Source organism: Phyllostomus discolor, chromosome 7 (genome assembly GCF_004126475.2).
Source record: "Phyllostomus discolor isolate MPI-MPIP mPhyDis1 chromosome 7, mPhyDis1.pri.v3, whole genome shotgun sequence".
NCBI classification, from domain to species: Eukaryota; Metazoa; Chordata; class Mammalia; order Chiroptera; family Phyllostomidae; genus Phyllostomus; species Phyllostomus discolor.
This window is the reverse complement of record NC_040909.2, coordinates 104,864,227-105,008,405: the sequence shown is the minus strand read 5'-3', so window position 1 is coordinate 105,008,405 and position 144,179 is coordinate 104,864,227. Positions and strand designations below refer to the sequence as shown.

Below are 144,179 nucleotides of genomic sequence, written 5' to 3'. Positions count from 1 at the left end.
ATGTTCATAGCAGCACAATTTACAATAGCCAAGTGTTGGAAGCAACCTAGATGCCCATCAGTAAATGAATGGGTCAAAAAATTATGGTACATTTACACAATGGAATTCTATGCAGCAGAAAGAAAGAAGGAGCTCCTACCCTTTGCAACAGCATGGATGGAGCTGGAAAGCATTATGCTAAGTGAAATAAGCCAGGCAGTGAAAGACAAATACCATATGATCTCACCTTTAACAGGAACCTAAACAACAAAACAAAGAAACAAGCAAAATATAACCAAGGACACTGAAATAAAGAACAGACTGACAGAGTTCAGAGGGGAGAGGAGAGGGAATTTCAGGGGAATTTCAGGGGAAAGGAGGAAGGGTTTACAGGAACAAGTATAGAGGACACATGGATAAAAACTAAGGGTGGGTGGAAATGGGAGGGAGGAGGGAAGGGCTAGGTGGGTGGGTTGGAATGGGAGTAAAAGATAGAAAATTGTACTGCAACTGTTACAGAGCAACAAGGGGTGGGGGCCAAGGGCAATATACTATTACTGAAAAGGAAAACCCCAGGTCCGTTATGTCTGCCACCTATAGGAAAGATGTCTCTGAATGCCAGAGATTTGTGAAAAGGAAAGGAAATGTTTATTTAATGCTATACAAACTTAAAGTAGTGACCTAATGTCTTCACCAAAATCCCAAAGTCCCTTAAAACACCCACAAACAGACAAAGTCCTTCCTTTCCCCTTTGCCCAGTCTGAGGTACCGTATCTCAGGAAAGGAAATGGAAGTCCTTGGCTCAGGCAGCCCCCAGTTCTTCCCAGTAATCCGTCATGGCTGGGAGACCTCCCTGGGTTCCCGGCACCCTCAGCTGTGTCACCGGGCTCTCTGCTAAAGCTGGGTGGTGGTTCCCCCTTCTAAAGCTTCGGGGGTCCCCACTCTGGCAAAGGCATGAGGTTCTCTCTCCACTGCTCCAGCCATGTGGTCCTCTCTCTCCCCCAGGGCCACAGGAGTCCCCACTCAGTCAAAACCGCATGCTTCTCTCCCTCAATGGCTGCCGTGTCCGGATTTAAATCCCCATACCAATCTTCCTCTGCAGCCCCATTTCCAATTACTTCCACACTCGGCCATACTTGCCCTCAATCCCCCGTTCTTTCCAGCTTTTTTGGCTGCCATCATGGGTCTGGGCAGGTGTGACGCCATGTCATGGAGCCAATCATCTCTAAGCTCCCACGCAGGCGCTGTAACTTGGGGGACCTGCCTCCCAGTTACACCTTGGTGGGAAAGTTACTTCCATTCCCCTGGCTCAGAGCAGGGCCACAGCTATTTAACATATCTATGTAACCAGTTAAAGGTTATAGATGTGTTAAATGACCACACCAGAGGTTAGCTTCAAAGCTGTTGCTATGCAAAACAGCTCTCAAAGGTCCTGCTCCATTTGTCACTTTCCCCAACTCACACCTGGGGGGGTGGTGAGGACATCCTAATATTTCCTGGACACCTTGAGTTCTGGACCCCATTCCAAATCCCTATTTGGGGTCCCCCTCTTGGCTGCACCCTGTTACACAACAATAAATAAAATTTTAAAAAAGAAGAAGAAACCTGACACATTAATTTGAAAGAATATATGCACCCCCATGTCCATTGCAGTGTTATTTCCAATAGCCAAGATTTCGAAGCATCCCAAGTGCCCATCAGTATATGAGTGGCTAAAAACGCTGGAGTACATTTACACAATGGAATACTACTAGATCATACAAAAGGAGGAAATCTTACCCTTTGCAACAGTATGGATGGACCTGGAGAACATTATGCTAAGTGAAATAAGCCAGTCAGAGAAAGACAAGTGCTATATAATTTCACTCATACAGCAAGTGAACAAAATAAACTAACAAACAAAATAAAAACAGACTCATAGAGAACAGACTGACTGTTGTCAGAGGGGAGGGCGGTTGTGGGCCTGGGTGAAAAAGTTAAAGTGATTAAGAAAAAAGAAATCTCACAGACACAAACAGTATGGTGATTACCAGATGGAAAAGGTGGAGGAGGGGGTGGTAAATGGTGATGGAAGGGAACTTGGGCTGGTGAACACACAATATACAGATGATGTAGTATATAACTGTGTATCTGAAACCTATATAACTAACCAAAGTCACCCCAATACACTCAATAAAAAAGAAAAAGAGAAAGACAGTGCTTGTCTGGCAGTGCTCAGCTTATTTCAAGAAAGCTTAAGTTCCTTTGTTCTTTTAATATGAGCACAGTCAGTACTAGACTGACTATATGTTACTCCCCAGAGGACATTCAGCAGAACCTGTACTTTAAAGCAGTAAATGCCTGGATAAAAATTATATGGGAATGTTGTAAAATAATTTCATAGAGTAGCCTCTTCCACTCTAAAGTTATACATAGCCACATGTTTATTTTATGTTATGTGATTTTGCTTTTCAGAGTATATCTTTCATCCAATGATATGACCCATAATTACTCTTCCTGCCATAAAGTTAAAATAATTGATAATATTAATTAATTTTCCAATAATACTCCTCAGGCATTTATAGATTCTTTTCCATTTATTATTTCCTCACCATTTATTCTCTCACGGTCTGGGTCAGATTACCCCAGGGTGGTCCCAGGTATGTAAGAAATAACTTAGGAAAAGAAGTTGGAGAGGAAGCAGTCATGACACCTTCTAGCACAACTTCTCTCAGCCTTGCTATCACGGTGGCGGTCACCACTGTCAGAGTGTGTAGGGGGTGTGGAAACAAGCTGTGCTCTGATGGTGAGAGATGGAGATAGGAATTAGGGCTAAATAATGTATAAAGCACTAGCTATGTTTTTGGTGATTTATATTTGCTAGTTCAATTATGACAGCAGCCTGCATCATTTGTATTAATATCCAGTTTTTTTAAGATAAAAGAACTGAAGTTCAAGGCTCCAGAAAATGTCTCCATAGTCACACAACTAGGAAGTTACAAAGCTGGAATTCAAATATATCGCACAAAAGTTCCTATGTCTTTTATTACACAATGCTGCCTCCCATGAAGATAGCACACTAGCTACTCCTCATTCTGTTACCACCTAAAAAAGAAGTCACTACCAAAATTTGACTCACCACATTTCCCTTGGAAAGCTAACTTGTAAATCCACCAAGAAAAACCTGTCTTCTTCTATGGCCAATTCAGGGATCTCTTGCAATGGGCTGTTATCTGCGGGAATCATAAGAAATCAAATTTAACTGTCAGAGCCAGAATTCAGGCCTGGGTTTGTCTGACTCCAGACCTGTCTGCTGTTTTTGCCCTTCATGTTTCTTCAATTAATGCAAAAAGAAAAAAGAAAAAAAGAAAAATTAATGTAGCCAATATTACATAGAAATGGATTACTTTTAACTACATGTGTTTATTAGAGTTGTGTGAGTGACGATGCAGCTGTCATTCTTGGGCGACATTTGCATGGAAGAAGTCTCAGGCCTAAAACCTGGGAAAATGTAGCCATCAGATTATTTTAATAGATTAGCACCAACTCCCTAGCTGCAAGCATAAGAAAGTGAAAGTAAGCAAACTTTTATATTCTAAAACAAAGAACTACAATATCAGAAACCTTAGTCTCCCCATAGTGACACACTCAAGCTTTTCTCAATGCCACCTACTCTCTCCCCACCTGAGCTGGTTGCTTCGCACTCATTGCATGGTTTAGTCATCTAAGCCTTCTATGAACCCAGTGTCTTCTATTTGGAATGATTTCCTTGATTTACAGCTCTGATCTCTCTTCAGCGTATCTTCCTAGAAAGCCACACCTGCAATTTCTTTGAAGTTCCCCTTTAATCCAAAAATACCAGTCCCAGACTCTCAGATATGGTGTCAGAAAATACTCTCCAGCCCCAATATCCTTTCTTCCTCTCCTTCCTTCCTTCCTTCCTTACTTATATTATAGCAAATATAAGTAAGGTTAGGGTTTCCTTTTGTAGGGGGGTCTCCAGATACTACAACTGTTCTCTTAATTACAAGTTAGAAAAAGTCTGTTCCAGCAAGAGCTTTCAAAGTCAACTACTAATCTCAGCTCCTCTCAAATAAACCTGTGATTTTAGTTCTAAAACCACATTTCCAGGAGTCCTGACCTCAGTATTCTAAAGTGAGCCAGAGCCCATAGGAGCACAGGAGGCTACCCAGCAGAGGGAAGAAGGTTCAGAGATCAGGCTTTTACCTGGGTAGTTAAACTTGGCCAAGGCCTCCACAACACTTCAAAGAACATACAATCATCACAAACAGTCAGAAACAATAAACAATAATCAGGCATGGTATATTTCTAAAAGTACTACTAGTAACTAAGTTTGACTTGGTTTCAAAATGATCTAGGTTGACATTTTCACTCTAATTTATAATGTTGAGCAAGGTATCATAATCTTTTCCCCACCCCTCAGTTTTCTCATTTGTAAACTGGGAGGAGTAATAGTACCTAGCAAACAGAGCTATAATGAGGACTAAATAAGATGATACTTTGAAAGTGCTTACCACAAAACCAACCACATACTTTTCAAAGAATTAGTTATCATTGTTCATTTTCATATAATAACTTTTACATATTCCCCTTGGCATGTTATTGTTTCTAGAAAGTATCTATGACCTAGGTAGATGAAACTCTGACTAACAATCTTGAGTATATCAGACCGTAGAGTACCCTTCTTATTTGGTGTTTGCCTATCCTTGTTGGTTCTGCTTTTAATCATAGAACTCTAGTCCATGTAAATTTTTGCCATAATTTCCTAAAGAAAACTGATTGATCCAAACAAATAAAAATATTATTTTCTGGGCCTAGTTCCCTGAAACTTCTGGGTAGTTGTCTTCTTGACACAGAATTGATTTTTCCCCTTATTATCTTCTAGAAACTTCTGCCTTTAATGTCACTAATACTTATACCTATCTAACCATTATACTTATACCTATCTAACTTCTCTGTACACTACAGTATTCTTTTCTGTACATGGACACTAGAAGAAGAAATTAAGAGAAAGATAAATGTATAGAATAGCAGGCAGTTTTCTATAAATTTCTTTGATGCTCATCTAACAGAAATACTAAGACTACTGAGAAAATTGATCCTCCTCCCTGCTACCATCACTGTTGATTACAAATAAAATGTTCTGAAGTACTCTGCAATCTTATATGGAAAGCTTTGGGAGTCTTTGGAATAACTTCTCAGTGAGAGCTTAGGCTTTCATTTTTGTTTGAGTTTGTATTTTAATATAATCTAAATTATCTTCCAAGAACATTAGGTGGTTTATAATAGACAACTATAAATTAAGGCAAAAAAAGAGTTGAAATATACAGAATAAGATAATTCTAAACTGTAATTTATTTTGTTCTGAACTTCTTAGAATCCAAGGCAAAAAAATGATTCCTATAATTTTAATTATTTCTAAAATTAAAAAGGAAATAGAACATAAAGAAATAATCAACAAGCACTTTCCAAACCCATGGAAAAATCTGGGTCCTCAAATCCAAGAAGCTAACAGAACACCTAATGATCTCAATCCAAAAAAAGCATTCACCAAGGCATATTATGTTGAAACTGAAGAATTAACACAAAGAAGAATTCTTAAGGCAGACAGGGAAAGAAAACAGTAACCAGCAAAAGAAATACCATTAGATTATCATCAGATTTTTCAGCAGAAGCCCTATGTGATAAGAGAGAGTGGAATTAAATATTCAAATTATTAAAGAAAGAAATCACCAAAAACTTAATCAAATTTGTACAGAAACACAAAAGACCCTTAATTGCCAAAGCAATCTTGAGGAGAAAACATAAGCCAAAGGTATCACACTCCCTGACTTTAAATTACAAAGCTACAATAATTAAGTCAGGATGGTATGGCAGAAAAAGAGACACACAGACCAATGGAACAGAATTGAGGGCCCAGAAGTAAACCCATATGTATATTGACAACTAATTTTTGACAGAAAAAAAGCCAAAAACATACAATGGAGAAAAAGAAGCCTCTTCAATAATAGTGCTGGAGAATTGGAAAACCACATGCAAAGGATCTAAGGGTCAAAAAAAGACTAAAATCTCAATTTGGAGTTGATAAATCAGAAAAAGTAATTAATGGACCAACAACTATTTATTGAATACCTTCTGGACTGATGGGCCTCTAGTTATTGCCTTGCATGTAGAAGCATTCACTAGGATATAAAAATGTGATATGAAAAACTGCCACTTTTTTCTCAAAAGATAGAACTTGTCCAGACCACCTGCTTCTTGGCAAAGTCAAAATTCATTTCCAAATGGAAGAAAAAGTGCATTTTTCATCGTTTATGTCTTAAAAACAACTAATAGAAGTATCACCTCTGGATTCTTTAAAAGGGATAAAAATATATGCTCTGAAAAACAATATTTTCAAAAAGTCTGAGGTGACCAAAAGCAGCATATAATAACAAAAAACACCAGCCATAACAAATGCATTAAAATGTTTATGATAGCAGAGTTCACTTAGTTCAAACAAGTTCAGCAGACACCGAACACAAGGGAAGGAATGGGAAAGGAAAAGTTTTGAAATTCTAGGAAAAAAAATAGTTGAGTCATTTGTATAATTCAAGGTTCCAGATATTACAGGTTATATTGGCTGTCCATATTTTTAAAATCACAGTAGCATAAACAAAATTATTTTTCAATTATAATAGAAGTTGTCTCTACTTACTCCTGGTGGAAATATCCGAATAATATTTCCAGCTATATTTAGGACTCTTAGGTTTATAAGATCACAAAATCTCTGTGTAAGAAAACAAAAGAGAGAAATTCTTAAAAACCTATAAGGTATATAGAATAATAAATATTTCTTCTACATTCAAACTTGATGGTGTTGACTATCTTTCCTAATTATCTGATCAATTCTTCAGTATATCCTCCCCAAGGAGATCACTACATCCTGGATTGCTAGATTCTAGAGTTTTCCATTTCCTCTGACCATACAAAGGCAACATCTCATGGTGGCCAAGAGTTGGGCTATTTGAAGGTTCAAATCTTACCTCTGACACTTACTATGTAACTTTGGTTAAATATCTGTCTCTTTGTACTTCAATTTCTCCACGTGCAACATGGAATTGCTAATGTCAGCTCCTACTTCGATGATTGTTGAATGAGTTAAATAAGTTACTAAGTGCTTACTAAAGGGCCCAATACAGAGTGAGCAGTTGGTAGACATTACTATCATTAAAATAGAAAGAATCTTTGAGAAACAGACAAAATCTTAGAAAGTTGCCTCTATTGACAATTCCACCATGATTTATTTCTTAGCTCCCTTTTGCTTAGCACTGCACTCACAGAACCCTTTCCTTATAAAGAAAAATCTGTTAGGGTTTCTATCTATCTACAAGGCCAATGTGGCTGGATGGACATATACATTCACATACATGTGCAGACATACACATAATTTATAATGTACCAGAAATGATTCATGATTTTGTCATTACCAAAACAAATGAGTATTTTCTGTAATGCTTTATTATTTATAATGCAGACAAAAAATGATAAACTGAATCATATTAAATGCACCAGGACATAAATGATCATAGGCATTCTTTACATAATAATTCAGGGTAGGGCTTATTAGCATTCAAATTTTTTAAAGTCTAAACTTTTTGGGATTTATAAACTGTAGAAAAAGTCCTTTTAAGTTAGAAAAGAATGTGTTTGAGTACCTTCTCTGACCTTTGCAAATTCTGTGCAAGTCACATAATCTCTGTTCCTTATTCTAAAATGGGCATAATAAAAGAACTACATCATAAAGTTGTAATAAACACTAAAAAACAAGATGATGACCATATTTCTGCTGTTAAAACTTTTCCCTCAAATAAAGGACTTACACTTTTAATAGATTTACTCCTTCATTTAAAGATATTTTTACTTGTTTATAGAAATTAGGATTTTTAAAGAATGTAAGAATAAAATTTTTGAAATATAATTATTTATAGCCTACATCTTGGTATATTTTCACATATCGCATTATAGTATGCACAAAATTTTTAAAGGGTATATTCCCTTGTAAGAAAAATGAAATATCAGGAGTTGATTTGCTTTTTTATCTCTCAGTTTACTGAATGACAGGCATTCCCTCCTACCAAATTAGTTCTAATTTGCGTAAGGAATGAAGGTAAACCCATTGACAGGCTCTTAGCAGGAAACACTACTCTCAAACTAGGAAATCTGAGGAGAGTTTAGTAAAATCACTACTTATAAAAGCTTGACAGTATTTAGGAAAACCTAAACCACAAAACATAGTTCCCTAATCCCACAAAGTTCCCAAAAGCTAGCAACAGTGGAAAGGTGTTTTTTTTTTTTTTTTTAAACACTGTAGGTCTAAAGAGCCAGTGGTAATGGTCCATATGAGGATCACCTGACATTAGCTATGGTTTTCCAAAAAGGTGTGCAGGAAACTCAGAGCACCCTATCAGGTGGGGTACCAGGGGAATGCCATCTGATGCTCACTCTTCTCCCATCCTTTTATATCCTGCTAGTGCCTCTCATTGGCCATGTCCAAGAACAAGCCAGAGGGCACAGGAGCTCAGTAATGCCAATATAGGTGAGTCTCCCAGATGCAAAGTAGGTTGAAAAAGGATGAAGAGTGGATATGAAGAAACATGAGAGACATCTAGCACATATTCCAAAACCAATATGCACTTATATTTATGCAGTACATAGGGTTGCCAGATAACATATAGGAGGTTCACTTAAGTTTAAATTTCACACAAAGAATATTTTTTAATATAAGTTATGCCCCATGTTAATATTTGGAACATACTTATACTGGAAAATTATTCATTACTTAACTGAAATTCAAATTGAAGTGAGTAGCCTGTATTTGTATTTACTAAACCTGGCATCCCTAGCTAAGTGAAATAAACCAAATTACAACCCTCCTTTGTCACAGGAACTTGGGAACTGACTACATCTAATCAGAGGGAAAGATACCCAAATCTATCCTATAACCCTTCCCTATTGTGTTGTGATGAGAGTTCTTCCCCAACAAAATAAAATTTTGTTCCCTGTTTTGCTTACCTCTGGCAAAACTTCAATGTTGTTCCTGATCAAAAAAAGCTTCTGGAGCTTGTGCATGAACTTAATTTCTTCAGGTATGCAAGTGAGCCGATTGTAGTTAAGTTGAAGTTCAGAAAGTTTCTCAAGAAAACAAAGTTCTCTAGGAATACTGGTGATCCAGTTATGATTTATACTCAAATACATAAGATTTTTTAATCTAAAAAAATAAAGCATAGGAATGAAACTCACAAAAATAAGAAAAACTACTATACAGGCCTGGTTTGTGTAGCTCATCCGAATCTTATTTCAGTCAAGTGTTCACAACTATAGTGAATCATTGGAACATAAAAAAGTCTTTGTTGTAATCAAACTTTTGAAGATACTTTATATTCATATGGTTTAAGTTAAAAGTAGTTTATGTAATCAAAACCTAAATTTTAAAGAAATATAATCCTATTTTTATAATTTGTGAGTATACATTCACTATATTGAAGAGGAAGCCAGGGAACACAGTAGAGTACACACACACACACGTGCATGTATATATATGTATATGTATATAATATACATATATATTCACAAAGTAGGATAAATATATTGAACAAAGTAGGATATATATATACACACTTACACATATATATTCACACATGCACAAATTTACATATGCATATAAACATACATGGGTATAGCTATAAGTATAGTTACAGATTATATATCTTGTACCAAATATTTCTGAGAATCATTTAGTCCCTGTGGAAGATGCAGATGGATCAGACACAAATTCTGCCTTTCTTTATACACCATGGCCTGAAGGAAATAACATAAAGTCATAAAACGAGGATAGAAAGTGTCACTGGACCGGGAGAAAACATTAAGAAAATCTAAGTCTATAATTACAGACAAGATACCTAAGGTATACCACAAACATTTTGGAAAAATTGACATTTGAATTTGGGGATACAAAAAGAATAAAAAATAACCAATAATAATAAAAGCTAACATCCTTTGAGCATTTACTATGTCCCAGGCTCAACCCTGAATGTCGTTGATGGGTTATCATGTTTAATCATCAAAACAGCCCTGTGAAATAGGCACCGCTGCAGTCCTCATTTTGCAGATGAAAATACCAAGGTATAGGAAGTTGAAGAAACTCTCCTAAGATTAGGAAATGGAATCACTCATGGGAAGCTAACCATACAGCTTACATCTAAGGCACAGCTAGAATACAGACAATCCAGAATTATCTGTAAAATGGCATAGACCTATACATTTTCTAATTCTACTTTTTCCAGTAAAGGTTTTTTTTTTTAGATTTCTATTTATTTTATTTTTTTTAGAGAGGGAAGGGAGGGAGATATATAGAGAGAGAAACATCCATGTGTGGTTGCTGGGGGTCATGGCCTGCAACCCAGGCATGTACCCTGACTGGGAATCGAACCTGCAACACTTTGGTTCGCAGCCCGTGCTCAATCCACTGAGCTATGAGAGCCAGGGCCCAGTGAAGGTTTTTATTCACTTTTCTAACATGGCACCATAGATTTATACAGTTCCTTTAATATTTTATTTTGTACCCCAAACAGAGCATAATAAATTATGAGATTATAACATAGTGCAAAGATTCGGAAGTTCACCTACTCAAAATTCTTCCTTTAGAGTTGAGAAAGCTATGGTATAAGACAGTTAAATTATTCGCTCCAAATCATAAGGCTGGTGGCCTGTTATACAAATATATGAACCTGAACCTAGTTCACTAGGTCTTCCAAGGTGTTCCTTTTTTATTTTGTCAATACATCAATCAATTGAATAAGTGAAAAAGCAAGCAGATAACTATTGGCATTTTCATTGCTATAAATATTCCTCATCTTAAAAAAATTAAATTGCTTCAAAATTTTTTCTAGTGGCTCTGATTTCAAACATTACTTTCTCTGTAAAAATCTATCTGGGAAACAATATATTTGTTAGAGGTATGGATAAGTGAATTAGAATAGACTTTATTTTTTTTTACATACATGAGTGGTGGCAGGAAAATAGAATGGGCTTTAGATGCTACAGAAAACCCTTTGTTGAAGGCTGTTCAGAGCTTTGTGTCCTCTTTTAAATCTGATGCTCTTAACTCTGTAATATGTCTGTGTCTGTTCAACAGGCAATAGAGTCTCCAAAGTAAACCGGAGTAAGGTTCTCTCTCCATCTGTAGGAAGAAATGCCCAAGCAGGTGGCTTGCCTGCAGAAGGACAAGGCCAGCCATGAGCTGACTCCACAAAGGTGCTGGAAAGGCAGCCTATCTGTGCAGATGTGCAGGGAGGAGAAACAGCATTTTTTTTTACTGTTGCTGTTAATGATAATAAAATGTGGGATTTTAAAAAATGAAAATGACATCTTGATCTTAAATCCTTTGCTTTTATAACATCTTTCCTGCCAAGCTGAAAATGACTTACAATAGTCATCTGAAATAAAATTTAATATCACCAATTCTGTGGTGGAGCAAGCTCCAAGAACCACCAACTTGGGAGATCAATAACACAACCAACACTAGAACTTTACGTTTCCAGCCCTCACTTTTACACTCAGACGACCACACCGTGCTGTCTAAGGAAACATCTGCTTAAAATTAGCAGCTTGCCTCAGTCCTTTAGGTGCCTCTTTGCTGTGTTCAAATCCCACAAGGGCTTGAATCTGAGCATAGGTTCTCAGACGGCTCTGGTGGGCTGGAGGATTTGGGGGTGGGGGGCTCACTAAGTCTCACTATGAACAAAATTACCTGCTGATTTCTTCAGGAATCGATGTGAGCTGATTGTGATTCAGATTAAGCAGGATCAAATTTCGTAAGCCATCTGTTGGAAAATAATTTTAGTCACTTTAGCTGTGCATTTGAAAGTAATTTTTAGCCACTTCCCTGTTAACTTTGTTTTCTTTTTGATTTTTGGCCTTAGCCAAGGCTCTCTGGGTTGCCAGTAACAGATAAGCTCTAAAACTATCTTACACAAAAGAGCTAAATCTATCACAAAGTTACAGTGCTGTGTCATGGTGCCTTGGGACAAAAGGTACAGCCAAGCTACCACAAACTGGAACCAGAAAGGCACTGCAAAGGGCACCAGAACACAGACTTTAAAAAAGCAACAACTCTGAACGGCAGTAACATAAACATGTACTGAGCAAATGAACGAAGTCCAAAGGTTCTTTACTGGTGACATCCATCCCAACTAAACCCACAGTGGGAAACCAAATGCCCCATCCCCACCAGCGTCTGTGAAATCCGCACTCAGCTCTGACAGGCCCAGCATGTCTGTGTGCCCAGGCAAACCAATGCAGGCACACATGACACCGTCTCCCTGCATGTGCGCACACCTGTCGTTGGGGCTCACCTCTCTTGCCCGTGGTTCTGTGTCCTGTGCCCTGCTACACACAGCACCTCTATGAGACTGTCCACAATGGCAGTCTCTAAAGAGCTGAGCAGGATGGACTCCCTGGTGATGAGGATGAACTGCACATTGCATGTGTTCGAGTGTCTGCAGCTCCAGAGCCAGGTTCTCCTTGGAGTGAGATGAATAGATTTGTGCTTGGACATGGAACAGGTACTTGCAGATCTTCACAAGAGACTCAAAGGAGCTGGGGAATTCTTAATCGTATTTCATAGAGAACATGTCCTCATCGGTTACCATCTTCTGCATGGAGCTCAAGACTAAGCCAATGTCCTGGGGGAGTATGCACTTGATCTTCTTCCCCTGCTCTCTGTACCACTAGTGCTAAATGTTGCATATGGCCATCATCTAGCACACGTCTCCTGTACAGAGTTCTGAGATGATGCTGTGCCACAGGATGACAGGGCAGAGAAACGTTGTAACTCATTGCAATCTCAACCTCCCAGGGCAGCACCACTAGCTGCTTGAACTTGAAGTCAGTGATTTCGGACTTGGTGTATTCCTGCTCCAGACATACCTTCTTCTCTGCATCAGGCTTCTTCCCGTCGGGCTTCTCCCTGTTGGGCTTCTCTTTAGACTCCGCCATGAGCCAGGACATGGGCTGCGCAGGCCCACTGCCCCCACTGCCGCACACACCAGGCCCTCTGACCACAGCAGTGGTGCTGGCCAGAAGCCATATTAACACAAATATATTTTACTATATAAACAAATAATATATACATGATGTTATGTAATTATAGGCTGATATATATGTATTGATTTTGTATATGCTCACTCTTGGTAGACACAAAAATGGTCATGCTTAGGTCTCCAGGGCTTCAGATACTTCTGAACCACTCTATCAGGTTGTGATGTCCAAAGAGACCCAGGCCATGCTCCAGGCCAATCTCCAGGCTAATTGTGTTCCCCACCCTGAGCTCCTCCAATCCTGTAGATTATGTACTCTCAGAATCTCTGCAGCACAGAGAATGCAAGACATAGTTTCATTTCTCATTACAGCTTCTCTCCCTTCATATCTATGTTTTCTCTCCCCCTCCAATTCCTTCTCTCTTGAACAGATTTTTTCTAATTATCCATGTGTTCATAGCCCTCCTACAACTCCTGCTTTTAAATGTTTGCAGACCGGATAAACAGTTCTCAAACTGAAATGCCTGCAGGAATCAAGAAGACGACTCAGAACACAGTAGTGGGCTGCATGGGAGTGTACTTGGCCCAAGCGTGCTGAGCTGGAGAGCACATGTCTTGTCTAACAGGGAGCAGCCACTCAGCCAGCTCCTAGCAAGTGCCGTCATATGGCAATGTGATTCCAGTGGTGCCTAACCTTTCTTTTAAAAAAAAAAAAAACAGACAAAAACCCCCCAGGAATCCAGATTTTTATATGAATTCTCTTAATCTGCAAATTGTGGCACGAAAGTCAAACTTTTAAAAAAGCAGACAAAACAGTGCTGGTTGGGTGGCTCAATAGGTTGGAACATTGTCCCATATACCAAAATGTTGAGGGTTCGATCCCCAGTCAAGGCACATACCTAGCTTGCAGGTTTGATACCCACCTGGGGTGTGTATGGAAGGTGATTGATCAATGTTTCTCACTCTAATTGATCTCTCTCTCTCTCAAAATCAATAAACTTATCCTCAGGTAAGGATTTAAAAGAAAGTAGACAAAACAGAACTAACCTATTTGTGAACCAGATTCAGCCCATGGGCCACCAATTTATAACCACTGTCTTAGTTCATGGGATTAGCTCAAACTAGTTAAACTGTTTTAGATTTTATCGTAACTCCCAACAAAGAGTATATGACTGACTCAGCTCAGGACACATATCTAACCCTGGCCCAGTCTGCTCTGGTCAGGGGCCAGGGGACACATACACAGGGCTCTGTAATATATGCTGGGCAGTGGTCAGCTTCCTGACACCAAACTGTTTCTGCAGCTGAGTAATCGTGACCTGACACAGAACATAGTTTATATCGATCACATGAGATTTTTCAATTTCAATAGCCCCAAATTAAGATGTACAGAAACTAAAGACATTCAGGGCACTCTACACAGATGACACATATTTTATAAACCTTGCATTTAAGGGCAACAGGAGAAAAAGACTTCATGGAAATCTAAATTAGAACTAATTAGGTTGCTTAATATCATTCATATATATATCAGGTTTTACTGAAATGTGTTCTCTCAGTATAGTTCATAAAATAATATTGTCTACTTGTTTCCATGCCCTGATATTTTCCTAGGTAAACTCTTTTCTTCCTAAGTAAATTACAGTTAGATGCTGAATCTATGGCTTTGTGTCTATAATGTGCATAAACATTGATAAATGTTGGTCACATTTTTTGAGTAAAAATACTTCTCCAAGATCTATTATTGAAAAGTACTTTGAAAAGATGGTACCAGAGTCTCCTGGTGCTATTTGCCAAATATACGCCTAATGTAGTGCCCCATGCATTAATACCCTTAATAAAAGCTGCTTGATTATGACAATAATTACATATAGTACCCAAGTCTCAAAAGTTCACAGAACCTTATAAACTCTATAATATACCTTTAGTTTTACTACTGGGGACAAAGACATAGAGTGATGAAGTGCCTTACATGAGTTAATAGAGCTATAAAATTCACCTGAATTTCTTCGTCATATGTTCTGTCCTTAAACCCACTCCACCTATATTAAATAGTTTTCATATTGAATGGCAAAAAATATATAGGTCTAAAGGAAATACACAGAAAGAATGCCACTAATTGGATGTCCTATCTTTTCTTTAAAATTCTCCACAAATTAATTTAGACCTAAATCTTGAGCAAAGATTGTAACTTAGTATCTGAGACAGAATAAAAAGGGTGAAGAAAAAAGGAGAGCTGTGGAAAGATTTTCTTGATTTGATTTTCAACTAATTTTCATTCTAGCACAAAGAAAGAGCCCACAGATTCAAGAGTCTAAGTGTACACTGATTCTGAAAAGGGGAAATTCCACTAATACTAAAGCTTACTTATTTTCTTAGGTCTACATGTAAAGAAATGTATAATATAATAGTTGAAAAAAGTCCCCAAAATTCCTTCGAGTAGTGTGTAAATATCTCCAAAAAAAGAAAATCATGTACAATTCCTTTCTCACTTTAGTTCCAAATTGTTAAATACTGCTTTTCTTTGACTAACTTACCACATGCTCCAGGTGCAAATCTATTAATTCTATTTCCAAACAAATGGAGCCTTTCCAGGGAGGTAAGGTATTTCATCTCTTCTGGAACTTCTTCTAAAAGGTTGTTTCCCAGATTAAGTGTTGTCAACTGCAAACATATAGAGATTTAATGGACTCATACATTATCTACCTTCAAAGGATAAAAAAAAGAAAATAATTAGGCCCCTTTGCTGCAATCCATGTGACCTCACACTTTAACATGATCATACAAATTTTTCACATGTGCCTAAAATGATCTTTATAAATAAAGTTCATTAGAGCTCATCATGTTCAAACAACTTACGTTAATTAAAGCACAATTTAATTTTCAATTAAAGTACTTCATTAAGTTGTATTACAAACTATTCCAAGAATATTCAAAAACACAATTAATGATTCATTTATAACTCACTTGAGCAATTCAAGAATGTCCTAACATTGTGACCCATTGACTCAAAACCTTTAAAAAATCAGCAAAGACGTTGATCTCCTGAAATCAGATATATAGCCAAAAAGATGAATTCCGCCTGCCATACTACTCCCAAAGGACCTTTTTCATTTAGACGACTAAGACTTCTCTATTACATGGATAGAAGGAGAGGAAAGGGGAGGGCTTTAACATCACTCTGTGCGATCACAAAATTCTAGAGAGACGACTGGCAACGTATGGTAGCAAGGCAGGAAGATCTGCCTCTATGTACCTGTCCTACCAATGATGCACTGGGTAGATGTAGGAGGTGCTGCACATAAGAGGGTTAGAAAGATCCTCCTTGATCCTCTGATAAATCGATGATACAGGATTTTCTCTAAAACATGATATTTTTTTCTCGGATTTGAAATCAAAATGTGCCTTCTGGTCAAGGTCTTTTTTTCACTCCCAAACATAATATACCAGTCAGATTTCATTACCAACTCCATACTCCAGGATTTTAACATTAAAATGTAAAAGGAAACATAGAAGTTTTCACAAATAAATAAGTTTATATAACATAAGAACAATTATTAAGAAAAAATTTAGGCAATTACATTTTATGTAAATACCAAGTGGTATTTGGTGTGGATGTATGTTAATGATTTAAATTAATATAATCAAATGTGCAATATCTTCAAGACATGTTTGTATTTGTGCAGCTATTCTTATGACAACCCTTAACCCACAGTCTGTGACTATACTTGTTTCCTATTGCCACTGTAACAAATTACCACAAATGTCATGGCTTAAAACAACACAAATTTATTATCTTAAGTTCAGGAAATCGAAGATCAGAAATGCGTTTCCGTGACCTAAAACCAAGGTGCCAGCAGGGCCATGTCTCCTGAGGGGACAGTCGAATCCTTTGCCTTGTCCAACTCACAGAGGCTTCCCCGCTGCCGTGGTTCCAGCTTGCCCTTTCCTCTTCAGAGCCAGCAATGACTGGGAGACTCTTTCTCAAGTCACAGCACCTTGATGTTCTCGTCCACATTTGAGACCCTCATAATAACAGTTGGCTCACCCAGGTAATCCAGAACCATCTCTCCATCTCAAGGTCAGCTAACTATTAACTTCAGTTGCATCTGCATGCTCGATTCCCCTGTGACATGTAACCTAACATATTCACAGATTAAGGGGATTAGGATGTGGGCATCTTTGGAGGACCATTATTTGCCTACCACAGTGAAAACTTTTCCAAAAAAGAGGTAGATTTCATTATTTTGCCTAAATTTAGTAAAAAAGAGAATTGTAGTGCTTTGCTAGTGCTCAGCCCAATTGCTGTGCTATTGGTGAGGAACACAAAAACATTGGGAGACATTTTACCTGCTCTGAGATTTTACCCAACTTGCAAAATAAGTTAACTTGCCACCATTTCATAGATGATGGCAGAAAGCATGAGACCCCTAGAACAGAGACAAAGGACAATTTATTATCCACAACAACAGCAGTGCCCAGATTGTTGCTATTTTTGTACCAGCAATGCAGGGATGTGTAGTGGGTTGTATTACACAAAAGAAAACGTGAGTTAAGGAAACCGAGTCTTCTATAATGAGCATTAACCATCCTCAGCTGCCCTTTGCCCCATGGGGAGATACCATCTCTAACTCCCAAGGCTCTTTGCTACATAAATATCCTGGAAGAGTGAGTCCAGAACAAAGGCAGTCAGTACTTCTGCGTAAAAGATGTGCAAAAGCAGGAGAGATACATGAATTTTTGTTACAGGGTGCAGCTAAGAGGGGGGACCCCAAATGGGCATTTAAAATGGGGTCCAGAACTCAAGGTGTCCAGGGAATTTTTGGATGTCCTCACTCCCACTCCCCAGGTGTGGGTTGGGGGAAGGGACAAATGGAGCAGAGTCTTTGAGAGCTGTTCTGCATAGCAACAGCTTTGCAGCTAACCTCTGGTGTGGTCATTTAACATATCTATAGCCTTTGGCTGGTCGCTTAGATATGTTAAATAGCTGTGGCCATGCCCTGAGCCAGGGGAATGGAAGTAACTTCCCCACTAAGCTGTGACTGGGGGCAGGTCCCCCCAGCCACAGCGCCTGTGAGGGAGCTTGGGGAAGATTGGCTCCAGGACTTGGGGCCACACCTGCCCAGACTCATGATGGCAGCCCAGTAAAGCTGGAAGGATATGAGTTCAGGCATGTGAAGCCGAGTGTGGGAGGAGTCGGAAATGGGGCCGCAGAGGAACACGGGCGCAGGGATTTAAACCCAGACACGGCAGTCATTGAGGGAGAACCCTGCACAACCCTGAGAGGGAGAACCATGCAGCTGTGGAAGTGCAGAGAGGATCACAGCTATTGGAGGGAGAACCACATGGCCTTGACAGAGTGGAGACTCCTGCAGCCCTGAGCGAGAGAACCACACAGCTTTAGCAGAGTGAAGACTCCCGTGGTCCTGGGAGAGAGTGTAAGGAGTAGGGATAAACTTAGACCATGAGAAAATAGGAACCTAGCTAGTTAGAGCCAGGAGATTACTGTAAGGAATAGGGATAAACTTAGACCATGAGAAAATAGGAACCTAGCTAGTTAGAGCCAGGAGATTACTAGGTTACTGAACAAACATCCTGCCTCCCTCCTACTGTAAGAATGCTTGGTTTGAAATTCCCACGCATGGTCTCTGTAAGCAAATAGCTAACCACTGCGTCAGCTTCTGTGGAATGCTTGCTTTCTCGCGCCAAAACCCCTATATAAGGACCTGAATGTGAATGCTCGCGCACGTCTCTCGTTTGCAGCTCCTTGTGGGCACTGTGTCGCTGGACACTTTGAGAGTTCGCCCCTGTGCAGGTTAAACTTGGCCAATAAAGTAACATCTTTGATACCCTAAAGTCTCCGATATCTGTTCTTGCGTTTGCTGGATGCTACAGAGAGGACCACGTGCCTTTGCCAGAGTGGGGACCCCCGCAGCTTTAGAAGGGGGAACCACCACCTGGTTTTAGCAGAGATCCCGGCAACTCAGCTGAGGGTGCCAGGAACCCAGAGAGGTCTCCCAGTCGAGATGGAGTACTAACTGGGAATAACCAGAGGACTGCCTGAGCCATGGACTTCCATTTCCTTTCCTGAGATACGGTGCTCTGGACTGGGCAAAGAGGGAAAAAAGGAAGGACTGTGTCTGTTTGTGGGTATTATAAGGGACTTTAGGATTTTTTTGATAAAGACATTAGGTCACTACTTTAAGTTTGTATAGCATTAAATAAACATTTCCTTTCCTTTTCACAAATCTCTGGCATTGAGAGATGTCTTTCCTCTGGCGGCGGACATGACGGACCTGGGGGCTTTTTTTCAATAATAGTATATTGTCCCAGGCCCCCTCTTTTTGTCTGTAACATTGTCTCCAACAAAAAGATGGCCACATGTAATTTTAAGTTGTTGCCAGTTTTTATTTTGTCAGTTTTGTTAATGGCAATGTGTATTTTTTAAAATAGACAACAGGAAATATCACTTGTAATTTCCCACACCATCCATGTTTTCCAGGTATTTTTGAGGGCACAGACTGTATAATGCTCATTTTGTAGACTATGCCTTCAGTTCTCATGTATGAGTTTCACTTTTGTCATTGTGTTTTACAGAATCTAAGGACATGGCCCAGATACAAGATAATACAGTAATTTGATATCACAGTATGTCAAAGAAAATTGCAAGATATAAACAAGGTTGACTATAAAGTTCAGTTTTATTTAATTTTGAAGGCTTACAAATATATCCACAAATAAATGATGAAAAAATGCAGTCTAAACTGCTTGTATAACCACCTCTAATGAAGCAGGTGGCTCAATATTCATTTAAAAATATGCATTGTATGACTACTATGAGCCACTAGTTAGTTCTAAGTGTTGAATATAAAGAGGTGAATAAGACATGTAAGATATATTTACCTGAAAAGCACTTACACAGTAACAGTGAGAGAGCAAAAACACAATGAATGAATGAATGGTTAAAAAAATTAATAAGAAAAAAAACTAGACCACTAAATTACACCATACAAAAAATAAACTCAAAATGGATTAAAGACGTAAATGTACTCCATAAAACCATTAAAATTTTAAAAGAAAATATAGGCAGTAAAATCTTAGACATTTCTCATAGCAATATTTTTGTCAATACATCTCCTTAGGCTAGGAAAACAAAGGAAAATAAATGAGACCACATCAAATTAAAAAGCTTTTGCACAGCAAAAGAAACCATCAACAAAGTGAAAAGACAACCCACTGAATGGGAGAACATATTTTCCAATTATACATCTGATAAGAGGTTGACTTCCAAAATATATGAAGAACTTATACAATTTAACACCAAGAAGACAAACAACCCAATTAAAAAATGGGCAAAGGATCCAGATAGACATGTCTCCAAAGAGGACTTACAGATGGCCAATAGACATATGAAAAGGTGCTCAATGTCACTAATTATCAGAGAGATACAAATTAAAACCACAATGAGAGATCACCTCATACCTGTCAGAACAACTATCATCAATAAATCAACAAACATGTGCTGGCAAGGATGTGGAGAAAAGGGAACCCTAGTGCACTGTTGGTGGGAATGCAGAGTGGTGCAGCGACTTTGGAAATTAGTCGCTGTGCCAATCTCTCAAAAAATTAAAAATGGAACTGTCTTATGACCCAGCAATCCTGCTTCTGGGAGTATATCTTAAGAAACCCAAAACACTGATTTGAAAGAATATATGCACCCCTATATCTATTGCAGCATTATTTACCAAGATCTGGAAATGTCCCAGGGTCCATCAGTAGATGAGTGGATAAAAAGCTGTGGTGCATTTATACAAATAGTACTCAGTTGTAAAAAATAAGGATATCTTACCTTTTTTGACAGCATGGATGGGCCTGGAGATTATTTTTCTAAGTGAAATAAGCCAGTCAGAGAAATACAATGACCAATTTCACTTATATATGGAATCTAATGAACGAAATAAACTGACAAACAAAATGGAAACAGAGGCGTGGACACATGGAACAGACTGCCAGCTGTCAGAGGAGAGGAACATTGGGATGCTGGATGAAAGAAGGTGAAGGGATTAAAAATACTCATGGGCCCACACACATATATGCATATATAGGTCTGTCACAAATTATGCCCCCTTTTTATTATAAAATCTTTTATTACAAAATCATAAGCATGTAATTCTGTAACATAACAATACCACACTCAAGAACACCATATGACATTTTAGATGAAATGTTCAAATTGCTGTCCATCTCATGCAAGCCATTCATGTACCCTATCAATCACACTGAAGCTAGCCTTAGAAAAGGCTACCATGTGGAATTCTGAGCCCTACAACCAAGAATATGACATGTGAAAGATGAAGCAGTTTTGACTGATAATCTCTTTCTAAAATTTAAAGGATTTCAAAGTTAAAACTAAGACGAAGTACCTGAAGCTGGGATTATTCTTGATAGAATAGGATAACTAAAAAAAAGTCATTGATGACCTTGAGATTTATAAAGGTATCTTAAAGACCAGGTGGTTATACTCTGTCACCATAGCAAATATGTCAGAGTTTCATCCTGAATTACATAAGTTATACAGAAAGATCCAGAGACACCATGGCAAGGAGTGAAAAATTTCCCTTTGAAAAGTACCTCAAGACCCAATCTAAAAGTTTCACTAGTTCAATAATATTTTTACATAAGGGGATCCCCAAAGAACTGGGATTTATTTATAAAACTTGTGTGTTTATTCTTACATGTCTAAACTTCAGTCACCTTTCAAAGTACTCTCCATTTGATGCAATACACCTGTCGAGACTTTTTTTCCCCTGCTCACAACAGTTTTTGAACTGGTCAATTTTGATGCCTTTTAGTGCCTCTGCCATTGTTGTTGTTGTTTCACCTCTTCCACATCAGCAAAATGTTCCCATTTGAGGACATTTTTTAGCCGGGGAAACGAAAAAAAGTCAGTTGGGGCAAGATCAGGTGAATAGGAGGGTGGGACTTGGGGCTTACGCCATTTTTGGTCAAAAACTACCGACCACTGAACACAGTGTGGGCAGGTACACTTTTAAATCACTCATCATGACGCAGGTAAACGGGTTCAAAGAGTCTTTAAAAAAAACCTTACTGAGGCTGAATGCAGCCTCCGACAACAATGCCAGCTGGTCCACTGATACAGATGGGTTCCTAGAACACTAGCCTAGCGGGGGAAGCCTGTACTACAAGGGCCCGCCCTCCAGAAGATAATTCCGATTTTGGGGGGTTTCCTCCTAGTATGTCTACTAGGTGTCTGGTAGTGTTCTGAATACTACAGTAAAAAAGACACACAAAATTCCCTTTCTTGTAGTATTTATACGTTGGAAAATCAGACAGACAACAAATAAGTACACAATCAATTTCTGTTAGTGCCAAGTGCTACATATACAGAAAAGAAAATAGGATCAAGGAACGGAAAGTAACTTGGGCTGGGATGAGTCATTAGGGAAGACCTCTCTGAAGTGAGATGTTGGGATGTCTTGGAAGGCTACTCTAAATGGTGTTTTGCTCACAGGGGTTTCAGAAATTAGGAGCACCCAGGAACAGCACCCACACTGTTTCATCAATAACACTCTCTGTGGTTATGGGCAGTCCCTGAGGAAAGACTTCAGTCAAATAAGAGACAACCACTTGGTAAATTTAAAATTAACATTACTTCAACAATTATATATAGAATAAAGTTCTGCTGGTATTTTTCAGTGTGTAAATTTTGTTCCTGGCAATGGGCATATTGCCATAGATTGAAAGACACCATCGCTACTATGGTTTCTCATGGCCTCGTGACCCAGAGAATTACAGTATTTATAATACAGATGAACTTTTATAAGTCACCTAGCACATCATATAAAACACAAATGGGCATCTCATATCTTCCTCACGACACAATAATGGGAAGCTTTTTTATCTTATTAGGAATTATTTATTTATTTTTTAAGTTTACACTCTCTGAAACTTCTACACAATTCTTCCCACAGCAGCCATAAAAAACAGTTTTATTCCCGCTCCTTTCTCCCACATAACGACCTCTTAAAATTTTGAAGATTGCTGTTATAGTCCCCCCGAATTTGTTCTGTTCTTCCTTAACCAATTATCTCAGGTCATAATATTCAGACCCCTCACCATCCTGGTCATTCTCTCATTTTTACAAGTACCTCTCGCTGAAAGCATGGCACCTCGGGTGAGACAGGGAATGTGATCTCATCATGCAGATGTTGGTGGGACCACAGAGTTCTCCTCAGGCAGATCACTAGTCTGGCATTAACGCAGCTGATCCTGGCTTGCACTCTAGTCAGCAGGGTCCGTTGTTGGTGCAAAATTAATCTTATCTGTGACAAAGCTGCTAAATCAATAGTCAGGGAGATAGCCACATCTGGACTTACATAATTAAATTATTTTCTTAACTCAAATGCTGTTATCCCTATAAAAATTGTATGTTTTTGGTTTGGGCTCAAAAGACATCTCAAGTGTATGTGATGTTGTCAGTTTAAATCCAAAGTCTAAACCTGGACAAAGTCGATGGAGAAACCCGTTCTGTTTCTCCCATCTGCACTTTGGTTAATGCACTCACCACTCCTGTAATGCTGTGGTGAGGGGGGGGGGGCTCTGCCCTCGGGGCCCTCCTGGCCGCCACACAGGAGAATAAGTCGACCAAGACGTGATCTGCCTGGGGAGGAAAGGTGGCCAATCTCTCAAAGGAGAAGGGCCAAGAGTCTTTTCCTCAATGGGCTGTTATTGGGTTCATTTGCACAAGAATACAGGTAAAGCTCATTAATCATTGTCAGCCAAGGATTAAACAATAGACAACAAAGAACTCTGAGGACCTATTTTGAGTCAGGGTCAGATAGCTAAAGAGCAATAAAACTTTTGAGGAACAAACTCACTTCTTGCTTGGACCCTTATTTAATTAAGAGCATTCTAAATAAAGCAGGTTTCACAGGATTTTACATATTCTTTCTTAGGCCCAATTGCCAGGGAAACCCGCCCTTTCCAGCACAGGGCGGCACCACCCTCTGTCATTGTCTCAGGCTTAAGTCAGGCAGGGGAAGTAAGGCAACCAAGAGATTAGGAGACTTCTTGCAGACAGAATGAGGACTCAGGTTTTGTCAAAGCTGAGGGGTGAGGGTCCATCACCCCCTCTTGCTGTACCCCCCAAAGTCCTTCCTGGGGGGCCTCCCACGTGATCATGCCTGTCTTAGATCATTCCCCCCTTTGGGGTATCTTACCTGTCACTGGCTAACCGACAAAGCATTGGGGCGCCAGTAATGGATGAAGTAAAAGGAGCAGAAGCGGCTCCTGCCAGGGAGGTAAGCTTTATCTCCTCAGTGGCTTCTGGTCTAAAGGTTGCCCACTCAGCCTTAGCCATGGGGGGCATTACAGCTTCTGAAACCAGGCAGGGCGGTTCCCAACACTCTGGTAGCCCACCTTTGAAATCACCTAGCTTCTTTCTCTCTACCTAAATTCAATCAGTTGACAAATCCTGTTCTCAAAACTCCTTCTAGATGTAATTTTTTTAGTTTTATCCCATTTACAATCACTCTAATACTAGGAATCATTATTGTCTATTTATGGTATTATGTAGCTGAAAAATGCAAAGAATGGGATGTGCTATCATTTAAATTTCCTTTTTTCAATCCTGTTAGATTGTATATAAACAGCTGCCCAAATTAACAGTTGATGAGGAATTTATTCACCCAATATTCCTAAATGTTGCCATCCTTCCTGAAGCCTTTTCTGCATCTTTGTCCTAGTGTCCCTCTATCCCAGCTCTTCCTAAGTGTATTTGATTGCACTGACCCACGCATGCCTCTAAGTTATATCCAATCTTTGGCCTGCCTTGAAGGAGATATGTGTGTTTCTTCTTACATCTTGGATATGAAATAAGCATCTCAGTGTCCACTGATGCCTTTGGTTATGACATCTAGATTTCATGTGTATCAATCTTTGTATAAGTAAGAGAGAAGAAGTTTGAGGGGGGGAAAAGTACTGATTGATTTGTTAATGATAATACAGTCATATCTTGGTATTCGTTGACTCTAGAACTTGTCAAACCCTGTACTCATCTCATTTTGACAAGAAAAAAAATGTCCCAGCACTCGGCACTTGCTGGGGACCCATCACACTTGCTAGAACTTGTGTGAGTTATGATGCCACCCCGCAAAAGAAAATGCTTCATCGTTCTGTACTTGTCAGTTTTGGCACTCTTCCTGCATTCCAGAACGAATTAAGAATGAGTACCGAGATACCAATATACTAAAATTTACATAATATTTTTTAAAAAGAGTTTATTTATTTATTTCGAGAGATAGGGGAAGGGAGGGAGAAAGGGAGGGAGAAAGAGAGGGAGAGAAACATCGGTGTGCAGTGCCTCTTGAGTGCCCCCTACTGGGGACCTGGCCCATAACCCAGGCATGTGCCCTGACTGGGAATCAAATCAGATCCTTTGATTTGCTGGCTGGCACTCTATCCACTTAGCCATACCAGCCAGGGCTAAATAGTATTTAATGTGTGCCAAATACTGTGCCAACCAGACTTATGCATTGCCTCATGTGGACCTCACAATACCCCTGACTGTACGGAAAAGAGATCTGGGGTCCAGGCTACAATTAATGGTAAAATAACATAGCTTCACTCTATAGCCTATACTCTAACTTCTCTACCACACTATCTACAGTAATGTGCTGCCTATTTTTAAAAGGAATTTACTATTGCTCAGAATGATCATATATAAGCACATATATACACATAACATTCATATAACACATACAATTATCTTGTGTGCAATCCATAGAATTCTCATTTTAAATATAGTTGTTCTATCTGTCCACACACTCATTAGTCAGCATTGTGCAGAAGGCACAGCATATGCGCTTCTTAGACCATCTGCCAGGTAGTGTACTAGGTAAGCGATCACAGACAACTCACTCTAACTAACACCCAAGGATACGTTTATTGATTTTTTAGAGAGAGGGGAAGGGGGAGAGGGGAGAGTGAGAGAGAGAGAAAGATTGAGAGAGAGAAACATCCATGTGGGAAACATCCATGTGGGAGAGAAACATCAATCAATTGCCTCCCATATGTGCCCTGACCAGGATCGAACTTGCAACCTGTGCATGTGTGCAGACTCATGGGATGATGCTCCAACCGAGTGACCCAGCCAGAGCTCCTTTTCTGTTTTTTTGAAACAGGAACAGTAGCATCTGCTTCTCATGGCTGTTTTAAGGATCAGAGATGATACAACGAAGCGCCGGTCAAACAGTAGATCCTATGAAATGCCAACTACAACCTTTTAGACCCAACAGAAGTCTGTCTGCCAAGATGACGCACATGGAGCTGCAAGTGCAGTAGGTTCTTCACGTGTGTGTGTGTGTTGACACTTCCACCGGCTTTCTAACTTAAAGCCATTTGTTTTCTCGATGACTTCTAACTCAGTGTTTCAAAGATTTCTACATTCACAGCTACTTTTGAAAGAGAGAAATGTTAACTATAAACTCTTTATGTTAATTTGTTAATTTTGCTGAAAATTTTTGTTTGTTCCTATAGTGATAAATGTGTTTCAGGATTCTGTTCCCACCACACTATCACTATACTTTGGCTTTCCAACTGTTGTAACAAATTTCTGTGTTAATTGCTCTCCCCTGACATGTACCACCTTCTCCATGAAGCTATCCTTTTGTGCTTGCAAAGCACTGTCTATGGCTGATTATCATCTGCTTTGTGTTACACTGATTCAAGTATGCATCCGTATGTACACATATTGTTTCTTTTTACCTGTACTATTAGGTGGAAATTTTGTGATGACGGGATCTCTATGTGATTTATCTAGCATCCAAAGAACAGTGCCTGGAATATAATAGCTGCTCAGTAAACTGACTGCTGCCTGCGTAGAACATTTCTGTAAAGTAATGGTTCACCTGTGGAATACTCATTATCCTTCCACATCATTTTTTTTTCAAAATTAAGTATCTATAGAGTTCAGTCAGTTCCAAACTGCCCAGTTTGATTCACTTCCTTCTAATGGGTTATGTGGGGTGTGTGTTTTTTTAAATTCTAGCCATCAACTCATTCTCAATAACTCTATATTTAATTCAATGTAGTACTTATCATAACCTAGAATGTGGACCAGGCTACTTTTCTAACATTTAATTATGCTGTGTTTGTAGCTTTTAATTACCACTAGAAAATTCTTTGCTATTTATTATATCTTTCAATTATTTATGTGATTTTAAAAATAACATCCATGACCATTTTTTGGATAAAAAATTTTTTGCAAGTATCAAAAAAAAAAACAAGCTGAAAGTCCTCTGAACTAAATCATGGCTTTGATGACACCATTTTGGAACAAACTGTTAGATAATTTTCTGATAACATGCATAAATATGTTTGAGCTAAGTATTTGAAATATTAATCTTTAAATTGCTTAAGGACAGTGAATATTCCCATTTGCTATACCTGCATAGTACATAATACAGCATCAGGGTCCACAAACTATTTAACCAAAATAACTGAATCAAATTAATGAGAAAAATAGTAAGGTTTTACATTTTTCTAATTAGCAGGTGTGTGGCCAAGATATATGGGGAATGGCAGCATTATGGCTCACTCTGCTAATTCTTATAAATGCATTTAAAAAAAAAATCTGTGGCATCTTTAAGACCACAGTTCAGTGCAATAGCAAATGCATCTTCCGAATACAGTTGTCCTGAAAGAATTTATTTAAATAAATTGTACTTTACTTTTAATAATGAATTTAACTGATTTAAAACTACTTCAAAAGAAATGAATGTCCTCTCCTTCCCATTCCCTGCCAACACTTCATTTCAAACTTCAGCCTGCTGTAGGAAACCGAAAAGGATCCCCTTTCCTGTACCACAAATGTCTCCTTTTTCCATATGCAAAAGCTTCAGAATAGTCCTCAGTGTGAACAGAACCTGGGGGATCCTCAAACCCAGACCCCCAAGCCTTTCCAGAAGACAACCTCCAGAAAGACAAGTGTGTCAGAGACCTAATCCTCTGATTCCAGATGTGGGTCAAAGAGAACTTGAGGAAGTTGAAACGTGTTCTTCCCCTAACACATGGAATCCCCTGAGGGAGAAGGTCTCCTGATGTCTTTGTGACAAAGCTCCACAGATCGAAGCCTTATTGTTCTCTCCTCTTTTCTCTCCTGTTTTCCATTCTCATTCCTAAAAGATATGTATGCTGTTCCTCACCTGGGTCAAGGCGCGTATCTCTGAACACACTTTGGGGATCAGGTTATTCTCAAGGTGTAGAGCCCTCAGTCCCGACAGGTTCTTTAACGCTGAGGGCATCTTAGTCATCTTCTTCCCATTCAAGGTAACAATCTTAGTGCTTTCACCACCATTCAATGCTCTTACTAACAACCTTTCAGCCATGGGCTGGGAAGAGAAATAGGAAAGGGAGAAGATAACCACTAGGGATTAAGCTACTTATTATGCATCTTTAGAATCTCTAACTGCATAATTGTTGAGTCATGGAAGCAAAAACATTCTGAGATCTACCATGTTGAAAGTGGGAGGCACCAATAGTTTCCTGACTAAAAGGTAAGGAGGGGAAATAGCTGATTCCAGGTGTGGGGCAATGAATGTACAAGATGAGCCTAGGACATCTCACGATGACAGAGACACGGAAGTTATCGAAGACTAATGAGATCACATCAAAAAGACACAGGAGCCTTATAAGGACTGCCACTGGTCTAACATAGGGCAATTTGAGGATCAGGAAGAATAATCAAGAGTGGATGGAAACACATTAAAATGCATGAACACCTAAGAGTTCATAATGGTATTTTTTAAATGAAAGAAACTTATTGATTACATTGGGACTTGCTAGGGAACTAATTCATGAGTCTGAAAATTGATAAAGGAAAAAATGAAGCATTTATTCTGCTTTTTCAGTATACAGTGCATTTTAGTATAACCTAATAGTTTAAAAAGTTCTGATTCAAAGAATACCTGAAGATAATAAGTAAGGAAAAACAGATTTAGAAAAATCACCATTGTAGCAAATCTTAATGAAATAATGGGAAATACAATGATCATCATTGGATGCTAAAAATATTAGGTGAGAGGTTGATGAGGAACTTCATAAATAATCAGACTAATAACTCACTAAATAATTTTAGATCATTAATTACATATTATAAGTCTCATGATGTGATGTAGTAAAGAATATACAGCACCACCTATAAAATATTCTTATCAAAAAACCTAAATCTGAATCTAATCATGTTCCTGGACCTAACGACAGACAATATAAGGACTAGAGAACAAGCTAAATTCATCTCAGGAAAGTAGCCAAATCTAGAACGTGGGACATTCTAAAGCAAATGACACAAGGTTTAACAAATGAATCAGTGGCATTAATAAAAATGAGGTGGAACTAGTATGAAATTAATGAGACTTAAGGGGAATAATAGCCAGATGCAGTGTGTAAGCTTGTTTGGATCCTGGTTTGAAAAAATATGTATCATGGAGTCGACTGGGAAAATTTGATCACAGACAGGGTATTAGATGACAGGAATTGCTAATTCTATTATGTGTGGTAATAGGATGGTGGTAGTGTTTTTTTTTTTTTAATGTACTTAACATTTAGAAATGCATCTAAAATTTTCAGGTGAAATTTCATGTCTTTAATTTCCTTTAAAATAATTGGAGGAGAGGAGAGTGGAGGGGGTGGTGGGGGGTGGAAGAAATAAATCAAACAAGATTGACCCAACATTGAAAAAGTAGTGATGCTCAGTTATGGGTCATAGGGGTTAATTATACTATTCTCATTATTTTTTCTATATATTTGAAAATTTCCAAATAAAAGATTGACAAACACAAAAACAAGAGAAAGAGGGAAGAGCTAGAGTCAGTGACATTTGATTACTATTAGAATCCCATTTTGCTAGTTACAAGACTTGGAGGCATTTGAGATTTTATATATTTATATATAAAAATATACATATATATTTAGATTGCTGATTTGCAAAAATTTGAATACTGTAAAATACAGTATTCAAAATACATTCTGATTTGAAAATATTCAGAACATAATTCAATCCTCCCTGTGTAATTCAAAAACTACTTTATTCTTTATTCAACAAATGTTTAGGAGAACCTGCTATATTTTAGATACTGTTCCAGGCACTAGTGATAAAAGAGTGAATTGAAAAAACGAAAATCCCTCTCACTGAAATTACATTCCAGTAAGAGAGGAAAAAATCGAGATGTATAAGTAAATCTAGTATATTGTATTAAGTGCTAAGGAATAAAAAAAATTAATAAAGCAGGTAAGGAAAATAGGGAGGGTGGGAATAAAGAGTTTGCAGTCTTACCCAGGATGACCAGAGAGAGCCTTGCTGACCAGTTGGTATTAGAAACAAGGGCTTTTCCAGTATGAGGGTAAAGCAACGGTCAAAGTTGTAAAGAAGAATCATCAAGTTCATAGAGTATTATAATGAACATCAATATCATAACAGTAAAACGTGAGGTGATGACTAATAACGACTTCCAGTTGCCAGCATGATCATGTAATCACTGTTCTGTCTTACCTCTTCTGATCCTATTTTCTAACTTCTTTGATAATATTTTAGTTTCCTAAGAACAACCCATCCTGTTACTATCTAAGCAAAGTGATCACAGGGCTTTGGTTTAAAGTGTCTCATGAACAGTCACCTCCTCTTAAGTGACTGTGTGGCCAGTACCTCAGCCGAAACTATCCAAATGCTAGTAATTTGTTTGAAACCAGTGAGCAGGCCACTACAATCTGATACTGCTTTCTATTAATTTGATTAACCTAGATAATCTGGTAAGCATTTTTGATTCCTCCTTTTCTTACTGCCAACATGCACTCAATCCTATTAATATCACCTGTTCCAGTTACCTATTACTGGGTAACCACTGTAAAACTTAGTGGCTTAAAATATTTTATTCACAAATCTACAATTTGAGCAATGCTCAGTAGGAACACCTTGTCAAAGTGTCTCTTGGCAACAGCTGGGGTGGCTCAGGGCTGAGGCTCATTCACCCATATCTAATGGTAGGTGCTGGGTGTTGGCTGGGACCTTAGGGCCATGACACCACCCTGTAGCTTCTCCAATGCGGCTTGAGCTTCCTCCCAACATGGTGTCTTCGTTCAAAGTGTTGGCACCCCAAGAGAGAAGCAGATGAAGTGACTATCATTTTCATGACCTAGCTTCCTAAATCATGCAACATCGCTCATGCCATATTCTACTATGTTATTAGCAAGTCACTGAGTCTAGCCCATAATCAAAGAAAAAGGAATTAGACCACTTCTTGATGCTAAGTGGATGTGTCTTAAAAGCCACTACAGTTCACCCTCGGGCCCTGGGTCATTTACATTCCTCCAACACACCCAATAGTGACCCTTTCTCCCAAGTGCCCCCTCTCCTGAAAAGTTTCATCTATGTAGAGCATCAGATCCCCAAACGCTGTCATCTAAATCAGGTACAAAGGTGGATGGCGCTCCTTGGGGCAGTTCCTTGAGTCCAACTCAAGTACAGTTTATCTTGATCTGAAGTTGTGACCTGAGAAAACCAGTTATCTGTCCCTATATGCCCAGAACTTAACAATGGCTGGAACATAGAACAGGCAATAAACAATTCCATTCAAAAAAGTGAAAAAGACACCCAAAACAGTCACTGGTTCATAGCAGTTCTGGAGCCCAATTAGGTCCATATTTAGCCCCTTGATTAGTGTTCAGTTCTACTGCCTAAGACTGGCTGTTGGTTCTCCTTTCTGGATTCTTGATTTCTTTCTTTCCCGTTAACATACAGGCTATGTTTACTGAGTAGTTTTCTGACTGCTTCCTGTTCATAGAAACTCAAGAATTTTGCAGGGGGGGTGGGGTACCAGGCAGGGCGGGTAACAACTTTGCATTATAACATAGCATACAATTCACCCACTTAAGAGTGTACAGTTGAATGGTGTAAGTATATTCACCAGGCTGTGCAACTATCCCCAGAAACCCTGTGTCCTTTAGCAATCACTCCCCCACTCCTCTCATCTACTCCCACCCAAGGCAGCCACTCACCTACAGATTTATTCTAGAGATTTTATATAGATGGCCTCAGACAATATGTGGTCTTTTGTGACTTTCACCTGCATAATGCTTTCAGGGTTCCTCCATGTGATAGCATGTACCAGTATGTCCTTCCTCTTGATGGTCTAAAAATACTTACCCATTTATCAGTTAATGGACATTTAAATTGTTTCTACTTTTTGGCTATTACAAATAATGCTATGCACACTTGTGTACAATTTTCTTTGTTATGTATCTAGAGAGAAATTACTATGTCCTACGGTAACTTCGGAACTGCCAGGCTGTCTCCCAAAGGGCGGCATCAGTTACATTCCCACAGCAGGTTATGAGGGACCCTCTTTTCACTTCATACTGTCACTTTTGACCCTAAACTGGTATCCCTTTAAAAACGTCCAAAATTTATCGTAAGTTTATTTCATTCTATCAGACAAAAGCCACACCCATAATCTCCTTGTGATCCCTTCTCTATTTTGGGTTCCCATGTGAAACCTCTGTAGAATAAAGAATTTTAGAAGCTCTCTCATCCGTTGATTACAAAACATCTTTAATCTTCCTGAGGGTTTTTTCTCTATGTCAATATTCTAAGATTATTCATGAATAACAATTTGAACAAATGTTTACTTAATTCATCTTTTATTCTTATTTTGGCAAACAGATAATATGAACAAAACAATATTGTTCACTATAGTTATACATACTTTTTTTTTTTTTTTGCTTAATACAAGTTGTAAACATATTTAACTGGATAAAATTGTTGGCTTAACACATATTCCAGAACTCCAACATTCTTTTTGAGTTATGACAAAAAGGAAAGCTTATGAAAAGAAAGCTTATGAAATCATCACAGAGCAAACTGAACTAGTATGTCTGCTTTTAAATTAACATCTGCCACTTTTTAAAGACTGCAGTTTTAGATTACAACTAAAATCACTTTTATCTGAAGTTCTATGAAAGAACAGAAGACACCCATATAAATATTATTCATAACAATATTGACCATTTAAAAATTAAAAATAAAAAATAAACCTATAATCAAGAAAATGCCACTTGTTAGGCAAAAAAATAACTGCTAATAAAGTATTTTCCAATACTTTAAATATAGATGAAATTTATAATTACTAGGTTTCATAATACCTTGTTTTATTACTTCATAATACTTATCTTTTAAAGTAACAGATTACTTCAAAATAAAGCCAAGGTATTTAGTATTTTAAAATTTCATTATTTTATAAATTTCAGACCCCTAAGAAAACTCAGACTGTGGATTATAGAACACGCAAGAGAAAAGCAGTTAGTCACCTACAGGGGAATGTCCATAAGACTGTCAAGCAAGACCCTACAACCAAGATCACTGTACCTAGCAAAGCTGTCATTCAGAATTAAAGGACAGATCAAGAGCTCCCCAGCCAAGAAAAAACTAAAGGAGTTCATCACCACCAACCAGTGTTACACAAAAATGTTAAAGCATCTTCTTTAAGATCAAAATTTTGAAAAAAAAAAAGGGCAATTAATACATATCAATAACTGAATGTAAAAAATAAAATAAATGAACAAGCAGAACAGAAACAGAACCGTAGATACAAAGAACATTTTGATGGGTGCCAGATGGGAGGGGCGTTAGGAGATGGGCAAAAAAGGTGAAAGGATTAAGTACAAATTGTTTGTTACAGAGCAGTCATGGGGATGTGAAGTACAGCATCAGGAATACAGTCAGTAATAACCTCATAACTATGAATGGTGTCAGATGGGTGAGAGATTTAGTGGATGATCACTCACTGAGTTATACAATGCCTAATCACCGGGGTGTACACCTGCATCTAATGACAATGTATGTCAACTATAACTGAAAATAAAAAATGATTTTTAAGAAAATTTTTAAACAAGAAATGATGATATTAATTGCACTCTGCTTAGGAAACAGCAAGTAGTAACAAATGAATTAGACGTTAATCTGTTGAGTCTTTTTAAATTACACACAAATAAAAGGCTAATACGCAATTCTTAGGAGGTTTAAATCTGATAGGAAACACCTATTTACCTTTGAATTTGTCTCATTTCATAAAGGTTAACAACTGATTCTCAGCTAGGGAAAAACATTAAAATCATTAAAATCATTAAAACAAGCTTCTTAGCTTCACTTTGGTAGGGTTATAAAAAAGCTTCACAGCAGTAATCCCATCTACACCAAGGTTACTGCAATCAAGTTTATTATTTACTTATTCTTATTTATTGGTTTTAGAGAGAGGAGGAAGAGAAGAACATCGATTTATTGTCCCACTTATTTGCACATTCACAGACTGCTTCTTGTATGTGCCCCAACCAGGATTCAAACATGCAACCTTGGCATTTGGGATGATGCTCTAACCAACTGAGCCACCCAGCCAAGGTCAATCAAGTTCATGTTTAAGCATGATTAAATTTGCTATCACCATCCCCATATTACTGCAATGACAAGGAAATTGATTCATCTCATTCCTTCAAGAAAAATTACATTGATATGGTTACTGAAAGCTTTTAGTTAAACATTTAAGATTTATTTCAACAGAATGTTCAGGATCCTATATTAATAAAAATATAAGCAAATAGGGTTGCATCTTGGTCTACAAATGATGTTCTCCACAATGCACTTACAAGTGTTTTTAAAATACCACCATGGTGACACTGGTTAAAGTTTATCTCTGACATCTTGTAAAAAAAACTTGTTAGCAGCTTTGCCATAAAACTGATTTAAGGTAGTTGTGTTTTTCAGTAATGTTTAGAACAATCCAGCACTTGGTATGAATACTCATATCAGCACACTGTACTAAAACACAATTGTGCAACATTTTGTAAACTAGCTGCAATTTTCAGTAGCTCTGTTCACCAACCATGTAACAGAATTGTAATGTTCTCCTAAGCCATATGCATGTCTCATATATCTGAAATAAAAAAAAAGAAACAAGTGATTTTAGTGAAGATAATTCCTTATATACAAGTATTTATTATGCATATAAATCCAAGCACCGTGAATGAATCACTCCACAAAGGTTGCCATTTAACAAACTACATAGGCATATTACTTAAAAGTTCAACACCATGTGAAAAGCATAAGCAGTCAGTACGACCTTCAACCCTGTGCTGAGTACAGGTCAGTTAAAGCACAATCATTGGAGGGGAAAAACAAGGATTGAAATGCTGAGTGCTCAGTAAGCTTAAAATTTTTACCCAAACCCAGGCCATTAATGACCCGTAGGAGGTTTAGCCAATAAGCACTAACAGCCAATAGCAAACTCTCCTGCTGTTTCAGAGGAGATTTCTCAATCACGTAAAATACTTTTACAATATGAAGAAAGAACCTCTAAGGAATAAACAACCAGACAACATGAATGTATTTCAGCTTTTGACTTGTTAAAACTTTTAGCATTTTCAATGGCAAACCAAGGACAACAAGCAAACTAATTCTAAAACTTTCTAACCTTTAGAAATGACTTTATTCTTAATTCATACACAAAAATAAATCATAGATTCAAACAACTATCCAAATCACATATTTTGACAATGCTTTTTAATTCTATAATTGCTTTTAACATAAAATAAACATAATTAATTCCACTGAAGATAGTTTTTTAAATTAATCAACCTGAAGTCTTTTAATAATCCTGTTTGTCTTAATGAAAAATATAACAGTAGACATTTCTAGGTACTTACACAAGTATTAATGGTTTTTTTGGATATTCTTCACCAACTACAATAGGAGGAGAATCTGCCTGTATTATCTCTATTGGTGTTTGTAAAATATGAGACAGGGCTCTTAGCTATAGGAAAGAAAACGTATTAGTGAAAAAAAATAAAAATATAAAACTCATCGAAATCATAAGCTACTGATCCTCTCTGTTCCACACCACACACTGAGAACCTGGCACACAGTAGGCACTTAATATAAATTTGTCAAATTAACAAATAAATACGATATTTATTACACCAAATGCAGAAGTTTCAGGCCCTGGCTACACAAGAGCTTCTTAGAAATACCAATGTCCTGCTGAATAAAAGGAGGGGATGGGTGGATTGGGTTCATTATGCCCGGCTCTCTACTTTTGAATATAACTGAAGACTTCCATAATAAAAAGTTTTTGAAAAACCACTGTTAAAGCACCAAGCCAAACCAATAACAATTTTGAGGGAGAGAGGGAGAAAGAAGGAACAGCAGAGAACGGGAGGTGTGTTTTCCTGAAAGCTTTTCAGGCGACACGACACACCACCGGTGCAGACAGCGCTGCTGCTGTGCTCTTCGAGGCCCAAACAAGACGAGACACATGTATGAACTGTGCTACACTTTCCTAGAATTTCCCTCCAATCCGTGCACATGTTTAAGGAATTGTATGCCTTAAAATATAAAATTAGAGCGTAAAGCTGGATGAGTAATAGTCATTAATGCATATGATCCTCACATAACCTCATGGGATAGGTACTACTGTTATACTGATTTTAAAAACCTAGAATCTGAGGCAGAGAAAGGGCAAGAGGCCTGACTGAGGCCAAGCACAAGGCAATAAAGTGACCTGCAAACTGAGGAAGTTCATAAACAAAGCAATCATTTAAGTGTCTAATGTAGGGCCCTGATCTATGTATTTGCCCCATTAAAAGATCATTCCATCCAAAGCATAGTCCTTTTAGGAGGTTTTGAGCAAAGGAAAGAAATTACTTCAGGAATATGAAAAAGATTCTATGTTTTCACAGTGGCAAATTTAATCTCATACTCTATCTCACAAACTGTTCCTTTGTGGCACTTTTTTCTCATACCTAACTTTTTTTTTAAAGCTGGCTTGAAATGAAGGGTGCAAAGAAAGCTCTCGAAATCTTCTCAGGCTTCAGAAATCCTATGAAGATTTTATCAATCATAATTTAAATTTACCTCATTGAGAAAACAGCGAATCTTATTTCAAATGGCTTCGGAGATGAACAATTTAGGAGAAATGTCCTTCAAACAATTTTTAAAAGGTTTTTCTGAATTTAGAGAGGGGTTTCTAATTCTCATATTAACTTGGGATCCTTAAAAGAAAGTTTAAGTATCTTTAATGACTCCAAATGTGATCACAAAGCTACTATAAAAACTTCCTGAGTTTTAGAGACCTGGGAGAGCCCTACAAAATGCATGGACACAGTTCCCTCTGGTGGCTCAGAAGGGGTACTCCAAATCTGATTTTGAAGAAACATTTATGTCATACCTTTAAATAACACAGTTCTTAAAGTGAAGTACTCAAAGCCACAAACTATTCAAGATGACTAATATATTCATTGCACATATTTTTTTAAATCTGCACCTGCGGACATGCTATTGTTCTCTCTTTTTTTTTTTTTTTTTTTTTTTTAACAGACAGGAGGAAGGGCATGAAAGAAAAAGGAAAAAGGGAGGGAAAGAAACATCAGCCCTGATCAAGGACAAAACCCACAACCTAAGCATGTGCCCTGACCAGGAATTGAACCCGTGACCTTTTGCTCAACAGGACGATGCTCCAACCAATTGAGCCACACCAGCCAGCGCATCGATACACAGTATTAATAACACTGCTAGATTCATTTACCCGGCATTTTAGCTTACAAACTTTTATGCATATACTCCCTGCCTTATTTAGTGCCCACCACAAATGACTTACACCCAGGGTTTTTATTTTCCCCATGCAATGAGCTCGGAAGTTTGACTAACTCCCACAAGGTCACAAAACTAAGAAGTGCAAGGAAAAGCCAGGACCTAAACCCCAAATCTACCCTCTTATCTCCTGACTTTCTAATAACCCAGGTTGCCTCATCACCACTTAGGTGTTTTATTGTAATACAGTTACCAAAGTAAGGTAAATAGTTGGAGCTAAAAAAATACACTGATTAACTCCCTATATGGGGCAAAATGTATTGTTTTTAATGTGTGCATTTTAATGCTTCAAAAATGTTTTCAAGTCATTCAGTCACTATCAGTGAGGAATGCATCACACATTTGTAACATATGTGTGTGGTAGGACCTGACTGCAATTTCACATAAGAATACTGTTATTGTATCTGATATAATGGATATATTACTTTCCCAATACTGACTTTCGTCAGTTGAATCATTAGGGTAAATATTACTGTACTGAAGTAAAATCTTAACTTTCATAAGTCCAAAAAATCAAATATACACCCAGCAGCAACATAACAAATGCAAACATTTAATGCAGACGTGACACTGGCCTCACCAACCCATATCAAAAACTGGGCTATCTAAAATGAAATACCGCTTCACTTCCTCAAGGTACATACTGAAATGCCTAAGAATGTTAACTCCTTAGTTCAATGCTTTGTCAGTAGAGAAATAGCAACTATGTAAAGAAAAGGAAACTTCAGAGAGAAACTGGGATCATCTAAAAAGTATCTGAACACTATGGATGGGATTTAGAAATAATTTAACTATCCACAATCACTACAAATAATTATAAACTTACCTCAAGCTGACCTCCCCATGCAGCTGTGTTTACAATATCATCACAGTACTTTCCAAACTCTTCTGTAGAGAATTAATAGAATATTGCACTTAATAATTTTATTAACTCCTATTACAAAATCCCCTTTAGAGATCCCACAATTCCTGATGAAACTGCTCAAGCTAGAAACTTCTTTCTTCTCCACCGGCACCCCTCCAGAATTTAATCCACTTCCCAGGCCCAAACTTAACCCACTACCCTTCTCCACCACCCTATCATCTGAGAGTGAAGTATTTCTGCTTTCCTGCCTCAGTCTGTGACCCAACGACCTTCACTACGTGACAGGCCTACTTCCCTCTCTTTAGCTTAAGCAACGAGTCCCCGCAGTTGTCACCTTATTCACTATCTTGACATGTACGTTAAAGCCTAAACCTGCATCTGAAAGAATACACTGAAAAAATAAAAAATAAAAATGTGGCCTCTATAAAACCTGCCCCACTGAAAGACCACAAGAATTGTGAGAAGAGAATCAGGGTGAAAGTACAAATGAGGTGAAAGTCCGTTCTCAAGAGACGGCAGCAGAAAGTGCCTCCACCTGCTACCAGGGAGGCATTTCCTGTGTGTGCATCAGTATCTTATATAAAACGATCAATATACTTTAACTATGAAATAATTAAGTACTTAAAATAATTAGGTATTTAATAAAGCAAGCCGTACTGCTATCTATTAAAATTACAGAAGGTAATTCTCCCTAAATTTTGAGGTATTTCTGCCCAAAGGACTACACCTGTTTGTCTTAGTCTCTGTCCGAGGAAGAACTTTAGTTAACGATGACGACAGCCACAACTGAAACATCAGGACATATTAAAGAAAATTGAATTACCTGGTGTGTACATATCTCCTGTATTAGGGTTTGTTAAAAAGGGCAGAAAGTCTTCCATGTGGCTTTGCATGTATTCAGCAGTTCGGCTCCTTAAGGCAGCGACAGTCAGAGGGCTCTCCCGCTCCTGCAGCTGGTCTTCGATGGCTCTGTACATGCAGTGGCCATCCGACGGCACCTGTTTGATCTCCAGCTCTCGAGCCGCCAGTATCTGAGCGAGTTTTTCACCTTCTACATGTCTGGCTCCATGTAAGTTCTCAAGTTCAGCCTCTGCGATCCTTTCTTTCTGCTCCTTTTCCAGTGCAGCTTTTCTGTCCTAAGAAGAGGGCAATGTAGTAAAGTGAATTCATAATTAGGACTAATTCACATTTACTAAGGGGATAGAAATATAGGATTCTCAAACCACGTTTGCCATTTTCCTCCCTTTTCCCACAAGCCCTATCATACTGATGATCTCATCATTTGCAGAATCTTCTATCCTGTGAACTCCTTTAAAGGCAAACTACCTTTCTTTCTCTTTTTTTAATAGGGTGCACAGGGGAAAATGGAGGCGTCGGCCCTCCTGTGGCTGCAGGGGAGCGGCGCCTGCGCCCTCTGCTCCACCAAACCACCTCTCTCATCTGCATATACTCAGCGCCTGGCTTTGCATCTTATTTAATATTGCACGGACTTGGGTGTTAGACTAGATGGGGTTTTAATCTCCTTTACAGTGTGACTTTGGGTAAGTCTTAAGCCTTGGGTTCACATGTATAAATGGAGGGAAACAGTATCACTTCATCGAGTTACTGTGAACACTAATATCACGTGCTAGTAAAACAATATTTGGGACTAAAAAGACTGGATTTAAATTTCTTTTTCAAGGTAAAACAGCTTACCTATCTAATCTCATTCCCATAATTTTGATATCATGAACTCATTAATTCCCATAAATCAGTTTCTTTATAGCTTTGATAATGCAAAATTTCATTTCCACATTTTTGTCTATGCTATTTCTCCTACTTTAAATATCCTATCTAAATAACTAAATTTGTTTTAAATTCCAACTCATTATTTAACACAATGAACTTTCCTGTCTGCAAACAAAAAGGGGCTGCCCCGGAAAGCCTGACACATGTAATAACTGAAAATAACCACATGGGATGTCTTGATTATGAAAATAAAAAATAAAAATAAAAATTTCCTGAGTGAGTTATGGTGGGAAATCATGCCCTAAGGCCTACAAGACAGATTACTTTCCACATTGAAAAAGCCCTGTCAACTGTTTTTGTGCATCTAGAGTAATATACGGTAATGTCAGAATGATTTCTTCTCCAGACCTTTACAGGTAAACACCCTGGTATGGGACCAGGTGACCCCAACATTCCTCATCCTTATCTTTGATCTACAAATCTCTGTAAACTGTTTGTTTACTATCCACCAGGACTAACTATCCACCAATGTCAACTATCCACCAATAAGAAAGAAACATGTATCTCTCCATTTTTTAAATGTTTTTTTAAAGATTTTATGTATTTATTTAGATAGAGGGAAAGGGAGGGAGAAAGAGAGGGAGAGAAACATCAATGTGTAGTTGCCTCTCATGTAGACCCCACTGGGGACCTAACAGAAGGACAATGTAGTAAAGTGAATTCATAATAATTAGGACTAATTTACATTTACTAAGGGGATAGAAATAAATTCTCAAACCATTTTTGCCATTTTCCTCCCTTTTCCCACAAGCACTATCATACTGATGATATCATCACTTGATATCATCAATATCCCAGGCATGCGCCCTGACTAGGAATCGAACCAGCAACCCTTTGTTTCACAGCCCACGCTCAATCCACTGAGCTATACCAGCCAGGGTGTATCTCTTGATTTTACTTTTTACCCAGTTCTAGAGATCTCCTACTTGACTTTCTTTTGCCTCCTGAATCTGCCACCAATGGAATTTACATAACCTTTCTTATGTCTTCTCCTTTGCTTCCAGTGTAGAAAATAACCTGCAAAACTGCTACTTCCTCCTGGAGCACTATCTCAATCCTTTGAGATTATGCTTCTAGAATTAACTCTAAAGCCTTGGCTCAAAATAAACTTTCTTTAGGTTTGTAATTTCTTTCATCAACACTGCTGTGAATTTTCACTGTAATTAACCATTACACAGGAAACATAATTCTCTGAAAATTGTGTACACCTATGTATCTTGCTTAACTTGTAGGTTCAAATCCTTGTTTCAGCATTTACTACTACAGTTTTTAAGCAAAGTTGTGCACCAGAATCACCTAGGCCCACACTGTGAAGATTCTGCATTATTAGGACTGGAGTAATATGTTTGCAAAAAATATCCTTTGTACACCCTCCTTCTTAGCTCACCCTTCTATAAGAACTGCAAACTGAGTATGTTGTTGTGTATTGTCTTAGGCCTACTTTCCCTCTATCAAATGGGGATAAGAAATCCTACTTCATAGGATTGTTGTCAGGACTAAAGATTTCATATAATCTATAAGCCTAGTCTATTATCTGGCAGATTGCCAGCGCTTCATAAATGTCAGCTCAGGCCCTTTCAGAAGCGACTCCATCATTCTTTCCCACTCTCTGCTTGTGTAGCACCCGGGACAGCACTGAGCATGCAGCACCAACATAAACACTTGGAACAGGACTCTCTTACCCGTCTCTTCTGGGCTCGTGATATCCGAGGCGGATGATTCTCAAGAACCAAGTTTGAAATGTTAACAGCATCAAAATCTCTCTGAAGAAAACAGAAAGCAGTAACTCGTTAATAAAAAACACTCCGAGTATCAGATTACTACATTATTATTGAAAATGACAAATATGTGCAATCCCACAATTCAAATTTAAGTAACAGCACTAGATAAATATGAGAGCATAGCTGTCTCCCTTCTCTATTTGTAAGGGAGAATTTTTCAGATTCCCAGGAAGTTTCCTTATGGCTCTTCAAAGATAGCCCTCATCCCTGCACACTGTCTTCGCACCTTAGCATGCCTACTCCATTCATCTAAATACTTCTTTTAGGGGTCAACTCACTCTGCACCCTACCCTCCGCTTCTCTGAACATTGACCGTGCTCACAGGATACACAGGTCCTGTGTTGTTTTCATAACCTCAGATGGGGCAGCGGAGGTCTTTCTCCATCATAACTAACCGGAACCTGCCGAGCACTGCTTCTTGGCCCCAGTAACGAGGTGAACTTCTTCTATCCCTTCCCATCTAACTGACAGCTATAGATAGAATTTAACTTACAAATATCATTAACATATTACAACCAGCCTTAATCATTAAATGGGGATTATGTATTTGCTGAAGAAAAAAGATGCTAGATTTGTAACTACCAGGATTCGTAGCTAGTATTTTATTACTGCAAATAATGCCTCTAATAACAGCAAAGTCAGCATACTCCAGGGCGATCCAAATGATCAAAATATCGAAATCAGATTAAGATTTTAAAGAGTGGTTATCAACTTTAGTGAAATTAGTATTACATTTTTTCAGAGGAATCTGTTAAAATGTATAAATTGCCATACTGACAATAGGCAAGATGCAGAGAAGCATATGGAAAAAATGAGACAGCAATGACATAAGAATTCAGTCAGCTTTTAGAAAGAAGACAAGCTTAAGTTAACGAAAATGAAAATAGTTCAAAGTAAAAAGGCAGTCTGCATTTTTAGTTGGCTAATATGTAGCTTAAAAATCAAACATTTTTGTACTTGGAAACCTAGGAAAGAAATCTTAAAACTAAAAAGCCTAAGAGAGCAAAGGAAACCATCTCACTAACAGGAAAGGTCAGGAAACAATCAGGTATACCATGACTGTGACATCACAGCTAAAAACCTGCAGCACCAAGCCTTGTGACTTGGAAATAAAATGTTACGGGCATGGGAGGCCAGGATCTTATGCCTGGCTAATAAAAATAAAGTTAAAGGAAATAAGACTATGTTTAATATACTATCATAAATCAGTACAGACAAGCCATTTTCCCTGTCAACAGGAGACCAAAAATAAACCAAATAAAGTAAAATTTAATTATGGTAGAAAAATTTTGCATAGACATAAGAACTTGCTAACTACCAATACAGAGTGAGGTTATGGAGTCTGATCCTTGATATTCAAAACCCAAGCAATAAACTACCACCACTATACAAAATTAGAATTCAATATTCAGCCCTGGCTGGTGTGGCTCAGTAGATTGAGTGCTGGCCTGCTAATCAAATAATCACTGGTTCAATTTCTAGTCTAGGGCACCCACCTGGGTTGCAGGCCAGGTCCCCAGTAGGGGGCGGGCAAGAGGCAACCACACATTGATGTTTCTCTCCCTCTCTTTCCCCTTCCCCTCTCTAAAAGTAAATAAATAAAATCTTTAAAAAATAAAATAAATTTAAAAAATTCAATATTTACATCCTAAGCTCTGGCTTTGGCACTTAATGGATGCTATGAATTCAGGACAATGTTCTTACACTGAGTCTGTTCCCACTGAAAATGGCATTATCTACACTTACTTCATAGGTAATACCTCATAGTGTGTTATTATGAGAACTTATGAGATACTGCATGCAATAAGTTGGCACACAACACATATTAGCTACAATAATAAAGTAAATATAAGTTACAATGATGACAGTATACTCCAATTTACCCAACAAGCATCAGTAAATCTTCATTCATTACAACTTGAGTATAAACCACTTTTACATCTTAAAATGATTTCACATTCATTGTCCCATTTGATTCATACAAAATCTTTACACAAACAGCAGATGTATCATTATATGTGGAGACATTTATGCTCAGGAAGTTTAAGTAGTTTTACTGGGCGGGGGTCACAACCATATTTAATGGCAATTTTGGAACTACATGTCTGTACTTCCAAATTTCACTTGGGGAAGCTTCCTCTAGCCCACTTGATCAATCTGTTCATCTTCTGGGCAAGCAAATGGGTAAAGTGCACTTCCTTGGCTGACCTCCCTTACAAAACACGTGTGTAAACCTGGTCATAACAACAATAAAGGTAATGCATGCGCATGATCGGTGACTTTATTTCCCTCCCAGTGTATGATTTTATACAGTAAACGGTTTAACAGAAGTGGGCAGCTGCTTTCAAATGCTGTAGGCAAAAAGAGGCATACTTTACTCTCCTTAGAAGTCAGCTTCAGTTGCTCCAGTTCCTCTTTATGTTTCTTTTCCATTTCTGCTTCCAACTTAGCAACATCTTCAGTGAGTTGCTTCCTCCTCTTTTTGTCATTCTTGGGAACAGCATTCTTCATACCTTGAATTTTGGCTGAAAAGCCACCAAAAACTTCAAGTCAAAAACCCAGAGATTAAGAGGAAATGAGAAACAATTTCCTGATACGATTAGGAACAATGAGGGGATGATAAAGGGAGAGAATATAGATAAGATAATTATGTAGACAAGAATAATTTTATAACAATCAGACAATTACAGAGAACAGCCCAGATGAAGTTGAGTTGTCCTCCCCCTCCCCTCAAAGCCTCATTAACATAATCGCGAGTGTATTGGGGTAGGAGAATAAAAAAGAAAAACAATATTAGTTTCTAAATCTTTTCAGTACTTCTTCTAAGAACTTAAAATTGGGGTTAGATATTAGGAGCACTCATTTAGGGCCAAGCGTCAGTGACTGGGGCTGGAATGAGAAAGGGAGACCCGGGATGGGAGTGTTCTCACACCGGCATTGGAGGGGCAGCGGGCTGGGGACAGTGGCGGGGTTTGGGAAAGAGGAAGCCACTGGAGGTTAGGGCATTAAGGGTCCGCCAGGGCAGGGGAGGCGGATGGGAAGAGGTCACTGGCTACTTCGGAAGTCTGGAATGATGCAGATTCCAAGCCCAAGATCCCCCAGAACCGGCCTGTCCGGTGACGTCTCGGCTCCCACTCCGCCCTACCTTGCAACTCCTTCTTCTCCTTGCGATGCCTTCTCACCAGCTGCTCCTCTTCGTCCAGCTCTTCGAGAGAGACCACCTCCATGACCACCTGGTATCCCAGCACTCACGAGGGAACAATCCTGCACCGTCCGCCGGCAGGCACCTCCCACCCCTCAACCCTCACCCTGGGAGCCATTGGCCAGGCTGGGAACCAGCCCCGCCTTCAAGGCGGTACCAGGTTTAGGGCAAGTCTTAGGAAAGAGCCAAGAGGCCCCTGGAAAGCTGTGTGCATGCGCACTCCCGTGATAGAGAGTCCCATCTGCGCGGGCGAGTGGACACCATCCGGAAGGCGCGCGGGGGCGGGGCTTGGCTGGTCGGAGTTTGCATCTCGTTGATTAACTAGCTGGGTGGCTGGAGCCCCTTGAGTAATAAAACTGCGCGCTGGGCTGTCGGTCCTGATGCGAGGCGCTCAGAGATGACATAGCGAGAACCATCTTGGAAATTCGCGTCTCGTTCCATTGCCCTTTTAATCTTCTCTTGGTCCCATTGCTAAGAAGAGCTATTGAAAAGATGAGAAAGAAAAAATCAAACGTCAGTAAAACTGTTGACAGCTGTAAGTAGGAAACTTTGGGTTGAATCAAACAGTAGGTAATAAATTATTCATTGTTTTAAAGGTGTGAAAAAATAATATAAACAGAGGCACTCTAAAGTGGAGTACTCTAAAGTGGAGTTTGAGCCCTGGCCAGGTGTGGCAGTTGGTTAGACCACTGTCAGGATATGCCAAGATTGTGAGTTTGATCCCTGATTAGGACCCGTACAAGAATCAACTAACCAACCTGGTTGGAGTGGCTGAGTGGTTGAGTGCTGGTCTACAAATCAAAGCATTGCTGGTTCAATTCCCAGTCTAAGGCTCATGCCTGGGTTGCTGGCCAGGCCCCCAGTAGGGGCAGGTGAGAGGCAACCACACATTGACTTTTCTCACTCTGTCTCTCTCCCTTCCCCTCTCTAAAAAATAATATTTTTTAAAGAATCAACTAACCAATGCATAAATAAGTGGAACAATGAAATTGATACTTCCCTTCTCTCAAAAACAATAAATTAAAAAAAAGTTTTAATGGAGTTTGAGCTGCTATCCCAGGGAAACTGCCTTGCAGGACTTACTCCTCAAACCTTTGGAATGTTCAAACTGATCAGAATAATCTCTGGACTGGGCATAAAGCAGCGTTGTATCCAAACAATTGTTTGCAAAGATGACAAGAAGCCAAGCTAAAAATTAAACACACTATTTAGAATTAGCATCGCTATATTAGCTAATACACAGTTATAGAAACTCCTTCCTTCTATTCATGTAATTGTTTCCCTCGCTTTTCTCATAAATACCCCCTGCCTTTACTCCCTGTGGACACCACAATAGAGATACCTACTAAGAAGAGTACCTGTGGCCAACTGGCATCAAATTTTAAAAATAGAGCCTAGCAGCCATCTCTACACAGGGGCCTCTCACACAAACTGCACTTTGGGGAAAACCTGCACTGAAGTGCCTGCCTCCTGCACTGAACTGCTTTCCTGTATTTTGAGTGCCACATGAGCCAGTACTTATAAACGAATTCCTAGAATCCTATTTCAACCAATAGGATTGAGACCTTCCTGTCCAATTGGAGCTGCACAGCTATATCCCCATCAACCTAGTCACTGACCAATCAGAGCAGCTCCATTCTGACCAACCAGAACAGTTTTTTTGACCAAACTGTGGGGATTTGGCATCCTCATTTGAATAAGGATAGACCAATCAGGGACCAAGGTCAAGGATTCTGTCTATGTAAGTTAGTTCTCTTCCAGCTCTGGGAAAGCACTTTTCTTTTCCACTGAAGACTGCCTTTCCCCAGGGAGAGTTAAAGCTCTGAAGACATCTCATCAGAGCAGAGTGAAGCAGACCAAGACAGGGCAGAGCAGAGCGGACTGCAGCAGGTGGAGCAGCCCAGAGCAGAGCTGTATAGTTGGAGAGGGGCCTGGCTCTAGGGCTGCCTTGCCCCAGCGCCTCCCTGCCCCAGGGCCTCCCCATGGCCCTGCTGCTTCTCAATTGAGCTGTTTGTATTGAACAAAGTTTTCTTCTTCACCACACCCCAAGTTCAGAATCCCTGTTGGCATTGAATTGGTGACAATACCATAGGTTAACATGTTGAGACAGTGGGCCATTGGGGATGTGGAAGTAGTATAACCATGGGATGGGAGTTAAGGCTGAAGATCCCTAAAAAGGGAAGCACAGGTAAATAGAAGCCAGTCAGGTCTTACTCGGCCTTCAGTGAGAAAGCACACTTTGGATGATTTCCATTCTGTAAAAGATCACGATCTCAGTTTTGCCTGCTGTCTCATTTTTCCTGTATTTTACATCTAGTATAACATTTACATAAGTCATAAAAATGTCAACAATTGACTTAGACATGTTTGGTAATCATAACAGTTGGACTATATAGAATAGCCCAAAGAATTTGTGTAACTATTATTATGACTAGTATGTTGATATAAGGAATGTTCGACCATATAGAGAATTTTTATGAGTTTATTTGACCCAAATTGACAATAGCTGGGAAGCAACACCTCAACAGATTGAGAAAAGGCCCCTGACAATGCCAGTTTTGCAGCTTATTCTGTGCCTTAGAAAACAAGGAGGGTTACATGAAATCTATGGTGGTTGATTAAGGGGGCAGGAGAAAGCAAAGCAGGGAAGTCTCTGGGATGGAATAAAAACCAGAATGGAGGGACACACACTTCTTGTACATTGGTGGACATGGGATGATAGACATGCACAGCACGTAGAGATGGTATGTGGGCAACAAAGTGACAGTGAGGGGTTCGGTGGTCTCCTGCTCCCACCCTGGCGGTGGTGCGTTGAGGGGTCTGGAAAAGAAGACTCTGACATTTCAAAGGAATGTCATCTTAGGTGCAAAAACACAATAGGCAGTCTCACTTAAGGCCAAGATTGACCTTTGTCAAGGAAACTACAGGCCTAGGACATGACTGCCCACCATGACCTGCTTTGGGTTATGAATATTTATGTTAAAACCATTCCATGTGGTTACTCTCAGCATCTGAGCTTGTAAGGTCTGTCATTCAGGCCTCCCCTGAGCTTGTTAGGCTTAGTATCGTCCACAATATCACTAACAGACAGACAAAGACAATAAACAATGGATCCTGAGTTCAATATCAATCCATATGTGTACAGGTCTTAATGATGTGCTGGGGTACCTGTCTACCTCCGATGTTAGCATCTTCTCATCCTAGAGTAGACTTTGGTGTCTGTTGCACATGGAGGTGAGTTTCAGAGACAAGGATAGATGTTCCTTTGTGGTCAGGTGCCTGATAAGGTCACTTCCAATGAGGTGGGAGAATGTCTTAGTGATATCCTTCCCCCAAGAAAAGCTAAATCTGGTGGCAGTCAGTAAACTCTAGAGCCTTAATCCCCTGGGAGCTTGCTGTGAAAGAAAGTGGCTACCTATCTGGCATTTCTCTGAAGTGACTTCATCAAACCTTGGCAATATGTAAAGTGTTTCCTATCGGTAATGTGAGCTCATAAATTCCTTTATCTAATTTAAATTTAGTTTAAATGCACCAGGATGCATAAAGAATGTAAAAACTGAAAGAAAAGGGGGAATTAGGAAGAACCAAGTGAATATCTTGGGTTTCCCATACCCCTGGTTAGTTCGTTTAATTTACAACCATAGTTTACCCGTATTAAAACTACCACTTACTTTACAATGCATCTCATACAATCCAACATGAAAAAACAAGCCTGAGTAGTTTAAGATTTTTCTTTTGTAAGGAGAAGAAAACCAATCTTTTTGAGGTGATCCAGGGGCCCTTCTGGAACATGACAAATTTATTCCTTCATTTATCAATATTTTAACCCTTAAAACCTCACTTTCTGAACACTTGGAAGTAATCAGCATTCTTTAGCTTGGCAAATATATGAAAATATTTTACAACTTCTAGAAGCACATTTTATAGACATCAAACTCTATTATTAACATGGATTTATTTTTATAAAGCCCTAGTAAAATATAAATATAAATTATAAATATTATCAATAATTTAAAAGACATATCTGTTCTATTTAAACAACTTTAACTTTTATTTACTAAAGATATATCTTAGATTATGTAAACTTGAAAAACATTTGAGTTAGTTTCTATAGTTCTGAGAATTTTAGAACATTCAATTTTTGAAAGTGCTTGCCTTTAAATTAATTTCAACAATACCATTTGGAGGTAGAAAATTATTTCACATTTACAACATATATATAGAAATACACAAATAGACACGGAGACCTTCAGCCATGAAAAGAAACTCACTAGGGTATAAAAACACAGTGAATCCAAATTTTGTGTTGGAAACATTTGTAATTTATTTTTTGTCCTTAACTAGTCAAGTTCCAAATGACTTTCCCCTTTTTAAAATAAGGACAACCATTTGTAAAAATTTTTTTTTCAACTACAGTTTGCATTCAACATTATTTTGTACTAGTTTCAGGTGTATAGCCTAGTGGGTTAGACAATCACATACTTTACGAAGTGTCCCCCTCGATATTCCCAGTACCCACTTGGCACCAAACATATAGTCACTACAATATTGTTGATTATATTCCCTATGCTTTACTTCATATCCATATGACTATTCTATGACTATCAACTTGTACTTAATCTCCTCATCCATTTCACCCGCCCCTGTGCCCCCTTCCCCCTGGCATCTATCAATCTGTTTTGGGTGTTTGTAACTCTGTTTCTATTTCTTTGTGTGTCTGTTTTGTTCATTAGATTCTACCTATAAATTAAATCATATGATGTCTTTCTCTGTCTGGCTTATTTCACTTTGCATAATACCCTGTAGGTCCATCCATGTTGTCACAAATGGTAAGATTTTATTCTTTTTTTAAAAAAGGTTTTATTTATTTATTTTTAGAGAGAGGGGAAAGAAGTGAGAAAGAGAGAGAGAAAAACATCAATATGTGGTTGTCTTTCATGCATCCCCTACTAGGGACCTGGCCTGCAACCCAGGCATGTGCTCTGACTGGGAATCGAACCAGTAACCCTTTGCTTTGCAGTCTGGCACTCAGTCCACTGAGCCATACAAGCCAGGGTAGATTTTATTCTTTTTTTATGGCCAAGTAATACTACTTTGTTTGTATGTACAACAAATTCTTTATCCACTTTATCCATTCTATAGATGGGCAGTTGTCTTACTTCCATATATTGGGTCTTATAAATAATGCTGCAGTGAACATAGATAGGGGTGCACATATTCTTTCAAATTAGTGTTTTGGGGTTCTTTGATATATATTGCTAGAAGTGGATCACTGGATCATAAGGCAGTTACATTGCTAATTTTTTTATTGTTGACACTATTACAGATGTCCCCATTTCCCTTCCTTTGCCCACCTCTACCCAGCCCCCGCCCCCTCCCTGCCCATGGCCGTCACCACATTATGCATACATACTCGTATACATTTTTGGCTAAACCCTCACCATCTTTCATTCAGTCCCCCCTTTTCCCTCTGACAGTTGTCAGTCTGTTCCATATGTCCATGCCTCTGTTTCTATTTTGTTTGTCAGTTTATTTTGTTCATTAGCTTCCACATATAAGTGAGATCATATGGTATTTGTATTTCTCTGACTGGTTTATTTCACTTAGCAAAATAATCTCCAGGTCCATCCATGCTGTGGCAAAAGGTAAAATTTCCTTCTTTTTAAAAAATATTTTATTTATGTGTTTTTAGAGAGAGAGGAAAGGAGAGAGAAAGAGAGGGAGAAAAACATCAATGTGTGGTCGCCTCTCTCACACCCCCTACTGGGAACCTGGCCTGCAATCCAGGCATGTGTCCTGACTGGGGATTGAACCAGCCACCCTTTGGTTTACAGGTCGGCATTCAATCCACTGAGTCACATCAGCCAGGGCAAATTTCCTTCTTTTTTACGGACACAGTATGTAACTCATTCGGATTCATAGTGTTTTTGATACATTATGAATCCAAGTATGCCAAGCACTGTACTGACAGTTAAAGTGCGATTTGATTTAGTAGCAGTTGGCCTGGGAGAAGTTCCATATCCAAAGAAAATCACAAGACATGTGACATACCATGTCACATCCTGGGAAAAAAACACTCAAGTGGAATGGGTCTGGAATTCAAGCCAGTAATTCCAATCTGGAAGCTGTCTGGAGGTGACTGCAGGTGAAGTCCCCTTTCAGAGACAAAGAAGGTATTGTGGCTGGAGGCAGGTGGCAGCAGGCACAATGAAAGCAGGTCATTCATGTACAACATTTTTAAATGAATACCATGGAGCTATAAAACATATATTTTGTAGAAATCAGAAGGCATGAAATAATTGCTTATATGAAGTAAAAAACTGACCATGAATGGTGATCACATTAAAAATTTTTTTCTATAAATTTAGATGGCATTATAAAAATATGCTGAATTAAAAAATAATCTTGGTGTTGATATGATTGGGATGAGTTTATAAATATGTTTTAGTTGTTATACTAATGTTTATTTTAAGCAAGCACAAACAGCTGTGAGGACGACAAGCCATTCCCAACCCTTTCCCTCTCTATTTGTTGTCCTGGGACACAGAACCTGGCTCAGGTGTGCAGTAATAACTCTCTGAAATACTGCAGTTGAGAACTGGCCTATGTATTTTGCAACCAGAGATTGCAAGAAAATTACTTGTACTGGGACACACACTACAGACATGAATCTTACAGACTATAATTTAATTTAAATGGTAACCTGGAGAGACGTCTCAGTTTCATGTGGACTTCTGTTGGGAACAGAACCGTGAGCCCGGCAGCGCTTGTGCCATTTCTCACTGTGCCACCAGGGGGCAGTGTGTGTCTGTCTGGATCAATGAGACTGCTCTTCCAGGCTTTCTAGTTAGCCTTCTTCAAAATGTGTTTTCTAACATGAGAGAATGCCTCGAGGAAATATTTACTTGCTTTTCCTCTTTGTTTTCATTTTGGAGGTAATGAGTATCCACTACAAGCACCAAATATAAGGTGAGCCACTGAAAGGAAGATGTCTTTCCTGACAAAGACACAAAATTGTTCCAACCTTTGTGTGTGTGTGGACACACAGGCACCTCTGTCATTTACCCCATCCCTCTAGTCATGTGAAAACCTGTCTGCAAAATAAAAATTGGGCTCCTGCCTAAAGCATTTGAGGTAATTGCCCATCAGTGGCTCCTTTGTGATACGAACATTTAGATAGCAAGTATTCTACTCACAAGACTGTGGAAGTGTCTCTCTGCATCTCTGCGTGACACAATGAATGTGTCGGGCAGGAGATTTCACCAGAGGTCTGTCCAAGCAGGAGCTCTCCTGTTCAGCACAGCCAAGGTTGGGTCCATGCTGTCTGCTAACAACCAAGCACTGAAGCTTCTTTTCCCTTAAAAGTGGCTGAAGTCCTTGATATCCTGAAAGACCATCAAGGTCAGAATAGTGAAACATAGTTGTAATTATTATAGAATAAAGGCAAAGAAGGAAGAAAGACAGAAAAGGAAGAGGGATTTGAGAACTATCAGAAGCTAAAAGTAGTAGAACACGGTGATTGATTATTTGGGGAGGGTGAAGGAAGAATGTTGAAATGGTGAAGCTCAGGGTGTGGCATGGTGACTGAGTAGCTATAATGGAAACATTGCTTATAGGAGGAACAGGCTTAGAGAAGCTTTAGCTTAGTTTTGGCTATTTTATGTTGGAGCTCCCTAGGTGGTGATATCCATTAAGGAATTGGATATATGCTGGTGGGGGGGCGGGACATAGTCAAGGTCAGGTCTGCTGCTACATAGTAGGAAATCAGCAAAACCATGAAGTGAAAGGGGGAACTCAGGGAGTATATGCAGAATGCAGAGGTCAGTGGTCAGAAGCAGCAAATGAACAAGAAGCTCATGAAGAACAAAAAAAAGAGCCCTGGTTTGTGTGGCTCAGTGAATTGAGTGCCGGCCTGTGAACCAAAGGGTCACCAGTTTGGTTCCCAGTCAGGGCACATGCATGGGTTGCAGGCCAGGTCCCCAGTGTGGGGCGCACAAGAGGCAACCACATATTGATGTTTCTCTCCCTCTTTTTCTCTCTCCCCTTCCCTCCCTAAAAATAAAATCTTAAAGAATCATCAATAAAAAGGAGGAGTAGGACCCCATGGGTTGGGTTGGGGGTGGAGTTCAGCTGGGGGTGGGGAGCTTTAGAAAGAACCAGACTGATTAGAGGGAATCTGACAAAGACTTTGATCTGAAAGGAGATCATGACCTCTTATTAAAAGTTTAATTCTGAGACAGCCTTCTCTGAACAAATGCACTTAAAGTAGCTGAACGAGCTTTTACCCACAAAGCCACATTACTCAGTTTAATATGATGGGAAATAATTCTGATCTATCAGCCAAGTCATTTGTACCATCCAGAACTGTGTCCTCCAGTACAGCAACTACTACCACACGTGGCTAAAAGCAATTCAAAGTTAATAAAGGTTAGAATTCAGTTCCTCAGTAGCACTAGATTTTCTGGCAGCACCACATACAACAGTTCTAGCAGCGCCAGCACGATGCATGAGGCTAGTGGCTACTACAGGGTAGCACAGATATGATATTACCACCACGGCAGGAAGTTCTATTGGGCAGCACTGATCTCGGAACTCATCTTTAAATCATTTGGGAACTAGTGATGAGTGCCAAAACCGACGAGTACCAAACAATAAAGCACTTTCCGTTGCTGAGTGGCGTTGTGACTCACACAAGTTCTAGCAAGTGTGATGAGTCCAGAGCAAGTGCATAGTGCTGAAAGCTTTTCCTCTCATCAAAATGCAGTGAGTACAGGGTTTGACGAGTTCTGAAGTCTGCGAGTACCAAGGCATGACTGTAACTGATTGGTCTGTCATTGCTCAAGAAAGGAGCCATGTGCTGACCAACATGCAGTTCACCAGTAGGAAAATTATAAATATGATCACAGTAATTATGCAGTCCTATGTTCAAAATATGAGACATAACAGTATTAGTATCAGAAGCTTTTCAAGATAGGTGTTACATGGCAGTAATTGTAGGAAAATAGTATTTAGCAGTGCTGAGTGAGTAGAGGTGAATTATTTTCCTTTATGTGTTCAGATTCAATAAAATTTGGACATGCTGTTATCTGGGTGATTAGGAACACTCAATGAAGTCTAAGCATTTGAAGTTCCATTTACTTTCCCCAAATCTGACAAATGACATAAAATAGCAGATGCCTTTTGTATATCCAGGGATACTTTGCCAATGATCTAAACTATTTAAATTATTCAGTATTATAAAGTGAGAGGTCAGAGGGTCCTATAATAATGCTTCACTGGGAAAAAAGTAGCTTAAAAAGTTCACATATCTTCTTAAGTGTGTATCCCTTATAGATTATTCTTCCTGTTGGAGAATGGTGATGCTAGCCTCTACTGATAAGCAATCATTGGTAACAACTATGAAACATGAAAATGAAGGTAACATCTATTATGGAAATGACTTAGAGGATAAAGGCAGGAATTCACTAAATAGGTCACTTGCTATGGTATTGATACTGCTTTTAATAATCAAACATGGCTTCCCAGGAGCTGCTGGCCAAATAGAGGATGCTGACGGCCTGCTTAACAAACAGTAAAGTACAATTGGCAAAGAGAGAGAGAGATAGAGAGAGAGAGAGAGAGAGAGAGAGAGCGCGTGAGAGAGAGCGCGCACAATTAGTTTAACTGCCTAAGAAATACAGGAAAATAAGGTGGTGTTAAAAGGCTGATTCTGAGAATGTCCAGCAGGTGGCAGCCATGCTGCAGCTACCATGGGCATGCTCTTTATAAATCCAACCAAGTCATTTGTGATCAATCTTAACTAACCATTTCTCTTTGTGACAGCAAGCCAGAAGCACAATCTAAATATCGATGTCCTCAGGAGAAATGTGCTTTCATCCTGGGGATTACTGATTTTAAACATAATTTACAGAACACGTCCATGTAGCATCAGCTTCAAAGGTGCTGACAGCGGTGTGGGGCGGGGACCAGATATGAGCAGTCTAAACAGGAGATAAGTGGACAGCGCTGTCCCCTCAGGAGAGGCCATGGGGAGGAGCAGCTCCCTGTTCAAAGAACAGCTCGTGACTTTTTATAATAAAAATTGTATTTTTGTATCTTTTCAAAAACTTAATTTTATCCCATGTAAATCAAATTATTGAAGAATTTTAAAATTCACTTAATAAATTGTATAAAAAGAATGGGAAAGCTAAATATGTACATTTTAATGTGTCCCCCCCCCAAAAAAAAGAACAGCTCCCTGCTTTCTGTGGCTTCATGAAACCCTATATGCTGTGATTTGGAAGCAATATTTAGACAATGGGAATGGACTCAGTGCACCTGTCGCTGTAGGTGAATGTCACTAATGCACACCTGGGCAGCTTGCCTTAGGCCTGCTCCTGGGCCACAATGGTGGGTACTGTGCTGAGGACCACAGAGGTGAAGAGCAGGTGGTCCCTGGGATGCAGGCACTGAAACAGGCTTCTCAGGTCTGGAGCAATGTCACTCAGTGAATGTGAGAAAATCAATAGTCTCAACTCTGGCTGCACAATAGAGTCCCTTGGGCTGTTTTAAAGCCCCAGACTCATCAAATCCAAAACTCCAGAAGTGGGACCAATGCATCCATGTTTTTAAATCACCAGGTGGTACCAAAGTGTAGACAAAGTTAAGAACCAGAGGCTTGGGGTTGAAATCTAAGAAATGGTAGGGACAGGAGCCTTGGGCCAGGCCGGAAGCAGGAACATTCAAGCTGGTCAGGCAATAGTTGGAGGAGGTATCATTTTTAAAAAATAGTGTTTGTTACCCATTCCATTACTGATTGATTCAATTGCATTATGCCCAGCATTGTTTTGAGCATGGAGTACGTACAAGGAAATACGACTCAGGCCTCACCACCAAGGAGCACACAGTCCGGGCCTCTTATTTGTGAGAAGCTTGCTGCTTGGTGGGGAGGTTTAATGGGTACCAAGGCAAGTTCTGAACATTGTAGACATGCTAATGTTGCTTTTTATCTTGGAGTTTAGATGATCTAAAAGTCATGTAAATGGGGTGGGGTCGTTCAGGATTCCCTGAGCAGCCCCTGTCCAGGGCAGTCTCAGCTGGTCCCCAGGGACGGGCCTCCCAGTCCGCACTCTGGAGAAGGGCCCACTTGTTACCAGAGTAACTAAAACCTGGTTAAGAGACGAGAAGGAGCTGAAGACTGCAGTGAAAGTGTGGAGTCCCAGGGTAAAGAAAGTCTCTGATGCTTCTGCTAGAGACAGGAGGGATGTTGAACAAAATTAATGGATACATATGCCCTTGGCTGATAGGACCCACATAGTCCATTGAGGAAACAGGCCGGTGATCTTCCTCCATTTTCACTCAGCCCTCCTGCACTGTTTACCCTGGTCCCACTCTTTTCCTCACTCACTCGTCAACAAGAGAGGCCGTGTTCACCATCCACTAAGAGCAATGTCTCCACCCTCAGAGAGCTGACAATTCATCCAGGGGAATTCTGGCCTGGACCCAAATGAGGGGCCTCTCTTCCTGTGGGACACCAACCCTCCTGTCTGTGCCTTTGACTCTGCCCATGACCTGCACTCCAAACCTTCAGCCTCCTCCAGGACCTTGTTTAAACTCATCCCCTCTCTTCTACTTCTCTCCAGGCTCCCCTTTCTGTCAGCAGGTAAGGAGAGAAATACACTCCCATTCTAAAAAACAAAACCCTCCAAACCTCTGTCCTCCTTCGCTCATGCAGTTTGACGCCTCTGCTTATAATCCAAACTTCTTGAAATCACTACCACTATGTTCTTGTTTCTCCTGCCTCATCCCTCATTCACTTTTTGACCCAGCCTAATCTATTTCCCATTCTTGTGTCTCTCAAATAGATCCCTCAGACAGCCGAAAGGGGGATTTGCCCAACTTCAAATCTTACCAGCTCTTTTCTGGTTAAACGTCTATCACTTAGGATAGAGTTCGGTTCCTGCGCAGGGCAGAGGAGACACAGGGCCCTCCCTGACTGGCTCTCACGGCAAATGCCTCGGACTTGACACTCCACAACTCCCAGCACTCTCCACACCTTTTCTCATTTCTGCTTTTGTTCCTACTGGCTTCGCTCCCTGGTATCATAGTGTGCAAACACCAAAATTCACAAATGTTTCACATGGTGTCTAATCCTATGCTTACTTTACATAGAAATCTAACAGGTCTGGTTTCCACAGTAGATGAAAAGCTGTAAAGGGGGTTATAAAAACAAGTACGAAGCAAGAGCATTAATAGAGTTATGTATAAAGACGCAACATCCAAAGCAAGGACAGAAAGAAAGCCAAAAGCTACTACAAGAATTCAAAGAGTAATTTCGGATGATGTAGCATAGAAACAAATAGTTGTCTGTTTTTCTGTGGAATTTGGGGTAATGGCTGTGATAAAATTCAGAACAGTAATTTATTTCCATACTGATGAACTTATTTCCAACAGAATTTAAAGGCAAATAGCTTTTAAGGTAAGAAGCAAAACATAGATTTTAGTAGGGAAAAATCCTATCCAAGGCTTATTTATTTACTGATTTATTTAAGTGTTACAGCTGAAAGCGACAAGGTTCAGCCATCCGTAAATTCAGCTCCCTAGATTGACTTAGCCCCCATGGGTTCAAGATAACTGAGATTCTGCTGTTTACTGATTAACTGACTCAATGTGAGCTTAATAAATGCTATTGATTATTACCTAAATGACTAATGTAAAACAAACTTCCATTACCTCTAGCTAGCCTAACTGCTAGGGAAGAATGTGAAATAGGGTAAAATTTACTTTTAATTGGGACAAGGCTATAAGTTGTAAAACTAAAGGGAACCCAGAACCTCGTTTTGGTAAAATCTCCCAATTTGCAATAAGGTCCCTGACACCTGACGCAAAGCAGTGACATCCTGGGGCACGATGGGATCTGGGAGGCAAAGAACACAGACACTTTTCTGAAGCATCCCTGACATTATGGGTTGGATTGTACACCTCCTTCCAAAGTAATGCCCACCCCCCCAAAAAAAACCCCTCATATGTTTCAGTCCTAACCTCCAAACCTCAGAATGTGGTCTTATTTGGAAATAGGGTCACTGCCGGTGTAATTAGGATGAGGCCATACTGGCGCAGGGTAAGCCCCTCATTCAGTGACCGGTGTCCCTATTTAAAAAGGGGAAATTTGGACCCAGAGACGGATGCCCATAAGTAGAACGCCAAGTGATGAGGAAGGCAGAGATGAAGGTGATGTTATCTACAAGCTAGGGAATGCCAAATATTGCACGCAAACCAGCAGAATGGGGTGGGGAGAGACATGAAGTAGATTCTCCCTTACAATCTACAGAGGGAATCAACCCTGCTGACAACTTGATCTTGGAACTTCTAGCTTCTAGAACTGCGAGGGAATTAATTTCTATTGTCTAAGCCACCCAGTTTGTGGCACTTGGTTATGAGGAGGATAAAAATCTAAGAAAACCACTGCCTGTCTAGCGTTTGTATGCAGATAACAGATGGATAGATAGATGGTGACAAGGAAAAAAGGATATATAGGTTTTAATTAACTCTAGTTGTTTTATTTGTACACATATGTGTCTATCTAACTACTTCATCCCCCTCTATAATTTAGTTAACTATATAGAAAACTGCCCACCCATCTCATTCCATGCAGAGGGTCCTGTCATTCTCAGCTTCTTGTTGCTGTTGGTGTGCTCCGTTCTAAACGCTGTCAGGGAGACTGGCACTCAGGATTCTGCTGGCCAGGGTGCAGACCAATCAGAGGGTGCCTCTCGGGAGGTGGCACTGCAGCCGCACTCCTGCTGGGGTGCCACCATCCCATTCAGGAAATTAAACAACTGTCTCTTGAGCAACTACTATGTACAGGGCTCAGTGTGAGACATCCGAGGACAACACTTACATTAATAATTAACTAATACAGGAATAATAACATTAATAATTAACTAATTAACAGGAATACATGCATCAGTATATCATGTTTATAGCCTTCCATCCATTATACCCTGGGTTGTAGGTCTGTCAGAGCCAAGTGACAGCTTCCCTCCTTCTTATAAAGCGCCCCTACTGCTGGGCATTCACGGAGCGTAGCCTTGTCACCTAGAAACATAATGGTCAGTAAAGTCAAAGATGGTTTATTATTGTCTGATTACAATAAAGCATCTACATATACCTTTTCAATTTAAAAAGGGCATTTTTCTCATAATCTCTCAAATGCGTACAGTGGTCTCCCCTTATCCACAGTTTCCCCTTTTTTTGCAGTTTCAGTTACTTGCAGTTAACTGAGGTCCGAAAATAGTATATAAAAAAATTCCAGAAATAAACAATTCACAATTACTTGCTGTTCTGGATAGTGTGATGAAAGCTCACGCCAGCCGGCTGTGTCCCAGCAAGGTCGGGAATCGTCCCTTGTCCAGCGTCTCCGCACCGTGGACGCCCCCTCCCGTCAGTCACGGGGTAGCCGCTCGGTTCTCAGATCAACTCTCCCGACATCTCAGTGCTTGTGTTCAAGTCCCCCTGACTTTACTTCCTAACCCCCAGGAGCAAGAACACTGATGCCGGCAATGCAGAGATGCCAAAGAGAAGCCGAAAAGTGTATGTATGTGTATACATTACGGGTTCAGTGCTGTCCTTGGTTTCAGGCATTTCCTGACGGCCCTGGCATGTGTCCCCTGCGGATAAGGGGTCACCACGCTACTGCTTACCACTGTATGTGCTGTGGAACAAAAATTACGTATTTAGAGGTAATTTTATTTTGAAATAGTCAATACTTTTCCTCTTATTTTTCTCTGAGACTTTCTAAAGATGTTTTATGAAACGCTGTAAATGGAGTGGTACCTACATCTTCCCGTGTTCAGGAAGCAGGTGGATGATAAAACCTGTGCTTCTCGGACCCGCCGGGACAGAAGGGGTTTCCCTCCGCTCCAGGGTGGCGCTCTGAGGACGGCGGCTTGCAAACAGCACCACCGCACTACAGCTCAGAGTGGCTTCCTGGCTCACACGCTGATGGAATGACTTCAGGGAATAATTGGCTTTATGGATGGGATGGGAAGAGATGTGAAACAGCAATCATAGAGTCAGTGAACTAATACAATTAAGGGTCTGATGAGAAGATTATTATTACATCTGATGAGAGCCCCTGGTTTGGATGTATCTGGAATTTGCTTGGTATAAACTGAGAACATAACCTTGGCACCTGTAAGTTAAAGCTATGATTCTGTCAACAGGATAAATCTAGTTAGTGTACATTCAAGGAACAGGTTTGAGATGGGTATGGATGTGGACAGAGCGACTATCTTGGCCTTGGAAAACAGAAGAGAGCCATTTGGAGACATTTAAAATCATGAAAATAATTGACTTTGGCTTGTGGTCCAATATCTTGAATTTTAAAAATTCACCTTACCCCACCTTCTTCCCATTAAAGGCACAAATTCTCTCCTCTCTTAAAAAGCCCCTTTTTGCTGTCACATATTCTAATCTATAAATGTCTTTATTCATTTCAAAAACATTTCTTGCTCATTTAACATGGATTCAGGTCAAATGCCCATAGTAGCCAGGAAACCTACCCAGAAACGATGGCAGACAAGTCAAAGAAACATGGCAGCTGGCAGTAAGGGTTGGGAGCAATGGAGAGTGTGAGGGTCACGGTGGGCTGGAGACCACTAACGCCACCTGTGGCTCTGGGTCGTCACCATGCAAGAATGCTGGCCCAGATGGGTGTCCTAACTTCAATGTCAAATTGTACCACCGGGCAAGTCAAACAGTAACACTTTTGTGAGCTCAGTACAGATTATGGGTCCTGGTTTGTGACCTCAAGGCCTGACACTCATTCTGTCTAATGTTGAAACATGATCTATTCCTTGCCCTCAAGGAGGTTATAATCATTGAATAACGTGAGATAATAGAAGTAGACAGGATTCTATGGGAACAGAGAAAAAGGAATCTTTAGCCAGAGTGGACTTGGAGGGACGTACAGGATGGGTGGAGTTGGTTGAGAAAGGAATGCTTCTAGAGGGTGATCCACCATATCTTGAATGATGATTGGGGGTGGCCAGACCTGGAAGGGGACACAGAAGTGCCTGAGGCAGAGAGAAGAACAGAAGCCATGGGATGCAGGAGCCGTTGGTTCTGTACGCCTGGGGGTCAGGGGAGGCAGTGAGAGGTGGAAGCTGTGGCTGGAGAGATGGGCTGGAGTTAAAAGACATGTGAATCAACAAAGTAAACACCTTATCTGAAAGGATAGAAACAGGTGGAGCTGAATGCTAGGAGTCTGATAAATTTCAAAACTGGTAGGACAGATGGAGGCTGCACCATCACCGAGAACTGAATCTGTGTTTCACCCTCCTGGCCCATGCACATATCTTTCTGTAAAGAACACATAAACTGATCGTGTGGAAACGGAAAATAATCTGTAATCAGAGAGGGTGGATTTGAATCCTGACTTTACTGACTTGAGGCAATGTCTTGGAGTGGAGCTTCTAGAACACAAGCACTAGGGGTCACATGTTCTTCCACGCCAAAACCACTTTGTAAGAAAACATTCTTTGGCTATCAGACCAATTCTGAGACTTGAAGTTGAGGTACAAAGTTAACTAATGAAACTTCACAATAGAGCGTTGTGAATTTTTAGCTCTGATGTATGTTTAAAATATAAGTGTTATGGTTGATTTTACATATATTGTCTTAAAGAATTAGTTATTTTTGCATGGAGTGCTCCAGACCTTAATTGTCTGGCCTCCCTTTATGCTGTAGGATAGCCCTTTCCTACAACCTGGCCCACCTCTCCGTGGCTGGGCACAGCAAGTAGGGAGCAGGAGGATGGCCTGGTGGGTCTGTAAGAGGGGCCGAGAGCCAGCTCACTGGGACTGGGAGGCTCATGCTACTGCTCCCACTGCCCTGCCCCTCTCGGAAAGTTCTGTCTTTTTCCTGCCACATAAAAATAACCAGATGCTTGGAGAACCTATACTTTCGGGGAAATCTGGCTTGCCCCCATCTGCCACCACCTCCTTCTCCTCTCTGGGGTTGCCCTGAAGCTGGCTGAAGGTCTATTCCTTCCCCTTTATCTAGCAATTCTCCCTCTTCTTACAGTTGAGTTCTGGGAGGCCAGGAGCCGAAGCATAAGCTTGCGTAAGCTTTCCTACATGCTGTGTGAATTGTGTCTCTGTACAAAGGACCCACTGTCTAAAGATAATAAGTGTGTTTTATCTTAAAATTAGTATTTTACAAAATCAGTGCAGGTCAGTCCATTAATTACTCTGGGTTTTAGAATTCTCCCATACGTCAGAGCTAAAAATCCACAAAGCTTTATCCTAGGTGGTGTTTCAGGCTCCACCTAGCTCTGAGTTGTCCACATTTGTAAATATTGATTCATGGAGGCGTAAAGCTGATTACTGTTCACAGCTGTTATTTCTTTTTCCTGTCTCCCTTCCTATGTAATGGAAGTGTTTGTCATGGAAATTTAACAATATTAGGATTGTTGATTAAATTTTCTATTTGTCAGGATAGGATCTGTGATGTATGTTCTTGAGTGTTTAAATTTCCCAGGAAATTTCATCTGGCACTGTGTTGTTACCATCAGTATATACAAGTTATCATATTACTTCTATTTTGAATTACCTATGTTTACTATTTCCTGTCTTCTTACATAAAGAAAATTTGCTAGAGGAGAGACAGAGGATTTAGAAGTCAGTTAAGACGCCACTGGCTCCAGAAGTTGGTGGAGACTTTTGTTTTCTACAATGGAAAGTAAGAACTTATTGTTTATTGTAAGAGGCTGTCATTTTGGCAGAGGTTGATAGCATAATCTTGTATAAATATTCTAATATTTTTATTTATTGATTTGAGAGAGAGAGTGGAAAGGGGGGGTGAGAGAGAGAAAGACTTATCATCCCACTTATTTATCTATTTATGCATTGATTGGTTAATTCTTGTGTGTGCCCTGACTGGGAATTGAACTCACAACTAACTGGGCTATTTGGCCAGGGCCTAATATTTTTAAAAATTCTATCATTACTTTTTATCACAGGTGTACATGTTTTAAACAAGTAGTTTTAAATACTTTAAAAAAGTCATATACATACTATCACCATTTTCTATTCCACAAAGACGATGACTTCTAATTTTAATCTAATTATTATAATATTTATCTCCATATCTCAACATAATGTTCTTATTTACTTTCTAATTTTTTAATTTTAGTCCTCCACTAAAAATAGAAGATAGGTATAAGCTCTTTTTTTACCTTCTCACTACCACACACACAAACACACACTCATGCTTCCCCAAATGTTACTTTATCATTTTTACATTCATAGGATGATAGAAATGCTCATGAAAGCTGAACATTTTAATATACAGTGATCATTTTTTTCTGTTCTATATGCTTTATTTTCACTCACATTAACAATTGTCTTATGTTTTTGTTTGCCAGCTTTTCTACGTATTTATTCCTTATTTAGTTATTTAAATCTCCTCTCAGTATGTTCAAACACTTTAGAGATACTATCAATTTTATCTTCTTGACTAAGCCTCTCTCAGAGCTCTCTGACATGCTTCAGTCTGGGTGGGTTTTTCTTGGTCTTACCCCAAGGTGTTGTCTTAAAATCCCCTTTCACTATGATTTTGGTGGTGACCCTCACCTCCTCTCTCGTCAGGAATCTCTTGCTTCCCGGATTCCATGTCTTCTTTGTTTCTTTAATCCCTTGATATGATGTGGCAAATCCTCTTTTAGCTTCTTTAACTAGAACACACTGGGGACAACTTTTCTGAGAACTTGCTATTGCATCTGAACACTTCATAGCTAGTTGTTCTGGGTATAAAATTTTAGTTTGGCAATAAACTTCTTTCAGAAATTTGAAGATGTTAATCCATTGTCTCCTATCTTTCAGTGCTGCTGTTGAGAAATCTCTTTTAATTTTTAAAAATAATTTCCCTTTTTTAATGAAAATCACTTCGATATTTTCTCTTTTTGAAGCTAGTGTTTTCTGCCGTTTTTCTCTACTTCTTACATATTATCCTAGACACTTGGTAGGCTCTTTTATCTGTCAACTCATATCACCTGTTCTCAGAAATTTTCTTGAATTATTTCCTCCCTTTCATTTTTTCTTTACCCATTTTCCTAGAAGTCCAAATATCTGTATGTCCCCCAGTTATCTTATTCTCTTGCTATTTCCCAACTATCTCTCTGTTTGCCCTACTTTCTGTGACATTTTTTAAATCTTATTTTCTGAATTTTTATTGAATTAAAAAAAATTTGGAAATTATCTTTTCTATATTATTCTAAGATTTTTTCTGAATATTCTATTTTCAGGGATGTGATATTTTTTCTTCTCTCTTTATGATATTAATGTTAGTTTTTTCCTTTTTAAAACTATTCTCTTTCCTCTATCTTATCACTATGCCACACTTTTTTTCCTACTTATTCATTTTCTTCTATCTTTTCATTTAGAATATTTTCTTAAATGCTTGGAGGTTCCTGGCTGTCCATTGACATTGAAAAGTAGAACATTCAACAGCTGATGGAAACTGAGTGCCCGCTGGAGGGCTTGTTGAATAACACAATTACCCACGGGAGAGACTTAAAGAGTAAATCCCATGACTGAGCCAAGGGAACACTTAATGTTTCCCAGGAGCCTCAAAGAGTACTAACAACGGAAATAAAAAACCTGTTTATATAATCCCCCAGGACGCTTCCAAACAGAAGTGTTAAGTCATCTGGCTCTTGCCTTGCTTATGGTACTACATATATCATTAGCATTCTAGAGGAGCTAATACTAAAAGCAAAACAAAAAACATTGCTCCCACATCTAAGGTTTTTATTAATATTATAATCCATTTCTTTCACTTTTAAAAAACTGTGGTAAAATACACATAACATAAAATTTACCATCTTAACCATTTTTTCATTTACAGTTCAGTAGTGTTAAGTACCTTCACATCATGGTGCAACCAATCTCCTGAACTCTTTTTCTTGGAAAACTGAAACTCTGTGCCCATGAAACAACTCCCCAGCCTCTCTTCTCACAGCCCACCTGCTACTTTTGGTCTTTACCAATTTGAATACTCTAGGTACATCATACAAGTGGAGTTATACAATAGTTGTCTCTTAGTGACTTATTTCACTTAATATCATACCTGCAAGGTTAGTCAATATCATAAATGTGTCAGAATGTCCTTGCCTTTGAAGGTTTAATAATATGCCATTGTACATATATGCCACATTTTGATTATTCATTCATTTGTCAGTGAATGTTTGGGTAGCTTTCACCTTTTGGCCATTTGAAACAATGCTGCTATGAACATGAACATGGGTGAACAATAGAATTCCTTTTGTAATTAATGCTTCTTTAGCTCAGAACTTTCTTCAAAGGTTTAGGAACTTCTAAATTTTGTTCTATCAGTGTGTTGTTGAAATTTTCTCTTTCTTCTCCATTCTCTTCTAAAAATTTCCCTGTAGATTTTATGGCGCTCAGTTTTAAAGAAGATAATAAAGTCCACAGAAAATCAGTGGGTTTGTCTAAGCCTCAACAGAACTCATGCCCAGAATAACCTATGGCTCTTAAGATAAGGGATTTGGCCCATATAAATAAATTCATATGACTGAGCTATTTTATGAATGATGTAGTTTTATATATCCTATCCTAGAAACTTAACCACAACTTGTATTAAATTTCCTATGTGAATCTACTGAATAAGCTTTTGGCATATAATTTGTATTGATCTGTATGTTTGGACGCAACCTATAAGTAATCTGTAAATTGGTGGTACTTGTAAAAACAAAATATTCTGGAAACAGTTTTAGCTATATACTAACAAAATTACAATATGGACATAGAACTATAGAATGCCTACAGGTCTACACTTCAAGTCTATGAACACTTTTTTTAAAAAAGTGTAATATTTTAGGCACTGAGTGTAATAAATCCAGTTACCTATTAATACATGCTTCAGATAGTCTGCCATGTTATAATGAAACTATGAGATGAGCATGATCTCCCCAATTCCCCTGGGGGGGGAGTTCTAGACTGAAAAAGATTGCATAACCTACTCAAATCATGTACATGGTCTCTTGAGGATCAAAACTGCGTGATTCTCATGTTGGTACTCTTACCACTATAGTATAGAAGCATAATGTGCCAAAAAGCCAAGAAAACCCTAGGCAGTAAAGGAAAGGCATTGGATCATGAGATGGAGAGGGAGCCCCTTCATAAAGATTTTTATTTTAGTCTTTCATCCCATCAGCTAATATATTAAAAATACGTCTTTCAAAAAGAATCTTAGAGCACATTTTCCACAGAAGACTGAAGACTGCACTTTCCTGGCTGGGGGTGAGATACAAAGGCCTCTCACCAGAGCAGAGTGGCAGAACAGACTGCGTGGAGAGGGTGGACTGCCGTGGGCCAGAGTGAACCAGCACAGATGGGGCAGAGCAGAACCAGCCATCAAAGAGGCGGAGCTGCCTAGTGGAAGAGAGACCTGGCCCCAGGGCAGCTTCCTGGCCATGCTCTTTTTACAGCTATGCTGTATTATCATTAAGCTGTTTGCACCAAAGAATAAAGTTTTCTTCTTCACAGCACCCCAAATTAGAGATTCTTGTTGGCATTGAATTGGCAACAATGACCATCTGTTGACATTTCATGGCGCCTGCATGGGGCTTTGCAGTGACCACCTAATCCCCTGACACCACCCTGGAGCCAACATATCTGGCTCCTGAGCAACCCCCTGTGTTCCTGTTGTCTTCCCAGCAGCACCTGAGGATCTCAGGACAGGCTCTCAGATCCAGGACTTCCCACACTTGCTGTTGAGGACTTGGAGATTTTACCTGCTTTTGGTTTGGGTAGGGGATGGGTCATCCAGTGATCTTGGTTCATACATTTAGACCAAGAGGGCCCCACCATACGATTTGGGTTTGGTACCTAGGAGGGGCATCCCTCAGTTGCCTTTGGCACCAGAAAGGGTATCCTCCAAGTTGGGAGTAAGCTTTATCCATAAGGTTTGTGAGGATTCTCACATTAACGGGCACTTGAGGGAGGAGGTCACCACCCATAAGAAGGACTGCAAAATGGGTAACCCATGCTCTAAATTTTCATGTGCTAATCAGCCACTGTGCAGGACTCTGGCTGATTGATTGTAGCAAAAGTATGGTCCAGGGAATTGCCATTGGCTAGACCTCTGGAAAAAGATCACACAAGATAATTTCAAATTCTGTTGGCTAAGATGGAGTCACTTTGCAACCCCAAAGTTTGTTTATTTGTAGGCTCAATTACAACAAAATGTAACAGGGGGTGGGGGTGGGTAGGCCTGGCCAGAAGTCACTGGGAGGGGAGGGAGCCTCCAGCCCAGGGGGACTCCAATCTGCCAGGGTCAGCCCCTCCCTTCAGAAGAGAGAAAGTTGCAGAGAGCTGCTGGTTGCAGGAAGCACCTGAGGCCACCTAAATAGAAATCAAAACCAAAATCGTGGGGCAGCATTCTTACACCCTAGAGCCAAACTATAAACAAGGGCCACATGGTTGTGCCAATGTGCCAGCAGCTGAGCCACTCAGTGACAAAGCTAGGGGGGGCAGAGCTCTTTCAGCACCTGCATGAGCCGTGGGCACCTCCCATGCCCCTCACTGGGCAAACAGACTCTGGGAAATCTCTGCCCCTTTCAGCAAAATGGCAACGGGAGTGACCCAGAAGAAGGTCAAAGACAGTGAGGAGCTGACAAAAATGGTGGGCACTGAGGCACCTTGGTAAAGCCTGATGACTCCTCACACATGGGATTGTGGGAGAGGATTTTTAAACAGAAGATAGGCAGAAACTCTCACACATAGCTCCAGGTCTCTTGCTCTTTCGGCTTCTTGGTTTCTTGGGCTTTTGCTTCTGGGAGGACTTGTGGGACTGGAAGCCATGGGCTCCGCACAGCTGGAAGCCAGCTCCCTGGAGGCAGGGTCCCACCTAGGGATGTGTGCCTTACTGGGCTCCAGCCTTTGGGACTCTGTGACCCAGTGCAGTATGGCAGGTAGATGCTGGGCTGCTTCTTCTCTCTTGCCCTGAGAGCTGTGCACAGACACTGAGAGCGGCACAGGGAAGCACGAGCTGGGAAGATCCTCTGGAGGAGCTTCCCCTGTACCACTGTGGGGCGTGGTCTGGCAGCACACCCCAGGCTCTGAGAGAGAGGGCTGCTGCGAGACAACGGCGACTCTGAAATCCACAATTGCCTACCCTAGAGAGGATGGAGGCCTGTTTGCGTGGCCAGCCTAAGCTCCAAAAGGACGAAAGGACAGATAAGCAATCAGAGGAACTTCTGGGTGTGGCTTTGGTTGGCAATGTTTTTGGGAACAAGGGAGGTTCTGTGTCTTGTGGAAAAGAGGGGTTCAGAGCAGCAATGCTCCCAGCCTTCTCAACTGAGAACTCTGTTAACAAAAAGCTGTTTTCCTCCGCGCAAGTCTCTGTGTATGTGCATGCACGGTGACAAGCGGCCAGACCCCATGATGCCTGGTTAAAAAATACTGTACCTCCTAGAAACAATAGAAAGCCTTTTTTTTTTTTTTTAAACTGGCGCGTTAGGAGCTTTAAGTGACATCAAGAGGATACTATAGCCTCTTGTAGGAAAAATAATTCAAAATTAGGTATATGCCTTCATAAATTAAAAGGAAAACAGGCATTTGCAAAACTGGAACAGAAGAGGGATCACTGGAAAATTTCTGGGCCGAGGTAGACGGTTCTACATCCCTCCCTCCATCCTGCCCTGGCTGACATGCAAGGCCTCCGCTGTGGGCCCAGGGCGCAGCTCCCACACCAGCAAAGTTTTGTCACTCTCAGGGGGAATCTCAAAGGGGACCAAGTCTATCATTCTACTGTTCACCGTTACTGCAGGTGGTGGCTAAGGCTCAAGCGGCACAGCCCCAGCGCAAGGCACTCCCACGCTTTTTGAAAAGGGGCTAGCGTGAGGGGCAGGGCCAGGTCCGCACCTCACCTCTGTTGCTCTGCCAGATCCCAGAGGGTCTCTGCCTCCACTTCGTTCCTGCATTCCCACCTCCCCAAAGTCCTAGAGCTTAGTGCTTTTCTGTGCAAGTGTGTTTTAAGGGTAGAGCCCAAAGAATCGGAGGGTACGGACATCTTTAAAGCAGCTGGCTTCATCTTCACTCCTGAAGAAAGACTTGAATTCTAGGTAGTTGGAACTACCTACTGAACTTAAAACATTTAGACTTCCTGACTCTGTGAGAAATGACCAGTAAAGATGTAGCCCTTTGACTGAAGAGTGTTTTCATGAGTTTTAAATGTGCAAATCAAGGTATAACTTATTAAGCCACTAATTAGCATGAAATCCTAAAAAAATTTCCTTGATTCCTGCGTGATTCTGGTGGATGGCGAATGTGTGTTGCAGGGGGGGGGGGGGGGGGGCGTGGATGATGTGGAAGAGTGGGAGGCAGGGTGAGAAGGAGAGATAAATTTGGAAAAATAAAGGAGTCCTAGCAGAGGACCAACACTGGGCTCATGGTGCCAAGAAGGGCTGTTCTAGGGGTCCTAATAGTGGGCTATTTTGCAGAGTATCACACTCAGAAAGAAAGCACACCCTAAAAATCCCTATTTTTAATCCTGGAATGTCAGAACCACAGGGACCTTACAAATCAGTTCTCCATAGGTTTCTAAACAACACCCCTGCTGGACTATGATAAAGTTTTCACTTGTCCTCAGCAAAACAAGAAAAGGATGCTATGATCAGGGCTTTAAAAATTATAAAACAAAATCTATTCCATTTTATTATCTACAACTATGATCTCTGTTCAATTTTGATGCAAAAAGTTGTTTTATGAAGGGATGCTGATAGAGGGTAATTTTTAAAAAATTACTACTCTTACTTGGGCATTAAAATAAAAAGTTGGAACTATTTTTTAAAATCTTAGAATTCTTTATATATGATGGAGTCACCATAACATGAGTTGGGTGTAGTTCATTTTCCAAGAACAATAGAGCACCTTCCTGGTCTGTTTAATATGTACCATTTCTTCCTTTATTTAGCATGGCAGTATAACCTCTCTACACACAGCAGTGGTGTAATATATAAATATGAAAGACATTTGGAAGTCACAACGAAACACTTAATTCAGATTTTACAAAGATTTTAATTATACTCTTTAAAAGTAACCTGTTTCCTTCATTGTATTTGTAAACTGTCCTAAGAACATAACTTTAACTTCTTCAAAAAAGGGGGGAGAAACCCTTTATTCTCAATCTCTTCTAATATAATCTAATGTATGTGACTGAATGTCTGAATAAGGTGTCTTTCTAGCTAAAATTTGGTAGAAATTGTATCTGAGAAAAGCTTAAATTGAGATTTCAGTAAAGAGTTGGACCTCAGATCAAGGTGGACTTAGAGAACACTCTTTCTAATGGGCCTAATTGTTGCTGGGGCCGTTTCCAGAAGGAAACGGTGAAAATGATCTGGATCCAAGGGAGGGAGGTGAGGGGGTGCTCTCAGAAAGCTAATGGACTTTAAAAGCCACATCGTCTTCATCCAGTGAGTACCGTGACGCCAAGCTTTAAGCAACTGGGAGATGCAAAGTGCTGTCTGAGAGTACAATGTTAATATTATTAAGCTTCCCACAGTGAATTGAAGTTTCTTGTTCAGAAAAGTACCAAAGAATCTTGTGGAGTTGTAATAATGTCAAAACCAGGGGTGGGGGCAGCAACAGTAATTGGAAACCAGTGCAGCAGAGACAAAGGAAAGGGTTTACCTTACAGAGTTCAACATCAACCATCTAGGAAGGAGAAGAGATTTCTCAAAGTCAGTTGAGACGAGAATGGGATTCTCAAAAGTTCTTTGACTGATCCCAATAACAGTGGTATTAATGCCACTGTGAGCCACTGTTGGTACAATTTGTCATTGGAAGCAAATTGGGTCTTCTAAGACATTAGAAGCTAAAATACCTTCTTGATCTGTTACATTATCTTCCAGTGCTTTAAAAGAAAGTATGTTTACGTTCATGAAGAAGCACTCCTAGTAGGCATTCAGTGGTGTAAGATAAAGACTTTCCTTATCCAGGTGCAGTACAATTAAGTCTTGTGGTTTGACCAGGCTGGAGCTCCGGAGCGAGTCCCTGGGGGAATGTGGCAGTCACAGCTGCGGACCCGGCCTCCCAGCCTCGGTCTTTCTATACCCGTCCCCAGAGACTGTCTCATGATCCCCACGTTGCCTTCTGGCCTGGCTCCCCAAAATTCCCTGTCCCTCTTTAAAGTACTAGTCCCAGAACACGAAATCCTTTTTCTTGTTTCCTCAAAGCCCATTGAAGGAGTTTAACCTTTTCACACACACACATAAATAATATTTAAAAAAGGCTTGGGAAAAGGCATATTTAAGAATCTATATCTTCATGTGCGATATTTCTACAAGGCCAAGGCAAACATAACCTACATAGAATCTTCACTTTGGGTTCCTGACTTCTGGACCAACTCTTATTTGTCTCATTATTTTGCCACTAAATGGGATTTTGTATGCCTTTCCTGCTTGTCCTTTTCTTGGAAAATGTTAAAAATCCCCATTTAGAACTTAAATCCAATACAATAAAACAATCACACTTTCCTGGTTTAAATTTCTAAGACACTGTCAGTTCCCTGCCACCCAGTTCCAGATTCCTAGCTGTTTCCTATTGCAGAAGGTCAAGGTTGACACCCTGGAGCTTCAGGGAATGACCCAGCCCATCACCAACTCAAGTCATGTCTTGGGAGCTGTATGGCATGGGGTTAATCCTCTCTCCCCACACTGTGGTACCCCCAAAATAGAAGATCAATGTGCTCCTAGCATATTATAATGTTATATAAGTTATCCCTTAAGTGCACTAGAAACAGATTTGTGGCATTAACCCAGTGAAGGCTCATACATGGAATTCTCCATGGACACACATGGAGATCTTTAGCAAAGTGCTGCAGAATGCTGTCCTTGGACTTTGTATCTATAAATATTCTCAGTGGCAGGCAACCGAGTTTATTTAACTTAATTTAAGCAGGAAGGGATTTTTTAAAGGATATTAGGTTGTGGTGTTACCTCTCAAAGTGTCATAGATACACACTTGGATGCTACACAGGCTCAGTGGAAGGAGGCACAGGGGGGTCCCCAGTAAATATTGAAGAACTTTAGTTTTGTTCGGTTACTACCTTTACATCTGTTGAGCAACAAATGCATAAAGACCCATTCACTACATTAAAACTAGAGCAGATTACTTTCTTTGTTTTCAGAACAAGGGAGAGGGCAGTGCTGTCTCCCTGCACTGATAAGAAATCACAGGTAACCTAGGCCACATCAAAAAGGCTATGCCACACAAGTGGCTTCTGTAAGCACTTTTGTTGCCTGTACTTTGAACAATGTTTGAGTCTTTATTAGGTTGTTGAAGGAATACCTGAAATAGATTTTACTGGTGAAATTTGTGGCTTATATGAGGTCTGTCTAGAAAGTATCCAGCTACGTACTATGAAAAATAGAGATATTTATTGAAGAAGATACAAGATACAAGAAACAGTGTCCATAGGATAATGGTGCCTCAGTCCCCTTCAAAGCGGGTACCTTGGGCACCTCACACAGTTCTCTGAATCACTGTCAACTGTCCTATCATGTTTTCCCGAATCTCCATGATAGGTCTGAAATCTCTTCCCTTTCAAAGGTGAGTTTAGTTTTGGAAAAATCCAGAAGTCACAGGGTGCCACATCTGGGCTGCAGTGGGGCTGAGTCACCTGGGTGCTTTGATGTTTTGCCAAGATACTGCACAAGACAAGACGTGATACGTGAGTGGGCTCCTTGTTGTGATGAAACTGCCAATCACTAGTTTCCCATAGCTATAGCCTTCTAAAGCATCTGAATAGATTCTGTGGAGGAATGTTCAAGCTTAATACAAAATTTGACACAGATTCATTGCTGCACTCGCTCAGTCATTTTAAATGTGACACCCACACAGTACACATGCTCACTCAATGTCATCTACTGCCCCAACTGACTAGTACAGTGAAGTCATCATTGTTCACACATGTGCATTCCAGTCCACTCTCCTTGGCTTCCAGGTTACATCGATGTTGTGCAAACTGTTCCCATTATATAGTGGCTTTTTCTGGACTCTACCTCTTTTGGGGTAAAACTGCAGCATTACGTTGTGCAGAGGCCTGGAAACAGGGAGGTAACAATTGATGCCATTTTTGCAGACAATGTATCTCAAATAATAACACTAGTATTATTTCACTGGGCTCTCAAAGGGCTGCAGAGTCTGTTGCCTTTCTTGTGCATTAGAGAAAACCAGGCAATAATGTGAATTAACCACAGGGGTGGCTAAAGAGTTTTGGAACAGAAGCCTTCTATGCCCTGCTTGTGTTTTCATCTGCTGCTTTTCCCCCGCATCTTAGAACTAAGCTTTAATCTTTTTAATGTATCCTCTTTGAATGTTGTAAAAGCCAAATTTGTCTAAAAAGAGACCAAGTACTTTCTTCAATTCTATTATGTTGGTCTAATTACATATCAGCAAAATGTTTTTCTGGGGCATTGTGTGTAAAACAAAGAGGAAAACAACATGTGTAGGCAGCCCAGTGTCCTTGCCCCTCCCTGGGGCTGGTAGAGGCGGTGGTTCTGCTGGAGGGAGGCCTGGGGGAGGGGAAGTCCCAGAAGCAGGGCTGCAGCAGCCTCCGAGGCCTCTGAGGGAAGGGAGAGGCAAGTGGTTGCTTCCTCTCCCCTTCCTTCCACCACACCTCATGGTGCCTCCTATCTGGTGGGAGAGATACATGCTTACTCTCTCCCCACACCCTGGACGAGGATCTCCTAGGGCTGGAGAAGAAGGTCACTAATCTTTCCATGTGCCCAGCACAGAACTAGGCTGATTAAATGTGGAGATTCATAACTGAATAGTGGTACTAAGTACTGTGTTGCCTTATGGGGTACTGAAGGACTTGCTGAGTTTTCTGCAAGCCTGTCCGAGCATTTCGTGCTGTAATGCTTTCCATTTAAACCCACTTTCCATTTAATAAATGATGTGAAATGTTCCTTCTTTCCAGCTTGGCATTCTCCTCCCACCCTGCCTTTGGATTTTTCGTTTCCATCATCTGAGGGCATGACTGCTATCTTGCCCTTGTGCCACTGTGCCCAGGGCCTCTGCTGAGGCTGGGCACAGTTGGGACAAACCCCAGATTTCCTGAAACTGTGTGTACACAACCTGTCTGGTCTGGTCCTCACTACCAGCCAGCCACTGCTCAACCTCTTGCGATCTGCCATTTCCCTCCAAAAATGCCCTGGCTATGGTTGCCCGAGACCTCACTGTCCCCTCCAAAAGTGTTTTTTCAGGCACCCTGTAGTTTGTCCTCTTGGGACATTTGATGGCATGGATCTTCTTAAACCCATTTCTTACCCAGGGCTGCTCAAGGGCTGATTTCCCCCCATATTCAGTCAGTGTTTTTATTCAGCTTCTGCTCACTCTTCTCCACTGAGGACCCCGTCCTCAGCCACCTCATGCCTCCAAGCCTTTAGCATCTTCTTAACCTGTTGCTGGCTTTAGACTGTGCACTACGTTTCTATTGCTGCTGTAATAAATTACTATAGACTCAGTGGCTTAAAACAACAGAAATCTATTCTCTTACAGTTCTGGAGGCCAGCAGTCTAAAATGGGTTTTAAGAAATTAAAGTGTTGGCAGAGCTGCATTCTTTCCGGAGACTTTAGGAGAGAATCTGTTCCTGACTTTTCAACTCAGAGAGGCCGTGCTGCTCAGAGCCAGTCCCTCTGACCTCCGCCTCTGTCCTCACACCTCCCTCCCTGGCTCTGACCCTCCCCTGCCTCTCTTCTAAGTACCCTTTTTATTACACTGAGCCCACCTGGGTAGTCTCCCATCTCAGTATCCTCAATTACACCTGCCAAATCCCTTTTACCATGGAAGGTAATGTTCTCAGGCTCCAGGGATTAGGGCATAGACATCTTTTGGGGGGTGAGAGCCATTATTCAATTCTACCCCAGGCCCCATTTCACCCAGCTGAATTCCTGAACCTTCCCAGGGCCCCTCAAACTCAGCACAGCTAAAATGGGATTCATCCACTCCCACTGTTCTCCTGCCCTGCATGCCTTCGTCCAGCACATGCACAGCCATTGCCCAGGCCCACAGGCTCCTGTGTTGGTAAAAACAGAATTTATTTAACAAGCTCAACATGGATGAACACTTGGGTGCTCTTCACTGGTTTGCTATTGCAACAGTTTTCCAGTGATTAACTCTGTACATTTTCCATTTTTTTTATAAATAGGATCAAGTCCCAGAAGTGAGATCATTGGTCAAAGGATACATATGTAGTAGTGCCCTCTTATCTGTGTGGGATATGTTCCAAAACCCCAAGTAGATTCTGAAACTACAGAGAAAACCAAACCCAACATACATACATTACACAGGACATCTCATGGGCAAAAAGTGTTCAAAGTGTGTATATTGGCTAAAGTGTTTGAGAAATATTTCCTGTCCTTCCATGAGCAGGAGGTGAGAATCTAGCAAGTCCTGTACCCTGCACTTTTAGGGAGAACTCCCTAGGAATGAACCTTGATGGTCCCGTGGCCAACTACTCATTAGGAGGATTTCCATTTTCCTAATGTTCATTGAATCTTACCTCTACAATGTTCTCGTGTCTGCCTCAAGGATGCTAATACGGGAATGGTAGACAGAGGAGGATTTTACACAGCTTCAACATTTTTTAAATGAATGTCTGCAGACAGAATTTGGTCTGATATTTGTTTGTATTATAGCTGGTAAAAGGTCATGGAGGAGTGGTTAAAGCTTTGTGGGCCTTTTTTAATGACTTCTGTGGCTATCCACTAGAAAGGACCTAAGATTTATGGTCCTTTGTATTTATGCAACACCAAACTGGTTTAACTCTGTTTATAACCTCATTTCATTCTACCTCTTCACCTGTAGTTCTAAGTTAGGTAACTAGTTTACAATAATTAGAAACCTTTACTTCAGCCATGTTTATCTATCAATCTGTAAATGGAATCTGGCACTGCCTAAACGAAAGATGAGAGCCATGGTTGAAAATTTGAAAAAAACATCCTTGTTGCTCCCTTTAATGATATGGTTTGCATATTTTATCTTAATTTTTCTAGTTGTAGGAGGGTCAGTGGGCTTTCACCATACACTAATCCCATGCCTAGTCCGTCTATTTTTTTGGTGTGTACGATTTCCCACAAAAAAGTATAAAAAAGAAAAAAGTGTCTACGGAAGAGTTGGGCTGACTCTATCTAGGTGAAGAGTCTTCTCAGAAAGAAGGTTTAAACAATGTGGTTGAGGGGTAATAGCCAGTGCTTTAGTCTGCAGTCATTCGGAATGACATTCTCTCTCCACCCCAAGAAGCATTACTGAAGAACCAGTCGGCTTCATAAGATATATATACCCATAAACATGTAATTGCTGTGTTGTACACCTGGAATTAATATAATATTATGCTAACTGTAATTTAAAAAACAGTCAGTAGAGCTGAAGTTGAATTCCAGAAACTTTGTTTAAGAATCTTCCCTTCCTAGGGCAAGAAGCCAGAAATAAAACAACGATGGTATCCAGGAGAATGTACAAGAAAAGGAAAACAAAAGTGACCTCTTCTTTCCAGGAAGAAGTAATGTTAAGTCTGCAATGGCAAGTAAGCAAGCCTGGCCACTGAGGGGAAAAAATGGTGAAATCCTGATGATAATAAATCAAAGTGTGGAGACTCAAAACCAGCACAAGGTTGGTATTTCCCCATATAATTAATAATTGGTTCCAGCGAATGACAGAACAACTTTCACATTTGGTTGTGTCTAGCCAAGCTAGCTACTAGAGAGGACAAAAAATTTATGATAAAGTGAGTCGTTGGAGGGCTTTGGTTGCAGTTTGCAGAAATTCCAACCTAAATTCTCTTGAGCAAAAAAAAACAATATACTGGCTCTCAGCAAAGGGGAAACGGTTTCAGATATGGATGAGGAATAGTGGAAAATAGATCCTTAAATAAAAATTTTGGCTGTTCCTGAAAAGGGGGAGGATGGATGGTCAGAAAGCCAATTACAAATGTCCACCTCAAGGCAACTTCTGGCCAAGATGGAGACATAGGCAGATATGCTTTGCTTCCTCACACAACCAAAAGAAGGACAACAACCAATTTAAAAACATAAAACAACCAGAACTGCCAGAATATCAAACTGTGTGAAAGTCTCACAACCAAGACATTAAATTCACCCAGACTGGTAGGAGGGGTGGAGAAGGGCAGCTGGGGCAGAGAGGACATGTGACAAGGTGGTGGCTGAAGGACCAGGTGGTCCTACATTTTTCTGTGGGGAAACCAGGAAGAACAACTCGGGAGCAAGAGAGATCACAAAACCAAGGGATTCAGCACAGAAATAAAGCCTCAAAACCTCTGGCTGTAAAAATCTGTGGGGGTTGTAGTGGCAGGAGAAACTCCCAGCCTCATGGGAGAGTCTATTGCAAGGACCCAGGATCCCAGAACATACACAAACCCACCCACCTGGAAGTCAGTAACAGAAGGGCCCAATTCACTTGTAGGTAGTGGAGAAAGTGACTAAAAGTGGCGGGAGAGCCAAGCAAGTGGCATTGTTCCCTCTCTGACCCTCCTTCTGTGTACAGCACCACAGTGCAGTGAAGTGGGTTGCCCTGCCCTGGCAAATACCTAAGGCTCTGGCCCTTTACAATGTAACAGATATGCTGAGACAAAGAAACATGGCCCAAATGAAAGAACAGATCAAAACTCCAGAAAAAGAACTAAGTGATGAGGAGATAGACAACCTATCAGATGCAGAGTTCAAAACACTGGTAATCAGGATGTTCTCAGAAATGATTGAGTATGGTTGCAAAATAAAAGAAATGAAAGCTATACAAAGTGAGAAAGCTATACAAATAAAGAAAAATATACAAGGAACCAACAATGAAGGGAAAAAAACTGGGACTCAAATTAATGATTCAGAACAGAAGGAAAAAATAAACAGTCAACTGGAACAAAATGAAGAATAATTTTAAAAAATGTGGAGAGGCTTAGGTCCTGGAACCTCTGGGACAACTGTAAACATTCCAATATCTGGATCAGAGGGGTGCCAGAAGAAGAGGAAGAGCAAGAAATAGAAAGCTTATTTGAACAAATAATGAAGGAAAACTTCCCCAATCTGGCAAAGGAAATAGACATGCAAGTCCAGGAAGCACAGAGAATCCCAAAGAAGTTGGACCCTAGGAGGAACACATCAAGACACATCATAATTAACTTACCCAAGATTAAAGACAAGGAGAGAATCCTAAAAGCAGCACAAGGAAAGGAGACATTTAGTTACCTACAAAGGAGTGCCCATAAGACTGTCAGATGATTTCTCAAAAGAAACCTTTTAGGCAAGGAGGAGCTAGAAAGAAGTATTCAAAGTCATGAAAGGCAAGCACCTACATCCAAGATTACTCTATCCAGCAAAGCTTTCATTTAGAATGGAAGGGCAGATAAAGTGCTTCCCAGATAAGGTCAAGTTAAAGGAATTCATCATCACCAAGCCCGTATTATATGAAATGTTAAAGGGACTTACCTAAGAACAAGAAGAAGATAAAAAATATGAACAGTAAAATGACAACAAACTCACAATTATCAACAACTGAACATAAAAAAAAAAAACAAAAAATAAGCAAACAACTAAAACAGGAACAGAATTCCAGAAATGGAGGGTTATCAGTGGGGATGGGGGAAGAATGAGGGAAAAGGTACAGGGAATAAGAAGTATAATTGGTAGGTACAAAATAGACAGGGGGATGTTAAGAATGGTATAGGAAATGGAGAAGCCAAAGATTTATATGCACAAGCCCATGAACTAAGCGGGGAGGGGCAGGATACTGGAAGGCAGGAGGGATGCTGGAAGGCAGGCAGGTGGAAGATGGAGGGGGATAAATGGGAGAAAAAAAGGGACAACTGTAATAGCATCATCAATAAAATTACTTTAAAAATAAATGCCCATGTCAAAATACATCAAAGAAAGATAAGTGAATAGTGGCTAAAGTGGTTATTTTGAATTTCACTTGATCATGGACTCCCCTGAGAACCTGACAAAAACTATACACTATTTCCCTAGGGAAAAAAGTACACACAAATACATGCATGAAATAATACCATTTTTGGTGATTCACAGACTCTCCAAAATCCATCTGGGTTTCATGCATCCACTGAGCAGTAACTCCTCAAATTGTATAATAACAGAAGCAAAAAGGATGAAATGGAATTATAGTGAGATGACACCCTGCCAAAGTACATGATGACAGTCATGTTTTTCCTTTGGGATAAAGATCGACTTTATAACACATAGAGGGACCTTACAGGAGAAAGGAGAGACAGACCAGCAAAGCTTTTAGTGGTGATACGGGGCTGGAGTAATAAATTGGAGACCTGAGGTTTTTCAATGCATGGTAGTTTTCCCACAGGTCTGCGGAGGTGCCTGAGGAAAAATGTAAAACACTTCTAAAAAGCAGAGTGAGATGCTGGGTATTTTCACTGCCTAACAACACAAGATTCCTCAAGATTCTTGACAGAAGGTAAAGTTATGTATGTGGTGGGGTAAGGATTTAAACGTATCACCTGAGAACCTCCAAAGGCAAAAATCTCCTACAATGTTCCAAGATGAAGGAAGCATGCACCAAAATCATCTCCATTAACATTCCCAAAAGGACATGACTTAAAAATACATATGAATCAGACCTAGAATGAGTCTTATTAAAACTGTAACCCAGTCCTGACTTAGCACAATCCTTGACTGAATTGAGGTGTTCATTTTTTCCTCTCTCTTCCCAAGGGGGGGAACATATATATATAAATATATTTATGAGGGAATATATACATATATTTTTATATATATATACACACACATACATACACATACACCCCTCTGGAAAATTACTTCAACCACAGCCTTTGTGGTTCTTTTAACTAGAGCCCATATGGTTCTTTGCAGTATTTTTTTCTCATAGAGTCAACAATTACTAGACAGACAACTGACCCATGAATGACTTAGATATTGGTGTTAACAGACAAGGCCATTAAATATCTATCAACAGCACTGAGACAGTGTTTTGTCAGTGCAACGACAGGCAAACTGAACAGAAGGACTGAATAGATACTTCAGAAACAAACCCACTGCTATTTAGTCACCTGCTTTATGACAGAGCTGACCTGGAAAGTGCACTAGACAAAAACAGGTTTTTAATAATAGTGCTGGCAACAAGCAAGCAAAATAGAACCAGAGACATGGAAATAAAGAACAAACTGACAGCGAGCCGAGGAGAGCGGGGAGGGGGATAACAGGGCCAAGAAGGGGAAGGGTCAAGTCAGGAAACGTGTGTAAAGGGCCCAAGGACAAAGAGGGGGGAAGAACTGAATGTGGGAGGTGGGGGTGGGCAGGGCAGGAGAGAGTAATGGGGGGGGGAATGGGGACAACTGTAATTGAACAACCATTAAAAAAATAAAACCTTTGTTTTAACCTGCCACCCAAAAAAAGATAAAATATAAAATGATTAATCATTGCAAAAAAATAAAATAGCAGTGCTGGGTTAGTTAGATGTTCACACGAGGGACAAGTATGCATTAACTCCCCACTTCACTACACATGTAAAATCAATCCCATATAGACTGTCGATCTGTAAGGACTGATACAGTACCAAAGGTTTTGGTAAGAAATGCGAGAAGTCACCTTTGTGAGTTGAGGTAGGCAAAGACTGCTTAAAATACTTAACACAGCATGCATTAAAGATAAAGGGAAAAGCTGGCAAAGAAGGATATGTTAAATCAAGGCTATCTGTATATCAAAAGATGCCACTGACAATAAAAGCAACTCAGAGTGAAAGACATTCTCTTAGGTATACTGAAAAAAGAGTCTTCTCTAGGAAGTAGAAAGAACTTTTACCAATCAATCAAAAAACATAGATATCCAAAATATCTTGATAAAATATCTTAACAGATACATCACCAAAGAAGATATCCAAATGGTCAATAAACCTATAATAAGTTGCTCAACTTCATTGTTATCAAGGAATTGTACATTTCAACCACAACATGATACCCAGTACTCCTGCCAGAAATAAAAAATGAAAAAGATGGACCATACCAAGTGTTGGCAAAGATATGGATAAACTAGAACAGTGCAGGTGTGAGTATGAGTCGGTGTAACCCTCTTGGAAAATAGTCTAGTAGCGTGTATTATAACTGCACATATATATACCCCATGATCCAATAATTCCAGATATATTCTCAAAAACAGTAACAACCAAAAAAGGATGACTATACATTTGCCACAGGACATAAAACAGAATTTTAGCAGTGGCATTGTTTGTAAAGCAAAAAAAAAACATGAGACTTCCAAAGGTCAATCAGTACTGGAATGCACAGGTGAATGGCGGTAGATTCACACATTGGGGAACACGCATCAGTGAGAATGAATGATTTCCAACTACATAAAATGATTTTGAAATATCCCATCCTAATGTGGAACAAACACCCAAGCTACGAAGGAGTGTTGGGTTGATATAAAGTTACATAAATAGACAAAGATACGATGTGAGAAGCCAGGTGGGGATCCCCCTTGGGAAAGTGGGGCTATTACAATAGGAAGCAGAAGTGGGGTCTTCCAAGGGTCTGGTAATATTCTGTCTGCATGTGGGTGCCATCTACACAGGTGTGCTCAATTTGTGGAAATCAGTTGAGGTTTCCCTTACAAGGTTGTTTAAGATGTAGACAAAATAGCGAAATGAACCACCGTGTAACAGTACTCAGCAACGGCGACCTGGGGATGACGAACGCCCTTCTGAATACTCCCACTTCCCACAGTGTTGTGAAGCGGATTCCAGTCATCACGTCACTCATTTCATCTGTAAAAATTTTCATTGGCATCTCTAAATTGTAAGACTCTTTTAAAAACAGCTACAGTAACGTTATCCTAAAAACTGGTGGTAGTGTTCCCTTAATATTATAAAAGTGCAATTAGCATTCAAGTTTCCAAACACAGCACATACACGGTTTTTGTTAATGCAAGAGAAGCTCACTCTTTTCTGAAGTTCCTTTGATATGAGATCTAATTCCCATATTACTTTTATTGTTTTCCTGACTTATTTTTTATCTCTTAGTTTAACCCTAGGAGCATCTACACAGATATAACATGTTTACTTAGTTACTGATGTTTTATTTAATGAATAAATGGCAATATTCCCTGAATGTTACACACACACAGAGTCACAGTCTTAAACTCTATGTTTAAAATGGGGCTTTCTTATGGGTCTCTGTGATAAAGTTTTCTAGTTTTGTTAAATTATTTTTACTACATTTTATTTTTGAAATGATGCATATGAGCAACTACATTTAATAAAATTGCTTTAAAAATCCATATTTTAATTAACAATTATAAGAAGGGTCATAAGATAATTCAAGTGGCCAAAAAAGATTTAGCTTTCTGCGACAAATTATAGCTTTGTGGATTCCAGTGGCGTTATAATAGTACACTGGCCATGTTTATTGCTGTGGGCTGAATATTTATATGAAGGAATCACAGTGCTTTTTGAGCACAGGATGTTTAAATGGATGATATGAACTATTATGATGGTAAGAGGGATTTACATTACCCTGACCTATATTTACTCAAATGTCCTGTTGTTCAGAGCCTTGAGTCATCACTGAGGAAGTGAGCCTAAACCCTTGACATATGATGGTGCATTTCTGGAAAACTTTTCAATGGATAGAAGCAGGAGTACATCAGCAAAACTGTCACTACTAATTCTTCCTGCATGTAATTGGCCTCAGCAACAGAGAAGCAGGTCATGGAAAAAACTCCTGCTAGTTATTTATCTTGACCATAAGGGTAGCGAGTTGTTCTGTCCCCAATAAAAAAATAAAGCCAACATTTTGAGACTGATTTCTGCTGGATTTTAATTGATTTCTACCTCTTCCAACACCCAAGAGACATCTTCCAAATTTGTGTCAATTTTAATAGAGGGAAAAGGGGAATGAGAAGGGCTTTTATGTGGTAGCTGTTTGGTCTTTAGAATGAGTTACCAGTACGTTCCCTGTGTCATCACTGGCATTTCAATGAGAAATTGGGAGAGGCTCTGTATGAGAAGGTGTGATGTTGTGATTTGTAATAAGAAATATTTATTTGGTCCTCATCCCCCTCTCTGGCAGAGAGCTCCTAAAACCACTGGAACTTTTAAAGTGGAGAGCCCTATAGTAAGGTATCTTTTCAAATGTTGTTTTTAATAATTATAACAATGTTACATTAACATAATGGTAACATTAGGTTAATGTTATCTTAACCGAAAGATGAGGGCTGATGCCAGTGGAGCTAATCTGTGATCAGAGGGTTGAAACTGTCAGTCTCACCCTCTGACTTCCTGGGAAGGCACAGGGGCTGAAGACTGAGTGATTGATGGCAATCGCCAATAGCCAGTGATTTAATCGATCATGCCTACATGATAAAGCTTCCATAGGAACCCCAAAGGAGTGGGTTCAGAGAGTTTCTGGGTTGGTGAACAAATGGATATTTGGGGAGAATGATGTACCCTTCTTCACACCGTGCCCTATGCTTCTCTTTCATCCTGGTGTTCCTGAGTTCTATCCTTTTATGATGAACTGCTGATCTAGGAAGGAAAAATGTTTCCCTGAGTTCTGAGCTGCTCTATCACATTAGTTGAAGCCAAGGTGGAGGTGGTGGGAACCTCTGATTTATAACCAATTCATCTGAAGTACAGGTAACGACCTGGACTTTCTACTGGCATCCGAAGAGGGAAGGGTTAGCCTTGTGGGACTGAGCCCTTAATCTGTGGAATTGGATGTTGTCTCTAGTGTTGGAATTGAGTTGAATTATAGGACATCTTGTTGGTGTCTGAGGAATTGTTTGTTGGTGTGGGGAAACCTCTCCCAACACATACGTGGCTATTGGGTCCCAGAACCTAAAGAGAAGGAATGTTTTTAACTGCAAGAGAAACAGAGGCTTAATTATTTTATTAGTACAAAGTACAGAGTAAAGTAGTTCCAGAGTTGGTTCAAAAGCTCAATAACCATGTCACAGACACAGATTCTGCTCATCCTTCTGTATCACTCTTAGCACACTGACTCCCATTCTCATGTTGTTTGCCTCATGTCACAAAATAGTTGTTGCAGATCTGAGTATTAAATCTTCACTTGGCAATGTCCAAAGATGAAACAATGAGGTAGGCAGGTAGAAAAGGGCTTTTCATCAGATGGTTTTCTCTTTCAACCAAGGAGAAAAATATTCTCAGAAGCCACGGCTCCCCTCATCTCAAGCTCTAGGCGTTCCTGTCGAATCCAGTCACTGGCAAAGAGGAATGGGATTTCCATGATAAGTGTAGACCTTCTATGGCTTAGTTTGTGGGGCTCATCACACAAAACAGTTGTTATCAAAGAAAACGATGAAATGGACATCAGGTAGGCAAGGAATGGCATTTGTCCTGGGCTGCACTACGGTCATCTGCCACACACCGTCTTCAACAAACGTCCTCACACAGGTTTGCCAACACTGTATTCTCTAATGCATGTTACATGAAAGCTGACCCAATGTAGGCCAACAGATATCAACATGAAAAACAAGAAAAACAAATGAAAAACAACTTACATGTCCTATATACATGTATACGCATATATTATATACACATTTTTAACAGGAAGCTCATAAGTCAGGTCACTTTTGTACACCTCCTCTAGTTAAATAAATAAATTGAAATGAAGATAATAGTTGATCAGATATTTTTAATCCTACAGTAACTCAGTAAAGAATCAGTAGAAAGGAGTGTGAATAGTTGAAGGAGAGTTCATCACACAAAAGTCATTAAAAGCAGATGGACTTTTGATGATATTTCATCTTGATACACCAGATCACAAAATTATTTTCCTTAAATCAAAATAACACTGTGATATGAATCAAAGCTTCTCAAAAGATAGTATAAAAGTACACACACACACACACACACACACACAAATCAACAGAGGAAGATGGAGATTACATGGTGGTTACCAGTCCGGAATAAACACATCTGAGTTTATCTACTCCCCAAATATTTATTGCATTTGCTAAGACGCTTATCCTGATGTTTTAAATTTTTCATATGGTTACACACCCTTGTGACTAGGAAACAACACTAAAATAGCGATGAGGCAACTTAGTAGAAAACCAGGCAACATTCGGCAATATAAACACCGAATCTGTTGATCATAATGGAAGATTCCTGAAACTGGGAGATTGCCTCTTGAAAAATTAGAAGGCTTGATGATACCAGGCCCATATTCCCACATCAAAACAATGATCTAGAGCAGGAAAACAATTAAATCTTTTAGACCAAAGCTTCCCAAACTTGGCTGTTGACATGAACAGTTGGACACAGCAGCTGTGGGCCTGGCCGGAAAGTCTGCATTTCTAACAAGCGTTCAGGGAACGTCAGTGCTGACAGTGCATGGGGCACACACTGTGAGCGAGTAGCAGGCTTTGGACGGGACGGCTTCCCTGTTTTGCCACTCTTGTTCATGTTACTCACTCGCACAGTATTTTTTCTTTCTCCACAAATCCCTAGTCATTTACAGCTCTAGTCTGCCTTGCAGTCTTTGCTTTGCTTACTCATTTTGGTTGATTTCATGTACTGCAATATACTTTCAACAGTACTTAAGTTTTGGACTTCTTTCTTGAACCTCAGAGGAATGATACCCCCCCACCATCCAGAAATAGCCATCTCAGACAGACTTCCCATTCATGTATCCACACGAATCGCTTACAATTACTGCTATTTCTGACTCGTTTCACTGAGCCTTTCCATTCACTAGGCCTTCTTATTTGCATAAGGGCCTGCCTCCCCTCAGACCCACGTCATCACCTGCCTGATAGGATTTTCTAACCATCTCCTTGCTTTTAGGTTTTGTTCCTTTGTAGAGTAAACAGAGTCGGTCTGGCCCCCTCACCCAAGGATCTGTGGACCTAAGATAAGCTGTGTGTATTCTCATAGCCTTGAGACTGGGTCCGATAAATTATTCCTATAACATTGAGTAGGCTCACATGTGCAGAATCACACTGCATTATACAATATTTTGGCTCCTTGCCGGCTTTGGGTGCATTTAGCATATAAGAGAGTTAGGGGCTTCCAGCTGGGGGACACACAGCTTGCAGCGTGCATGGCTCACCCACCCATGAATAAAGGCCTGTCAGGCATTCCCACAGCTCTGCAACTTTTCTTCCATCAGCTTGAATCCAGAGTGAATCTGCCCGGCCTTGACAGGCTGATGAGAGCCTTCAACCCCTTCCTAACATCAGCCCAGACTAATTTTTCTAAGCAGCAAATTGAGTGTTGCTCCACCTTTTCGATGTCTTACACAATTTATAAGACATCGAAGAGAGATAAAGCCCTTAACAATCTCACTACTTCCTACCCATGCAGCCACTCACCTAACCAGTTTCAGGCTCTCAAGAGCATTAAAGAAGTTACAGCAGACTTCCAGGCCCTCTGGCGTTTTCTGCTGAAGGCATTTCTACTCCCTTAAATGCCATCTCCACATCTCTGGACTCCTGCAATCACCCCCAAGTGTTTTTCTCTCTAGAAGAAGGTCTTCGGGCCAGCAGCTTGTCTTTCTTTCTGTATATCTCCAGTACCTAGGCAGTCTTCAGCCAGTGTTAATTGAATGGACATCTCACTTAAAATAAGGGATTAATGTTTGGCTATGTATTCATTGCAATATTTTACTTCAATATGTAAACTGAAGTTTAGTATAAATGTTGTTAAATATTTAAAAACCTGGTATCTCCCTTGAGATTTTCAATAGTAGTAACACAAACTTTAAAGAAAGAGGGTGATTCTGTGTACCTGTTTCTCCATTTGGCCTTTCCTGAAGGTTAACTGGTTGTCTCCCTCGGCTCTGTGTTTAGGTCGTCTCCCAACATTAACCTTAATTTGGATTAATTTTGTACCTTACTGAGCAATTGAGTAATTACAATTTGTTTTTATTTTCTTTAACTACAACACAGGAAACTTATGTCTAGAAGGATTCCTCTCGGGCAGGCATTTTGTCTGAAGTGTCTCTGAAACATATTCAGAATGAATTAGACTATCAAGTCTCAGTGCTTACAGACATGTGTAGAGCCAAGCAATGAAGGGAATAGGTGAGTACGTTGTTGATGGTCAGAGGTTTAAATGTTAGCATCGACAACCAAGATTTTATGGAATGTCTATCCTTAACAGCCCTTAAAAGCCACACAGGACAGTCACCCCTTATCCTTGGGGGACATATGCCAAGATCTCCAGTGGATGCCCAAAGTCACAAATAGTGCCAGACCCTACATATAATATGTTTTTTTCCTACACACACAAGCCTACAGTAAAGAGGGGTTTTTTAAATAAATTGGGCATAGAAAGATTAACAATGACTAATAAAGCAATATAACAATATACTGTGACAAATGTTAAGAGCATGCCATCTCTCTCAAAATATCTTATTGTCCTACACTCACAGTCTTTGTGACCACACAAGATGATGAAATGCTGCTGTGATGAGATGAGGTGGGAGGATGGCGCAGGCATTGTGACGCAGTGTCGGGGTCCTTTGGGGCGACAGGAGACCCTCTCACCAAGATGACGAGGAGCGTGGGCAGATTTCATCATGCTGTTCAAGTTACTCAGATGAGTGTGCAATTTAAAACTTATAAATTGTTTATTTCTGAAATTTCCCATGTCATTTTTTAGAGCACAGTTGACTACAAGTAACTGAAACCACAGAGAGCAAAACCTCGAATAAGGCGGGACTATTGCACACTGACTGAGAACAGCCACTGAACAAATGCCTTAATTTCTTCATTTTACAAATGAAGAAAGTAAAGGACCTGCTTCCTAGGTTGCCATGTAAATTCAATGAGGTAATAAATGTGAAGCACTTAAATGAGATAGTAAGTATGAACCCTGGCTGTACGTGATTATCAGGAGATGTTCACCATCAGCAGCTTGGACGGTGTCTGGTAATTACTGTAAGTGTCTTGGTGACTCTGGGATGAAGAGGGACCACAATGCATTATTTCCCTTTTATTCCAGTGACTCAATAAGAAATTACCCCACAGTTATTTCCCCAAATGTTTATGTTATTCCCAAGAACCACAATAAAGCACCTTTGACTTTAGAAAAGTCCAAGACTTAATGTTTCTCCACCTGACAGGCCCATAAATGTTCCTTCTGGGACTGCACTCCTAATGCTTCCTTGTAGCACAGAAATGGTCATCAGCATAATAAATAAGCATTTTGTAATGGTGCTTGTAAAACCCAGCACTTTACCATTTAGTAACATTTTCTCTTTCATTGTCTAATTTGTTTCCAATATCACCCTAATGACACTGGCTTTATTATTTCTATTTTGTATCTAAGATATTAGAAATTTGGAGTAATCAAATGACCATCCTAAGGTTACAACATTGCCAGATGGCAGGTAGGGACTTAAACTGTGGTCCTCCTGGTTCAAGTTCTGTCACTGTCTGATCTTTTGGTCTCTCAGTTTGGAAGAATCTGGTTCAGCAGAACATTTGTGAAAGCTTCTGTGGATAGATGGTAATTTGGGAGTGGGTTTGCTGATTTCATAATGGAAAACCAGTTTTTGGAGTGTGCTCTATATTGGCCTAATTGTTTTACTTTGTAATATGGACGATTGTATTTACCTCATCCCTGGTGAGCACCCCTTCCCCACACATGCGCGTGCACGTGCACACACACACACACACACACACACACAAAGCAAATAAGCAAAAACAATCAAATATAAAAGAGAGGTTACTTCCTTTCTTTTTCTTTGTAATAACCCACCATATTATACATTTAAAATAAATGCAGGTCATTCTTCACTTAAGCTTTTGAGCTTCTCAAAGAATATTTAGTGAAAAAATAACTCCATTTCACTTTATCAATGATTGAATAACCAAATATATTTAACAGTGGAATTTCTGCAGCACTTTTATTTCTTGAGATTTTGTCATTGCAGATAATGTAGTATTTCTTTTTGAGAGGTTATTTTCCTAGTAAAACCACACTTTTGCATTCTACCGCTTCCAGTTCTGTTAATTTCTATGTTTCTTTTCCTTGAGATTTTATACTGCATATGGAACTTTTTAAAATGTTTATTTTTGACAACTAAATAATAACATAAGCAAATTATTATTCAGTATGAAGTTTTGAAAACTCCTTTCACATTCAGCATAACCTTGAAATTCTGTTGTTATAAATTCCACAAGTCATCACTCTCGCTTAGCGCATCATTTTCTATCATTTTGATGTCAAACCATTGACAACATTATGGCAAACTGCACCCCTCACCATGATGTTTTAGTAGTAGCAATGATGTGCATTATCACCGCCAGACTTCTGAACAAACGTTGGCGGAGGTGAAAGTCTTCACATGGAGAAATATCAGGGTTGGAACTTCAGTAGTTATGAACCAGAGATAATTTTTTAATATTCAGAATGTATTCAAATTCATCTTAAACTTTACCCAATATTATTGTGATCACTATCAAAGCCCCTTCTTCCTATAACTGAATCACTTAAATACTCAAGTAAACTGTACTGTCATTTACAACAAACATGATATGCTATCATTTCCAGTGTTATTGAAATGTTTATTATTATGCTATAGGTTTAAATTCTCATACTGCTCTTAGCAAGGTCACCAGTGAGAGTCTAGTCTCCACATTGAAAGGATAGTTTTTGGTCCTCATTCTCTTCATCTTTATGCAGATTTTGGAGGAAAGTTAATTTTTTTTACCATTTTGGAACTCTCTCATTTCATGGCTTTCTGAGGGATGGAATCTTTCCCTCCTTTCTCTCTGAATACACCCCACTTTTCTTTCCCTTTCTCTCCTCCCCAGGAAATCACAAACCTCCAAGTCATTCTAGACCCTCCACCCTTCACTCGTCTTACTCTCAGCTAGTCCTCCACCTTCAGCCGTGCCCAGGTCCCAGAGGCCCAGAGAATCCTTCCTCCCTCCTCATCTCCACTACCACCATCCAGGGCTCCACGCTTTCGGACTGCGTGATCACTATGCCATTCTTACTGATTTTACTGACCCTACTCTTGGCCTGCTTGCTTCATTCCTGACAGTGCTATTGGAGGGAGCTAAAAAAATTTTTGAAACTCTATAATATGGACAACCCAATTACAAAAGCACCCACAGTCCTTTCCTTCTGCTTCCTCAGGAGAGCCCATGTTGCTACGGGTCCTTCCTTCACCGTCCTCTCTCACTTCCACGATTTGCCCATGCTCTTCCCCCAGTCTACAGCAGCCTTGTTCACATGCATCATTCTTTGCCGCCCCAATTTCCCCCTGGTTAGCTGCCATTCATCAAATAAGATGAGCTTTGCTTCTTTCAGGGAGCCTTCCCTGACCAACCTCCCATCCATAGCTCTGATCCCATAGCACCTGCAGCAGGCACAGTTCCTGGCCCCCTCACTGGCCCAGAGCAGCACCCCTCCAGCTGCTCCAGGCCTTTGCCTCTTCTGTGGCTTCATACAAATGAACACGGCCACATGGGAAGTTGTGAGATGAAGAAGACAGGGTCACTGTATAGGAGGGACCTTGGTTTCTGAGCTACCACTTGAAAAAAAGTTTCTGGATGATTAAAAATATGTTTCAGACATTTTGTGATTGAGGTACCAATTCTTTTTTTTTTGGCTTTAAGATTTTATTTATTTATTTATTTATTTATTTATTTATTTTTAGATAGAGGGGAAAGAAGGGAGAAAGAAAGGGAGAGAAACATCAATGTGTGGTTGCCACTTGTGACCCCCACCAGGGACTTAGCCTGCAACCCAGGCATGTGCCCTAACTGGGAATCAAACCCATGACCCTTGGGTCACAGGCCGGCACTCAATCCACTGAGCCACACCAGCCAGGGCTGAGGTACCAATCCTTACTACAATAATTAGACTACCTAGTGTGTAGTAACTGCTCAATACATGTTCCTGAATTAATAACTGAATGAGTGAATAAAAATGCTTTAGGTCAGAAAACAGAGAATGCATCAGATGAGGTATCTTTAATCAAGTTGTTATATTTGCTGTCCAAAGTTAGCTTACTTTTTAAAACATTCATTTTCACAGGGTAATTTGTTAACTACTCTTTTTAGAAATTTATTTTTCTTTGAATCTTCTCTGTGTCAGATACAGGTACATGGTTATGGTATGAGACATTTGTACTGATAATTTTCTGTTGAGTAACTCAATCTTGTCTGAAGTTTACTGCTATGTAACAGATTTAAACAAGTAAATGTCAATGTTGTGATCCTTCATTGACTTTTCTTGGCAACCATTCTTTTATTCAGTAGAAGGATGGCCATTATTTTTCTGCAATAGCTAGCTAATTCTCCTAAGCCTAGCTATTAACTATTCTGATTTGTGGTAAGCATTATAAAAGACGCCATGTAGGTGAGATAAACTTACAAGCAATAATTAAATTAGGCGATTCCTTTTCAGTAGCTGGTAATGAGATTTCAAAGCTCGAGTTATGAAAATTTAATGTTCACCCATCATTTACATTAGGTAGTCCAATAAAAAAGCATAATATTGACTCTTAGAATGAACCACCTCTTGTATAACTACACGGGTCTATAAAAGTGGGTGCCACCTACTGATGGTGAGAAAAGGAACTGTTCTCTCCTTGGGTGCTTTTGCCTGTGTAGCACCAGAAGCTGGATGTCAATCTCCATGCATGAAGGTGAGCATAATTTTTATTCAATATCTTGTAACTTTTACAGTTTTAAAGAATAATACATATATTTCAGATGTTAGATGAGTCAAGGTTTCTGACATAAGAAATTAAGTTAATTCTGATACTAATTATACATCTGAAATGCCAGGTTAGGTCACAACTGTGAGGAATGTAGATTCTCATTTTATACTTGATGTTATTTAGTTTCTGTCTGTCCTAGTTTCTTCCCATCATGAATCAGATGAAATATAACTTTATTTCACATCAAATTCTGTTCAAGCTATGATTGTTTAGAGTTCATTGAGAGGCTTGGCAGATAGCATTGAAACAAATGTTAAATTTTGGCTACTGGCTCTAGTTAAATAATTAGAAGTAAAAAACTTCACAGTGTAAGATTAATTTCATCCTATGATTGTGGCTGTTGCTTCAGTTAAAATAGTTAGAAACAGAGATTTACAACATAAAGGTTAATTCCCTCATCGGATTAAGTTAAGGAATAACATGTTTGTCAGAATTTAATACAAATAAATAAATTTTATACCTTACTTCATTCTAAAATTTGATATACTACTTGCCATGACACAATTATTTAACTCTTGGCAAGGTTCCCCTTATCTGGGGGGCCTACTTAATTAGCTTTTTAAATATATGACATTTTAACTAATCAAATCAGATTTGCATTTTTATTAATTGTTCCAATAATCTTTCTAAACCATGGTTGCCAAGGGTTCGGTATCCGTTGGTCTTGTGGGAAGTACACAGGACAGAATCTGTTTCAGGACTCTCTGCAATGAAGTACATGGAGTTTCCCTGGGAGAAAGAAAGCATTTCACAGTGATATGCGTGTGTAATATATCTCACGATTTATGCATATTAACTGGAATTTTCTATCTGAATCTCAGTTGTCACCGAACTAAAACCATGACCTGGCGAGTAGTAGTGTCTCATGAACATCAGTTTTCTCCCTGCCTTCTGACTCAATCCTTTTCTAATATAACTTATATATTGCAGGACATGCTGTACACAAAGATTTTCCTTTCCATGCAGTTTGGCAGAAACAGGGTAGAATTTTTAAAAATGACCTAAAAAACAGCAATCTGATTAAGATAGGTGTTTGGGTACACACACCTACCTTCCTTCCCATCTGAGATCCTAGGAGATCTCAGAAAATGTTTTTGTAATAATGAGTAAACCAAGGTAAAGAAACAAAAAACAACACTACCAACAGTCTAGAAATGTCAGACTTCTGGAAAAACAGGAGGCAGACAGGACCAGATCTACAGAACTATAAATAAACATAAAGGAAAACTCAAATTACACGTAGAAAAGGCATGCTGTGATGGGAAAAATGGTGGGGGAACCTGTGACTACAGGGGTACAGAGATGGTGTGCAAGTATTCATTGGGGAGCAGCATCAGAAAGGGGCTAGTAAGTGCCTCCCCTCTGTGTATTTTTAAATTTAGAAGCAAGAGTGCAGAAGGTATTCCTCTGTAGGGAATCTGTGCTGGCAGCTGAAGCCAACGAGTTACAGAGGAGGAAGGAGGGTGTCAACCTCCTGGGAGCCCCTCTCCCGGCACCCCTCCAAGGCTGAGTCCCCAGGTCCGCACACCCCTCTCTCAAGGGCAGCTGATGCTTGCCCCCGTAACCTACCCTCTGCCAGGCTTCCAGAATGACCCCTTCCCGACTCCTCTTTATTCTGTTTGCCTTAATGACCCTTTGCTGCTAAGTGCTAGGAGAAAAGCAATCGATCAAAGTAAACTGACAATAACAAATAGAAAGTCTTAATATTCCTCTGAGGCACTTCTTTTTAAAATAAGGACCCAATAGAAATAAAATCCCAGCAGACAAGAGTGGCTCAACGTTATTCTTTCCCTATCTCTCTGGATCTTTTTTTTTTAATTACTTTTTTCAAACACCATTTCCCACTTCAACCTAACAACAGCTAGGGATGCAACTGATGCCTGGTCTATACTTCATGAACACAATGCTAAAGGGAAACTACAGGTGGTAAAGTTGAACACTAGCTGTACCCTTCACTAATCTTCCAGAAGGCCCCAGGGGTTGATGACTGGTGATGGCTTCAATATTAACCTTCTACGGAATTCCAGTTCAGGGGTGGAATTGACGGCAACCTGTCATATCTATTGGAAGACTTGCGGGGACCTTCCCACAGCGCTTCAATATCATCAGAACCACTCTAGTACCCTTGAGTTCAGCCCGGGGCTGCCACTGAGTCAGGCAGTCCACACCCTTTTATTGAGCGTGGGCCCCATGCCGGAGCCGGGATCCATTCGGACTTGTGTCTCAGTCTCAAAGGAGCACACACAGAGCCCGAGTAAGAGAGGGGAAACATTTTCTCCTGTGCAAAGTGTGCAAAGGCTTTGGAAGGAGGTCTTTTGCTTTCTAACTTTGTGACCTACACATAGTGGCAACATGTTTCAGACGTTCCACTGTCTGTACCTAAATGAAAATCGAGCCTCTCCAGCTGAGAGGACTCACCTTCCACTCCACGACTGACACCTAGCTGTCGATTAAAAAAGGCAGTGCGGGCCCACGGAGAGAAACCTTCCAAACAATGTGGAAGGAAAAAAACAACTTGACCTACCTTAACCTAACAGTCATTTTATTCGCCATTCTAAAAAAAAAAAAAAAAAAAAACAAAAAACAAACCCTAAGTGGATTAGTGTTGTTATCCAGAGGAAATGAGACCTGTTAGAAATGGAAGTTTTTCTTAAAACTGTATCTCCTAAACAAAGAAGTTTCTAAAACAAGATGGGCAAGAAAAAAACAAGCCTAATGGTTTTTAGGGGAAAAAATTCTAAAAAATAGATACCTTTCCAATGTACCCAGTTATTTTCTCATTCTCCCCCGCTACGGCTGTGGGCTAGGGTGGGGTATAAGGGTGGGGATTTTTAATGTTTATTTTTTTAGCTGGATCTACCCTGACCTGACACCCAAACTAGGGTGGTGGTGGTGGGTGGGGTGGGGGTGGGAGGTTGGGACAGGAAATTCGCGCTTTCAGCCTAAAGCAGTGAGCCCATGGGACGTTCGCGTGGCCGCCCCCTCCGCCCCCTCCATGCGTCCGGCCACGAAGTCCGCGTCCCCGCCTCCACCCTGCGCCCCTTTGTCTTCCCGAGTTACAAGAGGAGTGCCAGGAACTGCTCGCAAAAGTGTCCCGACCTCGCGCAGAACAAGGGTTCGGCAGTCCGGGGACTGCCGGTCCGGGCTCAGGCCTTCGCTCTGTACCCGCTCACGGCGATCTGTCGCCCCAGGTGCCAGTGGCGAGCAGCTGCAGCAGCAGGTGGCATCCGGGATGCGATCCATGAGGCGCAACCTGAGCAGCATGCTGCGCATCGCTGCGAAGAAGGAGCCCCAGGGCGTGGTCTATCAGGGCGTGGAGGATGTCTTGGATGACTGCAAGGACTCATTTATGGTATCCTGGGCGACTGGCGGTCGGGAGGGCGAGGTCAGGGCGGTGTTGGTTCTCCTTCCCTTTGCCCTCTTGAATTCGAGGTTTCCTAGCGGGCAGCCAGGGGATGGATGCGCCGGGAGCACGGCAGGTGAGAGCGGCGGGCTTGGGGTCTGCGCGCTGCACGAGGGGACTTTCTGGGAACCGGGCGGGGTGGGGGAGAGGTGGGTGGTTGAGGGCGGGGGTCGGCTTTGCGAAGGCTCCTACACTGTGCCTGCTCTGTTCTGGCTGCTTGCTCGTTTGCTCAACCTTTTCTTGCTCGTGGGCAGCCTGGGGAGCCGACTCCCAAAATGTATCCTTTACATTTGGCAAAAATCAGGCAACCACATAAAATCAGGACAATTTTGGAGCGTGTGCTGTTTTGCTAGACCTTTCTGTAGATTTTATTTCAAACCAAGGAGCCAGTTGGCTGTGTCCCTGGTAGTCGGATTTCCAGACGTGCATTAGCGGTCAGAAGCACACTTTTCCCGTGGAGTGCACCAGAGAAACCGCGAAACCTCACCTGTAATGGAAGCATTGCGGGAATGGCCGGATTGGAAAATCCCCCAGAGAGTGGATGGTTGGGATAGACTCTGCGGAGGGGGAGACCCTTTGAAGATGTGTAGGTGGTCCCTGGGGAGTCCCAAAGACTAGGATGGGGCTTCTGTTTCTTAAACAGTTTCCTGGACATCTGCTCTGAAGCTAGCATTTGCTACTGCCAACTTCCGATGGCGTAGTTCGAGGGCAGAGGCTGTAGGTGCGCAGAAATGCAACTGGGTTTCCTGAGATTGTCAGCAGGAAGAAGGGGCTCTTTTTAGACATTAACGTATCTCTACAAATATCTCTCCAGACCTCCACCACAAATCCCTTTTCATAATGGAATCATAGTAACAATGTCTATGTATTTTCTCGGGGTGGGGGAGGAGGGTTGCTTAGGACATACATTAATAGCTCATAGCTTTTCATTCACAAAGGTGGGATGTCACAGAGGTTTGTACTCTGATTTCCTCACAAAATATGTTTCAGAATGCTTTTCTAATCAGCACCTGGAGATGTACCTCACTCTTTTTAGCAGTGTTCCCTTACTTGAATGTATCATGATGTATTTAACCAATTCTGCATCCATGGGCACTTAGGTTGTGTCTGGTTTGGTTTTCTTTTGTTATTTCATGTGATTAAATGAATCTGTGAGGAGAGATGTGGCTTTGTCTCTCCGTCCACTGGTTCCTTAGTGGATGTGTCTGTATGCTAAAGTCCGAACAGGATCAAGAGGTATGTAGAATTTTAATTTTGGTAGAAATTGCCAAATTGCCCTCTAAACAGGTAGCACGAACTGACACTTGCCAATCGTCTGTGGGAGTCAGGCATGTGCAGTACATCACGTAACCCTCAAATTGGGCTTCCCAAGCTGAGTGTCTTTGCACATCCAGACAGAGCACTGGCTACTTTTCTCCTCCTCAGTATTAACAAGTTCATCAAGGTCTTTTGCTGAATCCCCAGTACTGAGGTCATGAGCAGATTTCAAGCATTGGGATAGTGTCTGTGGAATTAATATTATGGGACAGGAAGGAATTATAAAATTTTGAAAATCACACCAGAAATACTTTCTTTGCTCACCTAAGTAGAGCTGTTTATGTTGTTGTAGATGCCACAGTAGAGCTAGATGAATTTATATCTTTTATTTTACTACCTGCAGTAATTCCAGGTCATTCTGTAGAAATCTCAATGGTGAGATGAATTAGAATTCCACACACATAACTCTCCCAGTAGTTCTGAGCTTTAAGGATTTCCTGATTCAAAAGACATTGCATATAATATTTCTCTCCACACACATAGTGTCCCAGGCATACTAACCAATGGAGGCTGGCAAAAGCCTTACAAGATGAGAAATGTGAATAAAACCATCTGACACACCTTTGTCCTTTCCCAGTGATCTTTCTACAAGAGTGAACCCTTCAGCATTTGACCCTTCTTTTATTGTAATGTCTCCCCTTGGCTTCCCTCCTTTTTGCCCCATTACCACTTACATGCATTTCATTAAAGTAACCTGAAACAGACATTTGATATCTCTAACTTAAAGAATTTGCTTCTTTAAAGGTCCTCCAGGTTATTGTGTTCTGTATGTAGCCATATAGTTTAGAATCCAAAAGAATCTAAAGTGAGCCTGTGATACTACAAAACCACACTGAATGGATATGTAATAATTTGTTTTAATCACATTTTTTGCTAATTGCAAAACTTTCTTTAAGAAATCCTTCAAAGGCTGACTGTTTAGTGCCTCTGATGAGCTTGTATAAAGTATTTTGAGGCGCTCCTGGATTCAGCAGTGCCTGGGGAGCATCTGAACCTCGTACTTGTTCCCAAGTGTGTAACTGGGATTGTGTTAACAGGGCAATGCTGATCAGGCCCATAAGTTGCTCTTTCTGGCTCTGTGAGGTGAGCAATATAATCCCGTTATTATCACTGGAAGAGCATATCATTCAGGTGCTGAGATACTTCCAAATGGATTTAGGTAAACACTTCTTTGAAAGGGTCAGGTATTAAGAAAGCCTACTTCTGTCAGAAGCTCATTTTTTAACTTATTACTGAATGTGTATAAATTTGGAAATGATTCGTTACCCATTGTCATGCCCTGTGTTCACTAAAGGAAGGTATATGTAGCTTATATAGAATTTTGTAATTGAGAAGAAACACATCTCCATTTAAGGAGCTACCATAGAAGAGTGATTCCTTAGGTACTATTTTGTGTTAAGGAAGCAAAAATCAAAGATCAAAATTGAAGAGATTTTTGTTTTATCTATTCAACCTGACATTTATATGTGAATCCTAAATGCTCAATTCTTTATTAACTACATTAGAATACATTAAGTATTTTAATGCTTCATTTTATTTTAATTAAACAATTTTAGTCATGAGAAATGTTCTAGTTATCTTTAAGATAACTAATCACGGGTTTTGACACGTGTCCAAAATGTGTCCAATTTGACCAGTCACAGTCGAAAGTAGAATTAACGCAAGTGCCTAGATCTTTTGTTTGGAGAGGTTTCTGCATTTTCAGAAAGTAGTCATTTTATAGTGGGTTCCCTGGAAAACTACTGTCTTGTAGAAAATTTTGCTTTTGGTCCATGTGATGAAATATTTGCTGAGAAATAGCTTTGGAAAAATTTCAGACAAATGTGTTGTTTGGTTACATATTTGCAGAGCTTGAAGTAACATCGAGAAAAGTTTTAGTTTCTATATTGTCACAGGATTGGAGTGAGATTCCATTAACTTTTCCCATTGATTTTTAAGCCTGGAGGGAATTGAAATTCACCAGGTGGTCAGGGAAGTTCTAGTGTGTCTAATAGTCCACATGTCCTCACCTGCTGCTCTGTAAAAGCTCTGGGGTTTCCATCTTTCCTTCTTTCTTTCCTCCCTTCCCTCCTTCTTGAAAAATTATTTATGTATGAAAGTATCATAGCAAATAAGTATACAAATGTGTAGTACACATTTAGCATAGATAGCATTAGGAAAGAACTAGAGAGTTTTTCAAACTTTTTTGTTGTTACTGTTTCAGAACCCTTTTACACTTAAACAATATGAGGACTCCCAATGAGGTTATAGCTACCAAATCTACCATATTAGAAACACTTAAAAACTTGAGAATACAGTGTGTGCCTTCCAGTAACTGTGAATGCTGTGATGTCACCACACATCTGTCGCTTCTGGAATATTCCACTGTGCATGCACGAGAGACCTGGAGAGGCTGGACTGGAGGGTGGGATCCTAGACCTCTCCCGGAGGACTACAGGAGGAAGGAGACTTAGGAGGGCTATGGGCAGTTGCGTGGACTGGAAACAAGGTCAGAGAGAAGGTGCGTCATCCAGGTGGAAACCTAGTGAAGGTCAAGACCACACGCACAGGGCAGCACGGTGTGGTCCTGGGGAGCCTGGCTTCTGGATCAGGCCCCGGTGCGCAGTGCAGAGACTGGCTTTTTCAGCCTCGAATTGGTGTTAAAATCTGCTATTCATTTTGGCTTTGGCCTTGCCTTTGGCCCATTATAAAAATACCTAATTTGATGCCATTTCCAGGGTCTCTGAACTGATGAATGCTCAGGGATATCATCATATAAAACAATGTAAATATGTTTGCAGTAGAATAAGGTATTTCATTCATATTGATCGGTAATACCTAAATATTCACTTTCAAATACAGGCAGAAATTCTAGAAGCAATTTGAATAAAAACCTTGTCAATTCAAATATACTTAAATATGATTACAAATAATGATTTTGAAAATTGTTCATTTTCTATGTAAAACACATATGAAGATTTTCAAGTAGTTGAGTAGGGGACTACATTGTCAACTAACACAGATATTAAGAAAGGATGAATTCATTTTACGGAGAACATAATATACTTTTTGATCCAAAATATTTAGTAAAAATTTAAATTGTAATGCAAGGCAGAATCACAGAAACAAGTTTATGACTGAAGCCTTCTGTAAAATTGTGTTTGGTATAGTAACATTAATAATATAAAATAAAATAAAATGATTTTTAAAGATTTATTTAATTTTTAGTAAGTTAATTTTTATGTCATGAGCTTTTCAAGAGAAAGGCTTGTCTGGGAATTTTTCTTCATATCTTGTGAGAATAATCAAACTGAGAATGTTTACACTGTCACCTTAAAATTTTATAAGGAAGAAACATAATGTCATATGTGATAAATTTTTTTCAGTCCAGTCATAATATTACAAAAAGCATGAAGAAAATAACGTGTTAGAGAAAAACGATATATTTAAAAAAGCTCTCGCTCCTCTCTTGACATCCCTGGTCATGAGCATCTGTTTGGAATTAAACATTTGCAGGTTGGTGAGAGCAGCCGACGCCGCCAAAACTTGCTGAGCCTACACTACAGAGTCTGTCCCTGGGCTTTGTAACATTTTACTATATCAGTGAGTGGTGGTTCATCGTATGCTGGTGGTTTTGACTTCAGCTTCTAGTGTATGTCCAGTTTTAGCATTCATCATTCAGCCAGAATATTTATTCCGTGCATCTCCTGTTCAAATTCCTGACTTGTCCACTTACTATGCCTTTGGGCAAATGATATAAGGTCTTGATGCCCTGATACATGGCCCTAAGAAAATGGAAATAATACTAGCTCTTCCTGCACACCGAGAACCATGAGGAGGTGAGCCTGACCTGACCCAACTGCTACGGGACCCTCATGATAGGAGTACCCATTCCTGGGACTGAGTGGGAAGCATCCTAGGTAACTGACCAAGTGAGTGACGTGCTGAGGCTCACGATTCCGGCTCTGGGATATAAGAAAGGAAATGTCAGATGGGAACTGACTGTAGGCAGGAAGGCCAAAGGGAGCACAGCAATTTGGATACCTGGACTTAATTCTTGTATTCATGAAAATCTTCTTATTTTACCCAAATCCCTCATACTGTAGTTTACATTTTCATCTGGCAAAGAGAATTCTTCTACAGTTTCACTACACTACTTTTTTTTAGATGGCATTTTTTACTTTTGCTTCAAAACTTTTCTCAAGACCTTTATTTCTATAGTAGATACGCATTTATGATGTGAAAATAAAATCATTCATTTAGTGTATTTATCAATGTTTAGGTGTTTGCTTACGCTTTCGTTATGTCTGTGAGAATTTTGTGTTCTTCAGAAAAATATTACCTTATTGTAAGCATGATAAGCAGTTTTGGATGATAACTCTTAATGATGAATGTATACTAAGTCTTGCATGTTTATTTGAGATAACATTTTAAAAATATACTTCTAGGTGCTTTTTGAAGGAAACGCAAATGAATTCAAAAGCTGTTTGAGGAGACGAAAGAAGTTAAAGAAATATGATGACGTGAACCCCTCCCCTTTGCATTGTGCTGCAGAAGAAGGTCAAGTTGAGCTGATGGAGATGATCCTCAATGACTCCTCTTGTGAAGGTAACAAAATGTTACAATGATTGCTCCCTATCCATGACCCCATTAGATTTATTGAAAAAGTGGTGTGAAGTTACTCTGAAGGTAAATTAGTTCCAGATTATAAAGGGCCTGAATAGCTCGCTTGGAGTGTGATTTTCCCTATAGGCTGTTCTTCCTTAATTTTTTTCCACTGAAACACTGCCAAGGATAGTGCAGAGATCTGGGACTACATAGCAAACAAGGGTTTTCTTTAAATTTTTCTGAAAGGTCATAAAAACTCATACACATTTTGTGCATCCTTCTGTACTATTTCCACTGAGATTATTCTACACTTAAATTGCTTGTCAATGAATAAAACTGATGCTCTAAGAAGATGCTCATATTCCCACAACCCCAGCCTCATACGCCCGGCCTCATCTGAGTAACTCAGCTGCAGTCAAATGAGGAAGGTGGGTGCCACAGAGATGTAAGTATTAAGGTAGTGTGCTAAGGCCTTCATAATTTAAGGTAACTTTGTCAATATTGTGGAAGATGCATCGGAAGTGGAATCCCAACTAGGAAGCTATTTTAGTGTGAAAAGAAGATGAGAGGACACCAGGGTGCTGAGTTTGGGATGAGGAGAAAGGGAGAGATTTGAGAGCTGTTCTGCATGTGGAGTCAACAAGGCTCTGTAAAAGACTGAATGTAAGGAGGAAATGTCAAGAGGTGACTGTGAGACTCTTAAAGCGATGAGGCTAATAGTAACCGCGCTCCCCACCCCCGAAGAGGAGCATTGAAGAAAACAGAAGAAAAGTGAGTGTGACATGAGAGGGGATAATGAATTTGTTGGGTCGTACTGTTTGAAAGGCCCAGGGTATGTTCACTTGGAAATAACCAGTAGACAACTAGAAATGCAGAAGGAAAGCAGCCAACCCTGCAAAGCCACTGTTGCGTAGGAAGGAGCTGAGACTGTGTAAATGCATGGAAATAATTTATGAGACTGTGAAATTGCCCCTAAAGGTAGCTTAGGAGAGAACACTAATATTAAGGGCCAGATGGCCCAGAAAATCCAGAAGCAGGACAGTGAAGAGAGTGGTAGATAAGAGAGTGATAATACACACGACAAGGGATGTTACTGGGACAGATGAGTTAGAAGGTCAGTTGCCACAAAGCCATCAAGGAGGAAGATCACAGTACATACACCCTTACATTAGAAAGCCTCAGGACCTTTGTAAAAATGATTTCAGAAAAGTGTGGAGATTACTTAATAAGTGCATGGAAGTGTATAAGTTTAGGTTCCTGTTTAACCAGGTTTGGTGCTGACTGCAGTGCTCAATATAGTGTTCAACCTTGATCAGACACAATGGATGAGATGTGTGTGTGTGTGTGTGTGTGTGTGTGTGTGTGTGTGTCTATAAGTGAGACTCAGGTTGTGGGAGTCTGTGAGTATATGTGTGTGTTTTTGAGAATGCAGCATTTGAAAAAATAAAAGGAAATAGTGCAGGGATCAATTTGGTCCCCAAATCACTGGCATGAGTGAGTACTTTTCTCCCTCCTCGGACATAAAAATACCCTGCCACTAATTAAAAAGGCTGATAAAACAGACAGTCATGTCTGTTTGAGAATAGGTACAAGATGCTGCCCACTCCTATGGTGAGGCCACAGAGAAAACAGTACAATATATCACCATATTGTAGAAATACTTGGAAGCCATGCATGTCATCAGAGGCTCAAGCTGTAATTCCAGTCTTGTGGTTTATTAGTGGTGTCTTGTGTCTTTTCTGATTAGCATTTTTTGAACCATTACTATGGGCCAAGCACTCTGCATGAAGACATATTTATATTCATATTCTCTTCCCCAAAACATACATGTATATATTCTTTCTGGTAACTAAATTTGAATGAGAAAACTGAGGTTCAAAGAAGTAAGGCGACTTACTGAACCCCTTACTCGTGGTATGATGTTGGCAAGATTTTGAGCCTCTCTAGGCCTCAGCGTCATCTCTGTGAAAGACAGTCATTGTTCCTAGTTGGGTGTCGGAGGGTTCAATGACATAACGGTTATATGGGAACTAGTAGAGTGCTTGGCATATAACTATTGCTCGCATTAAGCACAATACAACATAGCAACCCCCAAATTCATACCACAGATAAAAACATGAGACAATAGGAGAATCTGTTTGTTATCGATGCCATAGGTGGACATCTCAACTCATTTGACAAAATCAGTGTCAATTCTATGCATCCCCTCCAGAGGTCCATGGTGTATTTTTATTCTTCATGCAAAAGCGAAGCCTGTCACAGTGCACCTGGCACTGAACTTTGAAGTGAATAGGGATGTGGTCGGTGTTCAATCCTGTCCAGTCAAAACCTTACCCATATTTTGACATCTTTTTCTAGTGTTGAATGTGATGGACAATTATGGAAACACTCCTCTGCATTGGGCTGCAAAAAAAAACCAGGTTGAAAGTGTGAAGTTTCTTCTTAGCAAAGGAGCCAACCCAAACCTCCGAAACATCAGCATGATGGCGCCCCTCCACCTTGCTGTGCAGGGCATGCACAACGAGGTGGTGAAGGTAAGCTGGGACCGTGGCAGCTCTCTCTGCCTGGGCCGAGTGGCCAACCTCAGCTGCCAGGGCATGTTAGTGGTGACAGTGATGATCATGATGACAAAGATGATGAGGATACAGTCTTATCTTTATCAAATGGTCCTTATTTACCAAGCATTTTTTTAAGGGCTTTATATGTTTTAGTTTTTAAAATCCTCATTAAAAAATTATGAAGGCTGTTGTTATTCTCATTTCATAGCTGAGGAAAACCTGAGGCAAAGAAAATTACATCACTTGCCTACTATCAGATAACTGGTGAGACTAACAATTAAATAACAATTAGGAGTTCTGTTCTTATTTTGATGCTGGAAAGCTAATACTCTTATCAGTTTTTCCTGACTGGTTTGATGATTAAAAGGAAGAATGTGATAAGCATATCGGTGAAGACAGAAAACCTAATTATAATTTACTATTTTGGTTCAAGTGGATGACATGTGATAATCTTAGCAGAAGACATTACAATGTTATTGGGAAATTTCTTGTTTTTTTCCAAGGTTTTCTTTTTCTTTTTTCTTTTATTTTTTTCCTTCCCCTCTCTCTCCCCCCTCTCCCTCCCTCCCTCCCTCCCTCCCTCCCTCCCTGTCTTTCTTTTTCTTTCTTTCTTTCTTTCTTTCTTTCTTTCTTTCTTTCTTTCCTCTCTCTCTCTCTCTCCCTCCCTCCCTCCCTCCCCCCTCCCTCCCTTTCTCTCTCTTTCTTTCTTGGCAAGTTAGGTCAAATAGAGGAAACTGTGGTAAGTGCCTAACAGGTAAGGTTTAGGCCCTAGCTTTCAAACTGCATCTCAGATCTTAGACACCCTCGGAAACACACACACTGACTTAAAGAGGACTGCAATTTATAAATGGATCATGTTCCAGAAATTCATTTCTAAGGTAGGCAATTGGAACTTAGAATAAATTTTCCTGCAGAAACAATATTACAAGTCATTTGGCCATTGTGCCAAGCCACGCGTCTTTGCCCACTTGATCTGCTATGACAGCCTACCATAGGCTGTCATAGCAGCAAACATTTATCTCTCACAGTTCTGGAGGCTGGGAAGTCCAAGAGGGAGACACAGGCAGACTGCATGTCTGGCGAGAACCCGCTTCCTGGTTCATAGACGGCTGTTGTCTTGCTGTGTCCTTGCATGTCGGAGGTGGCAAGAGCGTTCACTGGGTCTCTTAATTCCCTTCATGAGTCCTCTGCACTCAAGACTTTATCAGCTACCGAAGGCCCCACCTCTTAATACCGTCATGTTGGGGGTTAGGATTTCAGTTCTGAGGGACAAAAACATTCAGTCCATTACACCACACCGAAACCTACTTTGTCTATAAATCACCAGAGAGGTCTCAGGGTGTCCATGAGCTTCCCACTCCCTTTAGCCCAAACACTGTCCTCTCAGCTCCCTGAGTTCTTGGTCCCTTTACTCCAGGCATAGAGGTCATGAAGGGAGCCCCCTTTCCACTTTCCCATTGTATCTCGTATATAGTCTATACTGATTCCTAGCTCAGGGTATTGTAATCACATATTCATGTGCTTCTCTCTCCCACTCTGGCTGGTTATCTTTGGAGGAGGGTCAGTGTGTGACTCATCTCAATATCTTGTGTTCTCAGCACTGCTGATAAATGATGGATTTTGAATGAATGAGTAAAAGAATGAATGAGTACATCAGGGTTCTGGCTAAAGGAGAAGGGGAGAGCTTAGGTATCAGCACCAAAGAGGAGTCAGGGTGGCCCCTTGGGAAGGTTATTGGAAAGGCCTCTGCCAGTGGCCTGTTTGTTCTTTAAATGTCTGCATCATTCATGGACCGGATGCTGCTTCGGTATCTGAATGGGGCCACTAGTGACTGCAGTGACCCCACCCCAACACCCAAAGGTGTCACATAATGTTTTTCCAAGGCACCCTTGGGTTTCCTCTGAAAGCTCTTTTCAGAAATAAATACCCATTGACTTAATTAATCTTGGCTTTGAGAGTGTGAGTTGGGAATTCAAAGGCAGGTAACAGTTGAAAGGCTATTGCTAATTAGAAACTAAAAGTCTTCAGGCCAACAAATACAGAAAGGTAGGTATTACACAGAAATGGAAAAGGAAGTTTAGAAGTAAGCCCATAAGTGATTTATAAATTAGAACAGAGGGTATAACAAATGTTCCTGGGTGACACCAGAACAAGAAGAGAAGTGGCTTATAAGAGAATGACATCGTCAGTCCTGTACTTGGTCTTACCAACCACAACTTCCTCTAAAAAATATGTTTAGACCCTTCTGCTTCATCTGAGATGAAGAGAATAGAAGAAGGAGAAGGATTTTGGAGTGTCTCATGTGCTTGCCAATGGTCTTCCCCCGCCTCTCCCAGTTACCCTCAGGGGTCAGGCCCGTGCCCCACCAGTTCTGGCCAGTTTAGAATGCTTTCCCATGGTCTGCTCTGCCAGCCTTTCCCCAAACCTTCCACCATGATCTGCTTAGTTGCAAACTGAAAAGTTATTATCCATCATCACCTGCAGTTCTTGCAGACTCTGTTGACATTCTTAGTGTTCCCTGGGGTGCACTGGCCTGGTAGTTAGGAGGAAGCCTTGTTCCTCAATTGCCTGCAGGCGTTAGTCCTTGGGGCTTAACCCCAGCTATCCATTGGCTTGACCATCCCATGAGGCTTCTCGGATTCTCATCAAAGGGGCATCTGGAAAGCTCACCTGAGAACCTCCAACTTGCCTGGTCATGAGTGAATCTGAAGTGGGTGCACAGTGTAGTTGCTCTCCTGGGACCCCGGCCACACATAATGAAACTCAGCTTTATGAAAGGTAGTACTTATGGTAACCCAACAATAATACCTTACTACTTGCTGGGAATCTATGATCTGTGGTTCTAAGAGGGCAGAGAAGGGATAATCTCTTCTTACAGACTTGGGTAGGTTACTTTGCATGTGGTTCTGCCATTTATTAAGAATGGAATGTGAGCGTGCCTAAAGTCCCTTGAGTGAACCTTGTGTTCTCATTTCCCTTCATGCAGCAGTAGTTTCCTATATGTTCTTATGAATGAAAATCTCAGCTTAGTGTGCTTTTAGGAGCAACTTAGTAAGCTCAATTCATTTGCTGGCACATCAGCACACATTCTATTATCAGGGAACTCTGGTAGGAGGTTATGTGCTTTTTTAAAAAGTCAAGCTTTTAGGAAACAGCTTGTTTTAATAAATTCATTTTAAACAATTTAATTATAAGCACATTATAACATGCCTGCTGCAGGAGAAAAGACCTCTAGGTCAATCCCAAGAGTTCTCTCTTGGGAAAGACATTTATGTGAGATAAGTGTTGTTAGATTGAATATAAAATAAAGACTGTTTAAAGATCTGTAGATTCTTGGACAGTGGTCAGCTGGAGGCAAACTAGGTGTGTGGGGGTAACAGGTCTTTTGTTAAATTTCATCATAAAAACTGCTTATCCATTTGTCAGGAATGCTAATTTCTTATATCATAGAAAAACCTTCTGTTCCAGACTAAGTTCGAATTGACTGAGTTACGCTGTAACAGTGTTACACGAAATTCTTTTCTCTACTGAAGAAAATGCAGTTTTAGTTGACATTTCCCAGAATGCTTGCAATCTAGGTAAAAGAAAAATGACTAGAGAGGAAAAAAAACTTCTCCTATTCCCCCACATCCTTTCCCCCTTCATCTTTCCCTCCTTCCCTCCTCCCTAACCTACACATTCAATGGATTAATTTTTCGAAGACTTTAGTTAACATAGGTTACTTAATACAAGTGAAAAATATTAAATGAGCTAATTTAACTAATACCTACAATTCTTACTCTATGTCCAGTTCCACAACAGCGTATTGGATTAATTGAGGTGATACAGAAATGCTCACTACTCCTCTGTTTGAGAAATTTATGTAGCACCAAGTATATGTGAGGTTTCGTGCAAACTTCTATGGGAAAGAGGTGAAAAGCAATGAGTAGGGACATGGCATCTAGCATCGAGAGTTTATAACCTAACTACCGCATTTGGAAAGCTGCAGGTTAACTTCTGACAATCGTTCCCCCCTTTCGTGCAGGTCTTGATTGAGCACGGCAGTACGAATGTTAATTTGGAAGGAGAAAACGGAAACACAGCTGTGCTAATCGCATGCTCCAAAGATAACAGTGAAGCACTGCAGATTTTGGTTTGTATTTTAATCTTTTTTTCTTGTTTTCTTTCCTTTTTAATTAGTACAACATGAATTATTGTTATTTACAACTCTTAGTTTCTCTTTTTAGCAAAATATGAAACACAGAAAATATGTCAATAAGATTGTTCTGTGTGTTTTTATATATGCATACACACACACCTTAAATCTCAAATGGACCTGAGATCTCTTACAGAAGACTAACAGGAGAACATTAAAGAAAATGTGAGAAGATCAAAATGAAAAGAAAGTTTAGACAGGTAAATTAAGATGAAGCTGGTGATCAGGCTGGAATAAGAAATACAAAGTACAACAGCTTGTATGTTGATTAAAGTGGGTCACACTTTTGACTTTGAACTTTTAAATAGACAAAGGAAAGACAAATATAGTCAATTGCAGACTTATTGTCAGGCAGGCCCATGAAATAAAAGCCAAGGCAAACATAGCCATTCATGTCACCAAAATGAGAAGAAGTTGCTGCCGTGGGTTCTCAGAAAGGGGGCTCTTTGTGACAATAATGGCTAAGGTCCTTTTTGGCCGCAGCCCTGAAAGAGGGCCACTTCTCTCTGGGGTGGCCCCCTGTGCCTGGGCGCACCCAGCTGACCGACAGACTCCTGCTCCACCTAGTGCCCCACTGAGTGTGGTGCTGGGATTCCAGGACACGGCCTTTCCCCGATATTTCTTAATCACTTGTATGTTATTCAAGCCATGTTCTATGTTTTTACTACTAGATTTCCCCCCTCTGCCTTCCCAGAGAGTAGGAAAATGAACTAAAGTAATTTTAAAATATCTTCCTAATATTTAAATCTACAAATATGTTCTAATGTGTTTATTGGATCTTGGAGAAAAATGCATATTCTTATAAGCTTTCATGATTAGACCAAAAAGAGAATAAAAATAAATAACACTTAAGTGAAGAATTTAGAAAACAGCCTCAAACAAACCAAAAATAAAATAGACTAAATAGTAAAGTTTAAAACAAATAATAGTAATTTTGAAATTATCTGATAAATTGAGTTATTTCTTTCAAAAGATAATAGAACAGAAAAAGATTGGCAAGTCTAACTAAAACAAGAGAAGATAAAGCACAAATAATTACATAAAATTAGAAATAACAAAGGGTTTTACCTGAATATGATGGTAATTTTTAAATGACAAAATAGCAGTATGCACAAGTCTAAAAGAATTTGTAAATCCACTTTTAATGGATTAATAGCTGAAAATAATTAAAATTTCAAAATTAACTAAAAAATTAAAGGTCTGTAGGGAACCATAAAACATTTTTTAAAAGCGCATTATCAAAGTTCTGGAGCCAGCTAATATTCCTACTGTTATATTTTGATGCATTTCACAATATATCTATAATAAGTACAGATGCAAAATCTTAAAAGTACTAGCAATTAATTCCTTGGAGTAACTGAGAGAATAACATGAAGTACACGTCAGCCTCGTGCAGATTGTCCAAATAGCTCAGTGCTGGACCATGACACATCCATTGGCCTGAGCAGACAAAGCATAGGACTCTATGTATTTATCTTTAAATGGATACAAACTTATCTATAAGGTATTACAAATCCATAAGGAAAAGACAACATATCTATAAGGTATTACAAATCCATAAGGAAAAGACAACATATCTATAAGGTATTACAAATCCATAAGGAAAAGACAACATATCTATAAGGTATTACAAATCCATAAGGAAAAGACAACACTCCATGGAAAATTGGCAAGGAGGTACATAAAGTTTAATTAATTTCTCAAATAATCAAAGAGAGATGAGAAACAATGAGTTTTTTTTCAACACTTAAATTGGAAAGATGAAATAAAACTGTGTTGATGTATAGTGTTAGAGAAATTTTCATGAGTTGGAGAATTTCAGTCACTGTGGGCATGAATACTTTTTGACTAACCAATTCCAATCTGGGAATACATCCTGGAGATATTTAAAGCTATCACTGATGTTAACATCAGCATTGTATATATCAGAGGGGGAAAACTGGAAAAAATAGAAGTTTGTTTAAAAGGATTCATTGCATAACATTTTGTATACCCCAAAATGAAATACGGACTTGATAAAATTACACTTTTAAAGAATATTAGTAAGTAAAAACTTTTCTGAACAGTATGATCACAAAGTATACACATAAAAATTACCGTTGCAAATAAAACAAAAAAGTGCATTGTCTTCTAAAATGTAAACCATTACTGTCCCTAGAAGATGAGATTACAGGTAATATTTGCTTTGGCACACTTTCCTGCTCTTTCAAAATCTTTTCTCTTATGATTATAAAAGGTACTTAAAGCAAAACCAAGTTCATTGATCTGTAGAAAATGAGAGTGGATAACAATTGACTCAGGGGTCAAGGTAACGTGTGATTCAGTTCTCCTAATGCCTTTTTTAATGGAGAATTGCCATCAGTGAAAACACCTGATTTTCATAGTTAACAAGAATGCTGATCTAATCATTTCTTAATTTACATAAATTAAAGGAAAAGAATCTGGGAAATATTATCATATTATTTTATTTGTATAGGGATTGAGAATAAATATAGGAGGAGTCATGTTTAAAAAATGTTTAAAACTATCTCATTAATTCCATTGAAAAATGTGTGCACTTTAGCTTTCTAAGCTATCAAGATGATGTTTTGTGTCTATGTTGTTACCTCATCTTTGGAAAATATGGAGTAAATGTCTCTATTTCAGAATCTTAGCCTGGTTCCAAAGTTACCTTCATACCTAGGTTTTATGTGGTTTGAAGCTTTTCTATATAGTTTTACATAATTACAGAATAATATAGTGGTCTTGGAGAGACATGGAAACCCTTGTCCATCCTTGCAACGAGGGGTTTGAGTTGTGTCCTTTGACTTTCATTGCTGCTGTTCTTTCTTTTCTTCCAGTTAAAAAACGGAGCTAAGCCATGCACATCGAACAAATGGGGATGTTTTCCTGTTCACCAGGCTGCCTTTTCAGGTGCCAAAAAATGCATGGAAATATTACTAAAGTATGGTGAGTAGAAGCTTTCCTACATTATATACTACTAAGAAGTCTATATTGGTGGGTGCTAATAATTTGAAAAATATTTAATGGAATTTAATAGAATTTGTATGTGAGCCTTTCAGTAAGGCTAAGCATCCTTTCTTTTAAAACATTCCTTTTACTTATTTATAATACTTGTAATCTCAAATTGTATCTTCTTCTCAAGGTGAAGAACATGGATTTAACAGACAGTCTCACATTAATTTTGTGACAAATGGGAAAGCTAGCCCCCTGCACATGGCAGTTCAGAGTGGAGACCTGGAGATGATTAAGATGTGTCTGGACAACGGTGCACAGCTGGAGCTGATGGAGGTGACTGCGCCTGTTCTACACAAGCCTTTTCTTTTTCAGCTGTCACAAATTATTTTCCGAAATGCTTTGTAGCTCTTTTACACTTATTTAGATTGAAACAGGTATTTTCTGCTGTTCGTGCAGAAGCAGAACAAGAGAATATATCACCTTTCAATCTACATAAAGAATTTGAGAGCCACCAAAAACAACTGCAAACACAAATGCAGACCCGGTAAAGAGAATGACACTGTCAGTGGTAGAAGTATTGTCAGAGCTCTCAAGACCTGTCAGGTTGCAAGGAAGCAAAATCGCCAGCTATGATTTTTCTACTGATACTCTTTGGTAGATAGAACTGATTATTATTTATCACCTTAAATTCTATATTCCTGGACTTGGTTGACCTGGGAAGAAAAAACCTCACAGCTGAATTTAAGGTGTATCCTTCAACTGGGACTTAAGCATTGATTCTGGTATCCCAACTTGTTATAGAATGGGAAGTGCACAGCCCTTCACTTTGCTGCCACCCAGGGAGCCATGGAGATTGTGAAACTGATGATAACTTCCTACTCTGGTACTGGCGATATTGTTAACGCAGTGGATGGAAATCAGGAGACAATGCTTCACAGGCAAGTGTCCTGCCTACCATTCTGTACACAGATTTTCATTGTTCCGATGTTAAATTATATCCTGCAAGAAGAAGTTAGCCCTTACACATCAGCGATTCTACAATTCAAAAGCAAAGGACAGAGATAACAGAGATCCTGGGGTTCAGTTGGAACCTACATGCCCCTTTGGAATCAAAGTAGAGTCTTAAATAGATTTTGAAAGAATAAAATCACCAGTGGCATAATCTGGGTCACTTTTTAGTCTAGTGGGCATGAGCCTATATGCTCCAAAGGTCAATATACATGGCTTTGCACACCCTCTCTAATCTGTTACAATTCCTTCTGTGTCTCACCCTCATTTTTAGTGAACCTAATCGAGTAGATACATATGGATGTTCCACTCATTCCACCCTGTTCCCCCTTCTTCCCACCCCCAAAATTATGGATAAAGGTTTTCAAAACATCATTTTAGGAAATAATAGTCATGCTCCAAACAAGATAAATATTCCTGCAGAGTTTAACAGAATACATGAGAGAAAAGAGCATCTGAAACTGTCAGCATACTAGATGCTAGGACAACTCCTTTGGGAAGACAAGGACTTAATGTTTACTATGTGAGTGGAAGACGTGGCTAAGAAAAGCCACGTCTGTCTCTTTGTCTCTGTCTGTCTGTCTCTCTGATACACACACAGCTGCGATCCTGCTGGAAGCCTACGCTATCTCTCGGAAATCTGCAATATCCCTCAGGGAAAAAGAAACTTTATCTACCAATATAAGATCCGATTGTAAACTGGGGAGGTGGGGGATGAATGTACAATAGCAAAACCACCAGGCACAGTGGCATCTGCCTGGGTAGAAAGGAACTCCCACTTAGGATAAGTTTGCTAACTAAACTTTCCTAGCATAAAGGAAGACTCATAAAAGACAATTAAATCAACAAAAGAACAATTTTTTTTAAGATTTTAAAAAATAAAATCAACAAAAGACTACTTCTAAGGGAATGGAAATAATATGGTATTCTGAAAATAATTTTAAAATGATGTTATTTTAAGACTCAGAAATTTAAAGGAAACATAAAGGAAATCAGTTACATAAAAATAAGTAGATTCAGATGACATTATGAGAAACAAACTGGCATGTATGAATCAAAGATTGTTATATGAAAAAATATAGTTAGAAATCCTAGAAATGAAAAAAAAGCCTTTGAAATAATGTATCTCAATAGATAGACTAACTACCAGCCTGGCGGTTCTCCAACTGCTGCACATTAGAATCATGGGCAGCTTATAAAATCCCAGTGTCAATTCATATCCAAGATTACATTAGAATCTTTGGGTTGGATATCAGGAATTTTTAAAACTCCTTAAATGATTCCAGTGTTTAGCCAATTTAGAAACACAATGATCATGATCTGGATTTAGTTAAAAATGTCCACTTACAATACAGTTTTAATATATATAATTATTACATACATAAATATGCATAAGAAAGAGTTATTTTAGAAAAATAGATCCATCTCCCTGACCCATAAGTATCCTTAACTTAGCTAGACATATTCAACTTGGATTGGCTAAAGATTTCTTGGGCCAGTTTAGTCCAATTCTGATTAACCAAATATTGATTTAGAATCTTGGAATGACCTTCTAATAAATAGCCAGTGATGTTTAGAGTTTATATTGAGCTCCAAAGGAAAGTTTGCCCTTTGCACTAGAATTCCTTGTGTTCGTTCTGGCTGAAACAGAGAGCTCTGCAGTCAGAGGACTGGGGTGGCTGTGAAACCGTTGGCATGTCGTTTGACCTCTTGAGCCTTAGCATCCAAATCTCCTGAGAATTTTCATTTCTAATGGACTCCCAGGTGGTGCCAGTTTAGCTGGTCTGCAGTTCCCATGTTGAATAGCAATGTCCTAGACTGGGAGATGAAAGAGCAAGTGGGGCCTTAATGCCATTATATCTTAAAATTACTAAATGCGTTTAATATAATTTAAATACAGTGCAACTTCTTGTAAATGTTGGGTCAAAATGAACAAGCTGATTATTCCGAGATTTACATACAAAGAGCTAAGAATAGCTAAGATAATCTTGAACAGAAATGAGGAATAAAATTTGCCACAGGAAACAAAAAGGTTTAAAGCATTAACATTTCTTGTGTGCTTTGATGTAAGTGGAAAACTTTTATGCGCCTATTAACATTATCCTTATGACTAGCTACAAAGTAATATGAAAATGACTTCAATTCTTGCCATAATTGTTTTTTAGCTTCACAAAACCTCAGGAAAGCTAACTGTGCCTGGTTAGTTTTTGCCAAAAAGGAGGGCATTTTGAACCCTGCTGATGAATTCTAGGTGCAAGGACCATTGTTATAAACCCGGGGTCAACATTGGTAACAATCAGTTGTCTTTCACTGTAAGCCTTTAGGACAGATGTCACTACTCATTTCAGAACATCCTCAGGATGATTTCACACTGAGAAAACAGGTTTACTAAAAGATAAGGAAGAAAATCTTGCTTAATGTGATGTGTTTGATGTTTCTCTATTATTATTGCTTTGAAAATATTACCCTAATCAGAACCAGTTATAGATTTTTAAATGTTCTTAATTGTCTAGAATTTTATCATGTTATTAAATGGTCATTTAAATTGACTTTTTGAACATAGTAGCTTTATTTTATATCAATAGTAGCTTAAACTGTTATAATTCTCCTTTTGCAGGGCCTCATTATTTGATCACCATGAACTAGCAGACTACTTAATTTCAGTGGTAACTATTCCATTCAGTTTTTCTATTACTATGTACAGTTGAAAATCATATAATTACATAATATGAATTCAGAAATAAACCAAATTCTAATTTTTTGCTTATTAGCGGATGTTTACAAAAAGATGACGGACATATTTGCAAGTATACATTGTGCATGAATACGTAACAACCAAACTCTATTACCATGAAGTTAGAAGCACCAAAGGGTGTTCTGATGCCTGTGCCAATGTGTTTCATGTGGGAGTGGGTGGGTACATGGCAGGAAAAGCTCTGGAGTGCGAGGCTTGGTAACTCTGCTGACCTTCTTCAGTACATGAGGCTTGCTGGTGGGGGCGGGACAGGCGGCTCCAGTCCCTACACCACCCACTGTAAGCTTCTACCCCCAGCTGCCCCAGCACTCTCTTTCAATAATGAAAAGCTGAGGAACTAACTTTGAGTTAAATTTTAACAAGTCATTTATACAGATGAGTATATGATGAATTTATTTAAGTCCTAACATATCAGCAATGAAAGTATTTTCATTCCTAGTATTTAACATGTTTGTTGTCAATAGCAATTCTTGATATGGTGATAGTTACATCTATTTCAGATAATTTGTAAAAAGAGAATTTTTTGTGAATGTTTTTAAATTTCATATGCAATAAATTTGGAAGATTTTTGTATGAACATTTAAAAATATTTTCTTTTTCTTTCTTTTTTTAAGTTTTATTTTAATCATTGTTCAAGTACAGTTTTCTCCCTTTTACTCCCAATCCAGCCCACCCTCCCAACCCTCCCCACTTCCCTCCCATTTAAAAATATTTTCTTAAAGTTGGAACTCAGCGATTGCTAAAGGTCAAATGATTTTATTTTTATTTTTTAAAGACCTTATTTATTATTTTTAGAGAGAGGGGAAGGGAGGCAGACAGAGAGGGAGAGAAACATCAGTGTGTGGTTGCCTCTCGTAGGCCCCCTACTGGGGACCTGGCCCACAGTCCAGGCATGTGCCCTGACTGGGAATCAAACCAGTGACCCTTTGGTTCACAAGCCCATGCTCAATCCACTGAGCCGCACCAGCCAGGGCAAAAGATTTTATTTTATAGTTTAGGTAGTAACAGAGATCCATTACTATCAGGTGTCAGTCACAAGATTAACATGTAAGGATAATTTTTGTTATTAAAATTGTAAAAGAATGCCTTGCTTTCTGATGTTACCACCCACAAATTATAGGGAAATTTCAGGCAGTCCTATAGTTAGGCATATGTTTGGGTGCTAGCCATATTGTAGGCACTCTGTCCCAAAGAAGTAATATCATTTACAGATTGTAATATAAGTTGATTTGTCTTTTATAAGCTTTTTGTTGAATGACTTGCTGTATTTTAGGGAGCAGATATTAATAGCACCGATTCTGAAGGACGGTCTCCACTTTTATTAGCAACTGCTTCTGCATCTTGGAATACTGTGAATTTGCTGCTCTCTAAAGGTACCATGAGGGACCAGACCTAACCTTTACTACTTAATTCATTAAACATTTATTAACCATTTATTAGGGGTCAGGCATCGGGCCAGGTACCTGAATACAAAGATACATAGAATATTTCCCATGTCTAGAAAAATATTCAGTCTAATAAGGGATCAACACTTTTTTAAAAATGATAATTTCAGAACAATAACAGATAATAGTTATAAAGCAATTATCATGCCCCAGGCATTTTGCTGAACATCTTATCTACATTCCCTCGATGACTGATTTTATGCGAGGTAAGTACTATCACTGTCCCATTTTAGATACGAACCTGATGTGATAGTAACAAAGAAGAGACGTATCGTCCCCTCTTCTTCCTTGATCTCTAGTCTCTCTATCTTTATAGTTTATACTTTCAAAGGTAAGACCTCATATATTAATTGATGTAATAAATCACATATTATCTCCCCACCTTTACAAACACACACAGCATACATATGGTAAGGTAAACCCATTTTTAACTATATTTAGTTCTTTTATCTGAATAAAGTTTCCTGTAAGTTAAAGGTTGGGAGAGATTTAAATTAAATTTTTTTTATTTCCTTAAATTAAAACTCCACCATAGGCCATGCTTTAAATAAGTGAGCAGAAGTTACATTTATATTGTGCTCTCTTAGGTGCGCAGGTAGACATAAAAGATCATCTTGGACGTAATTTTTTGCATTTGACTGTGCAGCAACCATACGGATTGAAAAATTTGCAACCCGAGTTTATGCAGGTAATACATATGCACGAGTACGGGTTCCCAGAAACTGGGCTGGCTCAACATAGAGTACAGTGATTTTGCTTATCGTTATTTTTATTATTATGAAGTCTGATTCTGGAATTTAAAAATTATTTTAAAGTAAAGATGCAATATTTAAATGTTTACTAACAATATAGTGGTGCTGGCAATAATAAATTACATTGGGATTGAATTTTCTGAGTGACAGAGATTTTTTGGGTTCCCATGTCTCCCTGTCTGTATGTATTGAGTCAGCTCTCCTTCACTCTTTGACCATTAGGAATTGGGTATCAGCGAAAAGGCCAAGTACGTGTGTGGGTTACCAGTACACCATCATCAATTTAAAAACAATATGTTCATCATACTTGACTGGTTGGCACATTGAAAGCATTATCTCCATAGTTATATTCACTGATTAATGTTTATTAAGTGACCATTAGGTGTATCTGAAGTGCATCATATTTTTATAATAGATTTCCATATTTCCAATATCTATAATAAAGAATGAGAAATGTATGTATTTAAATATCTTCAATGAAATATTTGTTCATTGACTGGATTAAGCTGCTCATTTGACATCCATTTTTAATTTAATTTTCATAAAAAATATAAAGTAAACCTAATGTTCATCTTTCATCACTTTCTTCTAATAGAACATGTTAGCATTACTGTGGGGAGAAAAAGTGAAGGGTGCGCTCTGGAGGGTGGTGAGTGGCCAAGTATGTCCAGAAACTGCTAGGTTAAAAATGTTAAGTACATTTCCTGCTCCCAGCGCTGCCCAGCACCTTCATACGTTGTAGTCACACACATTGTAGGGGGACAGCACGCACCGTCATCTGTGTTTCTTTTCCTCTGTCACCCTTCAGGTTATTTATGTTTTTGTCCTCAAGGGATACACGCTGACCCTTGTTGGAAAATACTATCCTATAGAATAGTTTGAAAAACACTATAATTAGCATGATAGCAGAGTTATGTTTAGAATATTGATTTTTCCCTCACAGATGCAGCATATTAAAAAGCTGGTAATGGATGAAGACAACGATGGATGTACTCCTCTACATTATGCATGCAGACAGGGGGTCCCTGTCTCTGTAAACAACCTGCTTGGCTTTAATGTGTCCATTTACTCCAAAAGCAAAGATAAGCAGTCACCCCTACATTTTGCAGCCAGGTAAGGGCCAGTTTATGTGACACAAGAGCATGTCGTCCATTTGTGTGATACGTGCATTGAACATATGAAACCTAATCTTTTCAAGTTACGGGCGCATCAATACCTGTCAGAGGCTCCTGCAAGACTTGAGTGATACGAGGCTTTTGAATGAAGGTGACCTTTATGGAATGACTCCTCTTCATCTGGCTGCAAAAAATGGGCACGATAAAGTAGTTCAACTTCTTCTGAAAAAGGGGGCTTTATTTCTCAGGTGAGGATATATGATAAGAATATTTATATATTCTTTTTAACTAATTAGCCATTTCCAGGCTATGTTTCTATTTTATTTTTAAATATGGTACTTAACTTTCTATCTCCCTAAGGACTTTTATCTCATTTATTCCTTGAAACATATGTGACTTATGAAATATTAAAAGAAAAGTCAGTATTATTGCCAACTGATGGATGAAGACGTTGAGATTTATAGAGTTGAAGACCTTGTTCAGGGTCACAGATTAAATGGCTTTGTGCAGAGTAGTTCCCAGGATCTTTGAAATACGGTTGCTCATATTTTATTGTACTTTATTATGCTACCATGTTTTAACACAGATGCAAAACCCTGTGTGTGCATGTACAGACACCCTGCACAAATGCACACTGTACTCTTCATTCCATCTGATGCATGGCAGACATAAAAAGCACCCTTTAAACTGCAACATGAAATATAAAATATTCCTGAATTTCATTACACTTAACTCTAACGCAAGGAGCAAAACCAAAGTAAAATAATTATGCATAATAAAAAGGTAGCATAAATAAATGACATTTTGGTAAAAGGAAAATAAACACCCAGAACTTTTATAGACGTATGATGAGCTATCTTCTAATGTCAACCAGGTGAGTGAGCAAAGAGCTCATTAGGCTAATCTTCAAAACCACATTTCTTTATCAGACTGCCCATCCCAGCAACGTCAGAGGCAGCTGGGAACTGCATACTTGGCTCAGTTCCTTCCTGCTTCCATGGGAACCCAGGCAGCAACCTGCAGAGGGGCCCTGGTGGACCCAGGCCAGAGAGTTGTTACTTAATTACATCAGAACTGAAATAGCGAGGTGGCTCTTGCACCCTAATGCAGTTGCTCCCAGCATTGAAATTGAATTGTGTCAGGATCTCACACAATTTTTGTATATATAATTTGGAAAAATATCAAGACTTCACTGTGTTTAATATTAAATTTCTGTGAGAAAAAACCATTTTCCAAAGGGATTAAGTAAGCATCTTGGAGAGCATAGAGGAAAGATCTCTTCAGATCTAACTCTTAGAAGACAAAGTGGTACTAAGTTAAGTATCTTACAGTGATGTACTGTAAGATGATGATATTATTTTTATCATTTTTATTAGTAATAGCTAGTGGCCATAAAGACTAATATTACCATCATGGAAATTTTTGATACCATGCTCAGTGAAAGAACAGAACAAGATTTAAAATAGCGCATGTAATACATTACAGCTTGGGAAAAACATGTATGACATAGACGTGCTAACTCTAGTCTTACCTGTCCCCAAGTTTTTGATATTGCATTTATATACTTTCACATTTTATTCTGCTAAATTAAAAAATATGGGTGAATCCTATTACAGGTAGATCATTTAAGACCATTTGGTTTGAAATTAGCTAATTTGTTATGAATATGTAATACATATTTAGTTGCTAGAACTTAGATTGCATTTTCTTTGTCATAAGACCTACGTGTCAATGGCAGTATGCCATCCCACATTTTGTCTGTAAGGGGAACGCACACGTCTTGTCTTAACTCTTTAACAGTGACCACAATGGCTGGACTGCTTTGCATCACGCTTCCTTGGGTGGGTACACGCAGACCATGAAGGTCATTCTTGACACTAATTTGAGGTGCACAACAGATCAGCCAGATGAAGAAGGGGTACGTATGGCATTCCTCATACCTACCCCAACTCTCGGCATACAAGCAGCTTCAAAAATTGCAAGAAAGCCTTCTTCTTAGCCCAGTCTCTTTCCTCCTTTGCCCTGTTCATAGACCCTTACTGGGTTCTTACTCTGCAGACCCTTAGGGAGAGGAGGGGTGAAAGGGGAAAAGAATATGGAGAAAGCTAAGGGGTGGGGGCGTGTTGAGGACACCTCCTCAGTCTTGCAGAGACTGGTTTACAGGCCTGTGTGGACTGATGACAAAATTTCCACCACCCTGGTGAACTGAGAAAAATGAAGAGGGCAGGGGTAAGTCTTCATAAAACTCAGTGTATTTGATTTGAAGGACTGTCCTTTATTCTGATCGGATGTTCTTCCTCCTTTTTTGTAGGGCAAGAATTGAAATATAAATTTTTTCACTAACTGGTGGAGATAGAAGATCATCATTGCTTTTAAAAAATATCTTTGTGTAACAAAAGATTGGCAATCACAGAGAAGCTCTGATTTAAATTGCTTTAATTTATCGATTTTTAGAGACAGAGAGAGAAACATCGATTTGCTGTTTCACTTATTTATGTATTCATTGGTTGATTCTTGTGACCAGGGATCAAACCCACAACCTTGGTATAGCAGGAAAACAGTCTAACCACTGAGCTACCTGGCTAGAGCTGAAGCTCTGATTTTTTTTTGACAAGCCTGTGAAAACCCCAATGGGAACCACCATTCTGTAGCATGAGAAATTTCCCCAAAGTATTCTCTCCCGTGGTAATTTCAGCATCCTTGTGCTGACAGCTTGTCCTTAGTTCTCATGGAATCATCCCACTGCAAAAACAACGCAAAATAACCACTTGGAATTCACGGACACACACCATGTTTAAACTATAAAGTTAGTATTTTGAAGGTTTATTCTGAACACCAGTTTTACATTTTAGGTATTTGGGTATTAAATGGTTAGTTTGTTAATAATTCCTTTGAAGCAGTTCAATAATAAAACATGGTAGTAACATAGCCAAGGCATGATTAGCCATTGCCACTGGCTTTCCATGTCCTATTTTCTCTAAAAGAACACAGCACTTCACTTTGCTGCAAGGGAAGGCCACGCCAAGGCCGTCGCTCTCCTTCTGAGCTATGGTGCCGACATCGTCCTGAACAAGCAGCAGGCCTCCTTCCTGCACCTCGCCATTCACAACTGGAGGAAGGAGGTGGTTCTTACGATCATCAGGAACAAGAGGTATGCTGTCTTCCTGTCCACTGTCATTGAGTGTCTCCGGGCATGAGGGATGATTCACAGGCTGAGAGGAAACAGGAAGAGAGAGTAAGTTTCAGCTGTTAATCAACATTCAAAAATTTTTTTTATTTGTTGAGTTTCTTTTTAGAGAGAGAGAGGAAGAAGGACAGAGGGAGAGGGAGAGAGAGAGAAAGAGAGAGGAAAAACATCGATTTTGTCATTCCACCCATTCATGTATTCATTGCTTGCTTCTTATATGTGCCCTGACTGGGGATTGAACTTGCAACCTTGGTGTATTGAGACAATGCCCTAACCGGTTGAACTATTCAGCCAGGGCTTACAGTTTTTAAACAGTTTTTAAATGTCAGTTTTTTACAGAAAGTTTTAATGAACTCCTTGGGTAACAACAGACATTTTGCTTGACCTCGCTCATCTTGAGTTTTCATTTCTAAGTCATGGGGGCTCGGATCATGTTGTGGCTGTCTCGGGAGACTCAGGGGTTCAGAGATGTGTAGTGTCTGGCACCCCAGTCATTATTGAGAACACTCTGTCCAGCCCTGTCTGAACTTCCCCGACACTCTGTTGCCAACAGAAATCCCAAAACTGGATGTTGGTGAAAATATTCTCCAAGGGCATTGTCACTAGTGCCGTCTATGGAATTCCCATTAACACAGGATCTTTTGTAGTTGAGGATTTTTGAACTAGACTCCCAGGAAGCTTTAATGATGAAGTTAGAGAGTAGTTTGTCCCACATCTTGTGAATAAATTTTTCTATAGAATCACAGACAGATACGTGCAAGGGCCCAATGTCACCCAGTAGTGGACACAGAGGTAAACGATCTCATGTTCAAGGCAGATAAGGCCTGTGTTTTTGAGCGTGGGGCAGTCTCAAGATCTCCTGCTGATCATTCTTTTGAAGCACTTGCCAATTCAAGTGTGCAAGCAGAAGTTGTCTACTGATTACGCACATTTTCTAGATGGATTTTACTGATAGGGTTAACGGAAAATTTGTCTGAGTAGATTTTAGGACCAGCCTCCTGTGACATAGATGGGCCATTGGAGGTAAATGGACTCACTACTTCCTGTTGTAGATCTATTTCCTCCTTGGTATCATCTGTATCTTTTTACCCTGTTCATCTGGATGGAAATGAAGAGAGGGACAGACTCTGCAATGTCCTGGCAGAACGTGTGCTTGTTAAAACACTCAACACACGTTATTTTGTAGTTTAATTCAATATATGATGTATACATGGATTAAACTGTAAATATCCTGTGCCCAGTTCTGTGTTGCTAAAATATGTATGTGGAAGTGAATATCTGTACCCAACATGACCAGCTCCTGATCTCAGGAGGAACAGAAGGCAAAGCCTACATTCCTTAAAGGCATTCAGAGAAAGATAACAGTGATTATAACAGCCATCCCGGAATTTGCCCACATTTCTAACTTCCGTTAATGGACAAGGACCCTATTAATGGATGCATCTTGGTTCAAATGTTGGTTTCATTGGGATCAATTCAGGTTTCCTGTAAATACATAATCTTGACTATTAACTGGTAGCTTTGCTATTGTACAGAACAGAAGAATTAAAACTTGTTTTTTTATTATTTTTTTACAGATGGGAAGAATGTATTGGGGTTTTTAGCCATAATTCTCCAAGCAATAAATGTCCAGTCACGGAATTGATAGAATACCTCCCTGAATGCATGAAAGTAAGCTCTTCAAACAAAACTCCTTATGGGTATATTTTATCATATAATATAATGTGAAGATTAATTGTTATAATCATTACCTAAATAATAGTAATTTCCATCTTTAAATAAAGTTCCTAGTTGTACACAGTCTTTAAGGGAACTTAGCCAACAAGTATTTAAGAAGGACCTACGTGGATTAAAGAAGGCTATCCTATTAGTTGTTGTGGGGAATACAGAGAATATGGGCAACAGGGTTTTTTATTCAAATAATCCAAGTCTAGAGCAGAGACTACTGATTGTGGTTGCTGGCTGAACAATTTCTCTAGATGTGTTTTTAACAGAATGCATGTTGTTGTTTCAAATTTGCATTTGTCGTTTACATTTAAAATGAGGGGGCTCCCATAAGGATCCAGATATCTGGCTTCCTGTAAAAATCAGATCTGGTGACTGGGTCTAGTGTTCACAAGGCAGGAATCGCTGGGTGAGTGAGTAGCAGCTGCTTCCTTTCCACGGGGCCAGCACCTCCCATCTCTCACCCCCACCCCCTCCTCTTGTACATTCAGCTCTCATGCCAGTGTTAGTCGCCAGGTATTGTCATTCTTGTGCAGTTGATTTCCTTGTAGTAGAGTGATACTTCTGTAAATACGCTTCTATCCAAACTGTGAAGAGTGAAAAAAAAAAAGGAAATCTCACTTTTTGTGACAGCATGGGTAGACCTAGAGGGCATTATGCTAAGTGAAATAAGCCAATCAGAGAAAGACAAATACCATATAATTTCACTCATATGTGGAATCTAATGAACAAAATAAACAAACAGAATAGAAACAAACTCATAGATACAGAGAACAAACTGATAGCTGTCAGAGGTGAAGGCATTGGGGGAATGGGTCACATAGGTGAAGGGATGAAGCAAAAAAAAAAAAACTATAGACACAGACAACAGTATGGTGATTACCAGAGGAAAAGGAGGGTGGGGAGCAAGTAGAAAAGGGGAAAGGAGGGTAATAAATGGTAATGGAAAGAGACTTGACTTTGGGTGGTGAACAGATAATACAATGTGTTATAGAGTCATATATTTGAAACCTATATAATTTTATAACCAATTTAACCCTAATAAAAGCAATTAAAAATTAATTTAAAAAGTAAAATAAATAAAAAAACCCAAACTGTGAAGGTAGTAGCGGGCGCAAGTACAGCCAGCATCTGGAGGATGATGGGAAAGCTCCGAAGGCTGGTGTGGTTCGCCCGGTCACACTGCTTGCCTGGCCTCTGTGGGCCTCAGAAAGTGTGCCTGTGGAAAGTTGACAGAGCCCAGCACCTGACCGGGCGCCCACAGCGAGAGAAACATCTACAGATGCTGAGCCTGTGAGTGTTAAAGGATGCAGATACAAGACCTCCTGGCAAAGCTGAGATTTAAAGACTGGGACAGATAGGGAATAATTCAGAGAAGAGGAATGACTTTGAATGTAATTCACAGGGAAAAATATATTCAAATACTGGAGGAGGCGGTGAGACAGATTTGGAGCCTGGCAGCCCTGGGATTCATTCAGTCCTGGCTCTGCCTCTCGATTTAGGCGAGTCATTTCACCTCTCTGAGCTCCATTTTCTGTTTTTGTTAAAGCAGCGGTGCTGACACTGATCTGGCAAAGTGTCACAAAAGGTAGAGGTAAACTATATAACATATGTAGGATAGTGCTTACCCAATATTACACATCCTGTTATTCTTATACTGCTTATGTGGTTATTAGTGCTATTAATGGTTTTTATTTATTCAATAAGCACTCAGTATGTGCTAAGTACTGCATGTGCTGTTTTTCTTTATAACATCTAATGAATATCGGAGCAGGTCCAGTTTGTAGATGAGCATTTTAGGTGCACAAATTTCATCAAAGGGTATATATATATTCAGGATTGAAAAGGGGGATAAATGATCATGAAAAACATACCATACAAAAGTAAAAAAAGCTTGGCTTATAGTTCATATGGAAAATAATACAATAATTAATAAATAATAATAATTCAAGAAAAAAAAAGATAACGATGTCAGACTTTCTTAGCAAGTCCAGTTGTTGGAATCTGTCCTGATGAATTATCAGAGGGACAGACAGACTTATATACAAAGGTGTTTCCTGCAGCATTATTAATAACAGTAAAAAAGTGTTAGAAATGTTTACATATACAAAACATAGAAAAGAATTGAAAAAAATATACCAAAATATCAACAAGAGTTATCACAGGTGTGGGGATCATGGCTGGTTTTTCTTCTCTTCTTTATGCTATTATCTATTTTCTAGTTTTCTGTAATGACTTTGTGTTGTTTAAGTATTGTGATATCTTTTTAAAATAGGGTAACTTAAAGATTTCTTAGTTTGACCCTACTCCATACATTTGAGTAACTGGCAGAAGCCCTCGCCCGTGCCCTGCCCCTCCCCAGCCCATCCTTCGCTGTGCCTATGTGGATTATTCCAGAGCTCTCAACCTTAACAGCCAGACCTGCCTCTCTGGTTCTGGCTTGCCTAGCACTACCGATGAGTTGTGGCTTTATTTTCGTGATGCCTATTGTGACCCCTAGTGCCACTACCTCATCACCAACCGAGACTTCCTTGCTATTTCTTAAGGCCCTCTGGTGTCGAGACCAGCTGGTGGGGCCTGGCTCCCTGGTTCTCCCCTTCAGGGAGTTGTCCAACTCTTCACCCTTGAGTCTTTCATGAAGGGTTGGCCAGATGCCTCAGGAGGTCTGGGTGACATACTTATGAGGTCATTTGGGGCTTTGTGTCTAAATCCGAGTCCAGGAGGGCACCTGACTAGGTATATTTCTTTCTCGGGATGTGAATTTGGGCCACCAGGAAAGCACCAACACACAGATTGGGGTGCTGCAAATCATTTATGCAGACAGGAACCCCACAAAAATATTTGTCCCCATACAACCTACTCGAGGCTCTGATAACCCCTTAAGTCTTTTCTCCCTTCGTGAAGCGTCTGGAAAGCCTGCAGTATTTCTGCTTGTAACAGCTGTCCCCCACTATCCTGTCTATGCTCCTCTGCAAGAAGACTTCATCACTACTGCTCAGTAAGCGAGGCACAGGAGCAAACACAGAACCTCAGGCTCAGGCGATGCAGATGGGACCTCTGCCAAAGAAAGACCCCAGGGCTCAGCTGAGAGCTGATTAGGGGCAATAAATTATCACTAAAAGATGCTAAGTAAAGAAGTCCTTAATAATCTATATATTCTCTACAGTCCCAGAAAGACATCAAATCTTAGGCAGAACTAGTGAAATATTTCTTACTCAAATTTCAGTAAATGCACCTTGTTTCTCAAGCTCATGATGTTTTTCAGAATCCCTTGCATTTCTGAGGTGTGCTGTGAGAGATGCTACATTTTGTTTTATTATTTTTTAACAAAGTAATTGCAAATCTATTTCTTTTTTTAACATTTGTATTGTTGTTCAAGCACAGTTTTCTGCCTTTTCCCCCCATCCCTCCCCACCAACCCAGCCCTCCCCATCCCCTTCCCCTGTTCCCACTCCCCTTGCTATTGTCCATGTGTCCTTTATAGGTCTTCCTGCAAACCCCTCACCCTTTCCCCTACAATCCCCTCCCCTCTCCCCTCTGGTCACTGCCTTTGTTTCTGAATGACGTGGATTACAGTTTACCTTGGAGGCACAAGAAGCAGAGGAAGGGAAGGGAATGTCTGGGTGTTCTTTTAGAAATGGGATCAAATCCTGTCTCTTACCTATTCTCCTGACCAATATCTTAGCCATTTTTCCTCTCAAAGGAACTTTTAGATTGCTGCATGACACCCTCCATAGAAGACAAGTCCTGCCGAAACTACCATGTAAGCCTATTTTACCATAATCATTTGAAGTCTATATTATTATAACTCTTTAAATAATATTAAAAGTGTTAGTAGAGTTTCATAATCTCAAAAGGTGGTAATTACTGTTTTCATTTGTCATTTTGCTACATTACTTACTTATAAGGCAATTTCCCCTTTAGATCTTCAGTCTCCCCCCAATATTTTAACAGTTTCTAATAGCGTTATTTAAGGTTGCTTCTAGACTTACATTTTCTTGCTAGTATTGACTCTAAAAGGTCTAAGTGATTTTTTGAGAATTCATCTTTTCCCATGACTGTGAGTTAAAAATCAATTGAATATCAGCTTTCTAGAATATCTATTTTTTGTTTTATTAGAATATTTACTTTTGAAACTAATATACAATAATAACTTAATTTACTTTTGTTCACATGAAATGACTCAACTTTATTTGAATCACTTCATTTTCAGTAGAATTGCAGGCTTGTGTATGTGATTTGTCAAGAACAGTTTTGGGGTCTATACTAGATTATAATTTTTTAAAATTATATCTTCTACAGATCGAGTATAATTTCAAATATCTCCAGTGTCCACTAGAATTCACGAAAAAAAATGGACACGATGTCACATATGAGCCTCTCACAGCCCTCAATGTAAGTCTAGTGTGTGCGTGTCCAGGTGGATTCTACCCTAGCTCTGTACTGTTTGGTACCATAGTTCAGGAAGGGGACTCGAGAGAATTCTAGATTTATAGTTTTATGTCTGTCTGCCATGTGGCCCAACCCTTTATTTTTTTAGTAAAGAAGGCAGTCATTTTCTACAATTGCTACAATTTGGCCTTTTTAAAGTTCCATATTCTTGATCGCTTTAGTTGTGATGGTCACGCTAAGCCTATCCCAGCCCAGACTCCAATAAACCATGGATAACACAGGCTGTTCATCTCAATACAGACAAACTACATATTTAAGAGATTGCTCCAGTGTAAACCAAAGGAAAATGCAGGGCTCGACATTTACAATCATAGCTTCCAAGTTCATCTGGCCACTGGTCTCCACAGTAAACGAACTTTCAGAAGCTTTTAGAACCTTCAGGAAGAATAAACGCAACCTGAGAGCAGACCTTAAATTCCCAGTATGGACCCAAATTTCCTAAGAGACTTGCTCCAAACCAGTTCCAAAGGGTGCTTGTACATTTCTAGCAGATGGGGCAATAGAAGCCATGCAACGTTTCCTTCAGTCTCAACCAGGGGTCTCAGAGGAAGCAGGTAACAGCTGTGTGATGAGCTCCTGGTGTAAAAGGACAATGGCTATTGTACCAACAAAGTGTTGCCATGTGGGAAGGGCAACCCAGGCTTGTGTAAATATTGGCAACAAATAAAATCGTGTGAAAGCAAAATAAAACATATTTGAGGGTTGGATCTGTACATTGCAGTCCAGGACCGAGATCTGTGCTAATATGGTAAACATGAGCCACATGTGACTACTAACATTAAAATTAAATAAAGAAAAACTCATTTGTTCATTTGCCGTAGCCACTGTTCTGGCCCTCAGAAACCAATGCAGTCTGTGGCTTGCCTATTCGACATCAGAGAGATTGAACATTTCCGTTACTGCAGAAAGTTTCACTGGATAGCACTGGTCTAGACCAATTCAGAATTTTCATTCAACTTAAATGAATTCATTTCTGTACCTGAAAGACTTTGGTACAGACCATGGTGTCCACCATCACCTAAAGTGAAAGTCTGGGAGGCTTACTGAGCGCTTGGAATGTGAAGGAAGCAGTCATATGGATGTTACGCCCACAGGGCTGGTGATGGCAATGACTCTGCAAAGCATTTTATTTCTGCCAAGGTAGATTATATTCTGCATCTCTTAATAGTTCAGACTCAATAGCAGCACCCAAAGGTAACTAACTACAGTTATACTTAGAGAATTTTGGTCTATGTGTGGGGTTTTCCCCCATTGTAATGGAAAGAACAGGCAATACTTTATCATCAGAAACAGTTAATGTCTCCACCACTAGAACAGGAGGAAATAAAATATTTATGGCTTTTAAAAAGAAACAGACTGAATAATACAGACTCAGCATCATTTATGTGAAACAGGCTCAGCTGAATAAAAACACCACACTCGGGGGCAGCACGTAAGCACATGAGTAGGTAGTGCCTTAATGACACAGCAACCCTAGCTGTAGTTCGAGGAGAGCTGAGGGTCTCCTGGAGGGACAGCTGGTCTGCTATAGGAGATTACTGTGCACAGAAGTCTGGAAGTCTAGATGGATCTGCCGGCATTCAGACTCAGGCAAGACAGAGGAGAGACCCTCGGCAGCCCCCGAAAAGTTAGAACATTGAACATGTGTTCCACTGCTTTCTTCCGCTCCTCAGTGAGGCCAAGGGGTTGAGTTTTCTCCCTCTCAAGCTCACTGTTCTGTGCTGGGGGAGGGGCTGTAGCAAGTAAATGCCGTGAATTTTCCTACTGCCTTAGGCTGAGGGCTCCCCTGTGGTGCAGGTGAACCTCTCACCTAGTTTTCTGGATTTCTCACAAAGGCAGTTGGTCCGTGTGTTGTTTAGCTCGTCTCTCCAGTTCCAGTGGGTGACGGAGAGTCTGGGGCTTCCTGGCCAATATCACTCCCCCTATGTATTTATTGAATAAAAATACTAATTTTGAGTAATGGAAAAATGCAACAAATTTTAATTATTTTTGAAATTAATTAAATTGAATTTCAAATTAATTTGAATTTAATAAATTTTAAAATTAATTTTGAAAGAGATGCTAGTAGCTCCCAATAACTCATGAAAACTTGTAAATTACAAACTCATTTAACTACTATTATAAACCCTTCTAGAAAGATAAGCTTTGAGTTTCTTCAAGCAAAGGCCAAGGGTGTAGCGCTCACTTGTTTCTCTTCAATGTCCTTTCTGGCTGTGATTTGTGTAAGATTGGAAAGCTTATGCTAGCTCAACAAGTGAGAAATTGAAAGAGACAGAGTGAATCAAATACTTGCATCTCTATAAAATGTTTTTCTCAAGCTTGTGATTTAAAAAAATACATTCTTGGTATAATTATTGGTTTTTCAAATTTTCTGAAATAAACAGCTGTTACTTTTGTAATATCAAATAAACTGATAAAACCAGCAAACAAAAAGCTTGGTTTATACTCGCTAGCTTAATATGATTGCATTTTAACTGATCATTTATTTCTCAGACGATGGTACAACATAACCGCATAGAGCTTCTCAACCATCCTGTGTGTAAGGAGTATTTACTTATGAAATGGTAAGCATTAGGTAATATTTCTTTTTAATGATATTTCCATTAAATGTATTGAAAGTCTTCTAAATGACTTTGTTTTAATAGAATCTTCAAGTTTTTTATTTTATTATTTTAATGTTTTATACTTTGAAATATGAAATGTGTTGAAAGTATGTATATTTTGGTATTAAAATGATGAGATTGGTTATTTTTGACATTGAATACCATATTTTGGGGTGGGGGCAAATCACTGCAAGGAGAGACATTCGGGGCCCTGCAGTGTAGTGGGCATGAGTGAGGGGGGAGGCTGTTCCTGGGAAGAGCGATGACCTTGGAGTTGGCGGATGTGAGCTAATGTCTCTGTTCTTCCTTTAATTGGTGAGGGATTTTTAAGTCATGGTGTACTGGGGAGTTAAGCTTAATTTTTTGGAAATGAAAAAGGTGAATTCAAAGATCTTCTTGGTTCAAAAGTTCAGCGCATTTACCCAATAGATTTTTGAGAGAGATCCTAACTACTTTTCCACAGGTACCTTGAGGAAATATTTTTTTGTTGAAACTTCTCAATTATCACTTACTTATTTGTTTGTAGGTTGGCTTATGGGTTTAGAGCCCATATTTTGAACCTGGGATCTTACTGCCTTGGTCTCCTGCCTATGACCTTTCTCATTGTCAATATCAAGCCAGGTCTGGCTTTCAACTCAACTGGAATCATCAATGAAACCAGTGATCATTTAGAAATATTAGACACCAAGGTATTTATTTACATATTTCAACTTTTTAAAGTAAAAGATTATTAAAAATATGCTTTTATCTTAGGAATACTGATCCCATAATAAGGCTGAAATATCAGGACTTTGATTATTATTATGAACAGCCTATAGAATTCACATGTGGTAGCAGTTTCTCCTAAAATCCTTTGTGGAATGAGAGGGAATATAATCACATAGGTTAGTGTATAAGTTTGTAAATTAAGTTAAACGAGTTGACGTGAATGAGATGTTAGCTTGAATGCTGAAGTAGAGAACTTGAAAACTGCTGCGCAAGAGAGCAGGTCTGCGGCTGCCAAGGACTGGGGAGGGAAGGGGATTGGTCCTCAGTGGGTACAGGGTCTCCATTCGGGTGAACCGATGATGTCTGACACTGGGAGTGTTCTTAATGCCACAGAGTTGCACGTTTTAAAATGTAAGTGTACATAAAAAATATAAAACCCTTAAAATGATAAATTTTATATTACGTGTATTTTACCAGAGTAAAATAATTTTTACAAGAGTCTTCAGATTCATATTCCTTCAGAATTCAGTTGGCAATTTTTGAACCTCTTTCAATTAGGGCATTATGAAATGAGTATGTGTCATCTTTATATTGGCATTACAGTAATCTTCTGCTTAAAGCAAACATAGATAGTACATAAAATGAAGCAAAAGAAAAACAAAGTAAATACTTAATAGTAGAAATTATTAAGAAATGTTGTTTTGATGTATCTCCTTATATGTGCTTTCTTACATTATTTTTATTTCAGAATTCATATTCTATAAAAGTTTGTATGATTTTAGTTTTTTTATCAAGTTTATTTGGATATTGCAAAGAAGTGGTCCAAATTTTCCAACAGGTAAACAATGCATTTCACATCTCTAAAGTTGTAAATATTTTAATATGTGGGACATAAATCAATTGCTAAATATTTATTGGAACACTGTATGTCAGAATAAAATCACATACGTTGACAAATGAGCAGATTGGAAACACCAGGCATAAACTTTTCCAAATGCGGAAATCACACGGTTTCAGATATGCGCTCCCTGCACTGGATGGTGCCCCGGTGACACCCCTGAAGCAGTGGTGTCCCAGATTCACGAGTCCGTGTGGGCCAGTCGGCCACAAGTAAACTTACGAATGACTTTTCTGTGTTTTCTCTGATATTAGTTTAATATTTTGCTTACATATTTTGAATTTGGTCATTTTGAATGTAACCGTTTATAAAGACTTACGAGGAGAGGGAATCTCAGGGGAATTTCAGGGGAAGAGGGGAAGGGTTCACAGGAACAAGTATAAAGGACACATGGACAAAAACTAGGGGCGGGGTGGAAATGGGAGGGAGGAGGAGAGGGCCGGGTGGGTGGGCTGGAATGAGAGTAAAAGATAGGAAATGGTACAACAACAACAATTAAAAAAAAAAAAAAGACTTACTTGGGCCAAGACTTCATTTCAAATGTGTTTTTCTTTGACTTTCTTTTCCTAAAAGGAATCCTTTTCTTTATCGTATAAAATACCAAGTTATAATAAAAATTGGGAACTTTTTAGCATAATTTTCACTTTCTACTCTACTTTTAAAAATGGATGAACCAAGTTCAGATCAGATGCAAGAGGTATGGAAATTACCTGCAGGTCCTTGTTTTGTTGATGAATGGCATCGATCTTCTATTTCTAAGACTTTTATTATTCATTTTGGGGGTATACTTTTTATGCATGTTAGTTTTTAAAAGTTATATACTTTTTACACAATATCTTATTTTCTGTGAAAATTAGCCTCATTATATGATATAAGCACATGGGTATTTGCCTGATGATACTAGCACATTGCATTTGTTTTATAATATACATTGCAAGTACTTTTATATATATATAGTTTCAGTAAATTGCCACAATTTTGAGAGTTAGACTGTATTGTTCCATTATACATTAAATGAGTTAGGGCATATTATTTAGTATTTCACCAATTTCACTTTTTAAACATGAGAATTACAGATTTGGTCTCCACATTCCCTTATTGCCATTTAAATGATTTACTCTGCATGACATTTTGAAGAATAGAAAATATACCAAATCATTATGGTAATTGATTCTTAGCACAGGTCTCAAACTTCCTTTGAAGCAGCCTTAGCTGCTTTATATCCTGTATGTCCACATACAAGCAGAAAGGAGTTACTAAACCAACCTCCAGCTTCCTCCTACCCCCTGATTTTTCTCAAAATGGAGTGGATTCTATGGGGAAAACCCAGAACTTTGTAGAATTTCCTTAGGCATCAGACTCCCTAAGTGCCAGGTCAACCAACACAAGAGGCTGGGCCACCTTCAACAATGACAGGGACCCGGGACTCAGAGTTCAGTCCAGGGTGGCAGGAGCTGGCTTCTTGGTCCTAACCTCCCCAGCTACAATGCTCGCAAAATGTAAAACTATTGTGACTGGTTATATACAATACATAACCATCTGTAAGATGCTAGATCTCTACATGTGGTGATTCTTCATTCTTTTCAACACCAGAAAAGGAATTACTTCTTGGACCCTAACAATGGAGTTGAGTGGGTTATCTACACAACAAGCATCATTTTTGTGTTGCCCTTGTTCGTTGGTATACCAGCTCATTTGCAGTGGCAATGTGGAGCAATTGCTATTTACTTTTATTGGATGACCTTCTTATTGTATCTTCAGAGGTAAAACCAGCTTGAATGATTTCTATATCTTTTAGGCATGTTTAATATCAAAAGAAGGCTCTGGCTGGTTTGACTCAGTGGATTTCTAGCCCTCTCTTTCTCCCTCCCTTCTCCTCTCTAAAAATAAATAAATATAATCTTTATTTTTTTTTAAAAGATATCTTCACAGTCTATAAAAACTGGATAAGGAATAAGCTAGTTATGCATTTATGGGACTTACAATAGTTCTCCTTTTGATATTATTTTTTAAAACTTTTTTTTTTTAGAGAGAGAGGGGAAGGGAAGGAAAAAGAGAGAGGGAAACATCAATGTATGGTTGCCTCTCACGTACCCCCTACTGGGCACTGGCGTTTAATGTAGGCATGTGCCCTGACTTGGAATCGAACCAGCAACCCTTTGCTTCACAGTCTGACACTCAATCCATTGAGCCATGCCAGCCAGCACTGAAGATATCTTTTACATACTATTAAGGAAAAGGGGAGGGAGGTATGGAGTTCAGAGTGTAGACCAGGCTTCTCTCAAACATGGCACTATTGAAATTTGGGGCCAGATAATTCTTTGTTGTAGAGCTCTGTGCTGTGCACTGTAGAATGTTAGCAGCATTCCTGGTCTCTGCTCTCTACACACCAGTGGCTACCATCCCCTCCCCGTGTAACAACAACAACAAAATGTTTCCAGATATTGTCAGCTATCCTCTAGGTGGCAAAATCACCTTGAATTAAGAACCACTGGTATAGACACATCTGTGGGAGTCAATGGGTATAAAAGTATTGGCTATTCTTGTTTTGCCTAGTATTATCTGGTAATTATTCACTTTAGATTAACACAATCAAAATGAAGTGGTAGGTATGGGAAGGAATACTGATAGAAGGGGAAAAGCAAACCCAAAGAATCTAATTCTAGAGGGGAAAGAAGGGCTAATCTCCCCTGCCTCCTACAATTGCTAATGTTGGGTTAAATATGTCACTTCACGTAATCCTAATAATAACAAGGGGTAAGTGTTATCACTCACAGTCTACAAAAGAAGAAGCTGAGGCACTGATTTAGTAACTTGCCCAAGATCTCAGCTCATAAGTCACATGTCAGCATTTTACCAAAATCTTTCCAACCCTGGGGTTGAAATCTGTCCCCTCCCACCCCCCGGAAAAGACACATTCTGGTGGGAAGATCAATGGCCTGGAAGGCAAGAGGTCCAGGTGGTGCCACTCTCTTGGTTTTGTCATTATCAGTGACCTTAGCAAGTTACTGGATGTCTCTGGGAACTTGGTTTCTAAGGCCTCTGGAGTCCCTTTCAGCTGTAAAATCTTGTGACTCCCCTTGTAACAGGGTACCTTTGCCAAAGGGAGAGCACAAGCTAGTGGCCAGACGACTCCCATCATCTACCCAATACTTTACAATGTAGGTGGACAGGGGTGACACAGGAGAGCTCAGGGAGCTGTAAGGAGGGTGAATGTGAAGCACATGGCCATTCCCAGTGGCAGGTGCTTTCAGGTGCAGAGACACATCCCATCACTCCCCACCGACACACCACACAGCTCATCTCTCTCATCCCCTCCCCCCCTGGTGGCACTGTCTCTGGTACTGGGGAGCTGTGATTTCTCTCTCCTACTTTGGCCAAGTGGTCAGGAGGGGGAAACAAGGAGAAACAAAGCAGGTTGAATGAACAGCTTGAAAATAAGACAGCTTGACCCCTCATGAATCCTCATGTCTTCTTTTTGGAAGTGGCTGGCCTTTCCCAGTTATCTCACTTGGGAAAACTAGTGCCCAGTGTGTGATAAATACTGACACCAGATGAAATACGCTGGACCAGAAAAGTGAATAAATATTGTAATTTTCAACTTTTCCTAGATTTGAACACTGTGGCATTTTCATTGTCATGTTGGAGGTAATCATGAAGACTTTGCTGAGGTCCGCAGTTGTGTCTGTGTTCCTTTTCCTGGCCTTTGGACTCAGCTTTTACGTCCTCCTGAACATACAGGTGAGGAGCTGTGATTCCTTTTGTTGCTAGAAGTATTCGGAGTATGCATTTATATTTAAATCTTAATGATGTATAAAAGCAATAATACAACAATATTTGGGTACTTTCAGTTTATCTGGTATATTTCATATTCAAGTGATTTTCATTGTAGGAAAAAGTATAGTCTTATTAAATAACTTTTTCCATTGTCAAAAAGTTTATGTGTAATGCATAATGATATGTTTTATGTGCAGAAAAGATCATTTTGATGACTTTACTACCAGTTTTTAGTAGTTTTTATCATTGTATTTTAGTAGCTATGGTTTTATCAAAAAATGATTTTATCATTTTACTCTCCAGGAGACATTTTTTTCATTAATGAATTTTGCATTTCATTTTCCCTATCTTTCCTCAGGATGCTTTCAGCTCCCCAGTGCTTTCTATAGTCCAGACCTTCAGCATGATGCTAGGAGACATTAATTATCGTGATGCCTTTCTAGAACCATATTTGAGAAATGAATTGGCATATCCAGTTCTCTCCTTTGTACAACTTATTACCTTCGCAATATTTGTCCCAATTATCCTCATGAATTTACTTGTAAGTAATTTATCCTTGTATTTCCTGTTTGTTGACCATTTGGGGCTTAATAATAAAAATTATTAGCCTCCTTAACTAACTCCCTCCATGAAGGGAAAACAGGACACCTATGAAATTCATTCTTTCAATGTGCCTGGAGTGTGCCAGGCACAGGGTGGGGCCCAGGAGATGTGAAGATGCATTCACTTGGCAAATACTTATCAAGAATGTGCTAAATGCCCTTCACTGATCCAAGTGCTAGTGAACAGTAGTGAGCAAGGCAGATTAATACTCAGTCTTTACATAATTATAAACTTGTCATGAAGTTAAGTAGTGAACAAAGAAATATGAAGCATGATGGCTTAGGGGTGGTAAATGCTATGAAGAACTCCAAGGCAGAGTAAGGAATAAAAATGAATGATGGGCTTTGGAATTATTGAGGGGTGGGAGGGGAAGGCAAAGGTTAAGCAGAGACCTTCATGGTGTGCAGGAGGAGGAAATCATCTCTTGAATCGCACTTGAACCAGAGATTTAAGTGGGGAGGGCACCTGCAGCATTCAGGTGCCCCCTCTAAAGCACTCCAATGCTGACCACCCCCAGCAGACATGACCGTGCCCTTCCACAGATGACCTGTCCAGCCACCAGCATGCTGGCTGGCACAGGCAGAAGTATACCCCAGGTCCACGGGGAGTCCTAGCTGGCACTACAGGGCATGTTTTTTCCTTATTCATTGACTCAAATATGCACATATTCCACACACTTTTTATGAGTCTGACTATGCACCAGGGACTGTGCCAGGCAGTGTTTCCAGGAAGAAAAGATAATAATACAGACTACTTAATGTTTTGATTCACTTACTTGACATAACTCCAGAGTTTCATTTTGGTGACCTAGAAAAATAGAAGATGGCACTAAGAATAACAGAGAATGACACAAAGCCCACTTTCTTCTCTTAGAATCACTTATGTTTTGGAAGATCATTATCAGGAGGAGAATTTGGCTGAGCAATAGCATAGGTCGGTGCCATACTCAAGATCCACATGTCCAACACCCACTAAGCTTCCCTACCTTCATATCCCAGAACAAGATCAAACCCAACAGAGTTCAGACTGACAACATTCTCCTTCCCTCAAACTGTCTCAGATTACTGGAAAATAGTCTCCATCCACCCACCCCCGCTTTCCTCAGTTGTTTTCCTGATGTTTCCCTCTTATAGCCACTCCCTACTAGCTTGCAGCCTCATGGTTCTTCATCCATATTGCTGCAGGGCACTGAAGAATTTCTCCATCTCGTCTCATTTCTCTGTCTAATCCTTCCTGCAAATCATCACCATTGTGATGTTCTGATAATGAAAAACTGAGCCTGTCAGTGACTCTTTTAACTTTTTTTCTATGACTCTTCTAAAGCTTCAGTCTAGTCTAAACCCATGAGCATAGCATGCAAGGGTCATTGTGCTCTGGATCCTACCCAGATCTTGTACAAATCAGAGAAAGATAATAATAAAAGGATGCAATGAGCTAACACAAAGCATTTAAGACATGATGATATGCATTTAATAAATGTTAGCTACAATTAAATATTAATAGTATTTGATTAATATTTATTATTAATTTATTACTTAAATTAGTAAATTTCAATGAGATTCACAAGCTTATATCTTATATGAATAAGTTATAATGACACTCCCAAGCTTAGATGACTCACAAGCTATAAGCCTATGTCTCACAAGTTCAGATGTCTTCAGAGCCCGGGCAAGTACATTTGATGTATGAAGGCGCAGTTACAAGATAGTTGGCTTTGAGGGGGCCTGATCTAAACCAGAGAGAATGCCCACCTCAGGATTTGCAAATTAAAAAACAAAAACATTATCCTGCCAAATAAAACCTACTTGCCGACTATATTTGTTCCTCAATGCTCATTTGCACACCCTGGGATATACTTTCACTGTTCATTCATTCAGCGGCTATTTTGTGTGCCTACTACGTGCCCTGCACTATTCTGAGCACAGGGCACACAGTGGTGACCTGGACAGACAGAGCCCCTCTCACAGGAGTTTGCTTGACTTTGAGCTCCATGAGAACAGGGACTGGCATTTGCTGTCAGGCCGCAGCAAGCGGGAGCTGGTTCAGCATAGACAGGTGCTGAGTGTCTAACAGTGAGAGAGTGAATATAAGCAATTTAATTTGGACTGAAGAGGACTGAACTGACCCCTTCCCCTCACCTAATTCTCTCTAACCGTGGTTTTCTAAATGGCTCTTGTTTTTGCCGGAGCCTCACCCACCCCTAAAATGTACCTTTTCCTGCCAAACATATGTAACATAGAAATTCCTTCCTTGCCTCAATTTACTGTTTTAACTTTGCCATGTTGTCCAGTCACAGTTGTCTACTTTAGATGCTAACCTGCAGCTTCCAACCATGCTGCATGGCCATTACCCATTGCATCCGGTATCACATCACACCTGTCCTTTCCATAAAGAACATACTTTTACTTTAAATTAAAATGAATTTCAGATTAATTTGCATGTCTTCACTTTTCATGATAACACTTAAGATTACCAGACCCACCAACACGGCCGTCCCTGTTGCCAGGTCATATCGGTTGTGCAGCTTCGCGTGAGGCGTGTAAGCCGTGTTTCAGGGGAGCTGCCGGTAAATGCCACACCCACTCCCACAGTGCCCAGGGAGAGCTCGAGGGCACTGTGACATCAGCCACTAAACTGGTAGTGACTCAGTGCTGTGTTGTGCTGCAGATTGGCCTGGCGGTTGGTGACATTGCCGAGGTCCAGAAGCACGCACTGCTGAAGAGGATTGCTATGCAGGTAAGTATAGTATTTGAAATCAGCACCATCTTGACTGTTCACATGTAAGAATAGCAGAGTTCTGAGAACAAGCTGTTGAATAATGGCATCTTCTTAGAACAGGGAATAGCCATGCTGTGCCTGGTGTGTGTGTTCTCTGGTGTACCTCTGGTAGTCAGAAAACAAAAATGAAAAAAATTTTCCTACAGCAATCTCAGCAGAGAAACCGAGAAATTTCCTGAGTCTCTTTCCGTGTTAACAGGCAGCCAACCAGGTAGCTCGCTCCCATCTTGTCAGTGGGTGAGGTGAAAGGTAGGGGCAGGGTAGGGGCGAAGGAGACCTGGCCATCCCGGTTGCTTGTACATGAAGTCGGTTTCAATTGGCTGTACTAACAATCGTGTCTGTTCAGAGTATGATTTCCAGTTGCTAATTAAGCATTTCTACCCATTAAATCCAAAATGCGCTTTAGGTGGAACTTCATACCAACTTAGAGAAGAAGCTGCCACTCTGGTTCCTGCGCAAAGTGGATCAGAAATCCACCATCGTGTATCCCAATAGACCCAGATACAGGAGAGGGTTATTAGTAAGTACATGTAACAAACATCTATGTACACAGAGGGACACTGCTCAACTTTCATTCATTGTGGATCCCTAAGGGTGCCCTTTTACATGCTTTGAATCACTCTGCCTGTAGGAAGGAAATAACTGTGCTCTCAAAAAAAGTGCGGGATGGAGCCAGGATGATAAAATGATGAGCAGTGCAGAGGGAGACATTTGTCTCTGTTTCCAAGTGGCTCAGCCACAGTTTCAGTGTTAAATATGTGCCTTATCCCTGTGAGAGCATTGGATGGGTGGACCAGCCGTACCCCTTAATTATCCTTTTCACAGTGCAGATATGCTTTGTGTTTCATAATCACATGTCACATACATATGCAGGTATGTGTGTCTATGTGCATATATAGAACACACATGTACATATTCACAAGCACACATGGAATATACATATAGAAAATACACAAAGATTAAGCAAGGCATTCCATTATAATGCAAAAGGGACTATTTAAGAGTACTGATATATCAGTACTGGATACTAACCCTAACTGTCTCTGGGCTTCCTCTGATCTCTACAAATATTCTTTGTAGGTTAATTTTCCAATGTAGAGTCATAAAATGATAAAGTCCATCTAAGTATAAGCTTAGGCTTTATTCTGACTCTACACTATTTCCCTGACTTTGCTCATATCCATAGTTGCAATTACTTCCTAATGCAGAAGCTCAGCAATTGATTTCTCCAGCCTAGAGCTCTCCTTTGCATTCTGGGCCCCTATATATCCAACTGGGCACCTGACCTCTTCCCTGGGGTGTCTCAAAGGTCCTTCAAATTCAGCATGTTCAAAACAAACTCAGGTGAAAGCTCATGACTTTCACTCCTCCCATGCGTCACTCCCTCCCGACATTCCCTACGGGGAAAGGGTGAAAAAGCCCACCTTTCTCTCAAGTTCCTTATGTCAGTCACTGAACGTGCCATTCATTTGCCTGTGCGAGATGTCAGCCTTGACATCTCTGTTCCCTTTTCCTGACCCTTCAGGCCCAGTCAATCCCAGGGGTAGGCCATCTGACTTCCTGGGTGGCCTGTGCAAGCGCCGTCTCCTCTTGCTTGGACTCCTAGAATTACCTCATTCCTGGTCATTTCACATCTGCCCTCGACCGTCTCCAGCCCACTACTGGTTTAAAGACAATCCATTTTTAATATACATTAAAATAGCATTTCAGAAATTTCCCCATGTGAAACTCAGTTTTGTTGAATAATGGTGCAGAACAGTTTGAGAGGACTCAAACTGGATGAAATGCCACCACTTGTGATAAGCATTGTTCATGAATATTTTCTCATAAAAATGATTCATTTAAACCTTTTCCTAAAGAATCCTCCACTCCAGTTCACTCCTCTTTCTGCATTACCTGTACATCTTGTAGTTTCCTCTGTTGTAACATATGTAATTCCATTATATCTCTTTGTGTGCAATTCCATTATATCTCTTTGTGTGAAATATCTCTATTTCTCTCAAGCAGAATGTGAGGTCCTTGGGGGCCGTGGCTCCCAGGGACTCTGCCAGCCCACCCCGGTTCGGCAGCTGAGTTGTGGCGCATGTTCAAGCAGTGGTTCCTGAATTGAGTTTAACTTGAGTAACTATTAATCTTTTATCCCATAGTGTATATTTCAGTATGTCTTTTGCACTAATGAAGCAAGACAAGAAATACCAAATACTGATACAGCTTTAGAAGTAGAAATATTGAAGCAGAAATACCGGTATGTATTTTTCCTCTTACCTGCATTTGAGAAACTTAAAATTCTTTTTTTTAAAGATTTTATTTATTTATTTTTAGAGAGGGAAGGGAGGGAGAGAGAGAGAGAGAGAGAAACATCAATGTGCGGTTGCTGGGGGTTATGGCCTGCAACCCAGGCATATACCCTGGCTGGGAATCGAACCTAGGACACTTTGGTTTCCAGCCCGTGCTCAATCCACTGAGCTACACCAGCCAGGAGAAACTTAAAACTGTTAAATAATGATGCATAGTATAAGGTTATACTATGTATTTGTGTTTATCTAATGAATTAAGGCACGCTTTAACTCACTGATGTTGCTAGTAGATTGAGAATCATGAGTTTTTAGACCCAACAACTTATTGCTGCTGTTCACTGGTCAGTACCTTAAGCTGCAATCCCCCTGAGCCATCTCAACTGGTACATCAAAACTCTGAAAGATTTTGAGGATCCCTGGAGAAGCTGGCTCAGTGGTTCAGTGGGAGGGTTTTAGGCTTCCTCTACCTGAGTTCAGGCCACTTAACCTTTCTGTGCAACAGTGTTTTAGTCTTTAAAATGGGAACAGAAATAAACCAGCCATGAACCAACAATAATAACTGTAGAAACCACTTAAACTTAGAAGGATTCTGATGCCATGAGTCTGTATAGCCTGTGCACAGGTAATCTGATGCAGAATGCTTCTAGTGTCAAGGCCTTCGTGTACTCAGGAGGGCTAAAGTGAATTCATGAAACCTGTCTGTCCTTTCAGGCTGAAGGATGTGACTTCTCTTCTGGAAAAACAGCACGAGCTTATTAAACTCATCATTCAGAAGATGGAAATCATCTCAGAGACAGAGGATGAAGATAACCATAGTTCTTTTCAAGACAGGTATAAAAAAGAGCAGTTAGAACAAAGGAATAGCAAATGGAATTCCGTGCTGAGAGCAGTAAGGACCAAAACCCCGTGACCTCAGCAGTAACTGCCTAATGCAGCAGGGCTTCCTGCGTGCATGTTTCTTGTGTCTTAAACACAAATATATACAAATGGACACACACGGTCTGAGTTCCAGTTTGGAAATTAGTAAGGAAAAAGCACGAAGCTGATTCTATTTTCCTCCATGTGAAACCATAGTTCCTATATCCTGTGTATAAGTAAACTATCTCTTCCTTAGTCACATTTTCTGCCATCACTCTGTAGTGGGGATATCCTTGCTCATATGCCCAAGTTGGACTTTACCTCTCATTATTTGAATAGGTAGAAAGTCATTTGCTGGAACACACATTTTTGATGATAAGGAGTAATAAATGTAACTGTTGAGCTAGAATACAAATGTCAATACTAGAGTCCTGCTCGATAATTATATAATATGTAATGCATTAAGCAGTCAAGGATTACATTGGGTTTTCCCATTGGGCATGCTTTCTGTGTGGGAAGATCCTGTAGATGGAACTCTGTGTGCTCTATTCTGATCATAATGAGTGGCCTCACCCCTCTGCTCCCTGCACACCTGATGTCACTCTGACTTGAGGCTCAAATCAACAGACCTTATGTGATGCTTGAATTTTACTACAGGTAGCATGTGTTGTTTCTGTGGTTTTTGTTTGCCAATGATCATAATAAATAGAAAACATGTATGTCACCCCATGACTGTTGTGTGAGCCATTCATTGCACTGAGTTCTTTGAGATTTGCAGAAGTTTCTCCATCACAAATGCCTTTTTTCTTTTGATGCCCAGTGCCAGTCACATGCCTCTTCATTGATCTATTCATGGTCTCTCTATCTCTCTCTCAAATAAACCACAGAAATTTATTTTTCACTGTGCTGGAGGCTAGAAGTCCTAGATGAGGTGTCTGCACGGTCAGGTGAGGGCCTCATCAGGGTCACAGACTTCTTCTATTCTCGAATGGTGAAAAGAAAGAAGGGTCCCTCTGGAACCTCTTTTGTAAGAGCATTAATCTCACTTATGAGGGTTCTGCCTTCATGACCTAATTACCTCCCAAGGACCCCACCTCCTAGTTCCACTGTCTTTGTGGTTTAGGATTTTAACACATGAATTTGGGGGGGGGGGGGCACAAACATTCAGGCCATAGAAAATGACAAATAAGTTATAAATTACTTGAAAAGAATATTTACCATTCTCTGTGACCATGACCTTTGTCTGCCATATATAAGCCAAGTGTAAAAATGATAAAATACTGCAAAAGAAATACAAAACCAAAATTTAAAACTTATTAAAATAATTTTTAAAGATAAAAGACATTTCTTTCTCCAGCTATGGTAAATAATGGACTTTGGACTAACTTACCTCCCCATTATACAACTACAAAACTGGGCAAACTATATAAAACAACTGGCATCTGATTTTAGACAAGAGGCAGGTAGAACTGTGATCCATGAATAAGGGCAGGGAGGAAAGTGGCGTGTTCTATATTCACCTCACTCAAGGTGCTCCTCTTGATTTATTTCATTTCCCCCTTGCCTCAATTTTCATGGCTATTCCCTCATGACCTCCAGAAGATACCTACTCTCAGGAATCTCTGGCCATGTATGTACCCCTGTGTTATATTGAACGGTGTGGTTGGGGGTATGTTTTTTTTATATAGGTGCTCTTATGCTATGGCTCTTCTCTTTCTTACCTCTTTACAATGGACACTGTGTCTGTGAGATGCAGCTGTGACGCCATCTGTCCATCTCGTACAGAGCTCCCAACTGCTGTTTACTCTCACTGTGTACCCCCGCACTGCACTCATCTCCCCAGAGACAGACATCTTGGTGGCTTCCACCCCCCACTGTCACACACATTTTCAAACACACTCACACTCACACAAACAGACAGAATGCACAGTGACAATATGCACTAGAAGGAAGCCAGACATTTTTTCACTCATGGTCCAACAGAGCATATGATATGGCCTAGAGTCAATGGTGTATGTATGTGCCTTAATCTTGG

General features: G+C 39.8%; 3 protein-coding genes and 1 pseudogene across 4 annotated transcripts in view; 1 reads left to right on the top strand and 3 right to left on the bottom strand.

Moving 5' to 3' along the window:
• The window catches only part of LRRC69 (leucine rich repeat containing 69), a 54,416-nt gene extending 24,856 nt beyond the window's left edge, over nucleotides 1–29,560 (bottom strand). Inside the window, exons 1-5 of the mRNA XM_028534048.2 lie at nucleotides 28,283–29,560; nucleotides 15,596–15,722; nucleotides 11,771–11,843; nucleotides 9,034–9,229; nucleotides 6,677–6,748 (exon numbers count right to left, since the gene is read on the bottom strand). Of these exons, the coding sequence (XP_028389849.1) occupies nucleotides 6,677–6,748; nucleotides 9,034–9,229; nucleotides 11,771–11,843; nucleotides 15,596–15,722; nucleotides 28,283–28,465 (651 nt within the window). The 5' untranslated portion in view covers nucleotides 28,466–29,560. The remainder of the gene's footprint in view (nucleotides 1–6,676; nucleotides 6,749–9,033; nucleotides 9,230–11,770; nucleotides 11,844–15,595; nucleotides 15,723–28,282) is intronic.
• LOC114514778 lies at nucleotides 12,371–13,077 on the bottom strand (annotated as a pseudogene).
• A 3,199-nt stretch (nucleotides 29,561–32,759) lies between the features above and the next one.
• Nucleotides 32,760–45,596, bottom strand: OTUD6B (OTU deubiquitinase 6B). 2 transcript variants are annotated; one of them, XM_028534057.2, is made up of 7 exons: nucleotides 45,347–45,594; nucleotides 44,575–44,726; nucleotides 42,103–42,183; nucleotides 39,456–39,768; nucleotides 38,594–38,655; nucleotides 35,826–35,932; nucleotides 32,760–35,056 (listed from the first exon to the last, which is right to left on the bottom strand). In XM_028534057.2, the coding sequence occupies exons 1-7, from the start codon at nucleotides 45,426–45,428 to the stop codon at nucleotides 34,972–34,974; spliced, it is 882 nt and encodes a 293-aa protein (XP_028389858.1). In that variant the 5' UTR covers nucleotides 45,429–45,594; the 3' UTR covers nucleotides 32,760–34,971. The 2 variants fall into 2 exon arrangements, with proteins under 2 accessions (XP_028389858.1, XP_035887120.1); XM_036031227.1 differs by lacking the exon at nucleotides 35,826–35,932 and having other exon boundaries at nucleotides 34,829–35,056; nucleotides 45,347–45,596.
• Nucleotides 45,597–95,316: 49,720 nt separating this feature from the next.
• On the top strand, nucleotides 95,317–142,858 carry TRPA1 (transient receptor potential cation channel subfamily A member 1). Its single transcript, XM_028533870.2, has 27 exons — nucleotides 95,317–95,517; nucleotides 101,313–101,472; nucleotides 103,831–104,006; nucleotides 108,055–108,162; nucleotides 111,066–111,174; nucleotides 111,371–111,516; nucleotides 111,985–112,121; nucleotides 114,809–114,857; nucleotides 116,220–116,319; nucleotides 116,979–117,079; nucleotides 118,087–118,256; nucleotides 118,342–118,506; nucleotides 120,059–120,176; nucleotides 121,243–121,409; nucleotides 123,023–123,116; nucleotides 126,874–126,933; nucleotides 127,473–127,565; nucleotides 130,116–130,186; nucleotides 130,752–130,914; nucleotides 131,682–131,771; nucleotides 133,425–133,594; nucleotides 135,443–135,572; nucleotides 135,967–136,149; nucleotides 138,879–138,947; nucleotides 139,396–139,509; nucleotides 141,137–141,234; nucleotides 141,998–142,858. The coding sequence occupies exons 1-27, from the start codon at nucleotides 95,398–95,400 to the stop codon at nucleotides 142,194–142,196; spliced, it is 3,360 nt and encodes a 1,119-aa protein (XP_028389671.1). The 5' UTR covers nucleotides 95,317–95,397; the 3' UTR covers nucleotides 142,197–142,858.
• The last annotated feature ends 1,321 nt before the right edge of the window (nucleotides 142,859–144,179 follow it).

What these genes read in the sequence shown, in the direction of transcription:
- OTUD6B (XM_028534057.2), bottom strand. Translation starts at nt 45,428, where the DNA reads ATGGAGGTGGTCTCTCTCGAAGAGCTGGACGAAGAGGAGCAGCTGGTG. An exon ending in AGGAGATATGTACACACCAG is followed by an intron (nt 38,656 to 39,455) that starts GTAATTCAATTT and finishes AATTCTCTACAG; the next exon opens with AAGAGTTTGGAAAGTACTGT. An exon ending in AAAAAACCATTAATACTTGT is followed by an intron (nt 35,057 to 35,825) that starts GTAAGTACCTAG and finishes TTTTTATTTCAG; the next exon opens with ATATATGAGACATGCATATG.
- TRPA1 (XM_028533870.2), top strand. Translation starts at nt 95,398, where the DNA reads ATGCGATCCATGAGGCGCAACCTGAGCAGCATGCTGCGCATCGCTGCG. An exon ending in CAGGAGACAATGCTTCACAG is followed by an intron (nt 112,122 to 114,808) that starts GCAAGTGTCCTG and finishes CTCCTTTTGCAG; the next exon opens with GGCCTCATTATTTGATCACC. An exon ending in GAGTATTTACTTATGAAATG is followed by an intron (nt 130,187 to 130,751) that starts GTAAGCATTAGG and finishes ATTTGTTTGTAG; the next exon opens with GTTGGCTTATGGGTTTAGAG.